Consider the following 144,179-nt stretch of genomic DNA (forward strand, 5'->3'; position numbering starts at 1 on the left):
CAAGAAGCAATAATTTTCAATTTACTAGTAAAACTAAGGAAGATTTATGACATCTAATGAATAATAAAAAAACTTCTGAAAGAAATGAAACATTTTCTTGCCATAAGTTTTCTTAGTTTTGACTTGGATTTCATCTTCCTTCTTAAATCTCACTCAAACCCAAAACTTTTTCCCCTTTTGACATCACTTTCAATATACTTTTATACTTTTTAAATATAATTTTCCCAAACCTTATATTAGCTCCAAAGTGTTATTAAGAAACCTGGTCAGAGATTTGTACGTACAGTACAGCAAAGCTATGATATCAGATGACTTCCAAAAATGTATTCCTACCAACAAGCAGATCAGGGGGTCTCACTGTGAGAGATACACAGCTTAATCTCTCTACCACATCTTCTATTATGAAACTGCATAAATATTTGGGTACTGTTACTTTAGGCACTGTGATCTAAGCATGAAAGCAGTATCTCTATAAAATATATGTATGTAAGAATCACAGTATTATGCTATGATACGAAAACTCAGAAATGTTATTGTAATTTGGAGTACTGAAGCAGGAAAAGCCCCCAGAGCCTCATAGACAAACTTCCACACCAACCTCCATATGTCACCTTCCAAGATTCAGTCTGCAAGAGGTGGTTCATTATATGCACCATGTTCACTAAACAAAATAATGTCTTGTGATTAAAATGAAAATTGTGTTTCAACAAGGTGACTTCTATTGCAGAACTTCAGCTGGGCTATAGCTGCTGTCTTTGAAAGACTTCGTTTTGGCTCATCACTGATGTTTTTCTGGGATGTTAACTGCAGACTCCAAGCAGAAAAAAATTCATTCCTGATGGTGTCTTGCTGCAAACAGTGTGGAACAATATGAATGGAGGCCTGAAAATTGTGACCAACATGGAATTCAAAGCTTTTGTCAGAACAAATGGACATCCTGCAAGTGAGCAACAGAGATGTGAAGGGTTATTGAGTACTTTCTGATGAGCTGTCACTAGCTCTGATCAAGTGATCCTAAATTAAATGCTCATTCAATAATTTTCATTAATGTGTGATTTGCATACACTTTTCTAAAGGATTTTTCTGATCTCATCTTAAAGCATTTGCTAAGTTGCAAGCAAAGAGACATGCAAAATATCCTGAAAATTATAAAGAGATCATATTCTGGTTTGATCCAATCCTATGTTCAAACATGGTTAATGAAAAATGAAAGTGACACAATTTCTCTGCCATGTTCACCATCTTTTATCTTTGTAAATGGATGCACAGACTCTTCTGGGAAGAAATCTACCCAAATACTACTGTGCTGCTGCTCTTCATGTTGATACTGCACAGTAGCCTCTGAAGAGACCAGTATGCCAGAGACACTTGATGCTCAGGCAATAAAGTTCAGTTTGCTGCCTTTGATTTTTCAACATTGCTTGAACTTCCTCTGGTTCATCCTACTGGCAGGAGAAAAGGGTGTGGTCTTCCAATAAGAGCTATGACAGCACTCTTATCACTTGGATCTTGCATCATGCTGACCCAAACAAATTTGAAGCCCAAAATATTACCCACATCAGATTAACCTTCCAATTTAAAAAAAAAATTTAAAAAATCAGCCAAATTTTCAGTCAGGAGGAATGGAAACTTTTGAAAAACATTGCTTAAGTATTTTCATTCAAGCAGTTAGAAGCATCAAGTCAAGATGCATTTCTGTAATTCTTCTGAGAAAATAGGAGTATTTTAAAACCTACAATAATGCCTGTATGAATAAAGCTATGACACACTCACCTGCCAAACACCCTATTAACCTGAGGGTATTTAATGCCATGAGTATTTCCATATCCAGCACTTTCAGAAGCTGTTAGCTCTCTCAGGTTAATAGTGCCAAATCCTCTTCCTATAAGTACATCCATTTCAAAAGTAATTCACACTGTGGTTAGAGGGATCAAGAATTTTGCAAGAATTTGCCCAGGTCTTTGCATGCAACTAGCTCTAAACATTTTAACTTATAGGTCTCTGTTATGTTTGGCTGCTATCAGAAAAAAACCCCAAAACCCAAATAAACCAGGTGTTGGGCTTTCTATAGTGATTCCCAGTCAGTTTCCTGCAGACTGAGTGTACAGATTGTGCAGATTGTACAGAGAGTGCAGATTAAAGGATTTAGTTCTTTGTAGCAGTTCAGTTACTGACAGGTCTCTGAAGGCCACTTCAGCTCAGCTTAACTGAGCTCAAAGATTACTCTAATATTGCTGAATGGCTGCTCCATGAATCAGAGAATGCAGAGATGGACAAATACAACTTTGTAGTTTGTCCCTTTTATCACATAAACTAAAGATACTAGAGCTGCAGCTGTTCCATTTAATTATATATGTTTGAAATTCACTGCCTTCCGAGAATCTGCATAAACATTCCTGCATGTTTTATTGAAAAATTGATTAAACACTTTTATGGAATAGCTGCATAGCTTGGTAGAAAAAAAGATATTATATACTGATATAAGATAATGAATTAAGAAAATGGTGATATGAATGTCATCTGCTTTTTAAGGACAAAGCTTCTGGAAACACAAACAAAAAATATTTTAGATGACAGACTCCTTAAGTAACTTTTTCCCTTTATAAAAGACCTTCAAAATATAAAAGTTACAATTTTAGAATTTAAATACTCAGAAAAATAAGAAGGATATAAAGAACCTGCATATTGCAGTTCTTTAAAACAAAAGTTTATTTTAAGCACCTCTTGAGTAAGGAGCTCCCTTTACATTGGACTTGAAACATTTAAACATATTAGCCAATTGGTTTTTCAATTTGTCTGTCCTAAAATAAGATACATTCTTTCTGTTTTACCTAAAATATGCCTAAACAGCCAGAATGTATGTCTAAAATCCTAAAGCAGGTTATTTCTACTGCCCTAGGAATTGCTTACTACAACAAGAGGAAGCATGTAACATTCAACTACCTGCAGATGTTTTACTCTAAATATTTCTACAATGAGCACTTCTGTATCATCAAGTGGTTCATATATCTATTGACAAGATTACAACTGTCCTAGAAGTTGGTCAGAAATGCAGGACTTTCATTTAATGTCTAAAAATCAAAATATTCTCCACCCAAAACCAACTAGTTGCACCTCCCTTCTGACAGTTTGAATCTACCACTGCTTAACAAACACGACACACACTGCTTAAGCAGCTCTGGAGATGCTTTGTCCTGCAGCTGAGCTCATACTGGGACAATGTGTTAATGACAGCTTAAAATATTCAGATTGGTAATTTTTGGTATCTATCTGAATGCTGAAAAATAAGAACGGTAAAGGTCCAGGGCAAATGAGGGCTTAAAGGTCCTCATTTAGGATGAAGCATGTGATTTTTAGACATTTCAGTTCATAAATTAAGAGTTCTTTAGGTTCTCAAGACTTTGCTTAGAATCATGTCACAGTGTCACTATTAAAAGTCTCCCTTCTCCAAAGTGGCATTTTTCTGCTGATGAAATATATAGAGTTGGTGGTTCATTCTGGGTCCTGTGCTGTGAGAGTATTCTTGTTTCTTTCTGGTATCATTGTTAAAAACAATGCCACCATCCCTTGAGTACATCATTTCCAAATATCAACTATCTTTACCCAGAGTTAATATATTTTGTATTGATTGTGTGTCATGTTTCTTCACAAGATAATGTAATTCCTTGTGGGCAATGGGATCTTACTCAGCATATGTCAATTTTATCATCAAATAAATGAGTGTATCATAAAATAACTGAGTGTATCTGTTTCAGATAAAGTCCTCTTTTTGGAGAATCTTTTCTTCATCTACAGTTGCTTTGTACTGAAACTTTCATCAGACTTCTTCTGTGACACATTGCCTGAGAACACAGACCTATGAAAGATTGTCTTGCCCATATTTTGAGCTAAATAGGAGTTTGCAGAAGATCAAAATATGTTTTATGAGAAAAGACACTCACTTTTGAAAAATTTCAAAGGTTTATTAAAAACCTTAACAAAATACAGCCATGACTGAATAAGGAAAAAGGACAGCATGCGCTGGGAGTTGGTGACCCAGCAGCCACAAGCTCATTTACAAAATGGCTGCTCCACCTTTTATACCCCTGAGGCTTGCCTCAGCCAACCCTGGCTCTCCCAAAGTCTGTCAGACAACTCTTCTTTACTGTTTATTGGTGGAGGCTACTTTCTTGCAATCTGATTGGAGGGCAGGTGTTGTCACGCCATGCCTCCTAGTAATAAGTCTTCCCTCCTCCCAAATGCCCCATGCAAGAAGCACAGGTACATCCTTCTACATGTCTTGACTACCAAGGCTGTCTCTTGGCAACCATATGAAGGAGCAGGGTGGGGGGAAGAGGACTATTGGGGAGAACAAACAACATCCAAACAAAAAATCACAATAACATAGCCATATATCAATAAAAATTCTCTTAACATACACATTATATTCATCCCTTAATTGTGCGAGCCAATCATCTCATTACTCATCTATAATATCTTTAGTTTTGTTAGCATGTCAATAAAAAGTTAATGAATTCTCCTAAGAGGCAGAAGATATTGGTGTAGCAATAGATTTAAGCTGCAATAAAAGATGCAGTAAAATATGTTTAGGCTGGAATTTGGCTTGGATTCTGGGTACATAGAAAGTGGGCTGCAATTATGTCATTCTTCAAGTGTCCTGTATTTCCAGCCTGTGTATTAGGGCAGTTCATTCCTGTCATGAACCTTTTCCATATTACAAATTTAACCCCTTTGGTGGTGAAAGCTTTTAAGCACTGTAGAAATTCTTGTAAAACATCAGTGCAGGGTACATTGTAGAAGTGAGACCTACCCATCATTATTTCATTGTATACAGGATCTGCTTAGAAAGTACCTAGGGGAGTAAGACTGATTTTCTATCACATTTATTTCCTGTCAGACTGCCACAGAAATACAAGTTTTCCTCAAGAATAAGAGCTTCTTTTCAGCTCAAAGGTCTTGTCTGTATTCTGGTAATATAAACAGCTTCAGCACATCATCTCCTGTTCTTCAAGTCAGTGTACAAAGATCCCACACAGATCCTGCCTGTGCTGGCAAGGGTGGGAGCAGTGCTGATGGCTTACCTGGTTCTTTTGCAAACAATAATCTCCCAAAGTTAATTCTACCTTCATAATGCCTTTTTCTCCAGACTCAGCTATCTAAGGCATCCCTTAATCAACTCACACATTCATACAGCACTCCAAGCAGAAACTTTTTACCTCTTTAAACTAAGGAAGTAGTGGACTCATTTCTGTAAAACAAAAAGTATAAAAAAGTAAGGCAAAGGCTTTTGGGCTTTTAGACTCTGCTTTCTTTTATTCTTTCTACTATATTCAGGAGGGTACTTCCTCTAGAAAGGTTTTGTTTTCCCACCTACCACAATTATTAATTTCTAGTGTATGTCAGACTACTTAAACAGCCTCACAGCTAAAATGGCATCACTCATTTCCTGCTAACATTTATCAGTTTTCAGTTCTGGCCACTGGTTCCTTTCAAAGACTTTTTTGGCATCTTTAACTCCTGTCACTTTTCCCATGGATGTATATATATGAGATGTTACCATCTCTTGATTATTTCTGCATCCTGCTGTCTTTTCTTATTGGTAGAAAGCAGAAGCGCTTCCACAGTTTTTTGCTGTTTAACCTACACATCATCAATCTAACTATCAGCTGTCTCTAAATTGTAATTTCTGGCCTGCTGCAGGAAAGCCTTTAAAGTAAGAGGAGGGTCTGATTAGCAATTAGCAACGACCCAGAGGTGTCTTCTCAATAATTTATTTAGTTTTAATTCCAGAGGTTGATTAAGCCTAAATGGCATATTACACGAAAAAGAAAGAAAAGGAAAAAAAAAAAGTAATGTCTGACAACATGTGGCAATGTAAGAAATAGATTGAATGAATAATCCATGTACTTTGTCAATGTTAGCCATGGCATAGTGAAAGAAAGTGTTTCACTTTCTTTTCTTTCCTTGAAAGTCACTCTTTCCTTTCAATAGATCTGTGTGACATTATGAGTTCTAACTGGCATAAGCTTTCAAGGATCAGTAAACTGAAGGTAAATGTTTATAAATGCCTATAAAATACATGTTTACAAGGCTTCAGAAGTGATGAATCTCATTCAAACAGTTTAAGATTCAAACAACTTCAATAAAGTTAAATTAAGATTCAAACAACTTCAATAAAGTTAATGATTTTATTGTGCTGCCAATCTGAAACAAACTCACCCAGATGGATTTCCCCAGAAACACTTTAAAAAGCCAGTCCTCTTTCACTTTCCTCTGCCCCCCCAAATCTATTCAGACCAAAACTTACCACCAGCAGTTTCAAAAGTGGCCCTTGTCTTATCAATGAAAGGAGGCTCAAACAATAGCAACAGCACCTGTCCCTGGTGCTGAAAGGGGATATGGGCACAACTGAGTGCACTTTACTTACATGGCAAGAGCAGCAGGATCACACCATTAACATCAGCTCTCTAAACTTTTTCTTTTCCCTCTTGCTGTGTTTATGGTCCTTGTAATTTGTCCATCACAACATTACCACTCATCACTCTCCTGGACTAAGTTTCCCTTCATATACTTATTTCTACCAGTGGTTTCAGTCATTATTCCAGAATTCCTTTTCTAGGAAACAGAGGCTTTATTCTTCTATTAAAAGTGTTGTAAATATGTATAGCTACTCATGTCCCATGTCAAGCATCACTGCTTGGTCACCATTCTGAGAAAGTAAGCTGGTCTCATGCACAGAGAAAAGTAAACACATTTACCCAATGAGGTTCTTGCTCTGTTGTCTGTATAATACTCACCTATTTTCTATCTGGAGTCCTTTTCGCTTTAAATTGTGTCTCCATTATAAGAGAAGGAGAAGAAAAAGCATTCAGAAGACTTTTTTGTCAGTTGCATCATCAGCCACAGCAGTGACATCAACCATAGGCAAGGGAAAAATCCTTTGTTCTGATATTTACCGACATTATTAATGAGCTTGGTCTGAAGTCACATGTATTATGGATCATTCCTAATTTATAAGTTATTCAACATTCAAAAATAAGAGCTTTTGCCATTGTCAAATTAGAAGCTTGCTTTAAAACCTTAATGATCAACTTCATTGCATGAAGTGCTTTAATCTACTTTGGGAGGTCAGAAATTTAACTATACTTAATAAATTAAGTAAATACCTATCTGTATGATTTATTTGCTCTGTTCTGTAAAATATTTACTACTTTGTCAGAGCAGCTCAAGAAGAATTGGCTTCAATTAGAACCTGTATTCTTCCCTTCAACATCCAAGCAGAACAATGCCACTGCAAGTCAGAGACTGTTTCCAGACATTCCTGCTATACTGTATTCAGCCAGAGGGTAATAGAACCTCCTGTGAAGTCTGAAGACTGTGATAAATAGAGCTGAGTCATTTTTTTGTAGATCTTCTACTAGTTCTTTCACATTGCCTGCCTGTTTGACCTTTCTTTTCAGGATTTTGGCCTGCAAAAAGGAAACTGTATACATACTATAACTAATGATGCATTTTTTACAGTTACTGACTTCTTCCCCTCAGGTTACACAGTTTTTGTTTCTATGCTCTCCTGCCTAGTGAGGTGGATAGGTGACCTAGTGAGGATGAAATGATTGTCTTGTGACAGAAGGTTGGCTGAGCACAGGTGTTTTCCCAGCTTAGAAATTTTCTGCCAATTGTTTTCTTAATTGTAGGTATACATAGGATATAAATCTTGTTGTTCTATAATAATTACCAAAGAATCTAGTGTTAAAAACGAGAGCATGCTCCAAGTACTAAAGTGATTTCAGCATTTATTATGACAAAAAGGAAGGCCTAAAGCATGGGGGCCCACGGGCAGAGCAGGAGCATTCCAGTTGAGGATGCTGCAATGCCAGTGCTGGGTCTCTAGGGCAGCGATGTAGCAATGTCACCAATGTCCCAGATGGAACAGCACAGACTCAGTGAGTCAGAAGTCCCCTTTTTATCCTGTTTTTTTGTCTGTTTGGATTGGTTTTTTTTGGATCCTTCATTTGCATGAAGTTTTGATGCGCTTGATTGGCCCATTACAGTTCTGTCCAGACTGGCTCGTTTTGTTTGGGGGTGGTGCACTTTACTTAGATGTAATATGGTATGTTCAGTACCGTATTTCTTACATCTACCCTTTTAAACCCCTTTTACCATAACCAAACTAACAGTACATGCTTAACAATTATCAGCTATTTTACAACAGTTTCTAACCTATTTTTAACAGCTAGCAAACAAAGAGAACACCTTCATTAAAACAGTACTGTATTTTCTTAAAAAAGAACCAAACAACAAAACAACCTACATGATGAAATAAGAGCCCATGAGCACCATCTTAAAAATTTCCGTTATAAATTTTAATTAACTGTTACTGTTGTTATAGCAGATTAGATCCTCTGCTTAGTGATCACCTTTAGATGTGCACTATATAAAAACAGAAGGATGCTTGCATTAACTCTTTGGTGACTTTCTGTTGACTTTCATTACAGCAGCAGGTGAACTGAAACTGAAATTACCAAAACTGAAATCTACCAAAACTATGAGGTATTCTAGTGCTGGAGTTTAGGACTTTTCCCTTTTGTTTATTTCTCTTATGGGAATGTTTTTTTCCCATTATGTTGCTAAGAGACAATAACAACTGAGTACTTAAGAAAGACAAAAGATGTTGCCACAGGAAGGGTGCAGCTGGCTGTTCTCTTAGCTAGGGCAGTGTGGGATCATGGTGTTGTTCCTGGGCTGGTGTGGTCGAGAGCGGTCTCCTCTTGGTCTGGGTGACCAGCTCCCCCAGCCCACCTTGCTCTCAGGGCCGGAAGACAAGATGTACGCACGGCCAGACAATGAAGGAAGGCTCTGAACACGGCTATAGGTCCAACAGGGTTTATTGCAGGAAGGTGGGAGGGTCCAGGTAAGGCGAGGGCAAGGAGAGGGGCAGGAACACAACCACTGCTGAAGGGAGGCAGTGGCAGAGCCCGGAACAAGGGTGGGGCCAGGGTTTATAACTGGGGAAAGGTAGGCGGGGTCAGGATACATGTATTCAATGGGAAGGGGAGTCAGGGGATGAGTTGAGGTGGGGTGATGAGGGGTACACCAATGAGAGAGGGGGGCGAGGGTTGTCCTATGAGGAGACCCAACCGGGAAAGGAAGAGCGGAGAACCTTCTAGAATCGGGGAGTGGACCATGGCTGATTGACAGTCAGGCTGAAGTCTCCTCCCAGGGCATCTCTGCCCCTTCCCCCCTGTGGTCCCATCTCACAGACCGGTTTCTTGTGGAGGGGCAGAGATAGCGGGCAGAAATATTGTGAGAACTGGGCTGGGGAAAAGGGGGCTGGGTGCAGCTCTTTGCTCTCTTGCACTCTCGGCATTTGGAGGAGGAAAGGGCCAGCAGTTGCTGTGGGAAGAATTCGCCACCACCGCGGTATTCTGTCTCCTGCTGCCTTTCTTCTACCATGAGTGGAGTTCTGCTCATAAGAGTTGTTATGAGTAGAAAAGTTACCCATTTTTTAAAAGGTTGCAGAGTTCACAGGTTGAGCCAGTTGCTGCCAGGGTGGAGTTTGTTGTTGTAATCGCCTGTTGTTAATAGTTTTTCGTTAACTACCTGTTGTTGATGGTTAGAAATTCCCCTTTTTGTCAAGTAACACCCTGCTGCTTCCTGGAGGATGGCACCCCGGAGGGTGAAGAGGAGGGGACATCGGGGTTGGTATGCAAATGAAGAAACCCCTCACCAAACCTAGCAAAAACCCCTAAAAACAATGAGCCAACACAGAATTAAGAGATTGAAGTGATGTCTAGATGTGAGGAACAGAATCCAGTGTCCACTGAGACCCTTTTAACCTTTCACCCTAACCTTAAAGTCAGCTAGAAAGAAGATATCAAATGTCAAACCAAAAAAGGGGGATTCTCCTGGTGCTCTCATCAGGACAGAAGCCCCAGCTCTGCCTGCTAGACCAGCAGACAAAGCTGCACTTCTCCTCCATGCCACTCCAGGAAGCAGCAGCAGCGTGAACGCGCCTCATCAGTTCTTCCCACCCAAGCTGATTTTTAATAAAGGCATTAAAAAGGTGTAAGATGTCCTGCCCTATTTATTTCAAGAGTGGCCTTTGCACTGGGACCTTATTAACACCCTACCTCACCAAACAAAGGACCCTTCACATTCTGCTCAGGTGCCTCAGGGGAAACCCCAGGATCCCCCAGCCCTTTCCCCCTTCCAGGGAGCCTCTCCCTGTCGTGTGTAGGAGCCAGGCTGCTGCTGCTAGTCTGCCCCCTACCTCTGCCACTGCGCCAGGGCTTTTTTGTTTCACTGTAGCCCTTCACCCCCTCCCTGCCTATTGCTACAGCTACAGTTCCAGCTACAGCTGCAGAGTTTCTGATACGTCTCATCTACCACTTCGGGACTTTGCTCCTTCCTGCCATTACAGCTTCCTGCTTCCCTGCAACAGCTCCTTTTGCTATCCAGATGGGCACCATGGTCAGCTGCCCCTTGGGGTTCATAAAGGAAGCTCCTTCTCCATCCCTTCTGCCAGCTGTGTCGGCCATTACCATGTGAGAGAGACGTTTGAAACTCGCGGTAGATCGCCACCTGCAGCCGCGGGGGAATCACTGCACCCGTCCGGACTAGCTGGGGAGCCGCCAGCGCCCCTGCCGGCTGTGAGCGGAACTGCACCAAGGGGGAAATTGCCTGACAGCCGACAGAAAGCTATTGTTGGGTCTCTGATTTTTCTGTTTGTTGTTGCTGCTGTTGTTGTTGTTTGTTTGCCTTGTTATACACATATATATTCTAGTAAAGGATGGTTATTTCCTTTTTTCATATCTTTGCCTGTAAACCCCTTAATTTTAAAGTTATAAAAATTTGGAGGAAAGGGGGTCATATTCTCCATTCCAAGAGAGGTTTCCTGCCTTCCTTGGCAGATCTCTCTTTCAAACCAAGACAAGTGGTTAAGAAAAAGTCAAGCAACTAAAGATAAAAATACCTCATACAAACTATTTCTATGCAAAATAATTTCAGATGCATATGCAAATTCTGCATGCTATTCAGATAAAGAGAGTGTAGATTTTTTCTTACCAGTTTTTAGAGAACCACTGGTGTCCAAACCAAAAATTTATCTTCTCCATATAACTGGTTTCAACAGCACATTGATTAAAATCGAGATAATTATATTTTTTCAGTATAAGCAATTGCCTTCAAGCCAGCTTCCAGACATATTAGTCTATTTAGCTCTAAAAATAAAGCTCAAAGACATATGGATGTATGTTTTAAATATATTTTCCATTAATTGAAACCTTGTCCAAAGTATGAAAATAAACAATATGCAAGTGTATCTGGAATCACTTACTTCATCATAGTTACCTAGAGATCTGCTCAAGACAGAAGCCACATTAAAGCTATAAAATATAATCTGACCCAAGTCAGTCACAAGAATTTAAGAAAAAAATTTTCCTGGACTACATAGTAACTTTCAAATTGTTTCTGTGAAGCAAGTCACTTTCCCTGTCAGAATTACACATTATCTTTCCAAACATTCATCACATGCTCCAGCAAGAAGCTACTGAAAATGAAAGGGGGAGAATATGGTCTGGATTACTACTCATCTGCCTTTATATCTCAACCAATACAACAGGGAGGTTGTTCAATTACTAATACAAATTTGTAATTCAATTACAAATACTAGCAGTAGCAGCAAGACCAGGAAATAGGGTTTATCTCATTGACAACATAAACAATTCTGTTCAGGCATCTTTCTATTTACAGTCACATACTTTTATCTTTAGGTACAGCTAATTTTATCTTGGTTTTCTAAGGCAATAAACTTTAAATTAAACTGTCAGTCCATCCTAATAACTTAGCAAATTAGTTCTGCACAGGTCCATGAAGAAATCTAAGGGTCCAAAGCATTTTTTGCATGAGGAAAATTTCATACATTTTTTGTATGAAAGAACTGGAACTGTTCTTTCTGCAGAAGGCTCCTCAGGGAGCCACATTCTTCTCAGTAGTGCATTTTGACCACACAAGAGGGAAAAGGTGCAAATTAAAAACTGGAAATACCATATAAACAGAAGATAATGTTGTTTTGGGGGTTTTTTGTTTTGTTTTGGTTTTGGGTTTTTTGTTTTGTTTTGTTTTGTTTTTTTGTTTTTACTGTGAGAGTGGTGAAATAAAGGACCAGGCTGCCCAAGGAGGTTGTGGCGTCTTCATCATTGGAGGGTTTCAAAACATAAAATGGTCCTAGGCAAACTGCTCTATCTGAATCAGCTCAAGCAGCGGGAGATGGACTTGATGATGTCAAGAGACCCCTTCCAAGTTAAATTATTCTCTGATTCCATATCCCTTGATCAAATTCAGCCTTATTTGTTAGAAGAGTAGCTGACTTAGACGTTTTAAATTCTTAGGAATTTTTGGAAAGAAGTAAGTTACAAGGAGGAGAGAAAGAGGAAAGTCAATTTCTACTTCTGCAGAACAGACAATTAGCATTCTGCACTCTCTCAGCAGCAACATTCTGCACTCCCTCAGTCCCCTAAATGGTATTTAGATTTATTGGCATGGGCATATTAGTGCTTGCATGGCTGCCTGGCTTATGAGCTTCTCCTGTCTTTGTGGAACAGATACTTCTTTCCCATTCTACAACAGTGAATGCAGCAGGGATATAGGATCATTGGAAGAGGAAGCAGCTCAGTGAGAGAGCTCTAGAAGACACTGGAAGTGTAAAGATGGAAGGTGGAAAAGCAGTGATACAGCTGGCATGAGAGGAGCTGAGGTTACTTCAGAACATAACTGTAAAATCAGGCTTTACACATTGACTTGCTTGATAAACAATTAGAGCCATTACAGCACTGAATACTGCTTGCACACACAACCTTTTCTGTGTGCTGTAGAAGCAGAACAAAAAGCATTACCATAATCCATTTCCCAGACAACTCCTTCTTTCTTCTTAAAGAAGCAATTCATCCATGTGGAGCACCTTACCACAATATCTGTTCTTCCTCCAGGTTGGTGCATTGCCACATAATACTGCCTCAGGCTTCAAAGTCTCCCTCCACACACAGATTTAGGACTCAGCTTGCACTTGCTAATGTTTCAGCAAAAGGAAGAACAGAGAGCTTGGAGAACAAGTGGGCAGCCCTGGAGAGGAAAGGGTGAATGCCATGCAGGTGGAGATTCAGGAGAGATATTTGAAAGCATCTGGTTTTTTTGTTTGTTTGTTTTTTTCTTTTTCTTTTTCTTTTTCTTTTTCTTTTTCTTTTTCTTTTTCTTTTTCTTTTTCTTTTTCTTTTTCTTTTTCTTTTTCTTGCTATTTTCATACTCTTATAATGTCATTAACCTTCACTTTGATTCTTGCTTTTCTTCAGTCAGAGGATTATAAGGCAAAACATGTGAATGGGCTGCTCAGACAATGTTCTTGAACATATAAGACCTGAAATATTTTCTTGTTAGTGCAATGTGGAAGCACTGGAAAAAAGGATCTGAATGACCCAGAACAGCTATTGAGTCATGAAAGTAAGCCTGAGAAATGTGATAGTGACTGAAGGCAGGTAAGTTGCCTAATTACTTTCTTTAATAGCAGCTGTCAATCTCTAAAAGGAAAAGAAGTTACTGAGAATATTCATGAGCCAATAAGGAAGCAAAAGTCCTAGGAATACTATCTGAACAGCACAGCTAATTCATCAAAAAGTTTTTTTTTTAGGATGTACTTTTTGAGAAAAGATGCTTGCCCTTGACTATCTCCTGCCATCCAGGGAAGTAGCCCATTTCATCACTTCTGTATTAGCAAAACACTTTGTGAGCGTGTGAACACTTTGTGAACTTTATCATAACTTCAGAAGTTGACCGATTGTTTACTGATTTGAGGCAAGAAGACCTACTACAAAAATCCTACATCTCTTAAAAGTATTTTGGAGATACATATCACATAAGGATGGTGACTATTTGGAAGGGTTTGTTTCATGTACAGAATATATTATCAGGCAGCCTTGGCTGACTGTCCATGCCCATTCTGTCACTGGAACTAGTAACTTCTCCTGCTTTACATTTGTTTGGGTCCTCATTCCTTGATAGCATCCTTGTGAGTCAACAGGGTTGTTTTTTTTTTTGCAGGGGCATTCCAGGAATATCTTTTATTGTCCCTTAGATGGAGACTGTGCTTAAAGTCAGGAGTTGAATTTTTACTTCAGTATACACATGATTGATTATTCACTGTATATTATTTACAGATTAACATAATTGTCACAGTATGTTGTCAATGAGTGGTTTAGGTTGCCTAAAGAATCACCATCAAACTTATTAGCAAAAGCAAATTTGATGTAAATAGGCAGAAAAGAGAGTTGGATGGCAAGGCTCACTCTTTTTCTTTCTACATAGATGAAACATACAGAGGAAAATCAAGTCAGAAGCACCGAAAGATGAACCATGGAAATATCCGTGTTGGCTTCTGATCTTGCAGCTGTTTGCTCGAAAACAATAGAAGAGCACTGAGACTCAAACAACAACTCCTTCTTGTTCCTTTTTGTCATTTTATGTTTCTCATTGCACTTCCCTTGGAATACATTTTAGTTTCCAGGAAAGAAGTATTCTTTTTGTTTGGGACCAAAGCCTCTGCAAGGGGAAACAGAATAAACTTGACCACAGAAGTTCCATCTCAGTATGAGGAATAGCTTTGAGTTAGATAGAGGATTGGAATGAACTGCACAGAGAGGCTGCAGAGGATCCATCTCTGGAAATATTCCGAAGTCACCTGATCGTTGGGTGAACTTGTTCTGGCAATGGGGTTGGACTAAAGGATCTTCAGAGGTCTCCTTCCAACCAGTTGTTCAGTGCTACTCTGGTGATCAGCTACGTGTGCAGTTGGCTAGCTCTGTTACCACCTGGACAACTTAACCAGAAGTGGAAATTACCTGCTTTTTCATTACTCCTTCTGGGAGGACTCCTCTGAAAAGCAGTTTTTCATCTTACCAATCATGTTCCTTAAGGCAGCACTTGAATCTCATCAAAAAGCTTTAACGTTTTGCAGTAAAAAAAGGGTGAAAATGTCTCATTGATTTATGCCTTTATTTGGGGATATAAGGAACAAGCAGGAGATAAGGCATAAAATGAATACAGAAAGGAGAGGTTCATGAAGCCACTTGCAGAAGTGGCAGAAGAAAGTAGGGCTGAACAGTGCCAGTGTAAGCAGGTCTTCATTACAGCGCAGTAATTTTCCATGAATGCAATTACTTACTATCAATTATACGTGGGGGCCGGAGAACTGGTAAAGGGAAAGCCTGCTGCCTTCCCCTGGAGGGCCAACACCTGAGCCACAACCCTTTGGTTAGGGAGAGCAAGAAAATTGCCCCCAGAGTCCTTTGCAGTTGTATGGTGATTTCTTCTACCCCACTGGCACTTCCCCCCACTCCACCCCTGTGCCCTCATCCCATTGGCCCTGGTATTCTGTCCCGCCCCCTGAGATCCCTATATAAACCCCTTCTTTCCCTGCTCTGAGTGGCTTTTTTGTCACTGGACTCTTCGAGGAAGAAGCTGAATAAAGGCTCTCCTTGGAACCCCACACACAGACCCCGTCTCTCCTTCTGTGTCGCCAAGATCACCGAAGAGCTGAATCACTTGATGTGAGCACAGACCTGCCTGTGCCCCCAAGGTGCCTTTTTCAAGACTCTTCTTTGGGAATGTTGTGGCACTCTGGACAACCACCCGCCATGACAATTATATGCTTGTATTTTTGCTGTAGTAAGCACCCAAAAGACCAATAAGAATGGATAGCAATTTAAAATAATCTAATTAATATTACAGAGCCTTAAGTGTAATTCGGGAAAATTTGGCCTCTTTTATGTCCACGTAATGAAAAAGAACACAGTCATAGGATTTTCAAAGACACATAAGCTCCAACAGCGTATGAAAACGGAAACTGCAATAACAGCATAGAAATATCCAACTCATTACAGAAAAAGTTGGGGATATTTTCTAGTATCTATAACCAGAATGGAGGTGTGTATTACCTTTTGCAACATGTCTGGTAAAGGTTTAGAAATCTGTTATTGTTTTAATCTGTTATTTGTAGGGATGGATTTCATAGGCTTTAAATATACTGTATTGTACTTGCAGTATTATCTATGATTTCTATGTTCCTTCATAATCACTGAGCAAATTTTTTTTCCATTTTTTCCACTTTATCTAAAAATCTAAAGTGCATATAGAGTTTAAATCTAGATCTCACTGATCCAGTTTTGCTCTCCTGTGAATTGCTTCCAACATTTTATAATAGAGTCTATTAGTGGGGCATTTGGGCCGGGACCTCTCCTGCCTCGCTGATATCCAGTGCCTGGGGGCCCAGAGTCTGTGTCCAGACTGAGGGCAGTGTTTTTTCCATTTTCAAGCACACACAGGAGTGAAGCTGAGGACATATTCTCATGACACCCAGAGGACACCAACATAGCTGGTCACTCACACTGGCCCTGCACAATACCCCACAGCTCCCTGCTCTTCCTCCTGGGCTGGCAGGCAGAAGGTCCCAAGTGCAACACGCCGGGAACACTCTCCAGGCTCATGAACATACGCATGTTCATGGGGACACCTCTGCTTGCCTGGCGCCCCTGCCCCAATCCCAGACCCCCTCATCACACCCATGTGTCCTCAGCCTGCTGGCTGGTCCAGATGGAAGCTGGCTGGTGATGGCTACATGCACCCTATCAACACCAGGTTTAGGGAGAACACAGATATTTCATCTCAGCAGCTGGCACCACACAGATAGAATGTGACCTGTGGTTCTATTGCAGCAACCAGCGGTGATCATTTGCCTCACTCATGCAGAGCCTGCCAAGCAGCTGGTTTTGTTAACACCCAGCATTCCCTTCCCCCTAAAGGAGGTTAGTCAACACTACTTGCTACAGTGCTGACACTGAATCACAGAACCATTAAGGTTGGAAAAGATGTCTAAAATCACTGAGGAAAACTGTTAACTCAGCACTGCCAAATCCACCACTACAGCACGTCCCTCAGGTCTGACTCCACCATATCCCTGGGCAGGCTGTTTAAATGCCTAACTACCTTTTCAGTGAAGAAATTTTCCCTAATATCCAATGCAAACCCGCCTGGCATAAAGCCCTTCATTCCAGTAGTTGTAAAGAGTGACTGAGACTCCCACCACTCACTCCAGCAACTAACACCACAAGCCAGGGGAATCTACATCCCTCATCAGCACTCCAGCAGCTGGCACCCAATTCTCTCACAACAGTCCCCCACTATCTGGCACTGAGTCCTTCCAGCATGCACATACATAGGACAGACAGTGAGATGACACAGAGAAGGAGGTAAGAGAAGATTTAATGGACTTAAGATAGACTGGGCCAATCAGCCTTAGGAGTCTGCCAGACAAGCATACTGACCTGCCATGGTTTACAAGCGACTGGCCCCTTTTCTGTCTGTTCCTCTTTCTTTTCTTCCTCCCCTAAACACTGCCCAATTTATAAAGACCGACCAACTCCCCTCCAACATTCTGAACCCCCAGGACTGCATTCTTATCAGTAGCAAAGTACCATTTGCCCACAGTTTATTGATAGCTGTTCAGTGTGACTGATGAGGTTGGCTTCTTCTCGTTGTCTCCATTATGATTTCCTGTCAGGTTTGGGTCTCCACATACTTTGGTTCCCCCTTCTCCTTAGAATCCCATTTGACAAGGTCCTTGATCAGAAAATCATACTGGAATAAAAAATCCTACACTTGACCCTTACAATTTTGTGTGACTCATCAGTTTTAGTTCTTATCTCTGCCTCCCTTATTGGTCAGACAAGTTTGTGTCTCTCTGTTCCTTTTTATGGCTTCCTTCTTTTCTTAATATCCCCTTTTGTGTTGAGAAAGTCCCTGATCAGACACCTGAAGGAGCAGACATTCTTCTTCCATAGATTCTTACAATTAGCACAAGATTGATTAAATTACCATAACTGTGTAACAAAGAAATATGGAACAGAATATAGCAGAAAACATGAAAGGAACTTTTTTATTTTTCAGTTATACAAATAAAAAACAATCCCCATAGCTGTACTTGAAATAAGAAATAACAGTGTCAAACATGGCAATTCTGAAAGAATATGTATCAATACTTTAAACCACAAAAATTTTATGACATACACTCAGTAGCAATAGTACTCTCCTTTATCTACATTTATAACAATTGTGCTTTTCCTTGCACAAAGTAACAGTGCTCTTAAAAATAAATAATGTGCAATTTCAGAGCTCTATCCCGAAATATGCTAATCTAGATCCCCATGTAAATCCTGGACATGTCTCTCCCAGGAAAGTCACTGCAAAGAGTGCTTAGCACTTTGCTAGATCAATCACTTAAAAAGGTACTGAACCTGCACCTGTTTTTCTTCAAATTGCAATTAGAGAAAAAGTACTGACCTCAAACATGTTGCTTATATTGTCTAACAAAAGAATGATAGTCATTACTACACATCAGACTCAGATTTGAAAGGTTCAGTAGATCTTATATCGGGAGAGTGGCTCAGAGCTGTGGAAGAGAACTGTCCCAAAGCTGGAAAGTTAACAATCAAACACTTATCTATTATTTGTATGAAATATGAAGGACTGTCACAGAAACATTAACATGTATCTTAACAAACAATTTACAATCAATTTATCTGAATGAAATCAAGTTGTTTAATGCAAAGCTGCCATAACCTTTGGAAAAACAGATGCAGTCTGCTGTTTTGATTTAATTTCCAGTTCTTATTTTTAATGTACATTTAGGAACTACAGCAGGAAACTGATATAGCTGATGAGAGGATAAATTTGAGGAACACTCTGAACCCAACTGATTGGCATTTCAGTTGTTCCTCACCAGGGCAGATACATGAGGGATCTTTCTTTTTATCCTACTACTTTGTTTTAATTATTGATAGTATTGGATTATAAAAGTGGTAATTATAATATAAATTGATTATCTGCTCTGCGCTGATGGCAGCAGAGGTGTGAATATAGATAAAACAACATAAATCACCCAAGGCAGCAATGAAGGCTTAAGCTGTTGACTGCTAACCAGTAAAGGACTGCAAAGTGAAATCCATTCCACCTCAAAGTCTCTAAAGAGCAGTTAAGACTTTGCTGCAATGTCCTGGGTCACCTTTAGGGAAGTAATCTGTTTTTCCATTTAGCTTCTGGGGTGCCTTAACAGAAATGCTCCAAGACCCCAGGAAATATAAGGGAAAGATAAGAAGGGTGTCTGCAATGAATCCATTGCTACAGCTTCCCAGCTGTAGAATGTAAACAACAAGGAAAGTCCTGGGCATGTCTCACCTCAGGTCACCTTAGACTAAACAGTAACTGGTGGTCACAAACCATCTCAAAACAATTTGTTTTTGAAACATCAAACCACACACCAAAGAGCCATCCAGAATCTTTGGGCTCCACTTGGACACAGGTCTTATACAAGAACAAGCCTAAAATGACCCCTAGTTTTTGTAAAAACCAACACAGTCAGACGACAACTACCTCAGAGAATAGTTTGAGACCCACCCCTCAGTCATCACACCTCAGCTCAGGATAAAGTGAGGCAGGTGAGAGAAGAGGTGTACTGGTGTGGAGTCCCATGGTTTTGGAAAGGAGACACACCTAGGTGCTGGTTTAAAGGGAGAGTGCTGTGAGAAGGATGAGTGTGGATGACAGCTGAGTGCCCTGAGCTTATGGCTCACAATGTACAAGAGTGTAGTACTGAAGGTAGAAAGCCTGCAGAACATGAGGTTAAGGCCCAGTTTTGAGGAGGTACGGGAAAACTCTCTTGTCTTTGAAGCAGGTACTACTGTCATGTCTTGTGCCAAACCAAGTCAGAGAAATTTAGTGATAGGGTAAAAATCTGGACTGCATGGCTTTCGTACTAAAGTTAGCTTCACTTACAGAAAATCAAATGTGATGCATGCAAAACCAAGGCTTAGGCCAAGGTTTAATTTCTCTGCTGACTTTTAAATGCAAATTCTCTCACCTATCTTTCTATTTACATGATACTCTTTTCATGTATTCATTTGCACAAGCATTTTTTTTTACTGCCAAGGAATGCGAGAGTACCCATTTTGCTGTCATAATGGGTACACATAATCAATTGGCATACTCAAACCTTCCACAGGTGAACAAAATTACCTGTCAGTTAATATTTTAGACTACTTGAGCATGAGGTTTGTCAATGGCCTGACACTAGAGAGAAGAAAAGACACTCCCAGAAGATAAAGTTGAGCAGATGTTTCTCTGAGCCTCTGAGAGACTAGCAATCTGTGAATTCTTTATTTCAATAGCAATTTTGTCAATGTATATGAAATATGCTTTAGAAGATCAACAGTAGCAAAACCTTAACAGCAAGAACAAGAATATGCTTACCTTAACTGAAGAAATAACCATGTATCAAAATGAAGGTGTACATAGTGAACAAATAGCACCCTCTGGTTTATAAACATCAAATTAAACACATTCCAGTCTGCATGGCTGTTTACTTCCTCATGATGCCTTGGTTTCAGTGAGTTTCATGTTAGGACCACTTATTGCACATTAGCATGTGGCCAGAGTAAACTGTCCTAAGTACAAGAGTCTGGTGAATAGGGAAAGATGTTACTGTATCTTATATATAACAAAACTGACTTTCTACTTCCTGTAATATTTGACTGCAAGGCACTGATTTAGCTACCAATAATCCCAGATCTCCAATCATGCATAAATACATGAACTTAAGAAAATGGGTAATAAAGAGCATTTTCAGCTAATAAATGTCTGTGAGATTGGTAAAACATATAAAATTGCTCAAACTAATTAAAAATTCAGTAGATATGCTGAATATCATATTTGGAGATCAGGACCTAATGTAGCTCTGAAAATATAACAAGAAAATATCCATACATTATGCCTGCATTCCTACTCCTTAACCAAGCATAACAGGAAAGATATGAAACCATAATGTTACCTATGTATGTGCTCCTTTAGCACTAAAATACATGATAGGATAACAAGTTTTGTTTCTTAATGTATGCCATACTGACACTACACCCTCTCCTATACTCCTGTAATTTCTTGTTTTCTTTTTTTGGAAAGAAGGAAGTGAAAGAACTCTTGTGATTTTGGATAAACAAGACTGATGATCAAAAAACCAGCTGTGAGATAATGTGCTATTTCAGTCAGTTACACATCAGAACATCTAAATTATACAAGAGGTATATTAAATAAAGAGATCATTTAATAGCATTAGAAGTTTAAAAGAACTGTATGATCTACATCTTTTCCCATTAATTGGATAGGTGGGTTTTTTTCCCTTTAGTTCCACTGTCACCTGAGTTTCTTTAGACTTTTTCCTTCCACCAAGAATAAAACTATATACATACATATATGTATATATATATATATACACACATATATATATACATATATATATATACACACACACATATGTATTTGAATACATCAAATAATTTCTTTACTCCTGCAGTTTTTCTGAAGAATTCTATATGTGAAGTCTATAAAAGACTTTTGATTTGAGATGGTTAAAAAATATAAATAACAAAGCATATGTTCCTTTAAGCAGCAAAGAAACATAAATCCACACAATTTCTCCAAGATAAGGGAAAAATGTGTATAAAAGTAATCTTTGGCACTGAAAACAAGGGTACCCTCTTGAATGTCTTCAAATCTGTACAGGAGAGAAAAACTTATAAGTCAGATCAAAATGGCATCTGTGTGGTTTCATATAATGGGTACTGACAACAGTATCTAGAAAAACAATTGGGATGTTGAGGACTGTGTGACAGCAGGATGCAACACAATAACACTTGGTAAAATATTTGATGTTCCACTCCACCCTCCTATGCTTACAAATCTTTATTCCTTAAGACAATTCCATAAGATAAAAAATGTAATTACTCATAACATCCTTGAAATCTGGTAAGGGCTCCAAAACTTAAAAGCAACAAAAGCCAACCAACCGCAATAAAAACAGCAACAAAAGCTGAGGTTATAATACAATATCAGAAACAGTTCTCTGATTGAAGGCATTTACTGATTTTTTTGATCTTACAGACTTCACTTTCTCTGATCAAATCCATCATGATATTTTCTGCCGAAGCCTGATTTATTTACTCAAGTAAATATTCCATCACTGGGTATTCTTGTGTGGGCTGTCTGACCACAGCTGCAAATTGGCAGGCTCTTTTTCTTCTTTAATTCATGATGAATGTGTCACTGCATCCTGTAAACACTACTGAGCATACATTCAAGCTTTCTTTTTAGTGAAAGTGGCACTTGAACCCTTGCAGTCAGGATAGCTTAGTTATATATAGCACTTTACAGGTATAATAGCTGGTTATGTACTTCTGATATAACATGTTCTTCCAATGACTTAGTGAGTATCGAAACAAATCCCCACTGTGGTCCCATTGCCATTTCACATGATCTTTATGATCTTTATGATGAGGTGTGTATTCTGTATTTATTGTACAATACTAGTGCTATATTGCTGTATGCATTTCCCTGTTGTCAATTTAAGTGCTCCTCTATTATGTAACACATACAATGTTTTAAACTCTAATGGCATCCTATGAGGACTGGCATTAGAAAAGTACCGATACTTCAGATCATCATAGTAGTGATACTTGACTGGTTTTCCAAGTAAATCCTTTGGGAATGGCCAAAATCCGTACAGGTGAATTTCATCACAAAATCTGGTGGCAAGCGTATACATGAGAAGACCAGTGCTGGGTCGTTTAATGTGCACCTTGTTTGTCAGCCAATAGCTGGAAAGAAAGAAAAAGTGCATTAACAAACTCATACAACTTCACGTGAATAAATTCTGTGAACTTATTTTATCTACTATGCGTTCATTTTACACTATGAAAAGGTGAAAGTCTCCTTTTCTCTAAACTGAGATCATAATGACACTGTTCTGGTGCACCTTTATTCCTCCTAGAGGTAAAGGGAAACCTTAGCACAGTGCTGGAAAAAACCTGGCCAACTAAGAGACTTAGTTCAGGCTTTAATTCCAACACAACATCATGTCTGCAGAAGCTAGAAGACTGTAGTTAACCTCCTCAGCTGGATCAGGGAACAGTCTCTTGCTATAAAAAATCTGACCTGTTGTGGTATCCAGTTCATGTGATCAAGTGAGCCCTATGTTGAATATTTGATTGGTCTGGTGGTCACTTCATAGATTGCTTATCTAAATATAAAGCAAATGGAAATGATACACCTAAGTTAAGAATGTAACTTTCAGACGTCAGTAAAAGAGAAGCTCGGTTTACTTCCTTGTGATTAAACACATAAAACTACCTGTTGTTAAAGGCAGTCTCCAGATAAGCAAAACCTTAATGCTACTGATTTTTAAAAGGCTTTGTTTTGTACTCAAACATTCAGTGGTCTAACTGAGGCTACAGGACAGTTTTCCTGAGCCAGTACCAAGAAGTCTGCTTATGGCTTTAAAAGCACCAGAGAGTTTTCAAAGACACAAATGGAAACATAGCTGGATTCCAGCACATAGCTCATGTTAGTACCCTCAAAGTCTGTCACCAACACTGTTCTACATCTCTAACCTTTAAAATTAGAACGTCATCAAAATAGTGCCAGCTATTGCTGGCAAGACACTTCTCCCAGGTCTGATTCAATAGAAAGTACACTAGAACTTAATGAAAATGAAAAAGGCCACTTAGATTCTTAAACCTGGTCATTCTTTTAACTTGGACAAACAGCAAAGCACACAGCTGTACTGACTGGACTGTGGAATTGTGTGACTGCAAGTAAGGGAAGTAAGTATGACTTAGCATTAGCACACAAATGTAAAACATTGCAGTGTGGCACTGTACTCTTAGTTATAGACTGTGAATTGCTGTGAATCTACCACAGTCTAGGAAAAAGATCAAGTGAGAAAAGCCTCACCAGACCAGAGTTAGCCTTGTTTTAAATGGGATTTCAATAAGGCTGAAACTTAAAATTATACATCCAGAGTGCTATAAAGGCACTAATGATGTAGTAGAAGGAATGTCCCACCTCCTCCAGTATGAGACAGGACAGCAAAACTATGCCTTTAATCAAAGCTTAAAGTATGTTAAAAGCAACAGTTAATATGCAACATTTAAATTAACCATCCCATTGAAACTGGCCTTTTCAGTTTCATTCTTTGCCAAAACCATAGCTTTGAATCATAGATAGGTACGCATGTGAAAGCTAATTTGGCATTTTTGGTGGGTTCTTTGATTTTCTTTGTTCTGTTGCTGTTGGCTTTTTAAAAATTTGGTTTGTTTGTTTGCATTATACTGAAGTTTAGTTTTTGAAAGCTGAAGGACCCTGCAAGCAGAAAACAGTTCTGAGCTGAGTAACTGCTTCTCCAAAGACACCATAGGGAGAATTTCACTTGGCTGTAAAAACAGGACAGTCAAAAGCATATTTAAGGGGTGAATGCAATTGGGAATGGGTACATCTACAAATGACACATGCATATATAATTTTTTATTGTCTTCATAAACGCCATTTTTTAGACATAACATGCTAAGCAGTTTTCTAATAAACTCTAATAAACTGCAACTCTAAGACAAAAGAAATGAGAGACTCCATTCTAGAAAATAAATGTTTATTTATGGAAAAGTTGCTGGAGAAAGAAATCGGAACACTTTTAGCACTTCACAGTGCTAAAATAGTTGTTTTAGCATGAGGTATCAAGAAAATGAGTAGTGGTGCACTGTGTGGCCAGTTACAGACTTCATAGTGATGACTGTTTTTTCACATGGTGAGATCCAGTGCTAAAAGTAGCTGTCTCTTGAGAAGTTGGTACTTTAGTCTCATGCAATCATCCATCTAACATTAGTGTTTCTAGCCAAAGAGCAGTCAAAACTGATGCATCTGGTACTACAGGGTACCACTATCATTCCAGCTGAATTTCAATCTTCCAGGAATAGGATGCTCATAGCAGAAAATTCAATTAGTAAGCAGGTAAATATGAAAAGGGCACTATATCTTAAGCATTTCTGTGCAGAAATAAGTATGTAATGAAGGAATAAGATGCAATGAAGACCCTCTTAGAATTTAAGAGTATAAAAACATATATTCTCTTCTGTTTCTTATATTCAGGTATTATACAAATCAGAAGTGTAACTATTTGGTATTTCTTAAAATCAAAAAGATACCCATAATCTCTCTTTATATATATTGAAAATATAGTCCTTGATGTAATTGCTATAACAATTTTGTAACTTGGGATCAATTATACTTCAGATTAAAAAAAAAAAAAAAGCAATGCAACACATGAAACAGTTGGAGGCACTCAGTGCTCTAGGCTGATGCTTCCTAAAGATCATTTATCTCTGCAAATTCCTGGCTCCCAACATCTGCTTGAATGAATAGAATTATCAAGTGGTGACACAAATCTCAAGTAGTCTTTTTGATCTGAAAGATATGTGCCAACTTTTCAGTCGCTCAGGTACCTATTCTAATCTCTGAGTTAAGGCTGATTAGGGGTGATCGAAGTTATAGATGCTTTAAGCAATAAGCATCTTTGTACCTGTTTTTAGTTTCTGGAGTTTTATTATTGCTTTAGTTTAAAGCATACATATACTCTCCCCATAAACTTTTCTGGGATGCACTCATTTTCTGTTTAACTAAGATTACATCATGAAGGAAGCAACTAACTATAGAATTGAATGAGAATTTCTCTTGTTTCTCATATCTCTAGATTTTCAGCTATGACCAATTCCTGATTTTCCAGCTGGATACAGCATCAACTTAACTGACAGGACTAGGTGGATCTCACCATGTGAAAAAACAGTCATCACTATGAAGTCTGTAACTGGCCACACAGTGCACCACTACTCATTTTCTTGATACCTCATGCTAAAACAACTCTTTTGTGGGGCCTGAAGCCTGAATTTATTGAAGATTAGTGAATGTGCCAATGCATAAACACTCTTTACTCCTATAATTCCTGTGACTTGAAGTTGAGTAGTTTGAATTTAAAGAGATCTCACTTCAAATTACTTTAAAATATATGGTTGATGGTAATGTAGTAAAGACACTGGCAAGATACCATGAATTTCAATTTATGCTCAAAAGTTAAAAGTAATCTCTAGGGTAAGTGAAAAACAGCACAAATATAGAGTATGTTGAACTGTCTGCAATGAAAGGAAGGTCAGATCTGTACTTAGGTCCATGTACTTGCATTTTATAAAATTGCTGTTAATAAATACCATGTTTGCAACAGGTAACTAAAAAGTCCCATAATAGACTGCAACAGTAAGGGTCACCCTGATGACAGCAGGGGACTACTAAAAATGCCTCTTCCATGAAAAGAAAGGGTATTTGAGCAGGTACTGGTTCCTGTAAAAAGTCCTTGTGCTCCTACTATCATTCTGTCTATTTTCACCTCAGCTCCTCATCCCAAATCTAAGCGTCTTTGCCTTCAAAACTTCTTACCCACGTCAGACATATTAGGTAGTGAGTCATGGCCACACATCCAAGAACACTTTCACACAGTCTAATATGGATCTCTCTTCTACAATCCATTCTTTTACAGAGCATACACTTTTCAAATAGATTTCACATGATTTTAAAATCTGAACAATGATCTCTTGCATGTATCACTGTATTTTACATTAAAAAATGAAAATAATCAGACATTTTTGGTATTTCTGTTAGTACCAGAAATAAATACTGTCAATAATGGATTTCTGCCAGCATTATATTTCAGATGAAAAAAATACTTTTTGATGCTTTAAACATGCATGTTTTTTCCTTCCTTTTTATTACTAGCTTAATGAAACATAGTTCCTATATGCAGTTCCACACCATAAATAAAATACATGTCTTACAATTCTGTATGTTAAAATGTATTTTTTGTCACAGATCCTTATTTGTCTCCACTAAGATACTACAAATAGACATTAGAATTATATAAAGAATTGATTTTTTTATATTGAGGCATTGGTACAAAACCTAAACTTCTCAGTAATAATGACTTTTAGAAGTATCATGACATTATTTGTATTGGAAGGAATGTCAGCAGACCTCTGACAGATCTCAGTCCAATGTCTTTCTCCAAGGAGGGCTCCTCAGCCACGGCTGGCTGGACCTGTGCTCCAGCTGAAAGAGATGGTCTGAAGTTTCCCTCATTTTTGCCTCACAACTCTCGCAAGAACAGAGACTGGGACCACTGAAGACCCTATTCAGAATTCTGGCCTGGTTGAGGTGGATGCCTTGCCAAGTGATTGATTGCAGCTGTGTTTACAGTGCCACCATGGTTTACTGCTTCTAGCAGGGCCTGCCAAGGAGCTTGCGCCTGTTTCATGACCATGACCCATCAACTTCCCCACCTCTTGGCCAAATGACTTTCAGGGGTAACTTTGGTGGTCCCTCAGAGAAAACCCTTCATCTGCTTCACTACCACTGTGATGGATGGAGATTGAAGCCCCCTCCCAAGGACTCCTGTAATCCTAACACAGTGAGGGGGTGGTGCTGGCCTAAGCGAAGTGAGCCCAGATGTGTTCTCTGGACCAAGAAAACAATGGGTCTCGCTCACTGCTGAGAACATGGACTGTCTGTACCTGTTCTCAATACCTGTTCCCCTCAGCAATTTCAATAGACTTATTCTTTATTGTATCTGTTCCCCCTCGGTGATTTCAAGATCTGTTTCCCCCGTCGGCAAAAGACTATGACAGATCCCTGAGTTAACCAGACTTTGAGTTTCTCACTGATGTGACAATTCTCCCTGTGTCCAAACCATCAAGGATTTTGTCCCTGCGTTGGTAGCTATACCCATTCCCCTCTCTCTCTCCCTGTCTCTCATTCTCTCTCTCTCTCTCTCACCTCCTTTCTTCCTTTCTAAATCCCTCTATCGCATTTGCTGTGGGCATTCAATAAAAGGTGTATTGTCTTGATTAATATTGAAATGCCCTCCGTGTTGTTTCTCCACTCTGAGATCAATTAACAAACCATCACGACCCCTGCTTGGACTAGCGTATCATGACACCAGCCCAACCACCTCTAAACAGCTCACTGTTTGGCTTGCTTCAGTTGGCAAATACTTTTTGTGCTTTAAGGGGGCTTAAAGGTGCTTGAGTGGGAAACTCTGTCTACATTTTAAAAAAAGCAATGAAAAAAGTGAAAGTCTGCCCTGGTGAATATGAGATAAATAAATTATTTACAACTGTAAGCACTATTAAAAGATCACTTTGACCCATTTGAGTTCATGGAACTTCAATATTTTGGCCTTTAAAAATACTAAACCTCTTTCTACCAGATCAAAATACCACCTATAGTTAAATATACAGTGAAATCCACCAGACTTTCACCTATATCTAGCAAGATATCCTCATATTTATGAAAATGGTATGTTCTACTATCACCATGACTGCTGGAGGAATGTCAATTGAATAGCATGTTACTACCTGACAATGACTTCTTGCAGCTATTGACAAAAATTAAATAAAAATAAACACATAAAGCCACAGACATCTGTTTTAAAAATAGTTAATATTAAAATTATGTTCTGAGGAGACTCTATTACAATGACTAATACATGAAACAATTGATTCCAATCATCATTACATTATATGAATGGAAATATATATGGGGAATTCAAATTACAATTGTTTATCCTGTTACTGTGGAATAGATGACTTGTGACTAAAAACATGAGATGTGCTTTCTCATGGCTGTACTCAGAGTGAAGTGTTGTCTCAGACACAGAAAATCAGATATGATGGGTTACACTCAAATACCAGGTAATTTAGTGTACTTAGCATTTTAATTTGTCTTATTTACAAATTCCGTAAGATGTCATAGCACAAAGAGATTCAGAATCTGGTTGTTTATATTTCAATGGATTTTGAATTCCTTGTTCTGGACAGGGATGAATCTGAGGAAACATATATGCTTAAACTCTGAATAGTTCAAAAGATTATATACTGAGCTCTGTTTCTTGAGATATCCAAGCTGATCTCCAAGCAAACCTACTTAACATACCTGGCTGTCACTGAAATTCTGTTCCTTTTACAGACAGAGAGAATATTTTTAAAAAGAGCTTTCTGAGAAATCATATATGGCACTTGTGAAGTTAAAATATTAACATCAATAGGAAGCTAGGGGAAAAAAGATTTTGAAAGATGACAAAACATTTCAGTGTTACTCAAGATTGTCTATTTGAGAGGCTAGAGGATCTATATTGTCTTGATTACACTTCCTCAAAAAATACTTCAGAACAGGACAAGACACAGAGTAAAGCAACATATGCTATTAGAAGAATAAAGTAACTTCTGTATGAGGAGAGAATAGCTGGAAAAAGAGACAATTAAATGGGAAGATGCAAAACACTCCAAAATTATGAGGTGGTAAAGGTGGCAAATAGGAATTTAATTACTACTTTAACACAAGGACTGTAACATAAAAAGTAACCAACTCAGTAACGACACTTATTAGGTCTGAAATAAGGCGTGAAATAAACAGATGAAAGTACTTTTTACACAATAGAACACTGAACTGGGAATTCAAGGCAATAGGATGTTTGGATGCCATTGACCAACTGATTAAAAAACCCACAACTTGTCAATGTTCATAAACCCAATGGTGCAGATAAAACTCCTCAAAGGTTTGCTCAGCTGCTGGTGATGCATATATCACAGGGTAATTTTTCCTCTGTTTCTAACTTTTCTTCTATATTTCCGTGTTGATACCCGGCACTGGTAGGACTACCAGTGACTAGAAAGGGATCTCTTAAATAGCCACTTTTATGTTCTTGGACCCAACATCTGTTTTCTAAAGAAAGTGTTAGGGCATGTATCTTCCTCAAATTCAATGAACAAATTCTTTCCTTGTGCTTTCTTGTCTTCAGTGGGATTAATCACACCAATGACAGGAACAACTCTTCAATTTATCCTCTCAATTTAGCTGAATGTTTTAATTAAAAATGCACTATTTTTCTTTTTCTTACTGAGATGTGCTTTGTGCAGAATGCTGCACACAAGGAATCTAAAGTGTGAAAGAATTAAAGTGTGAACAACAACACAGAAAATGTGACAGCCAGCACAAAAGCACTGCTGAGTGCACAAGCTCTACTTGAAAGTTTTCAGTGTACAATATTTTCAAAGAGCATACATAGAAAAACTCTTTCATTAAAAGGAATAATGCACTTTATGAAGAGCTGAAACTCCATCAAAGCTCTACCAAAACATCAAGATTCTGTCCTGATCTACCTCTTTAGTAGTTAGAAATGTTAGAAACTGTTTTGAGCTGAATATATCACACTACAGGACAAGGGAAAGTAAAGGCTACTTATTTATATTTCTATGAAACTTGCCAAGAATATCCATCAATATGTTTTAAAAATTATTTAAGCCCTCAGGAATCCATTTAGATGAAAAAGAGACCTGAACCTTTGCCAGTAAATATGGTTAGTTTTCTACTGCATAGCGACTGAAATGTCTACCCTTGCTTCAGAGTCATGAAAGTCATCAACTGACACTAGCACAGTAGAAGCCTCTGCTAAGCAGTGTTGCTCACTCAACTCGCACACAAAATCATTTTCAAGTGTGAAACATAGCTTAATTTTAGAAGAACTCATCTATAAATAATTTGAGATTACAGTTGCACGAGATGTGCACACAGACCTACAGCAAAGGTGCAGGAAAACAGACCTAGAGTATATTTTACAGACTCAGAAAGCCAAGAGAGAAACTTCTGGAGAAAAGATTTTCCTTTCTGACAGATCAGCTTCTCACTGGAATATGATGGAAAGAGATAGATCTTCCAGTGAGGTGTTCCATGGCTATCTTATTTCTGTGACATACTTGGACAATAACATATGCCTACTGTGCAGATAATGGAGCAAAACACAGAATTCTATGAATTGGAGAATCACAGAATTGATTCAGTTGGGTGAGACATTTAAAGATCAATTAGTCCTCTCCCCCTGTTCTGGGCATGGACATACTTCACTAGACCAGGTTGCTCAAAGCTCCATCCAACCTGGCCTTCAGCAATTACAGTGATGCAACATCCACAACCTCCCTGAACAGCATGTTCCAGTGTCTTAACACCCTCATGATAAAACATTTCTGCCTTCTGTCTAATCCAAACTTACCTTCTTTTAGCTCAAAACCACTGTCCTTTGCACTCTCTTGGAGAGATCAGTAAAAAGTCTCTCCCTCTCTAGCTTTCTTGTAGGCTCCCTTCAAGTACTGAAGGGCCACAGTTAGATGTCCCTGGAGTGTTCTCTTCTCCAGGCTCAGCAAGCCCATCTCTCTCGGTCCTTCCTCAGAGGAGGGATGCTCCAGCCCTATGATCATTTCTGTGTCCCTGCTCTGTACCCACTGCAGCAGGTCCCTGTCTTCTTTCTGTTGAAGACTCCAGAGCTAGATGCAAGGCTCCAGGTGGGGTTTCAGCAGAGCAAAATTGGACAGAATGAATTCCCTCGACTTGCTGGCCATGCTCCTTTTGAAGCAGCCAAAGATACAATTGGCTTTCTGGGCTGTGAGTGTATATTTCCAGCTCATATAAATATGAAGAAATGTTAATGTTTCCTTCAGGTTAAGAAATCCTAATCACTCAAAAAACATTTTCTAAAATCAATTTGTAGCCAGAAAATAGAATCCAACAGTGATAAACTTGCAGTGTTGCAACAATTTTTTCTTTTACTCCCCACATAGACATTATAAATTAATGAACTACCTTCATAATTATAAAATGAAAGTCAATGTGTCTGTGTGTAATTTCAAATCAACCTGGTTTTGATTAATACAGACTGAACACAGACTGTATTTTGATTAATACAGACTTATCAAGTAAACTACTTTTTGTTCCACATTTGTTAAAAACTGCTAGCACTTCTGTGCTTTTTAAAATTCCCTTTACAGTTCTAATAGTTTTAACAACTATTTATTATTTTGATCTTGTTCCATGGAACCATTTAAAAATATGGAAATATTAAGGACTAAGGTTTTAAAGGTTTTAAAACCTTAAAAATGTTGGAGAACATTTGAACAGTGTAACTGGTAGATGTAAAAATGGTGATCAAGAAGCATGCATGACTTTATGAGGATTTGAAATGTCAGGAGATGTTTTTAGATGGTACAGTAAAATCTAAGATGAACAGTCAAATCTAAGTGACATACAATATCTGTAGCAACATACAGTAGCAATGATAAAACAGAAAAGAGAGGGTATCTGATAAACTAGCAAACTAACTATTCATCAGGTTGAATAGCTAATCTAAGCAGCTATTTGCCATAATTTTATAGTCCTCCTCTCTCCTTTGTTTCATTCCTTCTGCATGAAACATCAGAAGATAAACTATTTACCCATGTCTGTAATTATAAAGCTCAGCTACAAAAGAAAAAAACTTGCCTGGAAAAGTTGTGTGGGATTGCCATTCTAGAAAGCACGCTGGGCTCAATTCTAAGAATAGAACCTAAGAAAATTCGAAGAAAGGAATACAACTATATTTTAAATAAATGGGGCTACAAATGGTTTCAGAGGGTGTCAGTTTTTTCTCTCTTGTATAGGTTGAAAACATTATTTCTTTTCTTCTCTAGAAAGGGTACTAGTATTAGTTTGGATTAACCAGAAACAATGAAGCAAAGGGATGATTCATATTGAGATTGAAGATGGCACAACAGTATCTTTTTCATCTTGAAAACCTAATTTTCTATTCAGTAAAATAGGATTACCTACCACCATTCCGCACACAGAAATTTATGAAAAGGTGGGAGAGATAAGCTTGAAAGTAGGAAAAAGTGGCAGGCAAAATCCCCCAAATGTGTAGTGTACAGAAAAGCTCCAGCATTTCCTAACAGCAACATGAAAAGACAGTCACAGGAAAGAGACATTTTCAGGTTTTAGGACATTTATAGCCTTAGCCTAAGCTTATTTTTTGACTCACATTTGTGCTGGGTCTGTTTTAGAAGTGGACTCTTCCACTGAAGAAAAAGTTTGGCTGTGAGTGGTAACAATGGCTAGAAAGAATTACTTCACACTCCACTCATTTTCTAGGGCTCCTTTTTCACCTAGGTGTGGCACATGGTTGCTGTTCCCTACTAATGGAAAATTTTATGGACCTAGAGGTTGATCCAGAGCAGCTGTGATGGATGTAGCTGGTGGATTTCCTTGGCAGGGATTTTGCCTGTGGTATCAGGAAGGTTGTTATCAGCAGCCATCCTCAAGCTGAATGACAGTAACACAAGCCCACTCTGTGACCTCTTCTGGAGCTAAACTGAGAAATCTGAACCCAAGAGTAAAACCCACCTGACCCACAGAGGCAATTCTAATAGGCAGAGATCAGGCAGGATGATAAATAAACAGACTATTTTCTATCGGCCTTATTCCCTTCCTGAAAGTACCCTTATTATACTCAGAGTAGCTATTCAAGCCTCAGAAGACTATTGAAGCAGTCCCTTGACAGGAAACCTTGATAATGGCTTAGGTCAGCAAAGCTAACAAGAAGTGAATTTGACCCATGTTTTGCACAGTAACTTGGTTATACAGAAGCAGTGCTGTTGGGTATGTAAAACCAAATGTTCATACTAATCTTGAACTTCTGTGGTTTGTCAAAATGTGTCCTGGTGTTCTGACTTTTTCTGGGAGTTGGTGAGGGCATAACAAAAATTACATTATATTCCATTAAAAATTACTACTAAAAATCTATCACCCATGCCAAAGATAGGCAAATGGAATGAAAGAGGAATTTGGTTTGTAAAAACAGTGCAACTGATGAGATAAAATTCTTCAGCTGTATTAGTGAAAGCTTGTCTGGGTAAGCCATGTCAAACTAAGAACATAGAAAAACCTTCAGTTGGAGCAAAGCTATTAAAAAAAAACAAATTCAGTTTAAGGATGGTAGACTAAAAAAGAACTATGCAACCTTAGTGCAAAGTTATAACAGTAATCTGTACCAGAGTGACAGGGGACATTGCTAAGTGCTTTGAAACAGGTAACATCGGACTAAATTCATAAAATATGGACTTCAAAAACTTACATTAATTTTTAATATTTTATGACATAAAATGAATAATATAAAGCATTAATTCTTCATATTTTATGAAGACATTAGAACAACTTATAACTGATTAGCATTTTTCCTATGAAAATTTGAACATAATATTACTGAGGACTGTAATTAAAATTAGTAGCATGCCTTAATTCTAACTTTCACCATTAGATCTAGTCTTTCCTAGTGAGTGAGTATCTGTTCTTATGCTAATGGACAATTAATATATTTCTGTAACAGAAAAAAATCCTATCTAATTTTCTCTCTTTTCAAAACAATGCAAATAGTTCTGAAAAGACTGTTCAGAAAAGACATACATGACCAGTCATGTTCAGAAGAAAAATCTAATTTATGAAGAATAGGAAAAAAATGCAGTGCCCACTATGCATAGTAGGGAATCAGGAAGATAATAATGGAAGGACCCACTCCATTGTTAAATTCTGCCTTTGATCACTTCAGAATAATTTATCCTTTGCCTAGAACATCCATTCCACATGTCTGTATTCCTTAAAGCCCATTTTCTAAAAAAAAAAATAATCACTTACATCACCTGTTAAATCTACCCTAAAACAAGAAAAAGCTTGGTAAGAAAAGTTGTTTTGAATTTCCATTCTGGGCCCAATCCAAACAAAACAGTTATAAATGTAGGCAAGAGAAAACAAGTCCACTTTAAGTAGGGCTACAAAAGAAAGATGATCCCAGGATGAGTACTCTGCCCTCATCTGAAAGCATTTCATTAATGGCACTGATACTGAAAGTAATGTTGATAAGTGCAGCCTATAAATTTTAGAATATGTTCAGGATGCTCTTTGCTCACTGGACTAGAAACAGTTTTAAACTGCTTTCAGCTTGTGCCAAACTGCCTTTTTTACAGATGAAGTCAATAATGCCTAACACCAGGTCTGGATACAGTAAAACATGTTCATTGTTATGCTACTTGTTAGACATTTTGAAGTTCCTGAAGTTCTCTATATGTATAAATATATATGAAATATATTGAAGCTCGATATAACTTCAGTTATGCAGAACAAAATACGGTTTGTTTTGATTTAATAAAAATAATTTAATAATTATAGTATTAGTTTAATTTAACTCAAGTCTCCTATTTAGAGATTATCACAGAAAATATGCATTACAGGACCTTAAATGTGATCAGTGAAATGAACCAGAAAAAAATAATCAGATATAAAAGCTACTGATTTTACTTTCTGTCTTGGAGCGGTTTATGATGATAGTCTATTCCACGATCCTCTGCTTTATGCCCAAAATTGATTGCTGTATCTTTAAGGCCCAGGACTGGGTATGTGCAGGGCTGGGGAGGGGGGAGCTTATGGGGGTTTTGGTGGGCAATTTCGAGGACTCACTGCACACATGGTTCCATGGCTCTGTGAGGTTTGGTTTTGCTGGCTAGCTCGGTTTTGTTGGTACAGGCAAAAGTTTTTCCCTTCCCTGGCTTGAAGAAGCTGTAGTAGAAATCTTTCATCTGCCTTGAGGTGAACTCAACAGCTGCAGGTCTGAGAACAGAGTGGGACTGGCGGGAGCAGGGCTGCCCTGTTCCAGCCTCAAGCCTCAGGGAGCCAAGGGAGAGAAAGCACACCAAGAGGCTCCAGACTAGGCTTTTAGCCTGCCATGACTGCTGTGTAGAGGTCAATACCACAGCCACCAGGTTTTTTCCTCCTGCTGAAACTCCTCGTGGAAGCTCCACTTCCCTCAGAATGAAAGCTGGTGCTACCTTAAACCATGTGTTGGGAAGAGGTATTTCTCCAATATTTTCCCCATTTTTCAGGCATTTTTGGGTTTTCGTTCCTCTGCGAGTGCGGGGCGGAATACGAGTTCTGATGGTTCAATGTTGTTTTTCTTCCTTGCATTGGAGGCATTTTGTTGTTAATAAATCACTGGTTTGTTTTTTTTTTTTCACTTTCCTCTAGTATTAATTTTATACTGGTGCAGGGGCATTGTTGAAACTCTTTAGAGGAGACATTACAGTGTGTCCTCTCTGAAATTTGTCTCAGAAGTGAGACATCATCATAAGTCCCATGGTTCTCATTGAATTAACCAACTGATAGAAGCAGGCTTCGTATAAATAGAAGTATACTACTTCAGTAAATGGAGGAGGCAGAAGTTACTCCTTTACCTCCAAAAGTTAGACAAAACCTTTGACCAGTCAAAAACATTCACTGAAGCATGCACAACCGTGTGTTGAAGAATGTGTTTGAACAGAAACAATTTGCTGCATCACAACTTATGTGGAACTCAAAGTGGCAGATTGCCTTACAAAATCCATTAAATACAAAACGCACACCTGAACAATACAGGAGTCCACACACCAAAGGACCTCTGTCTTTAAAGAATGAATGAATGCTCACTGTCCACATGCTATTAAATTCTAGCACATTGCAAACAATACCAACCAAAATGCCCATTAAATAGCAATGGGATGTGACTGGAGTTCTGTCAAACCCATCAACTGGTTTCACAAGAACATGCAATATACAAAGGAAAAAATTGGTTTTAGTCACTTCTACAATCCATCACAAACAAATATGACACCTATGTGTAAGGCTTCAGATCCCATTACTGATTTTACAAGCAGTAATTTCCAAAGAGAAATTTCAAAAGTAAGAAGATTATTGGATGTTTTTACTCCCCAAAGATTTTCTGTCTTTAGCTTGCTTTCTGATCTGACAGCCTTCTGCATCATTTTCTCTTCTGACTATATACAAGAGGAGTAAAGAGAAAAATGACAAAAGACTTTGCATTATTGGCTTGAATGAAAAAAACCAGAAACATGTCCTCTGTATTGTACAACATGCTTTATTTTCTTTATGTGGGTTTTACGCACTTTAAATCTGCACTGCATCATCAGAGGCATACAGTAGGTAGGTACCTACTATTTTTCACTTTATTACTGCTGTTATATATATCAAATAAAGAAGAAAAGGAATCCTGAACCATATAGCCACTTCACTAGACTGAAAGATTAAAACAAAGCAAATTTAGAAAAAGGAAAAAATAAAAGGTTGTGCAAATGTATTTAGAATGATTTAAAAAGGAAAAAGTTATCACATTATGGATTAAAGCCTTTAAACAAAATCTGAGCTGTCTTACTACTACTTACAATGCTATCTTTGTATATTGTCAGTGGCTTTACTGAGTTACCATCAACCATGTAACCAACAGTCATTTGAAGTGAGATCTTCAATCTGAGTTCAAGCTACTCAACTTTAAGTCATTAATGCTATAGAAATAAAGTGTGTTTACACATTGGCACATTTCCCAGATATTCTGTGCCCAGAACTTGCTTTGCATATTATGAACAAATTTATAGAATTTGAAAACAAAACCAGAAAGACAGATTTCCTGTTCTCTTTCACCTCTGCTTCAGAGAATGATCATCATACCAAAATAGCAATGATGGCTTAGCAATCTCATGAGTTAACACAAGGAGATCTGAGGCATAATTTTGTGCTCTTCACCAGTCTTTATGTATTATCCTTGCTTGTGAGAAGCCTAGTGTTCTTTTAACAGAGTCATTTGGAAAAGATGCTTGCTACTAACATCTTCAGAGAGCTGACATTAACACATGGATGAACCAAATTTTCCTCTATCCTATCTTCTCAAACCTGTTTTCTCTCTCCTGAATTCATTTAGTTCATTTTCTAATAGACTCCAGGGCTAGCAAGCATCATCCCTCTGGATCTGCTCCCACTGTGAAACATCCCTGGGGGAAACCCACAAACTACAGCAAATAAACTCCTCTCTGGAAACTCATAACAAACCCCTTGTAAGCAGCAGAAATCCTAATTGCCACCAGTGATCTATGGGTCAAGCCTGTAGTTTGTTTCCAGTGCCAGCATGCAGCAATACTCCTGCAGCAGGCAGAGCTGTCGTATCTGCTTGTCACTCATTTTTCAACAGCACAGCTGTGCTCCCAGGGTTTCACACACCCAACATAGCTTCCATTGGATGCCTTTTAGAAAGGAGAACACACTGCAGCATGGAGGGAGGGCTTCTCTCTTCAACATTGTTCTTTATCAGATCTCAGGATTTCTCTTCAGTGATTTTTAAATGACTGCTAGCTTTCCAAAGGAAGATATCACTGAGATTATTTTTTGAAACCTTCTTGTTATTGAGAGCTGATGTAAACGACCTTTTTCCTATTGTGTTTCAATGCTCTGTCCAGACTAAAAGGTGAAAAAGGCAAGGCCTCACCCGTAAAGTTTGTGCCACACATGAATCTTTCTACAGCCTCTTTAGCCCATCTGTATATTTCATTTAATCTGAGACAAAATAATTTGATACAAGCATAAGCTGTGACACCTGTTGGTTTCAGTATGACTGTGAAACACCCATTTACTTCCCCTCTGCCAATTCTGCTAGTGGGTGTGCCCACACTTATACTAAAATGAAAAAAAAAAAGGAAACAAAAACATTCCCCTTGTGAGCCTCCAAAATCTTCTGAAACCAGGAGCTGTACTTGTTTTCAGTAAGGCCCTATCTCAGATTCTTTTATGGGTCTTCTTTTCTTGCAAAAGAAAATGATTACTCATTTTCTTTGGAAAGTCCCCTGTATCCCAGAGGTAGACAATAAAGTACAAATAAATGTGAAATGAAAAAGCAAGTTCTAGCAAGAACTTTTGCTAAGTCCATTTTCTTTGACTACTTCACTAAAGATATGATAAAAAATGCAAATTATGACACTTGCTTCCACTAAATACAGACTAGAAAACATCAATAAGCTGTTTCTGCAGTGCTCATGAAGTACAGGAACTATAATATTTCTATCAAAAATATTGCTTTAAAAAGTTAGAAATAAAAGTAATTCTCTTTTACACATTACAGAAGTAACTATTATTTTCCTAATTTTTCTTATGGCCTATGGTTCACCTGTTGAAGACAGAAGGACAGAGCTCAGAAAAGGACTTCAATACAGCAGTGTTATAGTATTGGATTCCTAACATGAATCCAAACAGCACTAACCTCCCACACATGTATAAATAGGTCCTCATGCCTACAAATGAGGATAAGAATAAGCATAATACCTAAGAACAGGTTTCACAGGAGCAACTTCTGCTGAAAGAGACATGCAAGACACAATAAAGAGGGACAGAGACTTCTGTCTAGAATGGGAAGGAAATGAGTTCTGGTGAGAGACTTCAAATCTCATTCCATCCAAAACACATGCATTACTAGCATGCATTACTAGATGCACTACTAGCATCTACCTCAACTACAGTGAGTCTTCAAACAGCAAAGGAGCACAATCCAGATTTATCACCTAATGAATCAGTTATTTTCTTGAAAATGTGTTCTGTTCTTAAAACATCATACTAGGCATGTCAGCACTGACCTAACCCTCACAAGGGTCTGAAATAGAGCAATTCTCACCCTTCTTCTCACGTTCTAATTCTTTGATGTAAACTGAAACAGGCTGACAGGCTTCCCTTAGCCTCTGAAAAGCCTATACACAACTTGTGTATCAAATAAAAAAATTCCTTCCCTCACATGGGAGCCTGACACTGCCCAGATGCTCTCACTCCTCTCCCCACTCCTCAGTGGGGTGGGAAAAGAACAGGAAGAGCAAAACCAAGTAAAGTTAGGAATCAAGATAAAGACAGCTTACTAGGTGAATGAAAGAACCACCTGTCACCTTCTTATTCTGCTACCACAGTTGTATTGCTTGCTGAGCATGATGCTGGACTGCATGGCATTTCCTTTGATAACAGGGAAGTTTTGAGGCTGTGCAAGTGTGCACATTCAGGTGCAGCCAAAACATTGGTGTGTTATTAACAACTTTTTACCCAGAAATAGAACACACAGCACCTACATTTTGGTACAAATGTTCGGGAAGAAGGTAGTAGCTATTAGTCTTAGCATGCGGTAATTCCAGACAAAACATCCTCACATACTTCTCAGTGCTTCTGATCTGAGAAGATCACTTAAAACTCTCCCTGTGTACCATCAAGAATTTAGAGACTTCAAACAAATCCATTTAAACATTCTTGAAGGAACTTATATGCATTAAAAAGTAAGGCTACAGAAGACACTAAGCCAAACTGCTCATTCCTATGCTGACACCACTGTTTACATTTGTGCCAGTGTATTATTTCACTGAAGCACTTCTCATGTTAACAGCCCAATGACTTGAAGTGACAGAAGCAAAAGGCCAAATTTTATAGTGTATATAGCTATAGCTTTGTTCACTTATTTCCACATCACCTCAGTAGTTAACTAAACATTTGAAGAAATCTGTTACTGGCTGGATGCTTAATACAACCTCTCCTCATCATAGAAGATCAGTAAGGATAAAACTAAGTGCACACATCTTTAAAAACACTTGGAAGACGTTACAATCAAAATAAAAGAAAGCAGAATTTTTATTATTGTCTTATCTTGGAAACACCACTTTTAAAAAAATGAAGGAAACCTAATAATTTTCTTATGCATGTATGTTCTAGCCAGAATCAACAGATAATTCATCTCATGTGTCAAAAAAAAATCCCAAGAGAAGCTATTCTCAATTCTATTAATACTATATGGCCAACATCACTGTCTGTGGATTCCTGTCCTGTTACTGGTTCAAAAAATGTTTCTAGTTTGCTTCTCCATTGCACAGCTACAGGTTTTTTATGGGAGTATGAAATGATCAAATGGGATTTATAACACATTTTTATGGTTTTCAGAAACACAAGTTTTATGTAGGGGAAAATAAATAAAAACAACCTAAAATAAAAAAATAATATAGTAAGTACCAAAATAGTTTTCAAATAAATATAAATTTGCAGATACACTGTATGACTAACAATGTGTTACTCCCTGCTTAGCTCCTATGAGTCATTAGCATTAGTTAGAGTGCTATTGCTCATGGTAGATAACCTAAACAACAAAACTTGGAAACGGAAAATTTCATTCCTGTTCTTTCTTATGACTAATTCTGTTGATCTCCAGTAGTTGAAACCTGAAATTCAATCTGGGAGGAGTAGGTTTTATAAGTGTTAGGTATATAAACATTGCTGATAAGGAACAAAACAGTTGCCTCAGTAAGAGATGAAACTGTTCTCCCAAAACAAAAACTTACAGGAATGTATTGTCAAAAGGTAAATAAGAATTTAAAAAATTGGATAGAAATACCCCTATTATAATGATAAACTTATCTTGGTTTACCTGGCAGAATAGACCAGGGAGTGAAAAATATAGAAAAACAGTTTAGTGTACTGTCAGTTCTGCTTTTATGTCCTCTACTTCAACTGTGCTTGCCTCCAATGAAAACTCTCAAAAAGTAAGATATTGACAGGCCTTGATAAATCTTTCAGAAATGTGATAAAATAGAAGAACTTGTGCAAAGGAAATAAAAGCTTATCCTGTGAAACTTTTAAACAAGATTAGGGCATATCCTTAAGGGATGCAGGGTGTTGCTGCTCTGGAAAGCAGGTGCTAGACTGAAAAGTCAACCCTGGAGTGTCGCCACTTCAAGAACAGGAACATCACTTCCGGCTCTCTGCATAGGACAGCATATTGGGATTAGATCACCAACATTATACAATAGATTAGGTTCTTAAAATCCAAACTAACTGGCTTCCTATTTGTTTGAATAACTTAAACAAACCCAGTTCCAAGGATACCCTAGGCTAGGGCACAAGGGTACTTACAGTGTAAAACACTTCTTTTTAGCATCCACATATATAAAAAACAGGATCATATTCCACTGAAAAGTAGCTAGCGTGAATTTTTTCCCAGTATTTTGAGTATTTATATACATGATGCAAAAGACACAGTCATTTTATTTTTAGATTTTTAGTGTAATGGCCATTTTTTTTTCTCAGGTGATTTATTCATCCATGTATTTCAAAACATCTCTTAATAAATACATTTTAGCAGTTAACTGAAAAGGGAAGTCTGGTAGGAAGAAGAAAATAAACAGAAATATTTATAGATTAGTTGTACAGATTAGAATTTAGAATTTTCTAATCTAATGTTATTAGATTAGAAACAACTCACAGTAGTTGTTTCTCAGTACAGAGCTGCTGGAAAACTACTTGATTTCTGCATGTTTCAGTTTCTGAAAGTATCTTCTCTGTAACTCCTGGAGTAAAGAACTCTGAAGATTTGGTAATGTTATGCAAAAGGCCACTACATCCAAAGAATAGCTGTTTGTTTTGACTAATAAGAAAAGGAGATCCTGCACTGTGAAGTGACCACAAATAGGTACAGCATAATCCTTACATAGACAAAACTCAGAGATTTCAGCGGGAGTTCTGCCATGTTTAATGCAGGATAATACTGCTCTTTCACAGGCAAAATCAAGGAGGAAACAAATAGAGCACAGGCAAATCCCACAGGATGTCCACACAATTGTTCCATACCCAGAAGATGGGAAGGAATCTAATGTGAAGCAGTTTCAGTGATATTGCTGCTGAATGACTAATAGTTCAAAATATCCAGTTCCCTACTGGCTCCACTTGAAGAGCAGCCAAGAAAACATTCTTACTCTTCAACATGAGTGTGAGAACTTTTGTTTTGTGGATTTAGGAGAGGAAATACAAGAAAAAACTTCACAGAAAGCTAGTATATTTTGAATCTGTATTGCTTTTCAGGGCAAGGGGGTGGTGGTGTTCAGCCTCTTCAACAGATGTCTTCAAATATTCACCAGCAGAAGCACAAAAAAAAAAAAAAAAAAGCTGTGCAAGGCTCTGGGAGTTAACTGACCTCTGGTTAATGTACCAACTACACGTTCAGTGTCAGGAATCCTTCTAATCCCTCCACAGATCCATGAGGTGGGATCCATAGCAAAATGTTCTGCTGATCCTACTTTTGAGTTTGGTTGTCTGCCACCAGTAGAAGTATGATCTGGACTCTAGCCCCAGCAGCCTCGGTTCCTGTTTGCTTACTATTTAATCCACATTCAATTCAGCTCTGCTACTGAGACAAGCCTCTATACAGACACTTTCCACACCTCAGAGATTAAAATTTAATTTGGGTTACTACTACAAATAATCCTAATGAAACAGTTCAGCATTAAATCTCAGCCTCCTTAATAAAGTTTCTGAAATTAGTCACTGAAGTCAATAAAAAGAAGTTATGTGGTTTGTTCAGTATAATTATTTTATAATTAAACTTCCTGGCAGTGACATTAGAGAGCAAGTAAATATTTTTAATCAGTTAAGATGTTAGTTTAAAGATCGTAGTTTCATTAAGTTTCATCTTGATACTCCATCACGTATTGATTGCCTCATTTATTTTGTCAATATGTGCACATTGACATTAAAAATTCTATAAACTAGCTTTTAGAAACACTTTGGGAAAAAAATCATGCAACGGTTCCCAGATCACTCTCAAAATCTCATATTCAAAACTTACTTATCAAAAAGTGAAAAAGCAAAATAGAGAGGTAACCACTTGAACTAAATCTACTGAAGAAAAAAAATCTGAATACAATGGCCATTTATGATACTACTCATTTAAAAAATAGTTATCGTGCTGGACCTTGTATGTATATAATCTGGTTTTAAAACCTAAAATCCTTCTCAGATTCTAGAGGAGCATCCATCACTCACAGCAGCTTTATAAAGCATGAAATCAGCAAAAAAGTAGCTTCTTTTTCCAATACCACATTACCTTCTTTTTAATCCAAAAAGTGCATAATGGACAGAAAAAAGTTTTAAAATTATCTCAGAATGCAGTCAACTGATCAATAGAGACTATCTGATCAATAGCAACTATGGAACACTATGTACAGCTCATAACATTTCTTTCATTAAAAGAGAAGGAAGAACAGGAGCAAGAATTTCAGTCCAGGGCTGTGATTTTAGCCAAACTGACCTGTTACTAGATAAAACTCTAATATAACTTTATACTGCATTAGAAATATCGAATTTGGCCTCATTAGATCAGAAATCAAAGAAAATTTATCTTCTGCCTTTAGAAAGTGCCTAACACCATATGCTTTAAAGGTTAACGAAGGAAAAATTTGACAGTTTGATGCATATTAAAAGGAATAAGGACAACACTTTTCAAACCTTGAACCTGCACTGTTCAGCATAGGATTTGTATTTAACATGTCAGGTTGGAATCATGAACCTTATTGATTATTAGATATGAAACGATTTCGCCCAAAATTCACCATATCTCCACATTTTAACATAATTTTAGGTTCATTAAATCAAAGAGCTCTTGACATCAATTTAAATGTACTGTAGAGTATAAACTGCAGATTCAACAATTACACAAATCTATGCAGTCATATCAGATGACACTGCTAAGTATAATCTATAATACACTTAATCCAAATTTTCAACAATTCAGATGGCAGAGCTTTTGTTGCCTCATTCAGAGAGACAATGTAGGTACTAATATATTTTTAAGACAAAGCCCCCTAAAGGACCTTGAATTTGGCCAGTTAAAGACTGCACATTCTGAATTACCATTCACATTGGATAATTTTACCCAGATTTAAGCAGATGGAAATTAAAAATGTTGTTTATAAACTGGAAGCAATCTCAGACAGGTTTATATACACATACAAATGACCATAACTATGTACTTCAGACACTTTGAATACTTGGAAATTCAACACAATCATGGCCCATAAATAGCTAAAGTCTAAATGTCTAATGAAATGGAGTAACTCAGTAATAAAGTAACAGTTTTCTGAAGGATTCCTTAATTTCACAGGCAATCGGCAATAGATTTTTTTTCCAGTGCCAGAAGTGCATCACAGAGGGAATGCAGCAGTTAATCTATGAGACATAGCAAAATATCCTGAAGAATGATTTATGCCTAAGCTTTACACTCATACTACACTGGGATAACGGTTCAAACATCCCTTCTAAACTTATCTCAGCTGCTGTAACAGTAAGAACAGGTACACAATCAGTAACTGATGTACAAGCCAATAGGCTTTACTTTATGTATACAAGTACTTACAAGTACTTTAAGGCAACTTCTTACACCCCACAAATGGCACATTTCAAGGAACTCAAACTGAATATTACCACACTGTCATATTTTGATGTACAAACACATTGCATTACCATCATCTTTTGAATGATTTTCAGCCATAGAACTATATACTTTCAGGCATAGACCTACATACAGTAGTTACAAAGACATTTGAGACTTCATCTGACAGTTTTTTTAAATTATGGGGTTAAAAAGAAAAATATCCGCTTAAAGCATGGATACATCTTTTTTCTAATAAGTGGTTTCATTAACATCTTCAGTGATTCTCATCAATGCTTTTGAATTGCCAAAGCATCTTGCCAAATTCAAAAGGAGAATGATTGCTCTAAATCCTAGATACTTTATGAAGGAGCTCAGTACTTTCAAATCTGCCAGGTTTCATTATTTACAGGGTTGCTTCCTTACCCTGATGCTGTTTAGATTGTATTTTTTATCTTCACAATTGTTTCCTAAAGAAGACATGTAGCACTTTTATTATACACTGAATTCAGACTATTTTTAAGATTAGCTTATCATGAAACAATGATACTTTTTTACATAAAAGTGCAATTGGAAAAGTTATTGTGCAAATGCATTTCAGTTGTTTGCAGCAGAGCTGGCTAAATGAGTGGCCAGCATTTATTACCAAACAAACCTGCCATAAATGCAATCCATTACATCAATATGGCAAATACCATACTCCTTTTGACATTCATCTTTTTTTTCTGCCTGCTAGGAATTCTACTTATGATTTCATTGTGTTGAGGACAGACCAGTCTTTTCCATACACTTACCCTCTGACAGCATGAATAAGTCTCAGTGATGGATAGGCAGTTCGCACTTTCAATTTATTCTTAAGGATTAATGCATTAACCCATTCCACATGCTTCTCTCCACCTTTGACCATGAAAGCTGGGATCCAAAGGACACTGTCATTCAGCATGGACAGTCTATGCACAAATTTTTCTCTGTCACTCTCATTCCGAAAGCCTCCAAAAGCTCTTTGTACAACTGATGGGTTCATGGTAATAAAATCAGATTTAGTTCCCACATCGGCAGCATACTCCACCACAGGAGCTAGATTGCACCTGAAGAGGAAGAAATTAATGGAAAAATAAAAACAAATATGAAATATTAACTCAGAAAAATGTGTGCACGAAGGGAAACCTAAAAAGGAACATGAAATCCCAATTCCAATTAATGTGAGAAAAAAATACCAATATAGAAGGTGTGATAATACATAGTATTTTACTCAAGTTGGACAAGGATCAGACAAATTTTTAAAAATATTAAGTGTACAGAATGCTGTGACAAAACAATACTCCCCTTTGGAATCATTTGGAAACCATATCGTTATGCTCTAGAATGCATCAACATATAAAGCAGCACTTGTGAGTAATATGCTTTCTTAAACCTTTTACCTTTCGTTATTTGTTTATCATCATATTGCCAACAGCTCTCACACAAAGAAAGCCATGCTAACAAAATAAGGCATATTTTATACAATTTAGTCCATGCATTTTTATTTTACTTTATTTACAACACAGTATTTATATATTATTTACAAACAACCTTTACCCCATCTTTAAATGAATTTTTGGTACTTTTGGTTTTGGTATTATCACTATGGTTAGGAAGATGTTTAGAAATTTTTATTTGACTTAGAACTGCAATTTTTGGAAAGAAATAATTAACTGTCAGTTTTCATTCATATCTCATTTTCAAACCTTCTTTAATTTTTCAGTAGCTTTGTGCCTTTTTCCTAGGGTTGAAAAGTTCTCATTTTGCCTTTGTTCATCAGATTTTTACCTCAATTACATAAATACATACATATGTAATTCCACATACGTGTTGAATGCAGGTGACAAAATTCAGAAATTAGCTGTGACTTCAGCAACCAACATACTGTGACAGAAACAAATCATTCCACAACACCCTCAATGAATTAGCCTGTAGCTGGTATGCCCCAAAAATATACCCTAACACAACAATATTTTAATAACTAAACAGACTGCTCTGTTTGAGGCAAAGCATGGTAAGAAGCAATGTTAGAACAGGCTCCTCCAAAACATTTGTACATTATCACACTCCTAATATAAACAGTATTCCATTAATTTTGCAATTTTTTATAAACTAGTTTCTTCTAATGCCAGATGTCCAATGACATAAAAATAAGTCAGCATTACTTAACACCAACTGATGACTTAGTGCTGTCTGATAATACTAATTACCCAGAAAAATATTTTCATTATGTAATTATCAGGTTAAGAAGTGGTCCTACATTCTTCAGAAAGATGTTCTGAAGACTATAAAGCAACTATATAAAGACTATTCCTAGGAGATAAAGAAGTCAAGGTTTCTGATAACATGTGGGCAGATGTAGGCTAAGGAAACAGATTTACATTCTTCATTATCTTTATACATCTATTCCATAAACCATCTGCATGCATTTCAGACTGCTAAGAGTCGTATTTTCTAGAAAATTGTTAGGGCATAAGAAAAACTCCCACTGAATTTAACACTGGCTTTGTAAATTTCTTCTGAAAAGCTTATTGCATCAACTTACCATCTGCTACTACTAAAAGTTTTTTAAAATCTAAAAATAAATGTGATGAAATAATCAAACCAAGTACTTAAAACCAACTGATCAAATTGACTGAATTACTGCTGCTCTTGAAAATACCTCTTTTAAGGGCAGATTGCACAACATAATGAGGGATTTGTATAGTGGGTTTGTTTTAGTAGTCACATATACACATGAAAAATGTAAGACAGATCTTGACATTGCAAATCCTGTTCTCTCTGAGTCCAACTTTAAGAAACAGACCATGTAGGTACCAACATCACCATGTCTAAAAAGCTGTATGCCATATGCATACATTGTATATAATTACTGCTACACCAGTAACTCAAATGTGTATTTTAGAAAGGCATACAGTGTAAGCAATATAAATTTGTAACTTATCACACACTCATTTTTCAAGTATAACTTCAGAAAATAATGAGCAATCCAAATACACTCAGTAACAATAGAACTGCAATTCTTTACCATGCTTAGAGTAAAACTTCTTGCTTATAACTAGTCTGAATCTACGTTCGTTCACTTTAAAATTATTGCACCTTGTCCTGGTGCAACAGGCTGGGCTAAAAAGTTTATCCCTATACTTCTTATATGCTTCACGGTTAAAACTGGCTATTGTGTATTTGTATATAAACCTGAATGTATGTATATAGCTTTTACCTGTTTTGGAACTTTTATCTTAACCTCTAATACATCTTTATGCTATGCCATAGTTTCATACTGCTGTTGGAGTTTTTAAGTTATTTTGTTAGAAGATGTCAATGACCTCCCAAGAATTGTCATGATTCTTTCAAGAAAACTTCACATTCAGAAGCAAACATACATATATTAATATTCTTTTAAGTGAAATGAAGAAACCTATTAACTGAACAACTTTTAAATAATCAAAGCAATATTCTTCCCTTGTTGTATTTTTTAATTCTAGCTAATTTGCCATAAGACACAGATGCTAAATATAATCACAACAGAGATGAGGTAATGGAAGTGTTTCTGCACTAAAAGCATTACATGCCTAGGGATTTATTCACCATAAATGAAACAATACTTTTACTGAGGTTTTTTAAAGAAGAATATATAAAAGATTGTAATTTACTGAATTTCATCTTTCTCATATGCCACATTATTAGTACCATGTAACATATGAATGCATCTGCACAAACTTCTTGCAAAAAAGAAAAATTTTAAAAACAACCTCTGTGCTGTCCTTATGTTAGCATGCAAGTAAGCAGGCAACAGGTGAAAGCTGAGCAAGAAAAACTTGCTATGTTAATTTTACTGAGAATAAAAGAACAGTAATGCAGAGTCAGATTGAGCACTGAAGATTGACTTAATTAAGCAAATAGCTAAAAATTTCAGTATTGATGATATATCACATTATAAAAAGGTTTGTAAATCTCCTGGATCTCCTTCCCCTGTTTTATGGGAAAAACTAGCAAAGGAGCCCATGAAAACCATTATTTTAGACAATTATTTTTTCTGGGAGAATAGACAGCTATTTCAACAAGGTAGCTACTCTAAATATAGTATTAAGCATCAATTATATTATTTAAGAAATTTCTAAGCTTACAGAGGTACCTAACTTAAAAAATACTATGTACAACCATACTACTAGAAGGCAATATACCTATAAAATATTCCCTGTAAAAATACGGGGGTTCCCACACATGAGCTTTCAGTGTGATAACAGAAGGTTTTCAACTGAAAAATGCACTGCAATGCTATCACTAAAAAGAGCTCTGGGATAAAAGGAAATAATTAGATAATGTTTGAAATATTATGTAGTATTTGAGCACGCATAAAACAACTGAGATACTAAGACACACAGACCAAAAAGTCTCATTGATTGAAAACCTGCTTCTTCCACAAACACCTGTAGAATGTATTAGTTACAGCAAGATAAGTTAAGGAAAAAAAGGGGAGAAAAAACTGTTAATGGCTGAACTTGTATGCCATGAGAAAAAGATGAAGAATGGAGTAGGTGCTCCTATACTACACTTTCACCAAAGTGGGTGATCATACTGTGCCATCTTTATGGCCCAAACATCCATAACATCACAGTCTTTTAGAAAGCAGAGCTCAACAAGAAAATAATGCAATCAAAATCATAAAAATATGCTCAAATGAGAAGTCAGTTATTCTTCAGAGATTCAGTTCAACTTGCTTTGTCATTAATAAGTATACAGATCATTTATATGAATACAAAGGTCCAGCACACAGTATTCATAAACCATATTTCAAGTTAGTTTTTAAATAAAGGCCATTAAAATTTCATTGAGTAAAATGGCTATAATTTCCATTTTATCTGACATTGAGAACCAAAAGAATACTTTACCTACAGTGGAATAATGCAAGAAATGGCCATGAATCTGTAGACTTCTTAATCCTCTTAACAATTGGTGGACTTAAGGATTACAAGTTGAAATAAGTACTTTAAAACACTATAAAGCCATGGGAAAGAAGTGCTTTATATCAATGCTTTGTTTCATTAATATCTTCTCTTTGTAGATCTAAGCCAAAAATATCACTTGCACAGAAATAAACACATACATTCTGAGTAGACAAAAAACGAAAATCAGATTGTTGCTGGCAGATATATTAAACCTTTCTGAAACATAAGGCATTACACAAGATGAGTGTCAATAACATATACTTCCTTCCTGAGTAGCCTGCAAGATTCATATCCAAATTCTTGTAAGAATCAAAATAGTAATCTTGAGTTTAGTGGTTCATGCCATTTTTAGGAAATAATTGGACATGAAAGAAAAATTAAGGGCTCGAGCAAGCAAAAGAGGAAAAAAAGAGTTCAAGACTGAAGAGAACCTCACAGCTGGACTACACTCAATCTACATGCAAGAAGCACACTGCCCTAATATTTGGGTGCATATAGCACATATTTTGACACAGTTTTTTAAATAAAGATGTGCAGCAGTGCTGTGGTAACTTTCACATATGCCCAAAATAAGAGGAATTTACAAAAAACAACATGCACCAACTTCCTATTTCCCCCAACAAATACAATTATTAGTAAAGTGTATGGATTCTCACATGTTCTGCATACTTCTGTGGCTACTGAAAAAAACTAAAATTGCTTCAAATTAACCATAGGAATCTGAAGTAATAGTGAATCCTCTAACACACCCACTTCATCTCTGTTCTTATCTATGGTACGATAGAGGATGTTTCATGAGAACTGCAAGGTTAGAGGTTCAGGTACAGTACTGCAGATTCTATTCACATACAACAATCATGAGGGGTTTTTAGTATGTGCCATGTAAAACATTAACCTGATACACACTTTCACAAGTTCACAAAAATACCGAATCTATGACTTCAGTATGAAGATGGTTTTTGTAACATCACCTGCTAAAAAACTTCATTAACTCCTGCTGCCCAGATTAGAACTTCTACTGCTAATCAACACATTCATTCTTCCGAGCATCTCCCTGAACATCAGTGACTGAAATCCAAGTTATCAACTGACACAGAAAGTTGAGTGTCAGAAGAAGTCTAAATGGCATTTTAGAAAGACCTGCAAAACACATTATTTACATCTTTATTGTGTGTCCTGCTGCAAAATTACATATGGATTAGATTTGCTGTTCTTCCCAGTACTATTCCTTTGACAAGAAAATAAAGCAATGAATTTCTATCACTAAAAGTTTTTCGCATATATAAAAAAATTATGAAAAAAAACCCGACAAAAACTACACCAGTGAAATATTAAAAATTATATTTTACTGCATGAAAAACTAAGAAATGGAACTTAGCAGTATCCTGAATACCTGTGCCTTAGCCTTTTTATGTGAAAATGCCATCACACATTACTATCTACAAAGAGCATATTCTGTAGGGCAATTATGAAGACCCACATAATTGTTATAATTCTGATACAGAAAATTTTTAAAAAATTTACAACATTATCAGGACAGAAAGGGCTAAAATTATTACCCTTGCAATAAATTCAGAAAAAATTATGATTTTCATTGTTTTGGATAAGCACTTTGGGGCTGTTAAAATAGAATATAGAAAGCAGCAGTAGTTTGAACTTCCGAAATGGAGAACAGCTAAAAAGCCAGTTATTTAGATTACGACTCTTCTGAACCTTTTCACCTCTTAAAAAATAGTCAATGGGGGAAAAAAAGCAGCACAGTGCCCCTGAGTTTCCAACCATTTAAAAAACTAATAAATTAAAGGCTCTGTATTATCAACAATAGGAGTAAGGGGCTTAAAAATAATAGTATCCTTTTTTCTCAGAATAGTTATAAGAAGATTCAAGGATGATTCAGACTTACCCTATCTGCTCTACATTTGGATGCTTATAGGATATGTATTTATTCAAGCAGCCTCTTTAGAACCCATAATCATTTGTATACAGGTGTAGAGAAGTCACTTTCTACTGGTATTTCTTGAGCATTCTAGACTTCTGTCCTTAAGTATCCTCCTAAATAACCTACTTAAGGACTAACTTCTTTTTTCAAAAAAACCCAATAATCCTAAAATGTGGCTACATGAGTCAAGCCTTCTCCAAGGCTCTCCTGAGGTGGAGACCATTCACACCTGGCTGACTGGAGCAACTCCACCAGAGCTCCCTTTTTCCAAGACACTGAAATCCCTGAGCAAGAACATTGGAGGATAATGGCTTTCCTCTGCTTTAATTTAAGTTTTCAATGTAGTGTGACAAGTTTAAGGAAGAAACAGAAGGCAAAAATAGAGCTGCCACATTTGAGTTCTGAAAAAGGTCTAATGATCTAGTCATAATTTATTCATGTTATTTTTAGAGGAAGACTCATGCTTTAAAATATATGTGTTAAATTGGCAACTTGCTTTCAACAGATCTGCAGGCTCCAAGGATTTAGCTCTACTTGGCATGATGGCCATGGTCCAAGCAAGGTGTACTAAAAAAAAATGAAGATAAAAGCTGATATGAATTACAAAAACCAAGTTCCAGGATATAGGCAAATTAATATTCTCAATACATTTATTCTGACAAATTTATGAAGCTTTTTTCCTAGGGCCTGAAGGAACAACACACATTAATGTAGCTACTACTAATTTCTTATTATTAATTTAAATTGTTCTCCTGAAATAAGATACCACACCTCCTCACTATGATTAGGTCTGTCCTTTTCTTCTGCCAGACCATATCTGCTGTCTTTTGCTTACCATATACGATGCTTGCTTCTGCGTATCACAGAAATATTCACCTATTGCCCACAAAAATCAATATGCTAGGGAGAAAGTAAAATCAGATTATCCTCACCTATGTACAGGGCAAACCAAGACATCTGTTAAAGTATGTATTCTTTCCTCTCAAAAGGAAAAAAAAAAGGACTATAAGCTTTTCAAGCTTTTTCATGTCAACTTCACTAACCACATGGATGGTAAAGTTAAAAAACAAAAGTCAAAGTATGCTGGAAAAATAGACCTGCATTTGCCCAGCAAAATTTTATCACCAGTGATGGCAAAAAACATCTATTTGGTTCCTAAATGCTGGCAGAGTCATCAGGAAAAACTCCGGTGAGAAAAGAAGAGTTGTAACATATAAACTAGGCATTTCAATCCAAAGAAAGAAGGAACTAGTATCTTCTCATGGCTGTTCCTTGTCAGAGCAGCCCTAACCTACTGAAAAAGTTTCACTCAACAGGCCTCTTCTCCATACTGTCCAACTGAAATGAAAGGGACTTTTCTAGAAGTGGGGTTACCACAAGAAAAAAACACAATATATTTACTAGGGTTTGTTTGACTAGTTGGTTTTAACCAAATTACTCCAAAACTGAACTTGGCCTCTGCTTTTTGTAGGTCTTATCACTAACGTCCAATTAAATCATTTTAAAAAATAAAAAATATAACTACTTACTCTGATTTTTGATATTGTTCAAATTCTGAACCCAAAGCTGAACTGTTTGGTACATATTGGTTTCCAGAAGTAATTCCAAGTTATTACTTGGCAATGCTTAGCATTGTTATTTTCCACTTGCCCAAAATACAGCTGCATTTCTCAGAAACTCCTACATAACCACTGCATTTCAAAATATACCACTTATTACAAGAAGTTAATCTGCTCTGTAAGATGCAACAGTTAACTCACCCCTGGCTTGGTAATTTCAGCATGAGAAAGTGCATAAATATGGGAACAAGATGTACTTATTCGTGTAATGAGACATTTTGGAGTGCTTCAGACTCTGTCTGGGTATAGATCAAAATGCAGCACACCGAAGCTCGGCACTAGAATAGAGTAGCAGGGACACACAGATCAATAGTTCCCTATGGGGTATAAAAACATGAGAGATAAAAAGGAAAGGTATATGGGAATCAGAAAACAGTTCACAGTCATCACAGTTTGGGATTTTTTTACAAAGAGTCTCCTTTCTTCCTATTTTAATTAGATGGACCACATTTTCTACTGCCAAAATAGGCATGACTTCACTAAACTTGTGAAATTTTTGTGTGTTTGTCCATTATTATTAACACTTTCACTCCCTTTATAGGATCCTGAGTTTTCCAGTATTGAGTTAATCAATACTGCAAATATTGGATTTCTGTTATGTCTTCTTCATTGTCACAGACTTTCACTGTCAGTTTGATCATTAAATTAATGGTAATGTTGGTGTTAACTCTAACCTAAGAACTGCTCCTCTAAGGAACAACTCTCAGAGAAAAAATTTTCCTTCAGATTTCACCCCCCTTCCCCTCCCTCCCCAATAAAATACAAGCAAAATCAATGGAATATATTAAACCAGAATAGTATGACATACTTGACACAGCACATAGACATAATGCACTTAGTATCAGAAGATTCTACAAAACTGTCCTTCACCAGCCTATACATCTGGATCCATTCAGAAAGTCCTTTCAAGTATACCATCAGGCAACACATAAGCAAGGACATTTCACTGCTAGAGAGATCAGATAAAAGTAAAAAGAATAACAGAGCATCATGGTACATTTTAATACCAGAATCCTAACAGCAATACTGGTAAGGGTTTATGAAGCACTCCAGAATTTCATAATTACACCATGTGATTACATATCAAGTGATGTACAATTTTTCTAAAGGGAAGATGAGGAATGTAGGAAACTAACTCTGATGACTGATTTGTTTTTTTCTTAAACTTCAATTAAAAACAAATTCCTTGCTACTTAAACAGATGCTACGTAACTATACATGCATTGAGACGTAAATAAATAAATAAATATAATATAGTTTAAATTATAATATGTAAATTCTAAAATATCTTAACTTTCATTTGTGAATTAAAAAAAAAATCACTGCATTCAAACTCCCTATAGGCAGGAGGACCAAGCATGTTATTCTCAAAACATTAGAGATTATTAATCAGAATATTGTCAGACTCACTAGTTGTTATACAGACCACTTTGTTGTCATATACCATATGAGAGATGTTTCATGGAATCATAGAATGGTTTAGGTTGAAAGGGGGCCTTAAAGATTATCTAATTCTAAATCCTCCACCATTGTCAGGAAGAACTTTCACTAGACCAGGTTGCTCAGAGCCCCATACAACATGGCCCTGAACACTTCCAGGGATGGGACATGCACAGCTTCCCTGGGCAACCTGTTCAATTTCCTCATCATCTTCACAGAACATGCACATCTCTCGCCAGTCTAAACTCCTGATTAGCAACAGTAACTTCCTACTGATCTTATTAAGCTCCACCAAGTCTCTAGAATATTATCCTTCCTCCGTGTAATTGAATTAGTTAAAACCTCCTATCAGATATCATCACCTAGTTTCATGGCTAGTTAAAATGTGCAGAAGAGCATGGGGATGACTGCAAAGAAATTCAGCACATGATTTAAAATAAAGTATGTACCTTGTCTTCTCTATGAAAATTTTAATTTAGAAAATTTAGCATCTAATTTTTTCTGTAGTCCTCTGTCCTGGCGTGATTTGTTTGCCTGCTTTGTGCCCAAAAATGGGTCCTATAGCTTTAAGCTAAACCCAGAGAGAGATAAAGAGGAAAGAGAAGCGATAACATTTTTTTTTGCCACCCGTGTTTAAGAACACAGAGATAAGACTCTTGGTTTCTCCCAACCTGTGGCTTTTTCTCTCTAGAGAAAAACAGACAGAGTAGTTTCTTTGCTTTTTAAGTTAGCTTTTCATTTGTTAATTGAAGCAGAAGATTTTCCTGAACAGTAGCTTTGTCTTCTAGAACTATGCAACTTTTCTCCAATCCAAAACCCAAAACATTGTCCAGGGCCCCCCCAACATTGTATGGCGGTCCAGAGACCAGCTCCAGACTCAGAAAAAGACTGAGCCATACTACAGAAAAAATTCTGAATCTCTTCAAAGCAGCAAAAAGTTTTATTATTTAACATTATTCGTTCTTTTCATACCTGTAAACAACTTGCTTGTTAAATAAACAATTTTTTCACTTTCTCCAAGAAAAATCCTTTCAAACCTGTAAGAACCCATGAAAAAAAAGTTGGTAAAACCTACTCTTCAGTAAAGGATACAGAACATTTCCCTTCAGAACACTTCTTCCTAAATTTGTCCAAAACCAAGACATCCTGTTAAATGAATCACATTTAATCTCAGAGAGAATACAAAAGCATGCCATAGGCTACATGCAGTTTAAAACTGTAGTAATTAATTTTAGATTTCCTCTGCAGTAAGTAAGGATGCTAATTTCAATAACTAGTGGTACAAGTATGACTAATAAGGAAAATGAAAGAGAAGTGTGTTATTACTTCAGTTGCAACTTGTTAAAATAACTTTCAAATTAAATATAAAACTCATGTATATTCTTTTATTTATGTACTGCAAAAGCCTTATTTTTCTTTTCCACATCCTTTTACTATTTATTGTCCTCATCATTCTTTAAGGTGAAAAAAGGAAAAAGCAAATAACTTGTAATGACTAATATTTCTATATTGCTTTCTGTCACAATCCTCCTGTTTTCTGTCCTTTCACCCTTCTCAAACCAAATCAACTGAAACTTCTGCTTCAAGTTCTACTTCTGCTTCAAAGCAGAAGTACCCATCTCTTGCTCAGCATTTTCTACATAATGTCAAGATGTCAAATGAGCTCAGCTTTGACATGATACATGAAATCCAAAGGCCCTCTACTGTGTGTGTTTGAAGAATGAATAAAAAGAGAAACATATAATTTTCCTCCAAACTGCAAGAATAGATTCTTAAACCAATGTGAAGGAATATATTAGAGTGACTTCCAACTACCTCAGGGGCATCCTCATTTAACATCAATATACCACACTGAAATTTCACTACATGCTACACAAAAGTAATGTAGTAATTTACAAAAGGCCATCTATGCTGACCAAAAGCTAAAAAAAGAGTATTCTTAAAAAGAAACCATTTTGCATTTCTTCAACCAAGACTTCTGTAAGAGTAATTTTGTCTGGAATAAGCACAGCAAAAAGCAAAATTAAGTAATGCAAACCTCTCTCCCTTGTTTTATTTTCACAATAATCTTCTTATCAATAATACAAGCATGAATTTAGATTTGGGGAATCACATATTGGTGGATAATGTTTCAGATTAATTTAGATAACGCCTGTAATATCTACGTCAGATTAAAACATTTCTCCCAGCTTTTCTGCAAGAAACATAGTACCCTGCATCTTCAACAGCAGATAAAAACTTACCTTATTACAAAGTCATGGCTGTCAATCTCTTTTCCACAACCACTCTTCAGAAGGACGCCAGAATTCCCAACAACTGCACAGGTTTTAAATCGGCGATTTTTCATTGGGGAAACTTCCGGGAGAAGGCTGTGCAAATTCTGAGAAATATTTAGAGTGCGACGTCTATCCAGTACATAATGAATTACATCTCCAGGCTTGAAGCTGCTTTTGACCACTGAGACATCTCTTTCGGCATCCAAGAACTGAAGAATATTCTTCCTGCATCAACAGAAAAATGTAGAGACAAAACCCAACACTCCCTGCTCAAATGGAATTTTATCTAGCAGCAGTTATAGATTGCACAAACCACACATCATAAAGCAGAGGGCAAACAGTGTCAGTCCTGGCTGGGTAATTTCCCATGCTCTAGGATGGAGTTAGAGCAAAGCTTTTAGGATGGAGTTAACACTGTGGTTACAATGTAACACACAAATACTACAGAACTAGAGCTTAATTACTTCTACACACAAAGACACAGAGAGATGAAGGAAAGATAAATGAAAATTTGAAGGCATACTGTGCTTGATTATCTTCACAAAATTTTGGAATTAAGACATTTTTAAAAAGAACTGTGGCAGTTTGTTTTCATAAAAACAAACTTAAATACATGAAACATTTGTGATCTGATAATATTATGTCTTACAAATTAGCTTGGCTCAGGAATGGCCATGTTTTCTTGTAGATTCTTATTTCACCATAAGAGTAATATATTCAGTTTAGCATAAACTTCCTCCTAATTAACTGAAGTTTAACTAAAGCTATCCTAATTGACTCGATATGAGAACACACCCAGTCTTTTGTACCAATTTGAACTAAATCAGCTTAAAACATAATGTAAATTAAACTACTGCAGCTCAGGGTCCAGTTAGGCTTTTAGCCGAACTCAAAATCTCTTACAAACTCATCAACACTTTGAAACATTGATCATCTTTTCAGCAAATAACTGTTTAAACTATTACATAGGTTAAGACACACAGGACCAAATATGAGGGTTTAATGAACTACCATGTATCAAGTGAACTATGGCAGATGAACAGTTGTATACTCCCAGCCCCCAGTAAATAACTGAGGAAGAATGCTTGCTTTTATGTCAGCTGAAAAGTGAAGTCATGTTATCTGCTTATGGGGACATCAGGATGCTCTGCCTAAGTGGAGGTAAAGCAGCTCAAACTTGCCTCTATTTGCAGAATTTATCAGTGCTGACGGAGAAGCGGGGTTCACCCTGCTTTTGGTGTTGAAGAATGCTGAGACCAGCCTGACTCATCAATCCCAAAGTTAAACACTCTATTCTACAAAGAACAGTTTTTCTCAACAGAAATTGACACCGGTGAGGATGCAGCAGACAGAGCTCCTTATAATGGAACCAACAAGTGACAGTACTGGTAATTTAAGTAAAGCTGCTGAGCTGATACATCTCACTGTCAATCACTTTATAGTGCAAAAGGCGTGGCCCCCTTTTTAATGGCAGAGAATTCTGACACATTCCTTCTTGGATGGAATGTGTGTAGCTTCCTTCCTTGAATGGGGATCCCCTTACAAGTTACTCCTTAAGGCTGAGTAAAAGAGACTTGCCCATGGTCACTGGTATGGGTAAGTACTATCAACTTCTTTTCAATTATTTTGCTAGCTTTAATATTGTTGCTTCAATACAGCTTCAGTAAACAGTGCACTATACTGGAATTTATAACTGTACTGTGTATTAAATAAAAATGATTTTTTAATGTAATTATTATCATTAAGATCATCAATAAATAATTTACTTTAATAACTTAAGTATATTTGGTTTGCCATCCTTAATCTTGTGGACAAAGTTGCATAAATTTTCAATTACACAATGCACAATCCTTTAAACATAAACTGTTGACCAAGTCAGGGGCAAAGATTAGATCAGATCATACCTTGACTCCTCTCTGAGAAGGGGTTTAACATGCAAGGGGTTTAGAAAACAAGTTCTAAACCTCGTAACTTCAGTGGGAGGGATTCTCTAATAAACTCTGTCCAAAGCTTCCATTCTGCCCACAACAGAATGGTAGAGATGAGGGTCCAAAAATTGGCAAATGCTCAATACGTAGATTCAAAACAGATACATAATGACTGCAATGTTATCACTAATATATGCAATGACTGACACTTAACTGGTAGAGCAGAGCAGTTTTCAGTACACCCTTGACATAAAAAGCTGAAAAAATCCCTAGGCCAGAGATGGAGGAACTGCTGATGGCTCAGGATTGCAAGTGAGCTGTCTTAGGTTGCAAATGCAAGATGGGGCCAGAGATGTGTTTTTGATTGCTATCTGTTAAAACCAGGTGGGATGGTTTTCTTTATCTCTTCCACAACCAATCCTCCCTCTGGGGAGATATCTTCTGTTAATGGTTATTGAGTCTCACAGCATGACTGATAAAATTACATCATTCCATTGTGAGATGTTCCACCCAGGGGGAGGAGCCAAGCATTCCTACCTGGATATAATCTGCTATTAGAACACCACAGGCAGCTTTTTCCCACTAGAATCCCAGAAGATCAGCCTTTTCCTTCTAGATTCCCAGAAAAAGACCAGACCCATCTACAACACCACTGTACCTTCAGAGAAAACCTACACCCTTTCTACAGAGTCATTGTTTCAACAGAAATACATCTGTCACTTCGGGAGGACTGCAGCCACCTTTAATCAGACTGCTACCACCACCCTGACCCGCAGGGTCTCAAGCTGTATTCTGACTCAGTCAGTGCTGTTTTGTATTACTGCGTTTTTATTTTTATTTTTCCTAATAAAGAACTGTTATTCCTATTGCTGTATCTTTGCCTAAGAGCTCCTTAATTTCAAAATTATAATAATTCAGAGGGAGGGGGTTTACATTTTGCATTTCAAGAGAAGCTCCTGCCTTCCTTAACAGACACCAGTCTTTTCAAACCAAGACATGAGTGAAGCTTTACAAGCTTGCGTGCATCTGTAAAGCAGGTATGTTTGTGAAGAAAGATCACATATGAACCAAGTACAACCCTCTTATGGAATAGACAGGGAGTGCTGAGCCAGTCCAGGATGTTTAGTACCTAATAAATCTACTAGAAACCTTTGCTTTTACCAAGATAAGAAGAAAAACAAAAACTTAGTATTTTTCACTGTTGTCAGTAGGTAAGGTGGAATTAAAAAAAAAAGGATAAAAAAAATGGGTAAAAAAAAATTTGTTAACTAAAAGAATGTTTTTTACATATTAAGCTTCTAAAGAAAAACTTCCATAGAGCACAACCAATCAGGAAAAGATAACTAGAAATGTTATTCTAGCAGTATTCTAGTAACACTTAGTCACAGCCATAAAGGTGAAACAATCCCCCACAAATTAAAAGAGATGAACAACAGAAACACCCATACTCACTAGCCAGCTCATGTGTTGCTGCCTCAAGAAAGAAGAGTATGTCTGAATCTTGCAACCAACAACACAAAATACTCACCATGGAACTGATCTTAAAAGCCATAGGAGAAGTGAAACATAATATAAAGGGTTTTTAAGTAATTCCTCTCATTTCCTAAACTTGGCCAAAAAAAAAAAAAAAAAAAAATCTGGAATGTGTTGGGCTATCTGTTACAGCTGTCATATATGAAGCAAGCAGCCTTCAGAGCAAAGGCAACTTATGCTGAGGCATATGAGGGACTCAGAAAAGCAGGACAAACAATCTTAAAATCCTTAGTTTAGCCTTTGCTAAGGCCAGACAAGGTATTTCTGTAAAAGGAAGATGAAGACTCCAATTTGGCCTTTAAATTGAATGGACTTTAAATCTCCTCGGGTTTGATAGCTTAACTTTGTGGTCGCTCTGCAACAGATAGATCAACTGATAGAAAACAAAAAAGAAAAGGAAAGAAAAAATTGCCCAATCTAGAAGTATTAAAAATTACTGCAATTATTCATCACATAGGAAGAGGGCTACTACAGCTGGAGCTGTAAAAGATAATATGAATCCATCAAAAGCTACAACCATCATCGGCCAAGCTATCAAGAAACTCATTTCACATCAACTTTGATGTGAGAAGGGATAACCACTGATGAGTCACAAAACCTCAAAAAACTTACGTGCAATTCACAGGAACTAGATTTCCAACTACAAAAAGTCACATGTTCACCAGAAGATTTGCTTTAGTCCCTGTTATCTAGAAGAAATTTGCCTTAAACTGCCCATGTTAGCAAAAAAATAACAACATTTGTGCATGAACGCAGTATTTTCTGTATTATTTTTAATAGAGGAAGGCAGTGAAGTTACGCAAACAGTGTCAAAAACGTAAAAGCACATTGGCTTCCATTATTATTTGGTTGCTTACATTCAAAACTCATTTATCTATATGCTTATAAAAATCCTCCAAAGACTTTCATGTAGACCTGAATTAGAATCAGATAATCAACCACTCACTTAACACAGCCAAAATTTCCAAAATGTCTACAGAATCTGCTGAGATGGTCAGAAGTGTCTAATCTTAGTATCTTCTCACATACTTAAAAATATTTTCTTATCTGAAGCTGTCATTAGCATATTTAGTTAAATGTGAACACAGTTATTGCAGTACGCAGTAGAATCCTTTATATAAGAGACATGCAATAATGTTAACATTAAAATATTTTTTATTGATTCATCTGACTGTATTCAGGTATCTTCTAATACTGAAAGTAATATGATAAATAATGCAGAGTCCATGCTACTGTTTTAAGTTCCTCTGTGCTACTGACTCACTGATACCATGGCAATAACAGTACTTCCGATTTTCACAAGTAAGCACTAATCCACTTCAAGCTGCATACTAAATTCAAAAGTAAGCTCAACTGCAAGGGAAAAAAGAGCAGTGTTTTTTGCAAACCTTGAAGAAACAGTGTTCTGCAGCCTTAAGCTAAACTGTGTAAACAAACAGTTTCATTTAAGGTGGTTTTCAAGTTTTTTTATGACAAATATAACTGTGTCAGGGTGTGACCTGGGCCATTATGTGGTCAGGTGAGACTGATGTGACTCACCCTTAATTGTAGCCAAGCAGCTGCTTGGAACATGTTTACACGACTCAAAAAACCAGTGTCATAATCTGTGACTGACCTACAGTTTTTCTTTGATAAGCAGAAACAGATCTCCATAATATTTAAGTACCAACAGAAACTCCGGGTTGTCTGATGAGTTCATGCAACAGTAATGTCTCTGAACAGCTTTCCAAATGCTAAGACTATGTCCTGCTCTGGGGCAGCATGATGGCATTTTTCTCATCACATCCTTCTTCTAGTTTCATTTTGTAGTGTGGTCTTTGTACCACAAAACTATTATACAATCTCAAACTGCTCTTCACCTGCCTCAGAACTGTGTGAATGAACAAAAGAAAATAGACCACTAGACGATTGGAATTTTAAGATTACAAAACCATGTATATTTTTAGACATTCTTAAGAAAACTGAAATATGACTGTCAATGCTTTTTCTGGGGAAAGTCATTTTTGTAGAGGAAGGCAGTGCCATAAATCATTGTGGCTGGACTTGAGTAGACCCCCCCAGCTGTGAGGAGAAGCCTCTAGAGTGCATCCTAAGTGCCCAGGAGGGTTCACCAGCAATCACATTATGGAACAGAGATGGACTTGATCCTCTCTGTGCCTTTATCTACATGTCCCCTAGCCCATGTTTATCTAATATGTTCCTATTAATCCCGTGTGGTGGGGACTTGACAACCTCCCCAGGCACCTCTGTCAGTGCTTCCCTGGCCTTACTGGAAGCATAGTATTCCTTGGATCTTTTCCCCAGAAGCTGAGGCTGCTCTTGTTCCTTATGCCTTGCTTAGGCCTACACCTTATTCTTAGCAATATCCTTCATCTACCTGGGGATAAAAAAACACTCAACATTTTTTAAAAAACTTTTATGCTGTAGATTTCTAATCCCTCCTCTTGATTTCCTGCAGACTGTCTCTGACAGGCCTTCATAAACAACCCCACTTTTCAATCTAGCAAGTCCTAACTCTGCTTTGCACTCCACAGCTGGAAAGCAGAAGGTGGCTCTCAGCCTTTAGAGTCACCAGGGATTGCAACCTAGATAAAACATTATTTTTTTGCCAGCTAAATTATTTTAATTAAAAACAACATGAAAGAACAAACTCTATGGTTACAGAAGGTCACAGCTTGCTCTTGTACATGACTAGAGTTCCAGCTCCTGCTGGTTTCTTGAGGAGGCAGTGGGGACCACAGCTATTTGCACCTGTGCTAGGTTTTACTTTAGTCTGAAAGGGTTTCAAGGAAAGCTCTTCAAGGAAAGCAGTCTTTAGAATCATAGGATAGTTTGTATTGGAAGAGAACTTGAAAGATCATCTAGTTCAACCACTAATTTGGACTTGTTAAAAACATACCTAGCTGCAAATAACCCTGGAAGGGCTTCTAGGAGTTCCCAGCTGATGGAGGCCACACAAACAGAAACACTTTAATACAAGAGAGTGGGCATGCAAAAGGAAGAGGGATTTTAAACATACCATAACTCAACTACTGTTTATCACAGGAAGGTTGTCCATATACCAGCTTTTGAAGAAGATAAGCAAGGTAGAGTAAGATAGATTGGCAAGCAAAAATCTCCTGAGGATTAACATGACTAAACCAGACCAGAGAACCCTGGATTCTATGTCTTTGACACAAAAACAATCAGAAAGAAACAAAGCAAATGGCTTCAGAACATTGCTCCAAAAGCTTCAGAGCAATTGTAATGCTCCATTGCTGATTCTGTATTTACTACTTAGCAATTGTAGTGCTCCTTTGCTGGCTCTGTATTTACTGCTAGCACTTCAGGGACTTGTCACAGCTGTTTCACACTAACTTGTAAGACAAAAATTGATAATAATCTGAACCTTCTGAAGGAGGAAGATGCTTTTTTTTTTTAAGATGCTGCTGACATCTTACAAATTCTCACGCTTTTCTGACAGGAAATAGTCTTTGTTACATTGTAGAGATAAATACATTCCCAATGTAGTTATTTAAAAATTTGCCTTTCTGCAATTCATAACCTTATTTTGCTCCTTTCAGCATTAAATTCCCATTTTTATTTAAAAGTAAGTAGAAAAAAGTCACAGACATGAAATTGTAGTTCATTTCACACAGGTCATAGATGTGCTGTCATCAGCCCTGTGTGGAAGGATTTAGCCTGCATTACAAATGAAGTCTCCTTATTTCTATAAGCATAAGGAAAACTTTCACTTTGCTACAGAGAGTAGAAAGGACGTAAGACATAAAAACTTAGCAGATGTTGGACTCCTCTTCATGACTGAAATGACACAGATAGAAAAGGGAGCCAAGAAAGCAGTCTACTTCCCTTTCTTCCCTTTGTCACAGGAATTATCAATTCTTCTTCAAAGAAGTTGCCAGCAATGAGAAGGTAACATCAGTTGCAAAAATCAGTCTCCTACTAAATCAGTCACTGTAATGGCAGAACATTTCACACAGTCCCAAGTAATTAGTAATACTAATTAGTAATACCCATAATTTTCACCTCAATCACAGAAAGTCTAGTACTTTCCTCTTAAGCCTGCTTAGTACCTCCAAAAGGCTGCTGCCTTCCCAAGAAGGCTGCTACACTCCACAGACTGCCTTTTCTGGCTGTAAAGTTCTAGAGCACCAGAAACCCACTGAAAGCTTTCCATCCTTCCATTGGGTCCTGATAAAGAAGGTTTACCACTCATTGACTCCTATCTGAGCCTGACTTTGCCAAGAATTCCTAAGGCCTTTGAGGCTGACAGACACATCACTAACTTGAGCAAAAATAAAATGGTGCGAGATGATGCCCACAAAGTCAAGAAAGCAATAGCAAAGTACAATATTCTAGATGCCAATCAACATGATTTGACACATCACTGACCAGTTGTCCTTGAACAAAGAAAAAAAATACTTTCTACATTTGAAAATTTCTAATGTGGGTGGCAAGCTGAAGTAAGACACAAAAACATCTGTCATTTATGGGTGACTATAAATTTTATGAAATATCATTATGATGCACACTAATGGCTTCACAAATTATTTCTCCACTACTTAGAACTGATAACACTTTATACATTACTCAACAGGCACTAGCTTGTTTTTTATTTATCTCTTACTGTTACTTCCTATGATCACACCACAAGACCACCAACTACTCTTGACGTTAACAGCTGCAATTATAGACAATGAATCACCTTCATAGTCTACACAGTGCATGCAACATATTATGGAGAGCTAAGCAGTTAGTTAAACCACAAGAATACTGTACGACTTCGCTAGGCACTTTTAAAGTTAGTCCTGATAGGTCTGTAAGTGTAAAACTACAGCTAAAATGCTTCTTACTGTAACATGGAAGAAAGGTGCATAGCAAACCACCTGAAAAAGTGAGAGAATGTACATAATTTAGTCAACATCAGACTGAAATACATCATAAGGGTTTGCATGCAGCTTCCTTAGTGAAAAGCATGCCTGATATCCCTCCCTCACCACTGAGAACCATAACTGAATGTGCTATGCATGTCAGCAAAGAGGATTGCTGGGAAGATTATGCCTGGTGGCTCCTTTCATTGAGTTCATGTCAACTTTTGACCCTAAGTTACATTAATCTAAAACAATTTTCTGGTTCACACCTACCTACTCTGTCTGCCCCAGAGTTCATTAAGGTAGCCATTTCCTCTCAAAACAAGACTGGCAATATGGACTTCTAAATAATCTCAGCTTTATGCCCTCTATAGTACAATCTTACAATGGAAGAATTACAGTGGAACCTCTACTTCTAGTACTTAAGCCAGCATACAAGATACACTGTTTTCTTCACTATACTAATGAGACAAAAAAGACCCCCTTCCCTGCACGGTATTTTAAAACCCCCACATATAAAAGTGGTTCTTAAGTACACAATAGTGATTTATTAAGTAAGAGAGATTACTCCCTCTGGAAAAAATAGAGAAAAAGGAGAGAAAAAAAATAGAGAAAAAAATAAAGAAAAAATTAGAGATTTTAATTTGATTAAAGAGATTTTGATTTGATTAAGAAAAAATGAGATTTTGAATCTCATTAATCTAGTATATTGAAATTATTACACATGAAATGATACACATGTATTAACAGGATGAAAACATAGTAAAGCATGCTCTACTGTTTTACTTCATTGTCAGAATAACATATTTTGCATTTGGAACAGGTGGAAAATTGGCAAAACCCAAGCTTTATAGCCACTCAATCATTTCCAAATCAGCTTACTTGACAAGTAGAAAAAACTGGTTTTTCCAAACTTTTGGACCCATAACTTATGATACATACATTTCTGAGCTACCTTTATCTTCTGCATGCTTTAAAATTAGGGACATAAAATAGTAGTCATTAAAAAAATCCCTAAATTTCTCATTCAGAGAAGCCACGCTTTTATACATGAAAACAATGCCTGATTTAGGGGTTTGTAAACTGTCCTTTCATTTTAAAAAAATTTAAAAGTGGAAAAGGAAATCACATAGAAACTACATTTTAATTGGAACACATTACTATTCAAAATCTTAATATTCAGAAATCAGGTCTAATTTACTATGTGATTGTTGTTAAAAATAGTTACTTTCCCTCATTTTTCATAGCATGTGACAGTCCTAGATCTCCACACTGCCAATCCATGCTCCATGTGCTTCTCTCATGGGCCATCTTCCTCATGAAGATGGGGAAGATACGACACGACACACTCAGAGGCATCTTGCTACCCTCTGTGGCCCCAAGGTGCAGAGATCCACTGTAAAGACACATCAGAACTATCACACAGTTCAACTCTGCTACTGGGTTGCCCCCTCAGCATAAGCCAAAGGCTCTTTTTGGCCTCATATCAAGAAAGGAAACGGCGTAAGACACAGCTATTGTCAGTGTCTGACCCTGTGATGTGCACCAGCCACAGCCACCAGTGGACTCACAACACTTGATGGCCCAGCTACTGACTCCTGCACCCCAGCTGTTTGCCTAAGCTCCCTCTGTAGTCACAGGAGAAAAACTGGTATGCTTAAGATACTTTCACCTGTTCTATATCAAACCTTTAGAAAATCATGTCCTAAAAACACCAGTTTCTCACCACTGACTGTGGAAGAGTTCTAGACAACCAGCTTAAATATGGACATAAATAATAGAGATTGATTGCACAGGTCTTACAGTCACAGGCAGATGAAAACATTTTATTAATTCTTATGAAGGATGACTTTACTTTGAAGCCTAATGTCATTTAACACTGAAACCTAAATAGATACAGTTTAAAAACATCCACCTGCAAATGTAAATCAAATTACTGTTTTATAGACCAAAGGAATCATAAAGAAACATGAATTAAAATAATCATAGTCAAGGTGAAACGAATTGCTTTTTTATTCAAGAAACTCACCTTATTTCCATTACCAAAGAAGAATTGATTTTCCAACCTTCTGCAGCATGTTGGAAAATTGAGGAGCCACCCTTTTGAATTATCTTATCGGAGCTATTGATCATTGATCTACTCAAACTCAGTACACCATCTCTGCAATGCAATATAGAAAGCACATAATTACATAAAGATAACACCAGTTTAAGTAATTTACATCCCAAGCATCAGCAATATATCCTTTTATTCACAAAAAAATAAGCAACTATCTCTTAGCTTTCTAAAGAAAATAAACTGTAACAGAAAAAAATCTGACACAGGTATCTGTAATAGTTGAATATGCAAATTAGGAGCTTAAATTTGTTTATATTTGTAATGAATAGTCATAACAAGAACTACAATAAACTCCAAATTGTGAATCTGGACAAAACTTCATTATGATTGTGAGGCAGATTCTGCACTTCTAGGTTCCAAATTTCTAGTACTAAACTAAGAATCAGGTGTTACATTTCAAGCCTTTGCCTAGCTCATAATCTGCAATACTGGTTTAACAGATATTTTTGGCCTCCTGCTTAATAACGCTAAAGATTTTTAAGTATGGAATTCTGGAGCTTAATGATATACAAAATACAAAATTTCCCTAACACTTCATGAAACTTTTGCTTGCACACATCCAAAACATTCCAATTGTCTTATCCTGTCCATCAGTCATACGATTGTAACTTTTTGGCAAGGTAACCTTAAAAGAAATAAATACAGTAAGCTTTGGGTGATGACCACTCAACACCTGGTGAGCTAGCATAAGCTGCAGTGATATTAGCCAACAAGATAATATAAATGAGACAAAGAAGTCAAATACTACAAGCATAACTTAAGGTGTTACGACTAAAACTCATTTTTATCTCCACATCTTTCCATTATCATCCATAGTGTATCATCCATAGTCTTTTAGATACCAGAGCAATGTTCAGTTGAGTTTAAACATGGCCGTTCATCACAAATGTATCAAAGTTGTTGGAGGTAAAAGTCCACCACAAAAAAATGTCTTGTAACTCAGGTGTGCACAGGACAATAATATACAGAAATCTGTTTGTCTGTTAAATAAGCATGCTCTGAAATACTGCCAATAACAATAACTTGGAAACAGAATATCTGACCCAGGCCCTTCAAGGAACAAAATGGTAAAGATGTGAGACTGAAAGCTTTCCAGAATTGCTGACTTTTGTTTTTCTGTGGCTGTAAGCTTTGATAACAATGGTTTTGGAGCCCTTAGTAAGAAACAGCAACAGTACTGGCTGTATATAAAGCAATAATACTTAGTAAAATATACAACAGACTAAACACAAGCAATAGAAAATTAATTAAGGACAATAGGACATTAATTAAGCTAAATTAACAAAACTGGTAATATGCAGTAATTTCTAAAATGTGCTGTCATTGCAAAAGCCCCTATAACTAACAAACCATTACCATACTCTTCACCAAAACCATCCTGCATTACTTGCAGCTCCCTTTCTCCCTCACCCTCATGCCAACACCCTGCAGCCCAGACATCACACTGGTGCAGAGGTAAGGCTGCCATCTACCAAAACCTACAACTTTAGGTTCATGACCTGTATGCAAATTACCCAAATCCTGCTAACTTGAATGCATGGGAAGATGCTGCAGAAGTCCCTAAATCCAATAGCCAGAATCCAACTAATACCTTTTGCAATATTAAAATTTTTTATTCTCTAAAACTTTTCCAAAATCATTGTAATAATATTAATTACATATATATTCCTGCATATATTTTCTACATGCATTGAGTGCATGCATCTAAAGGAAAATGACCAAATTACATCCAGGTAAAGCTCTCAGTCTAAGGATATTTCAGAGACGTCTCTAGTTTACTCTAGATTAAATATTATTTATACACACTTGAACAGTGAAACAAGTGACAAAACTTAGTAACAAAATGCACTGCTAACACTTATACCATAGCACTCAATACGTGGCTGATTTCCATTGTCACAATTTACAACTGCAGTGAATTACACAGATTGTACGTTGAAAAAATGTTAGATTATGTTCTTATGAAAGAAGATCCTAAGCACTTTGTTAAAGTTATTACTATGAATACAATTCTGCTCATTTAGATGCTCCTCTCCCCTCTATTACATTAATTTTCACTTAAAGCAATATTAAATAAACTAATACATAAAAATCAAAACTTTCTCCAGGTAATTCTTCATTGTGTAAATAAATGGAAGAAATGTGGATTATTTTGTATCTTCTAGAATCATTGCAAATCCTCTCTAATATAACTGAAAAAACTGCCATACTGTGGCAGCAACTTACAACTGATAGTGTCAGCCTTCACTTTGGATTACCTTGCCTTGGTGATCAATCAGACCTATATAACAAGACTCTCTTCTTGTGAAGATAGTTCATCCAATAAAGTAACTGACTTCAAGTGTATTCCATTTTAGTAGAAGATGACACTGTCTAAGCAACGCTACTCTGCCCATAGCATGCATGTTTCATTACTTACTTAACCTTTAAAGGGATATTACTGTCTATTTGAAGTAGGGTGCACTTCACAGTAACTGTCCTAGCACAGTTCTCTATGAAAGTGCACAGCTGGTTTAGAGGTTCTCATGTAATTTGGAATTGTATATAGCCAGTCCATTTTGAGTTGTCTGGTGCCACTAATAAGCATAAAATGGGCCACCTCGTACATCCATAACTTCTGAAAGTAAAATAACCCATGGAAAACTGACTTCGCTTGCCCACATGACCCGTCAAAAATAACCCAACATCCCAAACCCCTAATTCAGGAGAAAGGAAAGTGTAACATCAATAGAGGCAGCAGTGATGAGCAATACATTTTTAGGCTATTTATTTTGCTTCATACGGTAATGAATGGGATGACAGGCTGTGAAGAGAAAAAACATTTCCATAGTGAAAGTGAGTAGTACCATACAGCACAAGAAGTCTCCCTGATAAAGAAATAGAGATATCACAATGACTAGTCAGTAGTATACTATAGCTGTATTTTAAAAGGTTTGTTAGGAACATGTGTATTTATAACAAAACACACTTGTTTTCTTCCATTTAATATTAAAACAACAGTTCATTTTAGTAAGGTTTTAAGTTGTGTCAAACAATGTGCAATGAGTGGAAGGCAGTTTTTTCATTTTGAACTTATATGAAGTGATTTCTGAACAATTTCATCAGTTCCTTCTAGTCTGAGAGGAAGGAGCACATACTAAGAAACATGGGTATCAATGACAATTCTACCTCACACGTTCATTTTCACATCTGTTTTCACATAGCTGTAACCCCAAATTTTAAACTTCTGTATATCTCTTAAGAATACAGATAGGTTTGTGGTAGAAACCGGGCTACACCCAGGCTGAACAAGAGGAAGAGATACCAGAAAGCTGTAAAAATCTTGAATAAAAAAGGAAGTAAATATTGCACACACAGGTGAGGACAGCCCCTGCCCTCAGCATGTGCCAGGGCGACAGCTGCCCAGCCGTGCTCAGCTGCCTGTGTCCCCCTCCCTCACCAGACTGCCTGAGAAAGAGGGATGTGCTTTGTCTTTAACTCCCGGGGCCAAGTAGGCTCTAATTGCCTCAGCTTCCTCCAGGCCCGTACGGGTACTTACAACCCCGTTATGCCTCCTCCTTAAATTACGGCAAGGGCTTACACAAGAGGACAAAAATCTGCTGTGAAAGAATTCTACCCACAGTCAACATGCACAAACAAATAGAAATAGAGATAGAAATAGAAAGTGTGAGTTCCTACTTAGCTTTTATCGATTACATTGAACGACCAATAAATTTATGCATTGCTCCAGAGAAACCAAAATCTTATACATCTCGACGGAAAAACCAGCTTGGCTGAAAACCCAGCATCTCCAGGGAACAGCTGCAAGATGGGAGAAAAATGAGGAATGCAGGATGAATTCACATACATAAAGAGAAAGCTGAGGTGCAAAGATAAAAATGCCCTTCGTTTTGAGTCAACCACAGGCAGCAAACGGAAAGAGTATGTAACAAATGATCTCAGCGAGGGACCAGACTTTCCAGTGGAGGAAGCTCGAGAGCTAAGAGACCTACACTTTTCTCAGAGCAAGAATCCTTACGAAAAAGCCAAGTTAAGCACAGCTTCCAGGCAAACATCAAAGACGGAAGCAGACGTTCACCCGCATCCCACCACGCCTGACTGCTAAAGGCAAGAAACCGAGGCACAACGAGCTCCAGCGACCTCGGGCCGTCCCGGTCTCCAGGGCAGCCGCGGACAGGTGAAACTCCCCAGGAGCGCCCCGTTACGGCGGCTGAGAGGCAACTTCCGAAGCAGGGCAGCTCCTGTCCTTTCCCGTGCACTCGCACGCATCCTCGGCCGCCGAGCCCCGGCAGCAAGCCCCACTCGCCACTCGTCCCGTAGCAGCATCCGGGCCCTCGGGCAGCGCCCGTCAGCGAGAGCGCCGAGCTGCGCCGGTATCGCAGGCTGCGGGTCACAGCCCGAGTAGCGCCGGAGCACCTGACAACCCATACGGCCCAGCCGCCCTCTCGGATCGCCCTCCCGTCACGGCACCCCGCAGTTACCCGGCGAGAGCTGCCTCCTGCCGCTCCTCGGTCCGTGTTATTTCCTTCGTCTTATAGAAGATGAGGAGGAGACTTATGGTGCACACAGTCCACCTCTTCCTGACGGAACGCATGTCTTCTGCGAAACGTGGCCCCCTCCCCCTTTTCCTTTGTTTATCAGGGGTGTGCTGGAAACAGCTGCACACGCGGCACGAATTGTTAAAAACACGGCGATGTATTTTTTGGTTATTTTTTTCCGAAATAATTACAGGAGATAAAATAAAACCAGGCAGAAGCAGAGGCTGGAGGTTCTTTGGCGTTTAGTTTGTCTCTCTTTTGCCCTGCAAGGCAGCTGGGCTTGCAAGCTCGCCTCGGCCGGGGAGACGAGTCCGCGGCGTCGCTGGGCGTTAGATGAGCAGGGCCGAGCCGAGGACCGCTCCGCGGGTCCCCCTCCCCATCCAGATCCGCTGCGGCGCCCCTCGGCCGAAGGTGCGGCCAGTGCCGCCCTCGCCGGGGCGGGGGTGGGGGCGGGCGAAGCGTGGCCAATGCGGACAGAGCGGGTGGGGCCTTGGCGCGGGGAGGAGGGCGGAGGACGCGGGCGGCGCCGTCGGGGCGAGAGGAGGTGGGAGAGCTCCGCGGGCGGCTCCCCCGGGTTTGAGGAAGGCTTGCCCTTTTTGCCTGGGTCATGTCCGTTGTGTCCGTGTTGCCAGGTGGGCATCTGAAAGTGAGAGCGAAGGACTGCCAGTTACTGTGCCGCAGAAAAGGAACACACTTCAGTGAAGGATGAGGGATTTTGGTCATTGGTTATTTTTTTTCCCCCTCGTTCCCGGTATGGTTGATTGTGGCTCGAACAAGGCACTGGGGGTTTTTCCCGGTCTTGCTGTCCCAAAGCCGCAGGAGAAGGCGGGAATGCAGACGGGAAGCGACGTGGCTCCCGCACAGACCCGCCTGGAGTCCGGCCAAATCCACCGCCCATGCCGCGCTCTCCAGGGTCTTGTTTCATCCACACCGCCTCAACACGGCCGTTATTTTCCTAATTTCTGCTGTGACAGTTTCTCTGAAATGCAGGGGAAAAAAAAAAAAAAAAAAAAAAAGACACCCACGAAACCCGTAAACGAAACAAAAAACCCCAAACCTTTGAGATGGATAATGCCACATGAAGATTAAATTATTGGCTAAATCCGCTTTTCTCAGTACTGTTTTGCCTTTTTCAAAGTGAGTGAACTGGAACTATGCTGATTCTGTGTGACAGGGATCCGCCCACAGCCCTTAAATTTGCTCTTACAGAACAAGTAAGACCAGTATGACACACCTCCCACAGGGATCTAGGAAGGTTTTGATGGTAAATTTAGTGTGACTTCTCTTTCCTAGCTTAAATTACAAGCAAGAGCTCATGGGATGACAGAACCTTCCCTGGGTCTATTTGGTCTGCTATCTTGTGTCCAGAACATGTGATCCATGACATTTCACGGATGCAAAGAAATTTGGAAGTACGCATCCTTCCTTTCTAGGAGAGTACTCCCTCACAGGCATGAGGAGTGAGGAAATGTTAGAGTAGTTGTTGAAAATCTTAAGGCTACTAATAGTAGCCTTTCAATTTCAATCAATTACCAACTGATTTTTACGTTGGAAAAATCAGTTGAGTGTAGTAAAAAAGTTTTAATTCAGTCTCAGTGGAATGGAATAGAAATTTCAGTTTCCTTCCACACAAGCTGCATTTTCTTCTGTTCTTCTCTGCTGTGGCTCTAATAACAGTCTCAGAAAGTGATCTCTTTAAGGCATCAGCAGCAAAGGGAGAAAAACCCATTCTATCTGTGAGAATGAATTTCAAATTTCCCATTGTATAATACCTGACATTCTTAAAAAAAAAAAAAAGTTGATTCAATGCAAAACTCTACTTAATACCTTTGTAAAAACTACATGATATGTTTAGCCTAAAAGTAAGGATGTCAATTCTGTTGAATGTCTGTGATATTTTTATACCTTATATAATTTTTGTATATTAGATTATTTTTGTATTTAGATGGACTAATTGAAAATAGGCATTGAAAATGTACATAGAGGATCCCGAATTCAGCCATGTTCAGAGGTAATTTTACTTGATTACATCCTCAACTGCCAAAGGCAGCTTATGATACAGTTAGCCACAGCAGCTCTTTGGTTTCATGCCAGACCACATGTAGGTTCAAAAGAAAACAGTGTTGCCTCCATCATCTTCTTCTCCTCTACCTACTGCTGCACTTCTTCCTCCCTGAAGGTTAAAACCCAGCTCCCTTGCTGCTTCATGAGAACTAATTCTCACTCAACACAAGAAATCCCTGCCTGCGTCTAAGACAGTTGAGAATTGACAGTAATGTTCCTGCCGTGCCCAGCAGTGTACTTTTCTTTCCCTGCCTGGCCTGGTTGCAACCAGTCTGACTGAAATTGACGAAAAATTGTTCAAGCTCCTAACCATCAAGACTCAAAAGGATTTTTCCAGTTACTACAGTGAAAAACTGTCAGTTCATACTTGGGTAAAACACGGAGAAAACCACTTCTCAACAAAAGCACAATGCACATAACAACCTGTGGCATTTTCCTGAAAATTTCAGCTGTTCCCATGCCTGTCATTCTACTAACATGAAAACATACTTCTGGGTCAGAAAAGGACTGTGGCATCCTCAGACGTAAACCAGCTCATCCCCTAGAGTGATTCACTGTCTTCACCTCCTGTCCATGCCATTCAAAGCTCTGATGTTATCTATGTAACAGGGACCCAGAGTCTCAGAAGCTCCTTAGAAGTGGATCCAGAGCAAGTTCCCAATTTGTTCATTCCTCTTCCAAATCACTCCTGAGCTTTCATTCAGAAATAGACTTACAGCTCTGACTACAATGAGGAGGATCCTCTCAGCTGTTCTGCCCTTCCTTGGGTTTCCCTCCTGGTATAGTTTTATTCTCTACTGAATTCTCTACTTAAAACTACTATAGTTTTATTCTCAAGTAACAGGCAGACACAAATAATACATATATGTATAGCATATATGTAATATAATTCAGCCAGATGTTACATTTAATTTACAATGATAGAATTAATATTTTACAGAAAATGAGTTTACTGTGCAGAGTTTAAATATTCATATTTAGTATTTCACCAATTCCTTTATCTTTGTGCCACTACAGTAGTTCATACTTCTAAAAAGCTATCTAAATTATGCCTTGCAATTATTTCCCCTTTCTCATACATCCTAATGATATTTAAATCACTAATTAATTTAAATATTTGAATAGCATTTATATCAAATAGTATGATTTATTTTACATTAATTAGAGGCATGGTGTAGCTCTGTGAACAAGAAACATGTTCAGTAAATCCTATTTTGTGGCATCTGGTGATAATAGTAGCATTTCTTTCACGAAGACTACTGGAGGAGCAAAAATGTGAATAAAATACAAATAATCTTGCATTTAAGCATTTCAAATTTCAGAGTGCTAATTAATTTCTATGGCAAAGAGTTCTTGAAGAACTGCATTTCATGCTGAAGATGGTGCCTAGAAAGATGAAAAAATTATGTTTGTTAATGCATATTATCATATAAAGTCCCTTTTTCATTAAGAGTATTTCATGTTTATGTGGGTGGCCAGAAATCTCTTCTGAATTTGTTCAGGCTGTTTTATCATTGAGGATAAAGAAACACTAGAAGAGGTTTCCTGGGGAAGCTGTAGCTTTTCAATCCCTAGTTGTCTTTAGGACCAAGTTACACAAATCTGGGTTTTTAACTCAAAGTGGAAGGATGAATGAGGTAAGTTTGTCAGGTACCCTTAAACTATTTTTTTTACCCTGTAATTTTAATGTCAATCTATCAAATTACAGTGAATACAGATTTCTGATTCCTACATAGTAACTTTCAACAAAATACGCATTATGTAAAGGTCATGTGTACATGCTTTTATTTCAGGAGCACGCAAGACTGTGCGGCATTCTTGCATTTGCTTAACAACATTGACTCTGATTTAATCCTATAGAATGTATTTAATAGTATTAACAATTCAAAAAAAATTTTTGTAAAAAACCCAGCTAAAACAATGAATGGTGCTTTGTGAATTTATAAGTACTACTGCTACTTTAATCTTTTGTCGTTGCTGACTTCAATATCCTTCAATATTGATGGTTCAAGCAAAGGCACCAGAAATCCCACTAGTTGCTTATGACTAATGTGCACAGAACACTTAAAACTTACAGAATTGCTCATACAGCCTAAATTTGAATATTTTCTATGCTTCTGATTATCATCATCTATCACACTTTCATCAAAATGTACACCTCTTGAAATATTATCTCTTCCTCTTGTAGCAGAAATCCAGTATTACATTTTTGGCATTACTGGCATTACAAATAGCATCACATAAAATACTTCATAATTATATGCAACAGCTTTCCATAGGCAGCAGAATAAAAGATAATACACTAAGCTGCATTTTTTTGCGTAGTTATTCTACCATATAGGACTCATGGTTTGGGTTGGTGGATGTTAAATTTCTCATGATGTTCAGAGGCACAAAAGCCAGGTCAGAATCCATATTCCCATTCACTTTCCTGTCGGATCAGTGGAAGAAATGCAGCACACAATATGCGTGATCAGCAAGTCTCAAACTTTATTGATAGTTCACACATATTTATATTGGTGGAAGCTTATACATATTGCAAAGCTGAGCTTATTATTGGTTAATTGCTAATCGGTCAACCACGCCTACTTCTATACTCTTATGGTTATTTTGTTACTACTTCTACATTCTTGTGGTTATTCTGCTGAAACTATCCTCATATTTCTGGCAAAAGATCCTCTCCTCTATCCAGTTGTTGCAGCAAGGACACAATGCCCTTGTCAGTGATTGGACACTGACTGCTAAATCCTAAACTTGTCTCTTTCTAACTTAGCCAACGGTATTATGTCGACGTGACCTTTCTCAGCTAGCCAACTGTCCACAAAGCTCTCCACATTTCCCCCTTTTTTCTGTTGAACAAGCATGGTCTGATTGAATGCGGCAGATATCATCTTTTGCACCATGTTCTGTAGGCATATGCAAAAGCACGGCAAAATTAATACTAGTAACAAAGCTATAATGCCCACTATAATGCCAACCTTAACAATAGAGCGTAACCACGATCCCAGGCCTAATGATTTGAGCCATCCATCAATACCAAGGCCCGATTCTATCTGTAGGTTTCCAGTTAACCTCCGCAACTCAGAGAGTTGGGAGTGAACAGACTGTGAATGATCAGAAAGATTCATGCAATGCATGCCCTCAAATTCTTCACAACCATGGCCTTGTGCAAGTAAAAGAAAATCGATTGCAGTTCTATTTTTGAAGTGTCACATGGTGAATAGAATCAACATCAAGCAAAAGGCTAGAAAGTGCCAAAGAGGTTGCATTGGTTTGCTTAGCCAGCCAACATCCCAACTTGTTTAAAATAGCATGAGCACCTGCTGCTGATACCCCTGGAGCCAAGGAAGATGCTGCAACTATGGCCTCTGGGGATCAGAATTTTACATCGTCCCTGCAATCTGCAGCAAATGCATGAGCCATTCATTTATTTCGACGATGGTGGCGGCTCATGTTTAGTATCATGGACATGTTGGGTGTAAGTAGAGACAACCGTCCAATTGTACACGGTCCCCCGTGCAGCATTGATGGGATACCGGGCCAAGCACAGTCCCCACATATCAGGAAGTATCCTGCTGGCAATTGAATAGGGTCATTTGATGAGATTGATATTTTCTTTGTGGTATAATTGCACCAGGCTGTTGCATTACGGTAGACAGCTATGCTGGAAGTTACAATCTTGGAATGGTTCTTGGCTGGCAGCTGGCTTCTATGGTTGAAATTAAGACATGCATCTGCCATCACTGAACCTAACAGCTCCAATTCTTGGGGTTCCTGTGGTGCTATAGGAAAATAAGAAACCCATTGATCCCAATTATCCACACTTGCCCTAGCATTGTTGACTCTACAGGTGGGTACATGTGAGGGGCATGGCCAGGGATCTGCTGGTAACCCAACCAAACAGGTTGTAAATGGATTGCCAGGAGAAGATAATGACAGGCAAATAGCCTCCTGTTTAGTTAAGTTTGCCAGGGTGACCCATATGTTAGTCTTGGGCTGAAGTGGGACCCATGCTTGATGGTCTGCACTATCCACAAAAAGAGCAAAGATTAATAAAGTAATAGCATAAGGTTTCCACGTCACCTTGATCTTTCCAGGCACTACTTTGAACCACCCAGACATTTTGGAAACAAACATGTCTGTCACAAACCTTTAAGAATATCTCTTTTTTCCTCTTCTCTCCCTTTGACCTGCCGAGATTTAACCTCTTTAGGTCTCCCAAACAATCATCCCACACTCAGTTGGGATCCTGACCTCCTGAAATAGGACCTATCACACTTGACTGTGACAGGGGAATACCCTTACCACACTTCGACTGTAAAATACATGACTGAGATTGTCCTAAAGCACGTTTGACTAAGTGCTGGGTCTCCCACCTAAACCATGCAAGGATTTTCTGTTCTGGGGATTCATACAACTGTAACCCTTGGTGGCCAGGTAGCCCTGTAAATGCTTCAAGTTCTCTCTGCCAGGAGTTTGACTGCCAATAGAAATCACAGCTCCTACACCACAATTCAGGTAATTGGGATTGATGCACCCACTTAGTTTCCAGAGAACCCCCGCAAAAAAAAAGCAGTATCCATGCAGCACAATGTCTATTTTGACACTTAATACAAGCTAAAATTCTAGGCCCTCTAGATTCCAATGTAGAAAGCGCCGAAAGCAAGCTTAATCTATTATCAACAGATTTGCACCGATCAACCGCTTGGTCGATGGCAAAATCACACTGTCCTTTCAGTTTAAGAAGTATTGATTGAAGGATGATCAACAGCCTCGTCTCCACTCGCTGACGATCCTCTTTGCTCAGTTGATTGAGGTGTTCCATCAAACACAGCTGCTCAGGTCCCTTTAGCAGGTGTCCACAAAGATCCTGTAGGGGTAGAAACACAAAGATATCCGCGGCCCCAATATAACACCTTAGCAGGACCTTGCCATTGTCCTGTTTTGGGATTCCTGTATCTTACCCATACATCTTGTTTCACACCATCTTTTTCCTGTACATAGTGACAAATTACAGCAGGAACTTTACTTTCCCCAAAAACACACAAGTGATTCAAAACAAATAAACACTTTAACAATCTTTCTTGTGGCTCTCTGATATCTGTGTATTTACTCAGATATCTTTTCAAGGTACCATTTGCTCTCTCTATGATCGCTTGCCCTGTAGGAGAATTAGGGATGCCTGTAACGTGTTCTATCCCCCACATTTGCATGAATTGCTTTATTCTTTTGCTACAGTAAGCAGGCCCGTTATCTGTCTTGATGCGCTGTGGCACTCCCATTACTGCAAAACAACTACTGAGATGCCTCTCCACCTGCCCTGCTTTCTCACCAGTTTGTGCTGTGGCCCATATAAAATGACTATAAGTATCTATGGTAACATGCACGTACTTCATCCTTCCAAACTCAGCAACATGTGTGACATCCATTTGTCAGGTCTCATTTGTGTTCAGCCCTCTTGGGTTAACTCCCAGACCTAACCCGCAGCCCCCATTATGATGACTACATATGGGACAGGCTTTGACTATTGCCCGTGCCTCCTCCATAGATATCTGAAATTCTCTATGGAGGCCTTTTGCATTTTGGTGGAACATGGAATGTGCCTCTCTGGCTAAAGTCTGCCTGGGAATTGGAGTTGCTTGTGTGATTGAGACTAGCTTATCTGCTCGCGCATTACCTTCTCCTAGACCAATATCTCACTTGTGACTTCTGATATGGATAACAGAGAAAGACTGCTTCCTCAGCTTAATTGCCCTCTGCAACTGTATAAACAGCTCATGCAACCTCCTATTTTGAACCTCTTTTATAGAAGCATCTTCTATTCGTTCACACACTCCTGCAACATACAAAGAATCTGTCACTATGTTGAGAGGCCCAGAGAAATGCATCATGGCCCATACAACAGCCAATAGCTCCATTGTTTGTAAGGTATCCAGCTCGGAAGCCTGGAGTATTTGATGGTGCCATTGTCCCTCTTCCTGCCAGGTCACTGCAACAGTTTTGGATTTTCTTCCTGCATCCGTATAAACTGCTATAGCATCCAATAAGGGCTTTTGTGTTCTTTTTGGGCATTGAATCCAACCCCACTGCCCTATCCAATTTAACGGTATATTGGGAATATCATCAGTGGCAATCACACTACTGGCTCCCAACAGAGCCTCTTGTAATTCCATACTGTTTGTCAGGTACCAGGTCAATGAAACCTTCTTCATTGGTATCCGGATCTGATCAGGTTCCTTTCCCGTAATCTGTAACGCCTGTTCACAACCCTTTTTGAGCAAATCAGCCAAAATTTCAAATTTTTGAAGAAGGGATTTATGCTGTTGAAGTGGAGGAGATATCCATTCCAAGGCCCACACCTCCCCCATTTTTCTGTCTTGCTGAGTAAGTGCACCCAGTAAAAATTTAGTTCCACACCAAACTGGCAGCTGTATGGGGAGGTTAAGATCACGTCTCCGAACACTGCCTTGCATCACACAGTCCAGTATCTGTTGCAGTGTCTTAACCTGCCCAGAGGTTACATGAACAGGCTGTGCCAGATCAGTTCCCTTCAGTAAAGGTCAAAGTTCATCTAATAGTTCATTAGGGATGCCTACAATAGGGCGCAGCCACTGCAGATCACCAAGTAACTTTTAAGCATCATGCAATGTATGTATTTTAATATTTAATTGCAATTTCTGGGGGGTAACAATTTGATCAGTAAGTATCCACCTTAGATATTTCCAAGGCGCAGATAATTGAATTTTTTCAGGAGCTACAGCCAATCCATGTAGCTTCAAGGCATCATGTATCTTTTGAATTTGTTGACCTGTAAAAGGTTGTGGCTGTGCAAATAAAATATCATCCATATAATGACAAATGATTGTTTCAGGCCAGGCTTGCTGCAAAGGTTGTAAAGCATTGTCAACATACAGTTGATACGAGGTGGCGCTGTTGCGCATGCCCCAGGGAAGAGAAACCCATTCAAATCTCTTGTCTGGCTCTTCCCTGTTTAAAGCCAGCACAGTAAAGGCAAACCTCTGAGTGTCTCGAGGATGAAGAGCAATAGTAAAAAAGCAGTCCTTAAGATCAATAATCAAAAGTGGCCAGTCTCTTGGCAACATAGCCGGATTAGGTAATCCTGGTTGTAAGGCTCCCATAGGCTCCATTTGTTCATTTACAGCCCGCAAATCATGTATTAAGCGATACTTCCCTGATTTCTTTTTAATAACAAAGATAGGGGTATTCCATGGACTTGTTGACAATTGTAAAAGACCTTGTGTATATTGTTCATGTACTAGTATATGAACTTGTTCCAGACTTTCCCTTTTTAACGGCCACTGCTTAACCCACAGTGGAATATCCGTGGTCCAGGTTAATGGGATTGGGAAAGTCCACGCAATGGCCATTAGCCTAAAGGGTGCTCGTTTGTCAGTGCTACTCCCATTTGAGCCATAAGGCACTGCACAGTAGGGGGCAAAGGTACAATTGAGAAAACACTCCACAAAGTTTTTCCATCAATAGTTACAGATAACATGGGTGATTTTCTTACAAGTGTTAGGCCTCCAACCCCAGTAACTGTCACTGTGGTTGGCTGTAATGGCCAGTTGTGGGGCCAAAAATCTGGACTAACAATGCTGGAGTCCACGCCAGTATCCAATAATCCTTCCAAGGTTTGCTTCTCACCCCAATAATCCATTATTACAATGCGCTTTGGTCGATCATTCAGGTTCATTGTTAATAAAGTAAGTTCTCCAGTAGAACCAAATCCTCGCTCCCCTCTCGACTGTGTTTGATGAGGGGGTAAAGTTTTAGCCATTTGTTCCAAAGGAATCAATTGAGCTATCCTTTGTTCTTTCTTGATTTGTATAGGTGGAAAAAGAGTATGCACCATAACATAAATTTTCCCCCATATAATCAGCGTCTATTACCCCAGGTAAAACAAATAATCCCATCATGGTAGCCAAGGAACAACCCAGAAGTAAAGCTCCCATAGGTAATCCATCAATGATGATTGGTCCCTTTATTCCAGTCGGAACCTTTTCCGGTTGGGTGGTCATCAAGGTTACTGCTGCTGAGGCTGCCACGTCCAATCTGAGGCTCCCGGCGGTGGCTGGTTGAAGGGAAGCTGGGCTGAGGTGTTGACAGCAGCTACTTGTGTCTGGGCGCGGCTGCTGGTGGACGCGCTGGCTTTCCTGTTTCCCGAGCGGCGTCGGCAAGCTCCGGTATTGTGAGTATCCGAGCGACAATTTTGGCACCAGATGCTGACTGCTGGACAAGCCTGTCGCGTGTGTCCTATACCTCCACACCGGTAACATTTGAATCGGCCAGTAGATGGAGCCTGTGGAGTAATTGTTGCCGCTGCTTGTAGGGGGGCAAGAGCAACTAACACCTGACTCTGTGAGGCTTCTGCCTGTTTTTGTGAAGCTTCTGCCTGTTTTTGTAATCCTGCTCCTAACTCCTTAATAGCATCTACTAACATTGCTTGAGTCCCTAAGGGGACATTTGCCAATCGTTCTAAAGCTTCTTCTATAGACCAATTAGCTCCTAGGGTATTCAATATGTTCTTTGTAGTCTGATTACTATTCTGAAGTGCACATTGTTTTAATAAAGTACCCTTCATGAAATCAGGGACTCCTGCCCGCTCAATAGCGTTGGCTACCTTATCTATAAAAGCTCCAAATGACTCATCTCTCCCTTGCTTTATTCCCATATAAGAAGGAATTCCCCCTGGCTCTTTTATTCTATCTATAGCCAACCTCACCAGACGCATAGCCTCCCGACACTTATCAGGACCGATGAACGCTTGTGCTTCTGTCCAAAGAAAAGGCCCTAGACCCATTAACTCCTCTAGGGTTATTCCATGTAACAGATCGCCTGGCTGCTGTATTACTGCTACACTTTCCTGACAGAGTGATTGCCATTGTGCATTAAACAAGAGCTGCTGATGCTGAGTGAAGATAAGCTTCGCTATTCCTCTGCAATCAGCCGGCAGCAAAACCTGAGTTCCCCATATATAATCAAGCATTTGTTTTGTGGGCTCACCGGTTACCCCAAACTGACTAACTGTGGACCGTAATTGCGACAACACCTTCCAGTCTAGAGCAGTTATTGTTGCTTGAAACCCGCCCCCTGCCACGGGTGAATATATCACCGGACAAGCAACATCCATAGCTGCTTTTATAGCCTCCTCATCCCCTGTATCCATGATATCTTTTGCTGCCGCTGCCCATGCCTCCCTTCGCCCCCGTGCAATGGCCCCCATGCAATGGCTCCCGCTAGGTCACTCTCTGACCCAGGGATCGGCGCATTACTAGAAGGAGGAGATGGAGGGTTTGACACAGGCAGTGTGGATGGTGCTGTTGTAGCACACGCGGGGGGGGAGCTGCTGCTTGAAGCAGGAGCTGATGTTGGTGGCAAAATGACTGTAGATGTGGCAGGGGGTACCGGACAATTAAACAAGTCCCCATAACCCTTATTCCTTTCATGCGCCATGCTAGCTTGCTGAGCAGCCTTTTCTCCTGCCTGATATTGTAATAACTCATCATGCACAGCTCGCCACAGCTTTCCCAACTTTTTTGCAGTTTTATCATCATCTATGACTGCCTCTCACAGCTTGTCCCCAAATTTACGCCACTCTATTGACTCATGTACTGTGTGAGGATTTTGAAAACGTCCCTGTTCATACCCATAAGCTAACAACCCAGGAAGCTCTTTCTGCAAATCTATGTCCTTAACCTGAAGCTTTTGTAAAAAGCAAGTAAATAAATCATATGCTGCTTGCCTTTCTCTATCCATTTTAAAAACGTCAGCGCGCTGTTGCAGCCCTACAAGGTCTTGGCAGCACGTATCGGCCAGGCTCTCCGTTGAGGTCACCCAGGGCGCGGCACCTTCCCTTTTTCAGCAGTGCTTGTTCACCGTCCTTGCTGCGACAGGACCCGAAGCCCTACACTGATCCACCATGGTTGCCGTTGCCGGTATCACGTCGTGGGGTCACCATTTGTCAGATCGGTGGAAGAAATGCGGCACACAATATGCGTGATCAGCAAGTCTCAAACTTTATTGATAGTTCACACATATTTATATTGGTGGAAGCTTATACATATTGCAAAGCTGAGCTTATTATTGGTTAATTACTTATCAGTCAACCACGCCTACTTCTATACTCTTATGGTTATTTTGTTACTACTTCTACATTCTTGTGGTTATTCTGCTGAAACTATCCTCATATTTCTGGCAAAAGATCCTCTCCTCTATCCAGTTGTTGCAGCAAGGACACAATGCCCTTGTCAGTGATTGGACACTGACTGCTAAATCCTAAACTTGTCTCCTTCTAACTTAGCCAACGGTATTATGTCGACGTGACCTTTCTCAGCTAGCCAGCTGTCCACAAAGCTCTCCACACTTTCCCTGTCACTTTTGTGACCAGCATGCAGTGGTGACTTAGTCTTTGTAATTGCTTTGCAGAACAATAATAGGATCAATAGTGAGGAGACAGAATAGGCTTATTCAAATTTCTCAGCCATTTCTTTTGTGTGGGTGATAGGAAGAGAGTATACTTTTCTCCAGAAGAAATGCTGCAGTAATTCCTTAGGGAGTGTTAGAACTAAATCCCAATGAAGCCATACTGTCTGATTTACATTCTTTTCTGCAGTAGTGTATTTAGCCAGTGCAGAGATCCCCAGATAAAGCTGCAGTGCAACAGCAAAGAAGGATGTTTAATTTAGGGACATACACTGTTGTGTTTATTGCATTGCATACTTCCCTGATCAGTGCACGCTTTTTTACAGTAGGAAAATACAAACCATGTCCATATTCCAAGCAGAATGATCATGCAGATAGGGACCACTTGGAAAGAAGATGTTGTCAGTTGTCATGATCTCCTCCTTACTTTTGTGACATAGGATATTGCAGAAGTCCCACAAACATTGGTTATAAAAATGCTAATTCAAGATGGCTCTCAGCTAATATGCCTTGCAAGAGGGCTAAATCCTCACTACTTTTAATCAAAATGTCTATCACATGCATAGGGACTGTATATCTGAAATTTAATAATGATGAGCTGCAGTACTTCCCATATTGTATTTGAGCGAGGCTCAAGACAGCCTGTTTTTTTTGTAAGTGGGAGAAAGAGAAAAATTAGGGAACACAGATAAGGGTTAGAGAACACTGGGAAACTAACAGAAGAGAAAGACAGAAGAAGTTGATATAGAAGAAAGGTGAATATGAAAGGATTAAGGGGTTGGCAACTGCGAGAGAGGGCAACAACTATATCTGATCCAGTAAAAGAAATTAGAGGAAAAGTTCAGAGTTCAGAAAGGGTACAAGAACCTACTTAAATGGTGTCTTAGGTTACAGTGTAAGATGTAACCAAAAGTTTGTATTCTATTACTGTCTTCATAAGATGTTAAAACAGGTGGGGCAGCGTTCTTTATCTCCACCACAAGACAGTCCTAATAACTCCCTTCAGAGGGCTATCTCTGCTAATGGGCCATCAAGGTCTCACAGAATGGCTCACAAAATTACACCATCCCATTGTGAGATGCTCTGCCGGAGGGGGGTGGGGGGGAACCAAACAGTCCAAACTGTATATAATCTGAGGCTTAGAACACCAGAGCAGTACCACTGGATTCCCACAGGAAAAGGGAAAAGAGCATCATATCCACCACTAGAGCTCCAGAGAAGGACTAGACTTTTCAACAGGATCACTGCTTTGACAGAACCACATCCATCACTCCAACAGGACTACAGCCACCATTTAATAGGACTGCTCCCACCACCGTGACCAACAGGGTGTCAGGTTGTATTCTGACTCTGTCAGATTAAGCTAGTGTTTCTGTCCTATTGTCTTTATTTAAATTTTCCTATGAAATTGTATTCCTGACTTGGAATCTCCCACTGCTTTGCCTTCAAACTAGTGCAAATGGAGAAGTATGACTAATTCAGGCCTACTGAGTAAACAAGGTAAGAAATGCATATAGCTGTGTCTGTTTTTTGTCTTGATCTGTCCTTCTTGCAAGAACATGCCTCTTGTCTCCCTTACTTAAATGTGCCTGCACCTGTGGTCAAGACCTAAATTCACTTAATTGATCAGATACAATTCAGTTCTGGAGTCCAAATGAAGAATTTCTATGTCTAGAAGATAAAATATGACTTAGCTAGGAGACTGCTTTTTACTTAGGTTGTTGTAGCGCGTTTTTATACTTTGTAATACTTTGAAGTAGTTTTGTTTTGTATCCCCATATTTTTCCCAAATGGTTTATCCCAGACTGTACCCCCCTCCCTCTACCTGTGTTATCCCTCTCCAGGGATGAGACCATGCCCAAACCCCCACCCTGGCTCTCTGTCAATCTCTCAGCATCCCATCCCCTCCATCTAGAAGTTTCGATCCAGGTCGTCCAGTGATTAGCCAGAGGCTAGGGGTAAGCCCCCCAAGCCTTGCCCCATACGCTGTCCTAAATGTCTATCCCCCAGTACCCATCCCTTAGGTCACCTATTGGTTAGTAAAATGTTACCTACTTTTGGTTTCCACCTCCCTTTAAATGTAACCTTGGCACATCTCCCGGGGCTCTCGGTAGGAGGTCCCCTGAGGTGCAGGAGCTCTTTTGGGACTCCTAATAAAACCTTGGAACTCCCTGCTAGGAGTCGGTCCTTTATCTTCTACTGATGTCTCTGGTGTCTCTTTGGCTGCAAAGGCGACCAGCCTAGGTGCCCTCAGGACCCATGGGGCACGAGAGAGTGTCTCCCTGCTGTCGGCCGTGTCAGGGCTGCCCCCCCGGCCCCGGTGTCTGCCCTCTTGGGGCTGGCCGAGGGTTACTGAGAGGCTCACAGAGGGACCGAGACATTAGGTATTCCTTTTAGGTCCAATGAAAGAAAGTGAAGGAAATTTCTGGCCATATTTCCATGCTTGCAGTTTAACTTGTAAATTGCAAACACATCTAAAATGTAACTGGATAAACACTTACAACTTCAGAAAGCAATTTGCTTTCTGATTACATCAAACCTCCAATCCTCTTTTCATTAGGGCAACAGGGCAGCTTTTCCTTCAAATTTTGAAACTAGCAAAAATTATTTACAGTATTTCCAAGTAAGACTTAGGGAATTATGATAACCTGCATTACTGTCCAGCCCTGCTGAGACGTTCCTTATGAGTTAGGGGGTATTCATGAGAGTTGCAAAGGACTCTGTACACCTCCTTATGCTATTAGTTGAACTGGACATATTGCTGAAGGAGAGAAGAAGAAAAATCACAGCTATGTTATCATTAGGTTAATCCTAATGTGTTTGTCCATGGTCATGCCTGCAGTGAAATCTTGTCCAAAGTGTTCCTCTTAGGTGTTAAGGTTAGGGTTTAGGTTTGGAGTGAGAGGTCAGGGTTGGGTTTGGGGTTAGAGTTAAGGTGCCTAGAATTAGGGTTATGGTCATTTCAGGTTAGGGTTATGGTTAGGGTGGTAGGATTAGGTGTTAGGGCCTAGGGCTTACAGGTTAAGGTTGAGGATTAAGGGTTATGTTTTGGATGAGGTTTAACTCAGCTGCATTGAGTCTATTCTGGTTTTAGGTGGTCTCAGATCAGTGAATCCTGCAGAGTCCCTTACTCCATCGAACAATCAGGAAGGTCTGAAACTGTTTGCCCTATGTACTGGTTTTGACTGTTACAGTTTTTTCATAGTATCTGATAAGGTAATGTGTTTTGCATTTGTGTTGAATACACAGTTGATAGTATAAAGATTTTGTTTTTGTTATTGCATACTAAAGGCGTTTTCTCTTTTCCATACTGACACACTGACAAGGAAGTCAGATACGTGGTAAGATGGGAGGAGATGTGACCAGGATGGGTGCCCATAACTTACCAAAAGTAAATGTGATATCATGCTCAGTATACAAAGTGGATGAAGAAGGGGGAGAAGGTGATGTGAGGGGATGTTTGGAGTGATGGTGTTTGATGTTTATCTTCCCAAATTACCTTTATGCATTATGGGGCCCTGCTCTCCAGGATATGGCTGAACATCTACCTGTCCACGGGAAGCAGTGAATTAATTCCTTGTTTTGTTTGTGTGTGTGGCTTTCGCTTTCCTTATTAAACTATCTTCATCTCAGCTCCTGAGTTCTCTGGTTTTTACCCTTCCAATTATCTTCCCCAGTTCTACTGGTGCGGCAGTGAGTGAGTGGCTGGGCTGCTGGCTGGGGTTTAAGCACAACACCCTGTATTGGTCCTGTGGTGTTTCCAATGGCCCTTCTGAGCTAAGAAGTGAGATCAGAGGTAGGCATGTTGTCATCGGCTTTTGCAAACTCTTTTAACATGGCAAAAAATGTCCAGGTTGATTTTTTTTCTTCTAATATTTAGGCAAGGTTCTAGGGCTGAGAGGCCTGGAATCACAGCCAAGGTGAACTTAGGTTTCCACACAATCCCAAACCCCTGCACAGCAGTGTGATTAGTTGTAGTTAAGAAATGTTGTCACCACACCTGCTAGCAATCTTCTCTTCAGTTGTTACTGCAAAAATGAAGTTTAAGGAATTATCTCATAAAGTCATAAAATAATATTTGCTTTACATCTATTAATGTAGAGTTTGCATGTTGATTTCTTTTTCAGAGTGAGTAACCATGGTTATAAAAGCAAAGCTGACTTTTTCCTTCGTTTGGAAGGCTATGCTTTAGTTTAATTTATTTATATCTCTATGTAACACATTAGTGCATGAAGTGAAAATACACTTCCTAAGAATATTTTTGTGAAATTATGAGAGATTACTTTATGAGTTCCCCATGACTGTGAAGGGGAAAGAGATTTTCTGAGAAGCTAAATGGTGCATTTGTGAGGTCCTATTCTATATATTTTAAGAACAGTGAATGACTTCCCAGTGAGAACAATAATTTTAATAAAAGTTTACAGACAGATACCCACTAGGTTATAGATTTGAAGATGGGGAAATAACTTTTTTTCTGAATTCCAGCCACAGCAACAGCTATTCAGTCTTTGGGAACTAATTCCCATTTTTGTTACTACTATTTTAAATTTTGCTTAATGTAATGCTGGTTAAATTATATAGCTAGACAGTAAAAAATTGCTTGGCTTTTATTACTTTGTGCTGGATGAAGTCATACAAAAGAGTTTCCCATGCCTTCAACTATGTTTTCTTACATATTTCTTTGACAGTAATACTTCAGGGCATTTGCTGAATTTGACATTTTGTTGAGACCTTTTTCCTTTCTTTTTCCTAAATGGAAAAGCGTAGTTCAACAACACTGTTATGGCATCCTTATAAGTTTCAATAAAAAGAAATCTTCTCCATATCCAAAACTGAATTTCTGGTCGTTGGGACAGGTCAGACCTAACATTAATTTAGCCTGTTCTGAACTGACCTGGCATAAAAAGCCCGTCAAAAAGGGATTTTTCTCTGTCTTCATCAGCTTTTTATACACCTTACAGACCTTTATGGGCAGGTGAACAAGCAAGGCCTTTTGATTGGCAACTAAAATACCTTAACATAATCTTGTATTTGCTGCAGACAAAAGCACATGTGTGAATTTCTACTGCATAATTAACAGATGTTGTAGGCTTATAGTACACCCTCTGCTGTGGTAAATTGTGAAGCTAATTCTCACCCTGCATTGTTATGATCAAATTTGTCTTTAATGGCTGCTTTCAATGACAGTTTTACAGTATGAGACAAACTGGTTTACAACATGACCTGGCACTAAAAACAAGAACCCCCAATTCATCTACTCCATTCCAAGAATAAGTAAGTAGTATCCTTTTCAGCTCTCATTGCTCTTAAATACAAGGATGTCCATTTTTCCCCCCCCCCTCTATGTTTTATTTCTTTGCAAACTAAGATTTGGTGTTCCACTCACAGATGACTGGGGTTCTAGGTATTTAAATTCCCATGGCAAAGCCTGCATCAAAATTTTCACTCTGCAGAGAAGACCCTGGCACCAACCTGGGGAAGATAAATCCACAAGGAAATTACATTTCTCATACGTCACCCAGGTCAATTGGAAGTCATGTGAAGGAGATCATTGTGTTGCTGATCTGCTGATATTGGTGTTAAATTTTGATTAACTTCAGCAGTGTTAGGTTATCCCTTCAGCTCACCTAATTTCTAGTCATATAGCCAAGATAGACAGCCACTGAATTTTAAAATTACAGATCAAGAAAGATATTTCTTAGTGTGCTTTAGTATTTTTCATTAAATCTCTTGGAGTAAAAAGTTTTAAAAATCACAAATAATGCAACTTTATCACATGAAAAATGGAAGTAATAATCTAATCCTATTACTTGTAGTCCCCTCAAAGACAGGATTGAGGGCAGTTATTTTTTCTGTGATAGTAATTTTGATAACTCAGGAAAAGGTATGCTTAATTCTTAACCAGACACAGTTACAGAAATCCTTTAGAAGATCCTCAATGCTGAGACTCTTCTGAGGAAGTATAAGCATTGTATCAATTTCAGATCTACTCTTTTGACTTCTATAAATATGATTTGCATTAAATAGAAGGCGGAAGACTTTTTAGTTTGGCTTAGACAACTTTTTTTTTTAATCCTCTTTAAAGAAAATTATGTCACAAAACCCCAAAATAGCTATTTTTGATAGAAACTAAGAACACCATTATTTTTCTAGTTCAGAGGAATACTATGGAAAGTAAATATCACAGACTGTGAACTTTAACATTAGAGCAAAACAAACATTTGGTTTTGAAATCATTGGTTTAGCCCTAAAAGAAAGAAAGTAATATGTGAAAGAAAAAGTATATATGTAAACAAACATTTGTAAAGTACTGTAAGTCACAAGATGTAAATATTCTCTAATTACAGAATTACAGAGGAAGAGACAAATCTGAGTCTGAAGTGCTTGAACAGGGAATCACCACTTAGCTTGGCAGAATTTTGGGATATTTTCCATATGTTCACATACCTATTTTTTCTGGCTGGAAAGTGAGAACATGTGTGTTGGTCTTAGGCTAAAGAAAGATACGATTAACCTAGATTTGTGTCAGAAACAACTACTCAGAAATTCTTTTTCTCAGCTGCTGCTAAGTGCTGTAGTCTTGTTTTTGCTCTCAGTGGAGAACTTCCACAATGCAAAACACAGATGTGCCACATCTAGGTCTGTTCTCATTCCATGTCCTTCCCTCAAAATAAAAAAAATGCCAAGCAGAGGGAAGAACAGACAGAAGTGTAGTGTACAATGACAATACTCTCTGGCAGTGACTGGAAATTGCTTTGTAGTGAGGGAAGTCCTACCAGGTCAAGCTCTGGCACAGAGCACAAAAACATTCTGGACTCTCAGGATTTGAGCTTAGGAAGTCCTTTTTTGCACAGCAGTGTAATATTTATAATGAGTTCCAGGTGACATTTGCTTCCTCCAAATGAATGGCTTTCAGATTTTATAGTATATTATAGGAGTATCACTTAGCAGTTACAGGTGCATGACATTCAGCTTTCAAAAGCACCTGGGATACCTTAGCCTTGAAACACACTGCAAATGGGATTTAGCAGCATCTTTCCCTGAATCTTGAGCTGGACAAATTAATCCTGGACATGTCTCACATCCATTAGTCCTAGCATTTCTGTCAGCATCTCAGATTGTCAAGATTTGAACTGTGCATACTGCAAAGCAGCATTGTTAGGGCAATGTTTTTAGAATGCAGGCTGATGTTTTCGCAAGAAGATCTTGTTTATTTGGAGGGAATTTAGTACATTTTCAGTCTGGGGAAGCAAGCAAGTTGCTAATGAATGAGCTCAGGCTTGCTACCAAAAAATCCTTGTTCTTTGCTAGATTAACTCTTATCACATGCCATTCTGTGCTCTTCCTCAGTGAAATTCTTTCAAGAGGGTAATCCAAAAAGCAATTTAATGACATGGACCCTCTTCAGATGAAACACTGTTATGTATTCATGTGGGTTTTTGGGGTCCAGCTAGCTGCCGGGGGCCCCAAAACTGGGTGGGCGCCGGCAGGCCCCCTCCTTGGTGTCCGTCGCCGCGGAGGGATCCAGCCGCGGTCACGCGCACTCGCAGCCCCGGATGTTTCAAGCCGACACAGCCAAACAGAGAGGTCTCGGGAGGCTCCGGTGTAATTCCAACAGGCTTTATTTTCGGGAAGTCCGAGGATGCCGATGGGGGAGGAAAATGGGATGCAGCTCTGATGAAGGGCGCCGGAGCTGGGGTGCCCAGCCCCGAACCCGGATGGGATTTAGGTTTAAAAAGGGGAACGGAGTAGGCGGGCTCGGGGGTGCCCCTTGACCACTAGGATGGGGGTACAGGGGTAGTCTTTTGTGGGGTGACTTGAGTACACCAATCGAAAACCGGGGAGGGGGTGCTCTTTTGGAGAGAAATCCAATGGAAAGGTGGAGAGCAGGGAACTTGCTAGCACAAAAGTTATATTTTACATTTGATTGACTGCTTCATCCCAGGGTGTCCCAGCTTCATAATCTTTGCCCCCTCGCGCCGCATATTCACAGAGCTCCTTCTCCACTGGCAGATCCTACACCGTACAAATGCTACTTGCTTTTTATCCTCAATAGATAACACCTTTTCTGACAGGCTACCAGTTCTTTGGGTTTGTGAACACAATAGTTTTTTCCTTTGTCTTGACTCCCCAGATCTATTCAATTAGCCGTGGCATTACATATTGGTTTTTCTCTGTCTCCTCTACAGCATAGGGCGTTTTAAAACTAGCTGAATTGTATGTCATTTGCTCAGTTTCATCTTTAGATTTGGCTTAGCAATTGCTTCCTAATGGCTGGAAGATATACCCAAACTCTGACAAAACTAATTTGATCCTTTACCAATGAAATGGAAGTAGTTGGTTATAAGTCACCATATTCATAAGGTGAAACTTTATAACCATGGTGAATAATATTTTTTAACAGTAGAGTCCTGTATTTAAGCACAGGTCATTCTTATATTCCACCAGGGAGATGAAAGTAGAACTGAAAACACTACATTAGCATGCTCTGCGGCCCCTTTTCTCAACCCACCCTGTGCATGCTCAGTAGTACTGACCAACCCATGCAAACTCTGACACATGGCTGGCACCTTTGTTTCCATGCATTGTGTAATACCCTGGCTTCCTGGCTCTCACAGCTCGTATCTCATCATCTCCTTGATACTGATATTTACATTTCAAGACCAGAATTTTATTTTTTGAGCCAATTTGAACTCACAGTTGTTGTATCAAAGTCCTGTTAATTCTCAAGTTTCTTCTTGGCTTAGTGAGTCTTAGCAAGTTTTAGCTATCTCTCTGTTTTAGTTGCATCTCTGTGTTCCAACTACTATCATTGCTCTCAAAAAGGATTTATTTAAATCAATTAAGACTGCAAGACTTACTCCTTTGTTATTTTAGTAATTTTTACTTTTCAGTTGAAAACCAGTATGTTCCCTTTCCATATTAAGTAAAGCAGATCTTCAGTTTCTGTCTCAGGTCTCAAGTGAATATTAACTGAAGCTACCATTTCAGTAAGCCCCTTATAACTACCACATTTTAATTCTGCTGCACGTCTTGCCTGTCCTTTTCTTCCAGCCACCACATTTGTATGAGTCCTGTGGGAAGGCTCTTCTGTGGGTAGTCAGTCCATAGCTGCTCTGCCTTTCACAGGCACAAGTGAAAGAACTCTGCCAGTCTCCCTGTAACTTGTCTGCGTGTTAATGATGTCCTTTCTTAGAGTTTCTCAATCTGAGAAGTGAAACACTTTAAAACCAGAGGTCCTGATTGAAACAATACTACTTTTGCAGTTGGTCTTCTCAGCTGTTCAAATGAGGTTGAAACAGAAGGGAATGTCTCTCAGCAAAAGCCAAAGTGAATACCTGGGCTTTTCCTTCATTCCTCTAGAAAGAAATGAAAGGTGGGAAAGAAAATTTAGCTCCGTTGATCTTTTGAACTTGTTTTAATTCTTGGTGATCTCCTTCCATGCCAAAACAATGCAATCTTTTGGATGCTTTTCTCACCAAGTTTCTGGACCATGTGACTAAGGAGATCTGTAGGAGTAGGTGTTTAATTCAGCAGTTTCCAGCAACAGACTCCTTATGCTGTGCAACATTTGACCAGGCCCAGATAATTAAATTTTTTCCTCTCACTATCACTTCTCTATGCCATATTTCCATTACATGGTTTGAGAAATGAAACAAACACTTAGCAAAAGTGAAATAAAACCTCCACATTCCCTTCTATATCTGTCAGTCTGACCCTCTGTAAAGTTTGGGGTTTTTTTCCTATTTAAAGCAAATTGCAATGTAAAGAAATTGCATGTGTGAAATCCTACATGTCTAAAAATTCAGGAACCTATGAAGTATTCACCAGATATGGGGAAAATTGCTAGATTAAGTCACTCAAAATTTAAAGAATTCTTTGATCTGTGCATAAGAGGTTGTTTTGAGGGGGAAAAGCAAAGTGGCCTGTGAAACTGCAGACAACTCTTTCTAAAAACCTGCAATATAACTGTCATACATATTTGAATGTCCTAGGCAGAATTTATTCAGTGACCACATTTAGCATGACATGAAAGGCAATATACAAAGTTAGTGTGAGGAAAGAGGCTTGCTCTGCAAATTTTAACAAATACCTCCAAGGCTAGTGAAAACTGTGCTTCATAAATGCTCTTGTTAGGAAGCAAAAGAAGAAAGAAACTGTAGATAATTAAATGTAGGTAATATAACCAGAGTCACAGAAGGGTAAATCACTAGCTAGAACAAGGTGTCTCTGCAATAAATGGGTCAGTTCTCAAAGAAAAATGCTGAGCAATGCAGGACAAAAGGAAATAAATTACACAGTCCATAACAGCAGCAATAACAAAGTAGGCTATTTAAAAAACAAACAAACAAAAAAAAACCCCTGCTGATGAAAAATGCAAATAATTTGAAGTTGGTAGTGATGCAGAAGTATATGTTGGTTAGGATTCATTGCAGATATATAAGGAGATATCCTGCAATTAACTAATTTATTATAGGAGCACAATATAATTATGAAGTAAAGTTATTACAGAGCATCCTTGGTTGGCTGTGGAGATGTTGAAGGGCCTCGAGGGGAAGATGTATAAGCATTGGCTGAGGTCACTTGGCCTGTTCAGCCTGGAGAAGAGGAGACTCTTCAATGAGGGGAGACCTCACTGGAGTCTAAATCTGCCCTGTGAGGAGGGGCAGACACTGATCTCTTCTCTAATGCCCAGTGACAGGACTCTAGTAAATGGCATGAAGTTAAGTCAGGAGAGGTTTAGGTTGGATATCAGGAAAAAGTTTTTGACCACCAGGGTAGTTTGGCATTGGAACAGATTCCCTAGGGAAGTGCTCAGAGCACGAAACCTGACAGAGTTCAAGAAGTGCTTGGGCAATGCTCTCAGGGCCATGGTGTGATTCTTGTGGATGGTTCTTTGCAGGCCCAGGAGTTGGACATTGATGATCGCAATGGGTCCTTTCTAACTTTGAGTATTTTGTGATTCTATGTAGACTTAAAGTTCTCTTTGTCCTGGATGTATTTTGCTTTTTCATGAGATGAACTATTTTATCACTCAGGGCTTCAAAATGTTTTCAAATTTTAGACAAAACAGTAGTTTGCTAGAAGAGAGTCCATTCCAATAATTTTTACTCTTGGTAGACCTAAATCACTTTGCCACAAAAAAGATTGAGGACAATGCACCATTTGAAGAGTACTTCTATTTATAGGAAAGGGTCCATACTAAGTTATCTTTCATGTATAGAGGTTAACTTATGTGGAAGAATGACTGGAGAAAAAGGGCCATGGATCCATGGAAATGTTGTACAAGCAAACCCCATGTTAACTTAGCATGCATGTTAGCTTAGCATACATGTTAGCTTAGCATAGGTAACTTAGCATAACCAGGCCGCACGCCATGATAGGAGCATTGCAAAATATGCTGCATCCTGCCTGCTGATAAGGTCGAAAGGGCAAGGACAGTGACGAGAACAGAAACCACAAAGTAGGAGGAATATGTAAATGTAATTTTTTGCTTTAAACCAATGAACTCATGACATGTATGAGCAATTAAACCAATGAACTAATGACAAGTATGCATAATTACTGGAAACAATATAAAAGTACTGGTGTACTCAAAATAAAACGAAGCTTGCTTTACCAGTCATATTGATTGATTGCTTGTCTTCCCTCGCTGCCCTCAAACTTAGGCTCATTTAAGAAAAATAAATCTGTTCTCCTGTTTAGTAAGTTTTTTATATATATTTAAGCACAGATTTACTTATGTTGTAACATTTTTATTTGAGCAGTAATTGAATCTCTGAAAGCTGGTATGGTTGAAATATTACCCTGATCATCTCTATTTTCTCCATGTGCATTTTAGGATTTTCAGTTCAGCCTAAAATCAATTACATTCACTTATATAAACAATATGGGGAAAATACATAACGCTGCTCCTCTGCATACATGCAAGGGCTATTAAAGAGTTTTTTAGAAGGAATTTCCTGATGACAGGCTTTGTGGATACTCTTCTGTATCTCTAAGCATTACATTAACAGCATACTTAAGGACATGTGCATATATATCAAGCACTACAGTTGGATTTTATATACTGGCCAGTGCCTGTAAGTGTGTTATATGAAGCCATTTATGAGTCAATATCAAGAGTGTTCTTTACTGCTGTTTGTAGTTGGCCTATGAACAACAGCTGCTGTGTTCTCTTCGAACTCAAAAGTGGGGTGACAGGTACTTCAGAAAAGATACTATCACACTTTACAGGCAGCAGAGAAAATCAGACAGGTTTAATCTTCAATGTTCTTAGTACTTTTTAGTCCTAACAGATAATATTTTCTTTATATTCTCAGGGTTTTTTGGGTTTTGGTTTTTAGTGATTTTTTTGAATGAGTTCATTTAAGAACATAGAATAGAGATTTAAGAACATAGAATAGAAATACTTTTAAAATGGCATAGTTCTAGTTATAATTCAAAATTACTAACAGGGTGCATATGTGACCCAATATTTATAGAAATAAATACAGATTAAGAAGATATGCCAAATGTAGGAAGAGTTTTGTGCTTTAAAATCCATACTCAATTTCCATGCTTCAAGAAAACGTTATCTAATGCATACACTGGAACAAGCTGGAGACTACAGCTATCACATTATTTTTAACAACTGCACTTTGGAAGACTCTCATAGTGCAGCTATTTAATCAACATTTTACATTACTTATATGGAGAAATTCAACAAGCTGTTGAATTAATCAATCAAGAACTTGAACCTCTGAAGTGGAGCAGCACTCAGCCAACATTACAGAAGCTAGCTCAGTCTACACCTGTTCTTACCATGTGAGCTGAAAATGGCAGAATCAAGTCATATCTCACTTGGATTTTACCTTTGTGCCATCCTAAGCATCTACTCATCAGTCCTGGTCAATTGACTGTGGACATGTGTCAGTCAACCTAGGACAACATGCTTTCCACTCTGGGGCCTGGATTAAAGACTGAAAGATGGATAATAGTTTAAACATGAAGTACTTACTTCTTAATTAATTCCTGCTAAAGAGGAAATATTTGTGTTAATACCACCATCTAAATATAGATTAAAAATGCAAAAATACAAAAGTAGACACGGATATTGACAGTACTGCAACAGGATTCTTTTTAAATGTAACACTGTATTCTATTTGAACAATTTCCAAAAAAGCATACTCTAAGAATATTTCTTATGTCAAATCCTAAAAATAAAGATGGGAATGAACTACAGCCCTGGTAGTTAAATATTCATAAGGTCTGACTAATAACTCAAAAAAGGTATAGATTTTTAAGTCATGTCTAAGCATACTGTTTTAACATTGAGGTGTTTGAACTCTTCTGCCCAACCCCAACTCCCCAGCTAAGTCATCTGATATATTTGCCTCATATTTTTTTTTCAAACTATTGCTAAAGCATTTTAGCTTTTTGTTAAATTTATTATTGTTATTATTTTATTTTTAATGTGTGAGAATTAAAAATTGCACAACTGTTTTGCTTTTTTCCTGTAGATCTAATTCAGCGAATCATTCACATAATAACAATTTTCTGAACAGGAATGCTTTTTTCCAGTCAAGACCAAAAAAAAAACCATGTAAAAAACATAAATGTGAAAAAAAAAAATATTTCTTGAATTGCTGAATCTCTTTCTGTTTTCAAAATACCTCCCATATGTATATTAATAATTCTTAGATTCATGGTGAGTAATTGCAATGTGAGTAAATTGCAACCTTATAGTAATACACAAAAAGATTATGTATGGCTGCAGATAAAGTAGCATAACATGGAATAGAGGAAGGTCTCTTCATTTGTCAGCTTCAGCTGTCTAATAACTGCTACAAAGAAATTCCATTCTGTTTTTCAAACACAGACTCATAGGACTGATTAGACTTCTGGTGGGTTATATCATCCAGATAGTATTTAACTTTTGATGTTCAAGTAGAAAACAGATGAAAAATTAAAAAAAAAAACTCAATAAATGCATCTCTTCAAGTTCACTAATAAACTTCTGTGTCAATTCCAAATTATGGGCAATTTCTAAATTTTTCCTAAGTTATCTGTAATGTCATATGACCTGTACAGCTCTCCTTCTTTTCTCTGCTATAAGTGCTGTAAATTGCCTTTCCAGTTAAATGTGAAACCACATCTGTATGTACAGCATTGACAAATGAAATCAGAGTCTTTTTAAACCTTAACTGGGAGTCAGAAATTAAGTCAGCACATAAAAAAGTCTATTTTTCATGAAAAAAAAAACAGAGTAAGTTTTTATTTTAGTAAAATTAGAAGACTATCATTTTGCCAGGAACATGAGTACAACAGGCAGATGATTTTCAAATTTGTCAGGGCTTCAATTAGTCCTAACTGTTACAGTAATAAATTCTCAAGGGGCTGACCTGCTAAAGATGAAATAAGATTTCTGAGCTGTATTTTGCCTTTCACTTATGTGGAAATAATTCCAAATTTTCTGCATTTATTTATGTAAACTTGACAATTTTAAACATGCAGTCTCAGGATCAGAAGAAAACTTACACTGTGAATTGGACAGTCTATTGCGGTTAGATAGACTCAGCCTCTAGAGCCTTCTTTTTTCTTGTGCATTACCATTTTTACTACTATAAAATTTTTCTCTAAATGGCCTACACTGACTATAAGGTGACAACAGATCTTTAAAAACCCAGCCCAGGCAATCAGAATAAATCTCATTTATGCAAAATAACCTCTAGTATTTCCTTAGTACAATTGCAGCAGGGATCTCACTCCTTTGCCTCCAGTGCTACATAGGCTAGCCAAAAGCACCCATGAAATGGAAACTCAGTTACCGCACAAAAACCTCTAGCACTGGAGTGTATGAAAAACGAAAACTAAATCTAACCCCTTTTTGGTATTCTACTGCATGTAACTAGCTCCTTTTGAAATAAAGCAGATAGTTACCAGACTCTGAGGTTTTTTCCCGATCTACTGAGAAATCTGTGTTTGGTGAGAATGATGTGATCAATGAACACATTGAAAAATGAACACATTGAAAAAAATCATCATTATTACTTACCAAGATAACTGTCTAAAATTCATCATATTCCTTTTTATTTATGTTATTCAACTCCCATTTTAAAAGCTGCATTTACTTCCATGTCAAGGAAGTATAAGGGGAGAAAGTGCAGTAGAGCATCTGTTTGAGAATTGCAATTTGACAAAATACATTCATGACAGAATTTAAATGCTTTACTTTCAAATAAAAACCATGTTATAAAAAAATTTAAATGCTTTACTTTCAATTAAAAACCATGTGTTTCAGGTGATGTTCTCCTTACATTTCTATTAAAAGTTACTACCATAGGAGTACAGCATGAATATTGAACATTAAAGATAGTAATGTCTGGAGCGGAGAGCCAGATGAGTGCTAAGTGCTGGAGCTAATGAATATATATTTTAGGGCAAAATTGTGTTCTATGCAATTCCCACCTTTTTTTCTTTTATGGAGAAAAACCAATATTTTTAGTCATTTTTAGAAAAATGTTTGCAAATGTTGCTGTATTTTCTGATGGCAGTCTTTATTTCTCGCTGTTCACTGCATTGTTGTCCCACTTAGTCAAAATTTGCTGACTTAGACAGTGCCTTATATATAATACCATGCTCTATCTTCCTTAATTAATGTGTAATGAGGTTTATCCCCAGCTGTCATCTAAGTACCAATAAGTAAGTCAGTCAGTCAGTCAGTCAGTCAGTCAGTCACTCACTCACTCACTCACTCACTCACTCACTCACTCACTCACAAAAAAAAACAACAACAACAAAAAAAAACAAACCCGACCCAAAACCAAACCAAAATCAAAACAAAAGAAAACAAAAAAACCCCGCATGGGTTGACATCAAAACAGTTATCAAACTGTTTTGGGTGGATATAATTGGGATTTATTAGGAATAAGGTATGAGTATTTGCAGTGAAGCTATGTGAATGGAGAGCACTTAAAAACTTATGCTGAGTAATATTTACAGAGATAAAACCTATGAAATCAACAAAGAAGTCCAAAGTAAATAGGTTGAGATGAGCTCTATTTTTGTCATAAATGATAAAATAAATTTGCAGAAAAGACTGTAATTTCTTTTATTTATTTATTCATCACACTGTATACTGAAAAATAAGCTGAAACTTTGTGTTGCAGTCAATACTGTACCTACAAAACCACTCAAACTGAAACTAAAATGTTCCATGACATATCCTTTGCAGAGAAGCAAACAGAAGATTTGAAATATTTTTCAGGTATGGTTGGGGGTCCTCAGCAGTGCAGAGAGAGCTAAGATTGAGTTGAGCTAAAGGCTCTGGAAAGTGCCTGCAGAATGCCATGCCAGCACAGAAAAGCTTTTCTTCTCCTGACCTTGTGGGGAGGAGATGTAATGTGGGAGATTCCCTGCACAGAGAGGAGCCTCCTGGAAGCTGCCAGACACCTGAACAGTGCATGATCACCAAATATAAGGACATTAAGTGTGTTGCTGACATGGCAATGTGTGATTGGTCACTTAGTGAAAGATACCGTATAAGGAAATACTGTGTCTTGAAGAAGTGTATAAAACCATTTCTTTGTTTGTCTGAAAAAATGTCTCATTATCCCTGCTGGTCTGAGTCCCTGCCTTGGTCATTACACAGGATAGTTTTAATAACTGTCTTATTTCAAAAGAAAATGTGCTGATTTATAGTTGTACCACAGTCCAATACTCTCTGACTGGGTCCTTTTAGATATTCCATAGAGGGAAGGCTATATTTAATGTAAAATTTATTTATTTGAAGATGATGTTACATGGGATACCTGTTTTACTAGATAAATCAAATGAAACAAAGTAATGAAACAATGAAATTAAATGTACTGAAAACACAATAAAAATGTTGGTTAATCAGTCACTCCATACATTATTCCATGCTGCATTGTGATATATTAGTGGGTACAATTGCCTTTTCCCATCTCCTGTGAGCCTTCTTCCATATTAGGCTTTTATTTGTCAGTAGCAGGTTACTGTACAGCTGGTACTGCTGATAGTGGAGCCCTGGAAAATGTTAAAGATAGACTTTGAAAATGTTAGGCTTTAGATCACTGCACCTGCGTAAGCAGTATGATAAATGATATAATTGTTAGATGTGATGATTGTTTAGTAATTAAATATAATTATTGTATAATCATAAGAAGAATCATGAGAAACTATGTTAGAAATTTAAGGGCGGAACCATGAGAAGCTATGTTTAGCTGAAATCTGTGTATACAATAGAACAATATGAGTTTAATAATTAACATGAAAGTTATATAACGATAGAGTATAAAACACGTTCACCTCGAATGTATGGTTGGAATCAGATTTGGGTGGAAATTACCCCGATTCCCAGAGCTCTTAAATAAAAAGCACCACATATAATCACTTATGTGATTATGTGGTTTTGAATGCTAATGCTGCAATTTTATTTTCCTACTGCCCTCTCTCACATTTTCTGGGAGGAAAAATGGTAATGAGAATAGAATGCACAACTCAGGCCTGCAACTTACCAACAGGAGAAAGAGAGAGAAAAGGAGGTAAAATGGAAAGACTGTGTTTAGTAAGTATGTATTTGGTAAGTAAGTATGTGTTTAGTAAGTAAGTATGTATTTCAGTGGAATTAGTTTAAGTAAGGCTGTTCCCCATGTTTTGTGTTCAAGGACTGTTGTGTTGGTTCAGATCATTGGCCAAAGACTTGCCTTGAGTAGTGTCCTGCAAAGACTGCTCTCTAAGGCTTGCTACAAGGTAATGCATCTGCTGGCATTCCTTCTCAGGAATCAGTAATTTTATGACATCCTGAGCCAAGTGATCACATTCATTAGTCCCCATGGACTTTTGTTCCACTAATTCACCTAATCAGTTCTTTTTCAGATTAATTTGTACTTTTGGTGTTAATGACCTCCTGTGGAAATTAATTTCCCAGTCTGATGTTAAGCACATGGTGAAAAATCACTTCCCCTTCAAAAAAAGCCCAGGAAAATGTTGCCTGCTCATTTCAGTGGGAGCCTGCCAGGTTGTTTTGGTGCTAAAATGAGTAATGAATAGTCTATACTTACCTTCTCTGTATCATACCTGATTTTGCAGGGATGTATCATCTATTGCTCATATCCTTCCTTCATTTTTCAGGTTTTACAGTTCCTTTTCCTCTAAAAATAATGGTATAACATCAGCCATAATTGTTACTCTTCTCTGCATTTTTTTGCTTCAGTATTTTGAAAAAGGCTTACAATGCACGTAGTGTTCAAGATGTGACAGTACAATAGTGATATTTTCTGGTCTATTCTTCCCTAACATTTCCACCATGAGTGGTGGACTGCCCACCACTCCTGCCAAAATTGTGCTATAACGAGTAGTTCTCAGCTGACAAACCAGAGTCCCAGGTACTTTTCCTTTTGTTCATCATTGTGCATTTTTCACTTTGGCATGTCCTCTATCCTGCTATCTCCTCACCAGCTAATTTCTAGAAACATCTGCAGGGATCTTAGTTTTGTCTTTGGAAAATTTTCAAGCAGCAGCCACCTTAATCCCTGTACTGGGTGCAAGTGCCCAGGTGCTGGTGGCGAGTGGCTTCAGAGCCACCTCTGAAAGGGGAGTGAGACTGCTCTGTGCTGTTTCAGTTGGCACCAGTGTGTTGAAGCTTGAATTGCTGCTAGCAAAGTCCAGGGTTAAGAAACAAAAAGGGCCTTTGCATAATATTCACAGATGTTTAATTCAGCTGCGGTGAGATCTTCAGGTCCCAGACATCCACACACCCGGAGGGTCCAGCTCTCTCCCTCCAGGGGCCCCCGGGGCTGACCTTGGTCCTTGGGAAGTACAAAGGTGAGGCCCAATCAGGGAAAAGGGAGGGTGTGGCTCAGGAGCATCTATGTTCAGGTGTAGGAACAGGGGAAGGAGCCAATGGGGTGTAACTTAGAAGCCCCTCCAGGGCCTCCACACCAGTGGACCCCTTTTTAGGCCATATCTGAATCCTTCAGCCAGAGTAGTCATGCCTTTGTGCAGAAATATTTAAGGAAGTGAAAGGAACAGTGGGGAAAGAGAGGAGGAGGAAAGAAAGCAGGACTGAGAAACAATGGTGGGATCACTATAGTAAGAGAAGAAGGAGGTGCTTCCCCAAAGAGACTGTAGCTTCCAGAGGACCCACAACAGCATGAAGAAAAACCATGAAAATAAGGAGCAGCAGTGAAGACAATCCTCACCTCAAACACTTTGCCACTCAACAGCCTCATTGTACGGAAAATGTGTAGCCTGTGATGCTATCAGGAGGCAGGAATCTGGAGTGAAAGTGAGCGTGGGAGTGTGGGTGAGCTGTTTTTCTCCAAATGTGTTTTTGGCTTTGTTTTTATTTTATTTTATATTTTTATTTCCCTAAATGATCTTACTCACTTTAGAGCGAGGATTTTGAAATACCAGAGACAGGTGGCACAGCAGCTAGGAAACACTCTGTTGTGAAAAATTACATTTTCAACTTTATCATTACTCCTAATCTGTTGTTAATAAGAGGATTATTTATCCATCTTTTTATCCTAAGAAAGTGTGCTGGGGTGACTTTATGCTGGTATTCCCATCATCTGTCTTTTTGCTCAGAAATGGGTCCTGTAGCTTTAAGCTTGGCCCACAAAGAGAGAGACAGGGGAGCGGTGGAATATTTTCGTAGTTTGTATTCAAAACACAGAGAGATAAAGAGTGCAGTGCTCTCCAAGTTCTCAGCTTTTGCAGAGGGAGAGACAGGGAGATTTTCTTTGCTTTTTTTCGCTGGTTTTCCTCATTAGCTATGGTGAGGAAGGTTTTCCCAGGACTGTGTCTTTTTTTCTGGAACTGTTCAACTTCTCTCCAGTTCAGAACACCAGGACAATTGCCTGGGGGTGTCCTCCAAGCTGCTCTGTGGCCTGGACACTGGATCCGAGCCTGGAGGGATTGAGAGAGGCTGAAGAGACTGAGACATACTCACAGAGGACTCTCGGAACTACAGAAGGACTCTCTCTGAATTTGCCATCTCTTCAGAGCAATGGTCTTATGCTGTCTGTTTCATTGTTTACTATTATTCATTTTTTTCATGCTTGTGAATACTTTGCTTGTTAAATAAACAGGTTTTTTACACTTTTCTCCAAGGAGATTTTTCTCCCGACCAGTTGGGGGAGGAGCTGCTGGAATTCGTTTTTTAGAGACCCCTTAAGGAAATTTCCTCCTAAATTTTGTCTCAAAGCAGGACAGAAAAGTAAGTTTTTCTTAACTGTCTTTAGTGATGGATATGTTAAAATTTGCTTTAATATGGGAATAGTACATTATCTTGCTTTTGCTTTATTGCAACCATTTCTCTTTTTTTGTTATAATTTCAAACCATTTCCCTAGTAAATAAACCAGAGTCAGCAATCCTCTACAATACTCTGAAAGACCTTTTTAAGGTTGGTGAAATATAGCTTTGTTTCTGATCTGTTGCTGACACTTCAGGAAACTTGAAATTATGGCTACTAACTTTGCAGTTCCACATTTGAGTTTCTTTCTTACTTTTGACTCTTCCACTTTGGATGCTGAGAATTTTTTACTGTTCATTTCATTGATTAGATTTATTTCATTAATTTCATTAATTTGATGGCACTGATTAGATGTTCTTTTTAGGATAATGTGTTAAAGTCTTTCCTCAGAAAAAATGGTTCCAAGGTGAGAACTTGTGAGGCAGCTCTCTAGATGATTTTTGTGCAGAAGAGATTTTATATATCCTATCACTTCATTCTGATGCCAGCACATTTTGTCCGTTTAGCAGTACTCTAAGGCAGTATAATGTCAGTGTGAGAAACACTAAGTTAGACCACGTACCATGAAACATCCATGAATGCAAAAATGTCTGTCAGCAGCACACTTTGCAGGTCACAGCCATCCTTAGTTATGTGGTTGCTCAGTTCTTTTTTTTCACTATAAAGCTGGGGGAACATGTTCTGCATTCCTGATTTCCGCAGTTTTTAGCTTTCCAGAAAAGAAATGTAGTCCTGCATTCTTTGAAGGACAGACATGAAAAATCCTACTCTTCCTCCATGGAACGACAATGAAATACTATGAAATACTAGTGATGTTTTCAAAAACTGACAAGCACAGAGCTTGCTAGATGACACACTACACAAAGATAACAGGTAAGCCTAAAATAAAATGATCCCATGGCCTGGGCTCAAATTACTGACTCCAAGTGTTGGAGTACACCTTGTATTTTAAAGTGGACCTAAACTTGCTGACTCATTTATCAAATCTGCCTAAATCATATCAGACAGTCCTAAAGAGAGTGGTAAGGACTATTCCCAGTGACTCTATATTTATCAAAAAGAATTGTAGCAGTCTTACAGCCAGCCCAGCCTTCTCTAAGTATGCAGAGTTGGTAAGGCAGCTAAACCCAAAAAATTTAAATGAGAAAGGGGCAACTAAAACAATCTGGCATGAATAAACCTGCTCTAAAACTTTATATTAAATTCAGAAGGCAGGCTTACAGAGAAGTGTCAATACTAAATTGTCATTTACTGCATTCAGATCAGGATCCTTTACCATCTAAATAGGAGATGGAGACCATCTGCTCTTAGTGTGCTCAATACATACACAATGTATGTACTTTTAAAAGACCTTAGTACCTAGTAATGACTTCATTTTATCTGAACAGCACATTATTTACATACAAAAGCTACATTAAAAACAAAGAGCTGATGTAAGGGTACTCCAGCTAGAACCCATAATAAAAAATTACTAGTTCTGCTGTGGACTCTGTTAAAAAATGTAAGAATCAAAAATGTAAGAAGATAAGAACATCCATGAAATTAAATAAAGGATTATCCTTATTTGTGAGGAATCAGAGAAAAGTATTTACAGTGTTAACATTTAAGATAGTCATAAAATAATATTTGGTACACTAGTGCTTCAAAAAACATAGGCAAATCTCTTGTCCATATATAAGGTCACATCTGGTCTGTTTCTAGCTTGAAAGCTATGTGACTTGGTGTATATCTGAATATGTATATACAAAATTACATATTCATTTATATGTATATAGATACACATTGCTTCTTCATTCCCCCCCCCCCAAAAAAAAAAAGGTACTGGATCCAAAAGGAAAAAAGATACCTCATGACTATGACTATGACTCCTTGTAGTCATTTAAAGGGAGGAGAAATGGCTACCTTTTTATGGATCTGCAATTTTGGACAAATGTTTTCTTTTTTCAGTTTGAATTTAGGCATGCTAATTTAACACATAAATTGCAAGAGAAATCATGCTTCTTTCAGGAAAAGCTTTGAGTGATTATCTTAAACCCAGCTAGCTTTGAGTTGCTTCATACTAAGGAATCTTACTTTTGAAGCTGTCACCAAGCTTTCAGATTCCAAAAAACAAGGCAGGTAAGACCATCATCTCTTGCAGAATTATGATATATGCAGGGATTGCTTAAAGCTTAAACATTCCCCCCTGGTTAAAAAGCTGACATCATTCTTACTCCAATACTACCCATTTTTAGCATTAAAGAATGTTTTAATTTTTTGTAAAGCTCATTACAATCTCCCAGGCTATGCTCAAACTTGATTCCATTCTTTTCCTAAAAGGAGGACAATTTTACCATTTTCTATTTTATTACTTCCTTGCTGATTTTCACATCTTCACAAGTTAAATTTTAAAGCAGTGATTCCAATGCTTACAGAATGCAACTGGCTTACCTTGAGGTAAAGACAAGAAAATAACAGATACAACCACTATGAGAGTGAGCACCTGCAGTGATGATGTACTATGAGAAGAGCTTAAAAAATATTTGTAAGGGACATTTAATTTAATTTTTCATTCAGTCCAAATTCCTCTGAAATTGTTTTTCAATCTGTAAATCCAAGTCCACATGTTATGTTACCAGGCAAATATTTTTTAATAAAAGCTTCTTCAAGAATTTCAATTTACTAGTGAGAAATTTGAAAGGACTGATGATTCATTATATTTTATGACATTTGACATGACATTAAAATATAATTTCATTGCCTTCATACTTTATTTTATGTATGTATATATAAGTTCATTTGTCCAAAATAATGTCAAATGTCTTCTGGAATGCTTTTTATGTAATTGCCTGGGCTTGGGTATTTTGTGAAGGTGGTTTTTTTTGTTTGATTAGGTATGTTTGTTTGCTTGTTTGGTGTGCTTTTTGTCTGTTTTAATTGGTTGGGGTTTTAGTTTTTTTAGGGATGAGTGAGTGGGTGGGTGGGCTTTTGTGTAGCCTTCTCTTACCCAACTTTAATATAGAAATAATTTTATTTTTTTGCATAAGTCCATCAGAATATAGATACATTACTAAAAATGAAAGAAAATTAATTGAAAGATCATGCTACCGATGCTCATGATAAAGTGAAGTACAGTAAACCAGCAGTTAAGTTAGGGTCAAAACATCATCAGGCAGAGAAACAGCTTTCAGCAGTTGTTTCACTGTCTTTTTCACCTCACAGTCATCACAGATGCAATTTGTGTCACCACAGCAAAATATTGAAATAATGTTATCATTAGCAAGACAATGTAACTGCTTCTGCCAAGGTAAGCACTCTAGAGCTAGGAAATACTACTATCAAGCTGGTCACACCTTGATTTAGTTCCCATATTTCCTAGGGAAAACATGGTAGTTATTACCTTACTCTTCCTTCTACTTAATTCAGTGTGTTTTGGTCTCATAGAGGACTGGAATGAATTATAATATTTTATGCGAGAATGAGGCAAGAGAAAGGCTCTGGAAAGTTAGATCCCTCTTCATTTGGCCCTAGGGTTCCTTCCAGTAAGCACTACCTTATTTACTGGGTAATACAGTAGAGATCCTGTGGCTATGCTGATGCAAAACATATCCCAGTTCTCCGGGCTATAGCATAAGGCTCCAGTGTTGTCATGTGTTAAAAGATTTCTCTTAAACCTTGTAGAATTTGGCAAGGGATGACTAACATTTTTCTGTCAGGTATCATTCACAGACAGTGCTGGGGATGAGGACCTGGGTCACTCTGGGTATCTTTGAAAGAGGAGAAGAAGAGGAAGGGGATTGGAGGGCTCTTGAACCAGGATTGCAAATCAAATAAATACAGACTCTGATTTGCAGTAGCAAACACTTCTTTACTGAAGTCACCAGAGGTGTACTTGTGCACAATGAAAAGGGAAGTCTCTGATCCTAGCACTTCAGTGTAGGTAGCCAGATGTTTTGGCCAATTCTGATATCTCTGCATTTTGAATTAGTGTCTCTTCCTTACCTCAAAGCTATGCTGTGAAAATAATCCATTAATATTGTAATCCTAATGATAAAGATCAGATAATTCCTGAAAGTAGGTTATTAACATTGTCCACAGAGCATAGTTTGAAAGGGGGAGTATTCAATTGAACAGTATCTGCTACTAACACTGAATGAAATGGGAGACTCGTGCAAAATGTGCACTCAGTCAGATGAACTACGTTTACATAGCAAATACTCATTCTGCTATTTTCTAATTGTCAAGTAATTAGTTTTGAAATCTATTAATTTTCTTTTAACAATTTTGTGGTTATTTAATAAGCAAGCACACTACAATTAATATACAAATTTCAACAGAGACATGCCAGTTTGAGAAAAGGCATTTGATCAACAATGGCATTCCACAATTGTGAACGAGATTACCCAATTTACTGAGTACTAGTTCCAGTAAAAATGCTAGATTCTTTTATTTGTCTTGAGACATGAGAATGTGCAAGTAACAGAACTCATGCCTTATATATAAATTTATACCTATCCAGCCAAAGAAATCTGAAGAATTTAAGCCTTACTCAGAGCTGAAAAAAATCAGTTTACTTAAATACAAGGATTTACTGACCAATTTATTTAAAGACAGATAAAGATATTTAGTTAAAATTATTTAAATGTACAAGAAGAAAAGGAAAGTAGCAATTCATCTTAAATTACAATAGATCATTTTTGGAAAAGAAATCTGCAAAGTAACAAAATTTAATACAAAAAGGCTTTTAATAACATTTTTTAAAATAAAATAATTTCAAAGTAAAACATAGTAACTTTTTTCTTACTAAATCAGCCATTCTTTCAATATCTGAAGCCTAAGCAAATGAAAACATTGGACTGTATTGTTCCACTAAATATAAAGCAATGCTTTACACTGATGAATTTGTTTAAGTATGATGACATATCTCTCTGTCTATTTTCAACGTAGACTAAAGCCATTTTCAGTGTTCTGGTGCTGAATCATAGACCAGTTAAAGAGGGTAATGATGTATATAAAATAAATGTACTGTTATAATGGCTATATGATAATACATTAATTGAAGTAGGCTATTATGTCCATCTTAGTTTTAATGTGTGACCCACTAAACTTCTTTTTCAGAACTATACCACCTATTTTGATGTAAGCTGTCAATGTAATGTTAATAGAAAAACACCTTAAAATAAGTTGAAAACAAAACCCAAATACAATTACAATGCATTTCAAGTCTCCTGTAAAGGTTACAAGAAGAGTTTTGGAATCTGTTTTCTTGGAAAGTTTTAAATTTAAATAGAGATAAATTCAGAGAATTATCACGGAGCAGATTCCTTGAGGGGAAACATTGTTTTGGGCAGCATTTTCTAGATAACATTGCATAGCATAGGGTAAACTATGGCAGTAGTTCATTGAAAAGTGTCTTTCATGCTTAATTTGACATTTGAGAAATTATCCTCTGCTGATGAATCGTTAACTGAGATCTATAGGTCTAGCAGGCAGAGCATCCTTTCCTGGTGTAATCCTTCCTGAGAAGCATCTAAAGCTGTAATTACGGGAAAAGCATTCATTTAAATAACTGTCAAAAAATTATGATTCTGAGCCTGGTCTCTTGATCATTCTTGGACAGGCTTTGCCTCCGTCAGTGAAGCCTCTGAGAGCCTCTGGGCTGGGAAAACTGAGCTTTGCTTGAAGACAACCTTATCTAACAATTGCTGAATTTATTTGAAGTAGATCAGTTTCAATAACAGAAATCCCACAAGAGCCACCCAAGAAAGGTGACCAATATGTTAATCAGAAGTTATTTGTGATTCATATACCATAAATGTATCTTTGGCCATTCTTTCATAGAACAGAAGGAGAACTGTAATTTTATGTAGTGCTGTTGTTGTCTGATTTTGGTAGTGAAGTACCAACTTTCACACAACATTTCCTATTTAAAGGCCTCACCCTGAAAGTGACATCTGGACTGAATTTCCTCCTTCCCTTGAGGAGATGAAAAGGAAAATCCTGGTATTTGCAACAATGCTCTGACAGTGTTACTCTGAAAAAAATCTTTGAAACTGTCATCACACAGAAATTTTTATACCAAAGTGAAGAGGATGTGCCCAAAAGCCTCAAAGAAGCTAAGTATTGTCCAGGGTGCACATAAGTTTTTACTTTGATACCTTCACTCTGCCTAAAATTCCACTTCTGCAATTTTTCCTGGATTTGGTTGTATTGTTGGTGACTTGAACTGAACATTTCACATAGTGATGAGTAGATTTCTTATATGTGAAACATTCTGGGTACATTTTAGCTTCACTTCTGACCCTGAACAGGTTTTGTCTCACTGAAGTCTATGAAATACACCAGACTTAAAAGTGGCAAGTATTAGGCAGATTTTGATGCTCAGTTGTCAATAAATTGTAAATAAGAGAATTTCTGCTGCTCAGTCTGGAAATAAAGACCACAGACATGAATGACCTTTGGTTGTAGAACAGTTCTCGAAGAGCTTCCAAAGCTGTTCTTATGGAAGAACATTTAAATTGAACTCAAAGTGCTACATTAAAATATTTGGTTATCAAGCTTGATAATACTGCAGTTCCACAAGGAAGGCAAAGTGCTCTTGGAATGTTTTTTCAAGGTCCAAAGTTAATTTTAAAAAAACATTAACGGGCAGACTTTATCTTATTTTATATTGAAGATTCACACTGTATTCCATCTGGTTCATGGTTTCCACTAAGGAAAATCTCTAGTGAGCCAAACACACAATGAATGACAAACGAATAACTAAGGTAAGTAGTTTATCAATTATATTAACTTCTGTTTGGCTTTTTTTCCTTTTATAAAAAGGTTCAACTCAAGTTCATATTTTCAAACTGCTTTTAAACTAGTGGTTTTTTTAACCTCAGTCAGCAATCAAGTACCACACAGCCACTCATCTGCTTGCCCTCAGTGAGGACGGGAGTCAGAAGGCGGTTGAGATGAAAAGCATGATAATAAAAGAAATAAAATTAATAACAACAACAGCAACAATTGAAACAACAATAATAACAATTGTAATGATAAGAAATGAGAGAGAGGGAAGAATAAAACCCAAGAGAAAGAAGTGATGCACAATACAGTTGCTCAACATGCACTGAATTATGCCCAGCCCAACCCTGGGCAGTGCTCACCCTCTCTTAGCCAACTGCCCCTAGTTTATGTGCTGGGCACGATGTTAGGAATAACCCTTCCCAATGACCCATTCAGGTCACCGGATCTGGCCATGCCCCCTCCCAGCTTCTTGTGTAGCTCCTCATTGGCAGAGCATGAGACACTGATATATCCTTAACTCAGGGTAAACACTGCTTAGCAAGAGCCAAAACATCAGTTTATTATCAACATCACCTCACACTGAACAGCACCTCACCAGCTACTGGGAAGAAAATTTACTCTATCCCAGCTGAGACCAGAACAAGCAACATCTAAGAATTTCTTCCTTGTTAAAATTTTTCCAAGTATTATTTAAATTGTAGTAAGTTACATTTTATTCCTTGTAGAGCTACACAGACAGGTGTAATTTATTTTTACTCTAATACATCTTTTCATGCTCAGGTATTCTTAATTTATTTTTTTTTCAAACAAAGTAGAAAGTCTTTTAATTTCTTTGATTGTTTGTTTTCCAAAAATTACTACTTGTATAGAATCTATCAGATAATGATACATTAAAAATGATAATTTGAGAGTTCTCCAAGGCTTTAATTCTCAGGCTTTCTCTAGTAACTCTGCTACTCTGTAAATGCAAAGACATAAATCTGGTATACAAAGAGTATCAGCAGTGCCATGTGGCTGTAAGATCTTTTACTTGTCAGTTCAAAAGATAGCTACAGACTGTAGCTAGAAAAAAATTGTCCTAGCAATTTCCCTGAGTCTAGTGCTTGCTTAGTTTATAGAGTAGTGAATATATTTAAGTTATCTAATAAAATTCCTGCTGATTAACGGAGAACTTAGCAAGATAATTTTTAACAAAAATTATCGCAGGGTGAGGAGATACTTTTTTTCTTTTCTTTTTTTTTAATTGATATTTTACCCTAAGTTTTAATATCTTAAAGGAGTATCTTAACTGTCACATTTCTCATTGTATTACTTGAGAGCAGTGGAGGATGTCAATATTTTGTGTTTAAAATCCAATTCATTCAGCAACTACTCTTTAATAGCTGAAGAATTCTCTAGAAGTGGAAAGCTATTCCTACTTGCAATTTTCCAAGCCAACATCCTCTTTAACAGATTTCCCTCTAATGAGATTTTAATTTTTTTTTTCTTTCCATTTTTCATTATGGTATTAGAAGCAGATTTTTATTTCACAAGGGCAAGATTTTCTATATGCATTAAAACTATACACGCACGGAGAGTGAGATGTACTTAGCCACTTTTAGTCTTTCATCATTTTTTTTCTATTTTTAAGCCCATTGACCGATCAGCAAGTGTACATTGTCTTGGTAACACAACACTACTAACTGAAGAGACCACCACTTAGAAAACAGCTAGGGCCCAAACTTAATTCTTGGAAGATTTAAGCAGCTGAATGAAAAGCTTATGCTAGGATTAAATCGCTGAAGACCAAAAATGTAAATGAAAACCAATCAGGTTTCCTCTTACCATTACCTCTTCATAAATATAAAGAAATTGTCTGGTTCTTTAGCACTATTGGTTTAGGAAGGCTAAATGCAAACTTATATGTTTGGGTCTTGGGCAGAATCTTGGAATGCTTGTTTCCTTGCTGTGTCACAGACTTCTGCAGGAGTCAGTTCCTCCAAAGACAATTTATTTTGCTGTCACTGATCACAATATCAAACATCAGCTTCACAGAAGCAGCGATATATTGAAAAACACTACGATGGTGCATAGTGGTGTTAAATCTGCCACAGATTGGCTGGTGCATGAATTGGGGGCGGGGGACAGGACGTGTAACACTGGTGAAGCATGTATAAATGAGTTAGGAAAAAAGGATTTTTTGGTTTTACACCTCAGATTGATCAGAACATATGAAGAACTATACATGTCCACACTCCTGAATTAAACTTTAGGATCAGAAAAGAAGGCAAAGTAATTGTATTCAACATCACAACACAACATGCTTTTCCATTTTTAGGAACATGCAACTGAGGAACATATTTAGAAAAATACCACCCCCCTCCCCCCCCCAAAAAAAAGCTCTGTGTAAAATTGCATCTATGAAACTAGTGAATTAACCTCATATCTTAAAATGCAACGCACAAGGTTTAGCATGCATTTTCAAGAAGGGACTGTCAGGAGTCCTAAAAACAGCACTGGTTTTTTAAGTTCAGTTAAAAGGCTAGTAACCAAAGTCACCTGCAGCTGAAGCAATTGTACTGTACCTGCTGTGGTGTCTCTGGGAACTGTGACAATACATCCACCCTGCCTCAGTGTCCCTGTGTGATAGCCCAGACCTTCTAGGAAGATTGTCAGATTCTCCAAACAAAATGCTGCAAGGAGCTAATTGATTCTCCTGAGAGGAAAAGTGAACAATCATTCGTTATGGTAACTTACCTCTTTTATCAAATTATAATATTTATAATTAAAATAAACATTTATTCCATCTTGGCTCTACTTTCAACAACCTCCTTATTGGTCTCTCCTTAGCTGAAACAGACTAACTCAAAATGTCCATCTTCCTCTTATCAAAAAACAAATCTTTAACCAAATCTGGCTAGGACTGTTGTCTCATATGAAATCTCAAGAACTGAATATTTGGTTCAATTAATTGGAAAACAGTGGTGTAGTTTCGTTTCTATGATTCTAGATGTTTCTGTAATTCCAGGGACAATTCTCTGTGGGAGAGGAAATTTTGCACCATTGTGTTCTGGTAAAAAAAGGTGACAACAGTAATGTTCCCATTAGTGTTCTGCTCCTATATATTTAAGGATATGCTGGAAGCTCACTTGCTACAGTAGTTAACTAGTTACCAGATGACCATTACTGAGGCCAGTTGCCACAGAGCAACCTCTGTCTGCACTGTTAAACTCTTTAAAAAGCTGCCACAGCTGCCCCCTAGACTTGTTGTTCTACCCCATACTAATTTCTAATGCATACACTTAAAGATGAGAGAAAGCCCTAATTGACTCAGACCCCCAAAAACCAAATAAAGAAATATAGACCAGAAGAAATAATGGCAATGTTTTTTCTAATTACTTAGTAGTAGATAGGATTGAATTCAATTGCCTAGCAGTTTACCTTCTCCATATTGTACCAATACAATATAACTGTACTGTCTTCTGTATTTTAAACCCTGCTACATCTCCCCAAGAAGATCTGCCTGCTTTGGAGAGAATTTTCAAATTTTATGGCTCTAAATTGTAATGCATGAGCATTTCTTCATGTACATCAGACCCTTTAATGTGCACATGGCAGCACCTAAATTAGATTTGTCCTCTGAAAGGTAATGCTTTAAATACCTTTATGATATCCTTCACGTTCTCAAAAACTAATAAAATCCTTTATGTTTTGCAGTGACAGAGATTACAGACCCTCTAAGAAATGATTTAACAGCATCTTCTAGGATAAAGAAGCTGTCATTAATGCTTGTTGTCTCAGTAAGCAGTTCAAAATAACTTTGTAAACAAATAATGAAATAGTGGTCATTTTCGTTCTTCAGAACTTCTCTCTCTTCTGCTTCAACAGAAGCAGCTGGAGCTGTAGTACAACAGGAAATGAAAAAAACTGCCAGTATCAGCACAGCAGCTGCTGGCATTCTACAAGTTTTCTAGGAGTACCTGTTAGAAGAAAATACTCTGAAGGCAGCAAAAGTAAAAGAGAAGAACAGAGTTTATTGCTACTCTTAGGACTGAAAGAAGAACTTGGGTATACTTTAAATGAGGATTTCTACATTGAATTGACTGGTGATAGTTCACTACAAATGCACTTTGTAGGTACCAGAAGCAATGATAAACTGTAACCAGGATAAACTAAACCAAGTAGCCAGTATGGGCAACTGAGAAGCTGCTGAAAAATGTACCTATATTTTTATACTTCTCATTAGACTGTACTGAAAAATGTACCCGTCTTTTTAGACCTCTAATTGAAGCACAGACTTCAAGTTTGTACTACATACATGCAGAATTCAGGTTTTAAACTCAAGTAATTGCCTATTTATAAGAAGACAAAGTTCTTAGCTGTGACAGTTTCCTACCATCTATAAGATTATAGACAGGAATAATCTTTGCCCCTGGAACATGGGAATGACCTTGGTCCATGTGTATTCTGAAAGACAGTGCTGCAACTGGGTATTTTCTGCTTGTTATGGTTACCAGATGGATCAACATTTCTTGGGAAACAACAGTGAGCAGCTTTAAGTAAAGGGTTTGATTTTTGTGTTAGTACCAAGTCAAAGTGAATTTATTGTCCATATGATGATCTCCCCTCTAGTATTAACTACAACGCATATCTCATACAATAGTGGAAAAGGAGTTTTACATTTTACATTTATATTGTTGCAAAATTGAGTGGATATTGTATATATTACACAAAAATATATTAAAACTACTTTTGGCAGCTATGTCCTATGATAAAGATAATTTGAATCCCAGAAGGGAAACAAACTCCTCTGTGGGAACAGGTATATAGTAATTCATGAACTATGTCAGGGTTCATGTCAAGTAACAGAAATTGCTAACAGATGAATAGAGAAATTTTATCTTAAAATGTGTAATCCTAACTGCCATCTAATAGGACTTTGTTCATAACCAGAAGTCTACGTATTCCAGCAATCAAAAGACCAGATGAATAATCCTAAAACTTGTTCTTTGGCTTCCAGGTGTTACACTGCAATCTATCAGAGAAAAACACTAATAAGCTCTGAATAAGTCAATAAATACAGAACCAGATTGGCAAAAGTATTCTTATTCTCACTTCACCATCCTTCATATATATTTCATTCAAAATTATTTGTGTAAATGCTATAAAAAAGCTGTAAAGTATTTATGCAAATGCTGTAAAAAGTTGTAAAAAGGCTCTAAAAAGAATTCTTGAAATCATACTGAAAGAATTGAAATGTGCTATATTTTTTGTTGCCCTCTTATTCATGAGCCATATCCACCATCTTTGCAGTACTGAGCAAGCCAATACCATCCTAAAGTCACAAGAACTGATTTTCAATATCTAAGAAAAGAAACAGAATAGCAAAAACAATCATAAGTTGTCACTGAGTACAAAATATCCCACCCATGTTAAAAAGCAGCTCTGAGTTGGATGTAGGAACTGATGATGTAATGATTATAGTATCAATAACAACTGTAACTTAAACTGAGTATCACTTCACAAAGAATCTAAAAATGATAAAGAAATTACATGGGAGAAAGAAAGCTAAAAATCTACACAAGTCTATGGGATAAATTTACTTACATAATTTGCAGCTTTAAGGCTAAACAGAGCACATTTCTTTAATATAAAAAATAAAATTAGTCCCTTGTGTCTTTTCTCTACTTTTTAGAGTAAATAGTAGATAAATATATGTATATACATCTCCTTTTCATCAACACCAGACATGGGGTACACAGGACATACGCTTAATTTTATGAATTTTTAAGAAGTGAAGATTGAATGAAAACATTCCTAAATATTTGCATCTCAGAGAATTCTTGCTGTCAGAATACCATTCAAATGTATTTATTTTAGATTTTCACCTTATCTTTCACATAGTTCTGCTATAAAGTGACATGTCTATTTCTTCTGTCATATTGGAATTTATGCACTTCAAGCTTAGTCTTAATTGGGTTTTTTTTGGTTGTGATTATACTGTGAACCCAGTTCCTCTTCCTGGTTGCTAGCACCAGTATGTAGATATCCAAATATTGAATTTAATAAGACTAAATGTGGAAGGAGGGGACAGGGAAGTTGCGGCGGGAGTACCCTGGGATGATTCTAACATCAATCACCTATAGCCCACTCCTTCCCTTCTGGAAAATTCCCCGTTCCCCACTCCCTCATTGGACCTCGCCCCAAGACCACCCTCTCCCCACATTTCTATAGGTGCACACCCGATCACTCCACTTTGTCTCCTCCTCTGCGCCCTTTCCCCACTGGTTGAATTGTACCCTGACCCCGCCTAACCTCTCCCCTTTATAAACCCCGGTCCCAGCGCCGTTTGGGGCTTGGGCTTACCCCGACACCGGTTCTTTTCAACTGCAGTTGTACCCCTGCTTTCCTTCCCTCTTTAAACCCTCGGACCATCCACGTATAAACCCAATTGGATCTGCACCGGTGCCTCAAGTCCTCCTTCTCCCTGGTCGTGCCATTTGATACACATCCGGGACTGTGCGCGTGGTGGAAGAGGTGCAGCCGCTCCTACAGGACCCACGAAGGAGTGATCTGCCCACACCCACACAGGATGTTCCCCTGCGAGGGGGACACCCCCACACCTGGCGCCCGAACGACGGGCTTGGGCAGTTTTTCTCACCCGCGTCCTGAAGAGCGTCTCCTTGGCGCTGCGGCTCCATGAGCGGCAGCAGCGGGACAAAAGCACCGTTCGGCTCCAGCACCAGGAAAATCCGTGCCTTGATTGTGCGAGGACTGCTTTCTCCTCACCTGCCAACACCCCTTCCGTGCTTCGCTCCTGACCTGCCTGCAGCTCCGGGGGAGCGACTGCGAAGTCAAGGGACCGGCGGGAGCCGACCAGCTGCTCCAAGGCATTTTCCTTTCGCCTGGGACTTCTTCAAATATTTGGTGAGTGAAACGGTGCCAAGCGGCACCCCCACCCGAGCTCGTCTGTTTTTTTTTATCCCATTTGCCTCGTGAGGGGATTTAGTGGCAATGGGAAGCAATCTCTCCTGTGCCTAGGACGAGTTCTATCTCCAAGTTAAGAGCCTCCTTGTTTCGGGGAACATTTTATTTTTACAAAGGGACATTAAAGCTTTTGTTCGTTTTCTGTTTGAACATTTTCCCAGGATTTCTCAGGAAGATGCCTTTCTGTTTTGTTTTGGGGGAAAGTGGGGAAATGTATTTATTCGGAACAAGTTAAGGGGAATTTTAGGGTGGGAAGATTTCAATGCTTTATTTGATCCAATTTTTAAGGTGATAAAGGAAAGGGAAAAGGTTGGGGTCCCCAGTTCCTCTTCCCCGTGTTCCTCCCCATCCGTTCCTAAACCCTCTTCCCCTATGAGTGGGACAGGACACAGATCCTGCCCAAAGGTACGGGGTTGCTACCGTCTCCCTGCTGCCTCCTGTCCCACCCAGTCCCTCTCCCAACCTGGGACCAGCCACCCCAGTCTGGACCCTGCCCTCACTCTCGGTCCTAAAACCCCTGCTCCCAGTTCAGGTCCTGGTTTACTCCCCGGTTCGTGTTCGCAAAATGGTGTCGGCCACGTGGCGCCCCAAGATGACGCCCTCCCCCCTCTCCAAGTCCTCCCACCTCCCCCGCGTTGAGTTCTGCCCCCGCGTCGGCTTCCACTCTCTCCCGAGCGTCGACATCATGCGCGTCGGGCCCTGCCCCCCCCCCCGCCGCCTCCTTTGCTCATCCCTGGGGTGGGTCTTTGGTGGGTGGTCCTACTCCCCTGAGGGCCCCGCTCAGGAGCGTGACGGCGGCCCATCAGGCCACGCCCCTGTCTTCTGTCCCTTCCGGTTCCCACGGTACCGGGGCCGGAAGTGGGCATTGCTTAGACCAGAGGGAGGCCATCTTGGCCTGCCGGGACTCCATGCACTGGGTCCCACCGGTCAGCTGGAGGCCCTGCCTCCTACCTAGCCTGCACAGTCTCATCCTCCGAGAAGGATGGGACGTGCTGCACTCCCAGCCACAGCATCAGGCTGGGCAGCAGCTGGGTGTGAATCCGGGAGGAGGTGGTCAGGGACGGGGATCTCCAGTTGGCTAGGGTGACTGGGTGGTTGCTTCTGTTATTCTGAATCGGAATGGGAAAGCACGGTGGGAGCAAATCCCTTACCCCGAGCTCAAAGAGCTGCGAAAGGCAGCCAAGGACTGTGGGAGAGGTTCCCCTCTATTGCCAGTTGATGTACTAACTGAAATTAAATTAGCTGCCAAAACAGCACTTTTAAAGACCTCGGACAGCTCTGCCCCTTTACAAAGCTTCTCAGCCATCCACCAGGGAGTCGATGAGCCCTTTATTAAGTTTGTGGACCGCCTCCAAGAGGCCATCAAGAGACAAATTGACAGCATGGAGGCCAGGACGAGTTGCTGCGAAAGATGGCCATGACCAATGTCAGCCTGGACACCAAGAAGGTACGCAGGGCTCTTCCCCGGGACCCTGAGCCTTCCATCACCCAGATGGTCACTGCCTGCACCAAAGCCACTTCTGTTGAGCAGATTGTTGCAGTTGTGGTAAGGAAGGGTGTCGGTCGGGGAGGCAATGGTCACACTAAATAACATCCAGTGTTTTAATTGCAAGCAATTTGGCCACATTTATGCCAATTGTCCCTACCCCCTGTCCGATGGACGCATCGCATTCTTTGCGCCTGTGCCTTCTGTGAGAGTGCCCGCCTCTGCTGCTCCTCGTCCACCATGGTTACAGCAGCCTCCTCGGTGCCCGGTAAACGGTTTGCTGAGTGTGCCCCGGCCCCGTGCAACGCCACCAAGTGGCAGGCCGCAGCAGCTCCAGACCATAAACAAGGACCAGTTCCTGCATGGGTCGTTTCCAAGGCTCGGAGTCCCTAGAGCGGCTTCAGGTACTTTCACAGGACAGGACAATTAGATCCAAGCCTTTGCCGAGTCTTTCACAGCTCTGTCACCATCATGTTTGCAGACAAGGACTTTGTCAGGGTTCCAGCAGGCTACTTGGAGCTTCCTTTCCATGACAGGGCCATCGAGGTGCTGATCATTGGGGACAACAAATACACTCCTTTTGAACTTACTGTTATCCCAGAGGTTGTTACCATTCACTCTTCCAATGAAATAACTGGCAGACACAGGAGCGGACGTCGCTATCATCCCGAGACCTAAGTGGCACCCCAACTGGGAGTTGGTGTCCCCTTGTGGCAGAGTCTCCAGCATCAGAGGAGCTGTCAACTCTTTCAGGAGCAAACATCACCTTCAAGGGGCCTGAGGGTCAAGTTGCCACGGAAAGGCCATTTGTCACATCCTGTGACATCGCTCTGCTAGGCAGAGATGTGCTCCCACAATGGGGACCCACCTAGACATCCCTGATGCTAAGTGGGATTTTTAGCTTGGGCCACTGCTGAGCACAGCACCCCATCCCTCACCTGGAAATCTCAAGATCCAGTGGAGGTGGAGCAGTGGCCCCTCCCAGAAGAAAAACTAAAAGTGCTCAATTACTTAGTTGAGGAGCAATTGTATTTGGGGCACGTTGCACCATCTTACAGCCACTGGAGCACCCTGGTCTTTGTCATCAAAAAGCCTGGCAAGGACAAGTGGTGGCTGCTCCAAGATTTACATAAAGTCGATGAAGTCCAGGACGTGGACCCCCTCCAACCTGGCCTCCCATCCCCCTCTCTGCTCCCAAGAGACTGGCCGCTCGCAGTCCTTGACATCAAGGACTGTTTTTTTTAACATCCCGCTGCATCCCGTAGACACTCCCTGGTTTGCCTTTTCGGTACCGGAAAGAGCTGTACAAATGGTACCATTGGGTCAGTTTGCTTCAGGGGATGAAGAAAAGCCCTGTGCTCTGCCAAACTTTTGTGGCACAAGTGCTTTCCCCAGTTAGAAAGCTCTTCCCTGAGGCAATCATATACCATTACATGGACAAAATTTTGGTGTGTGCACCCAGTGAGACCTACCTGAAGACTGCGCTGGAGAAGACCATGGCTGCCATTGAACGCGCAGGCCTCCAAATTGCAGCAGACAAAACCCAGATGTCCAGCCCATGGAAGTACCTTGGCTTCCTCATCACCGGAAGGACCGTCATTTCTCAGAGCCTTACCATCTGAAACGATCCACGCACCCTACACGACCTGCAGCAGATCTGCGGCATCATCACCTGGATTTGGCCCTTCCTGGGTCTCACCATTGAGGAGTTGGCCCCCCTCTTCAGCCTTCGGCAAGGTGACCGAGACCTTACCTTTCCCCGTGCCCTGACCCCAGAAGCCCGGAAGGCCCTGGAGACAGTCGCAGGTGCTGTAGTGTCCCGTCAGGCCCACCGCATGGACCGGTCCCTTCCCCCGGAGGTTGCAGTCTTAGGTAAGGCATCACATTTCCATGCAACAATTTTTCCGTGGGACAGTGGCTCTGAAGAGTCACTGATTGTCATAGAGTGGTGGTTCCTTCCCCACCAGCTGCTGAAAACTGTAACATCCCCACAAGAGATGGTGGCAAAATTAATCATCAAAGCTAGAGATCGCCTCCAAACTCTTGCAGGGTGTGAACCAGCATGCTTTTACCTACCTTTTACCTTAGATTATTTGGACACACTTCTAAAAATTAATGAACATCTCCAATTCACTCTAGATAGCTACCCGGGCCAAATTTCCACCCATTACCCAAAACACAAAATCTTTAAAGATTCATTATATTTGGCTCCAAAAACATACAAAAGTAATACACCTATCAAGGATGCTCTCACAGTGTTCACTGATGAGTCTGGGAAGTCCTCAAAGTCAGTGATCACTTGGAGAAATAAGGACATTGGTGAGTGAATGCAGTGTCCAAATTGTTAAAGGATCTCCCCAGATCGCAGAATTTGCTGAGGTCGTGAGAGCATTCCGGAAATTACAACAACCTTTAAATGTGGTGACCGATTTGGCTTATGTTGCTGGGATAGCTGAGTGGGCAGAACATGCCCTACTCAAAGATGTCCAAAATGAGAAATTATTTAGCTTGCTCTCAGAACTGATTTTGCTACTTTCCCACCGAGAGCAACTTCACCATATCGTGTGTCGGGTCTCACACAGACCTGCCTGGACCAATCACTGAGGGCAACTGGAGGGCAGATCTAGCAATGGCAGCACATTCTAACCCTACACTGCACACCACCCCTGACATATTTCAACAGGCTCAGTTGAGCCATCACTTTTACCATCAAAATGCACCTGCTTTATGTAGACAATTTGTCAGTGGAACAAGCCAGAGCCATTGTGGCAACTTGCCCCAACTGCCAAACCTCTTCTCTACCTTCCATGCCAGTTGGGGTCAACCCGAGAGGCCTAGGAGCCCTTGAACTCCAGCAAACAGACATAACGCATTATGCCCCCTTCAGAAAGTTCAAATATATCCATGTGTCTATCGACATGTTTTTAGGGGCAGTGTTTGCATCGCCACACGCAGGAGAGAAAACAAAGGATGTAATCAAACATTTTCATATAGCTTTTGCGACCCTCGGGGTCCCCAAAGGTATTAAAGCAGATAATGGTCCGGCATTACATTTCAGAGACTTTACACAGCAATGGGGAATTGCCCACACCACAGGCATTCCTCACAATCCCACAGGGCAGTCCATCATGGAGCAAGCACACAAAGAGATAAAAAAGCTGCTGGAACAGCAGCATGATACAATTATTACCTCCCCTATCCAGACACTATACAAGGCCATATATGTTACGAATTTTATGAATTGCTCCCAGAAGGAGCCCAATCCCTCCATCATTAGACATTTCCCCAACAATACACATGCACATCTCAAAGACAGACCACCTGTGCTCATCCACGACCCAGAATCTAAAGGTCATTGAAGGGCCCTACCCACTCAATACATGGGGGGAGAGGATTTCCTTGTGTCTCTACAGATGCCAGACCCAAATGGATCATAGGGAAATACAGCCATACCTTGATCGCGTGCTGGAAGACCTACCAGCCAACGAACCAGTCTATCATTTCACCTATCCTGCCCCTGAATCAGCCTTCTCACGAGAAGAAGAAAGAGGAAGGGGACATATCCAAACCTGGTCGCAAGGGTGTTGATAACGCAAAGATACGTCCCTTGGATCGACCAGACGACCATTTCAAATAACAACATACCCCCACCATTCCCTAAATACTGGTATTAACAAGACCACCCTACCTTCTCTTGTCCCCTGAGCACCTATATCATGTGTGTCGGGTCCCGCTCCCCTCCCTATGCCCCCTTGTTCCTCCCCTGTCCCTTCCCCACCTTCCCTCTTTTTCAACCTAAAAAGAAGGGGGAGGCTTCAGAGGAAGTTTGAGATAAGGTTGACATCAAAGGGGAAGACCATCTTTTTGTAATGAATGTATATTTCCCATAAGCTTGAGGTTGCAGGAAGAAATCAAGGGAAGTCTGAGATAGGTTGAGATCGTTCGGGTCCTTGTTCTTGAGGTCACAGGAAGAAATCAGGGGAAGTTTGAGATAGGGCGAGGTTGCACAGGTCCATGCTCAGATGAAGTACCTTCTGAGGTCCTTGTTCCTAATGGTGTCTTTACACCTGTCCAGCGAACATGAGATGTCACCAATCGAGGTTTTACGTGTGCCTATCAAGGCTTGAAGGAGCTCCACTATGAGCTCAGTATAGTAAAGGATTTGGATTTGCTGGGAAGCACAGAGATTTCATGCAATGCCTGTGTGTCTCTAGGAGTGGTGACGGGGAGGTATGGACTTGTTTTGGAATGAGTGTGCATTTCTCAAAAGAAGGGATGGTAAAGAATGGTCTTTTTTTTCCTAAAAGGACAGGTACACCTTGTACGGACGAAGAGAGGAGAGGAACATGACCATCATCGCAACAATCCCGGGAATCCCCATCAGTGCAGCCAGCATTGCTGCCTTCGCCTTTGTCCTCGTAGCCATCCAAGTGACCTCTGGCTGGATCGTCCCTCAGCCCAACCAAAACGTCTGGGTCATCTTGGCAAAGTTCCTACTGCAGGACAACTTCTGCATGGCCATGGGAAGCATGGATGATCTGCTATCCACGTGTCTGGTGGGAATCCCCCTGTCCAAAAATGACTACCCTTTGTAGGTAAGAAACCCAGCCCTGTGGACACCTGGGACAACTGGATGAGGATTCTTCCACATGCCTCACAAGAGCCCCAAGAATTAGATCTGCTGGGCTCCACTAGGGCAAACTACTGTGTTAACTTTGAGCATAAGGCAAGACCCAATTGGCAATAAACCACAAAACCACAAAGCAAAGATGTCTCGCCAAATGACAAGAGGTACAATACAGCTGAATGGTGCAATTACACTAGCACCACACCATCCGAGTCCATGCCATACCCCAGGGTGTTTCCATGGGGGTGTTTCTCATCTCCCGCGATTGGGTGTGGGCAGGTATCCCCTCCAACATCAAAGGGGGGTCCCTGCAGCCTTGGCCAGCTGACCACCCTCACCCCAAATACTACACTATTACACAACTGGAAACAGAATAACAAATTGGCACACCAAAAGAGATCCTTTGAAGAATTCAATCCAAATTGCAATAGCCAAATTTATAATTGGGGAACGACAAAGAGGGTTGCGGTATCCATTTTTCTGCCTTGGGTTGCCGCTGCAAAGGCGGTCAGTGAGCTTTCTCACCTGGGGTGTTGGCCTAGTAAGCAGGCCAAAGCAACATCCGCTGCACTATCTGATCTACTGGCAGACAAGGAGACCACCAGACACACCACGCTGCAGAACAGGGCTGCTGTCGACTTACTGCAGCTCTCCCATGGCCATGGGTGCGAGGACTTTGAGAGACTTTCCTGCTTCAACCTGTCTTCACACAGCAGCTCTATCCAGGCGAACATAAAAGGATTACTGGACCAAGTAGAGGACACTAAAACTGAGAAGAAGGCGGCCGACTGGCTGGACAAACTATTCTGACAATGGGGGATTCCTGAGTGGGCCTCCTCTATTTTAAGAGGAGGATTTTCATCATGTTGTGATTGCCATCTCATGCCTCAAGAAAGCCATCTTAAAGACAGTAGGCGAGGCCTTTTTAATAAACGGAAAAGGGGGAGATGTGGGAGGAGGGGACAGGGAAGATGGGGCGGGAGTGCCCTGGGATGATTCTAACATCAATCACCTATAGCCCACTCCTTCCCTTCTGGAAAATTCCCCGTTCCCCACTCCCCCATTGGACCTCGCCCCAAGACCACCCTCTCCCCACATTTCTATAGGTGCACACCCGATCACCCCACCTTGTCTCCTCCTCTGCACCCTTTCCCCACTGGTTGAATTGTACCCTGACCCCGCCTAACCTCTCCTCTTTATAAACCCCGGTCCCACCCCAGTTTGGGGCTTGAGCTCACCCTGACACCGGCTCCCTTCAACTGCAGTTGCACCCCTGCTTTCCTTCCCTCTTTAAACCCTCGGACCATCCGCTAATAAACCCAATTGGATCTGCACCGGTGCTGAGTCCTCCTCCCTGGTCCTGCTGTTTGATATACATCCAGGACTGTGCGCGTGGTGGAAGAGGTGGAGCCACTCCTACGGGACCCACAAAGGAGTGATTTGCCCACAACCACACAGGATGTTCCCCCGCAAGGGGGACACCCCCACAACCAAAGCCTGCTTCAGTTTAGTTGCATCATTGGTACTCTAGATGGAAACTCTAGTCCTTGTAACAGTCAGCAATACACAAAGCAAGTGGCCTGTCCACCACAATATTTCTTCACAGCTGCCAAGTGTTCACAAGCTTCTAGGAATCTGGTATAAAGTTTGTATTTTAAGGGATGAAAAAAAACAATGAAAGGAAACAGATGAGATCTTAGCAAAATGGTTTCTAACCCAAATATACTTAATTGATAGAGCACAAAATAATACCTATTCTTTTGAGATCAAATGCATTGATTAATATATTTACAGCTCTTGTCTGGCCCTGGCATAGCAGAGCAGTTTCCAATGACCTGTATCTGTGCAGTCCCTGATTTGGCAACTGAAGCCAATGGTCCAGGCAGCCTTATTGGGGGGTAACATTTCTTATAATAGACCATTTTTGTTAGATACACAGCTGCCTTAATCAAGGATGATTGTTGTATCAGAGGAGGGGGCAGAAAGGTTCAGCAAAATAATAGCATAAGATGGTGAAGTTGGTACCAGTTTAATTTAGATATTATTCGTGATATAAAAAAAATGTGTAGTAATTTAAATCAATGACTAACAAAATGGGTTTTTTTTTCTGCACTGTAGTGGATAGACATACTCAGTCTACTCTATAACTTAAAATATTAGGTACCTAATAGTTAGGTAATTATTAGTACACACTGCTCTCTTAGGTGGCTCATCTGTTTCTGAGATAGGGATGCTCCATTTCCAGCTCTACAGTGTAACATTATAATCACACCACTGAGAATTAAGTTTGCTTTTTGACTGTTACAGCTTCAACTGTTAAAGGTCCTAAATTACACTAAAATATAGTAATTTAATTGGTATTTTGTCTTCGAGTACCATTCCAGTATAGCATTTTCCAGAAAAAGCACAAGTCTTTGCTGAAAATTGAGTTTGGGAACTCTGCCAGTGTTGGATATTAAAGCAGCTGTGCTGGCAAAGCAAGTCTTCGATGATCACCTAGACCTAAGCTCGACCTACCACGTCTCTGGAAAAAGTGGTTGTCTGAAAAGTTATTTTATCTTAAATACTGATTTAGAACACTTATACATTATTGTATAAGTGGGACCAGTTTAATTGCAAGGAGTGTTTAACAAAATCCATCAATATTCCTGTTTTATTATATAGCAATTAATTTCATATATCTTTCCAGAAAACTTGAAAATGAAGGAAAATTTTGTTCGGTTTGCACACTTCTTTCTCTTTCTGGATCAAGGTGGGGGAGGATAAAAAAAATTCATTGAAAATCTGTGTTAGCTACTGGAAGCTAAGGTGATTAGTTCTTGCATGCATATGAATGTCATAGTGATACATTCCTGAAATACTGACATTCCTACCTTTCTACAGGAAAGGTATCTTTTTAGAGAGGAAAAAAAAAGAAGTCTTCATTGGAACTACATCTATGTTTTTTCAATTTCTGTATCTCCTGGTTCTAAACAAAATTGAAAAGTCATATTTCATCAGGAGAAAAATGTCAGACAATCTGAAAATTACCCAACCTTCTAAAATTGCCTTTCTATTCTTTTTTTATAAAAGAAAAAATATTAAATAACTGGCAGATATGTCAGTTAACCTTTGACAAGTCTGCTTTTTCACAGAGAAAGCAAAATTGCTACACAGGACTTCCGCTAATAGACTCTCTTCTCCAGTATTTACTTCTGTACCAAAAAAATGCTTCTATCAATATAATGTTGATTGAGTGAGTGGCCAGTACAAAGAGATGTAGCAAACTTAATCACAAAAAAAATTTGAGCTGTCTGGTTGTGCCAAGATAAATCTGCTAAACAAGCAAACAAACTCACCACACCAAGACAGGAGTAACAGAACATGCAAGACCCTACAGAGCCATTGCTCCTTTGCTGGAAAAGCAATGATTGTGGTGTGCCCTCCCTCACCAATAAAGAGCTATTTCTCATCAACCATAAGGCCAGCTTTAATACCATGAGAATCTAATTTGCTCTTATTCTCATGTTTTTTATAGCATCCCAATTTAATCACATCATCAGCTCATTAAACATCCAAAGACTTTGGAAATTTGTGTTCAAGAGGCTTTGAAGCCTCAGTCTTGTTTTGAAAATTAATTCATTTGAAATCTAAGTTCCTTTGCCATGAAATAAGGTAGAAAGACTGACATGAAATAGTGAAAGGAAAATTAGAACAATTGTCTGAAAGTTTGATGTCATATTTCATCATGCTTTTTTAAATGATGTCTAAATGATAGGATTTGTGAGTTCAGAGAGGGAATGAATCCTCAAAATTCATGATACTCCTTGTTTCTACTTGTTGGAATGCAAGCCTCTCTGAGTTCCTCAAAGAGAGAGATGAATGCAGGGGTTGAATTTAAGCCTTTAGAGAAATTAAGATACATTAAGCCACAGAGAAACCTACACAGAAGTAGAAGTGGTAGAAGTGGAAGTTATACAGTAAGTTAGTTCCAGACATAACAAAAATCTAACAGAACTTTGCTTGAGCCTCTGGAACAGATAGAACTATATGCGTAAATAGATAGACCTATTCACATAAATAGATAATAATGATAATGATAATAATAATAATTCACATAAATATATAATAATACATAAATATATGTAAATTTTAAGTAATAAAACAGTACATTTGTGTAAATGGATAATAATATAAACATAGTTTTTTAGTTAAAAATTGACAGGACTTTTGTACTACTTGAACACATTAGAATCAAGTTGAGATTGGTTTAGAAACAATGGTTTTAGAGTCATGTTTTTAGCTGATTGGATGTTTCATGGATAAAATGCCCTGTAATGGGGTGCAAGAAACAACAACCATAACAAGAAGAAGAAGAGGAAGGAAGAACAAGAAGAAGAATAAAAGAAAGAAGAAGAAAAGGCTATGGTCCCTGCTGTTGCTGCTCAGAACATTGGACTCTATGCCAGGGAACAATTGTTGCTGCTGCTGCTACTGTTCATGCATGGAACCTGGGACTCTATACCAGAGAGCAGCCTTGCAAGCAGCAACTTCTGCTTGGGACTCTATGCCAGAAATCTTTTATCATGGACTTTAATAACTTCAACTCCTTGCCTTCGAGACTGATGTATTCATGCAATAAACAACTTTACTACAACCAACAACTGTTCATGTCTCTTTGAAGACCCGAGGCCCAAAACAAGCTTGACCCTACTCATGTGGGTTCCCTGAGTTCCTGTCAAAACATTGTGGTTTTTCTCTCCCAAATAGAATATGCAGGTATTTTATTTTATTTTTAAAAACTACAATTAGATTCACCTCTGGTTCTCTCAGTTTGAAATGTTAATATGTGTATTTCTCAGGTATGACACCTCTTTACCCTATTTCAAATGGTTATGTTTTTGCACACATATAAAAGACTGAAAAAATTAAAACTAAAATAAATATATCTACCTGCAATCTGTGTCCTTAAATACATCTACTGTTGTTACCCAATCACACTCCTCTGCATAATGCTTGCTACTACTCCTCCAGCTCGCTTACTGCTGTACATTGCAATAAATGCAAAGATGATGGTCTATCACAGCAGAAAATTATGAGTACATAAGAATTACTTTGAGGCACTGGTGGGATAAGTCATCCATGAGGTTTAGTTGTATAAGTGATTTTTGTTGTGCCTTATATCTTGCCCAGACTGTCTAAATAGATACACAAAGATACAGTCTTTACAAAATTAAGTAGAAACATGAATGTATAATGATTGGCACATAATAATTTTAAAATCTGCATGTTTTCAATCCTCATTATGCTAATGGGATTTTTTAGGCTGAGAAACCAAGTAAAATGAGAAATTAACTGGTCCAAATTTGATGTTGCATGCTCTGATGACATTGCCTTGGCCTCCCACCGAGTTGCTCTTTCATTCTTCCTTCTTAACAGGATGGGGGTTGAAAATAAGATGGAAAAAAGTTCGTGGGTTAATATAAAGAAGTGGAGATCCCTTACCAATTGCCATCTTGGGCAAAACAGTCTCAACTTAGGGAGTATTAATATACGAATATTGATATTTAAAATTTATGTGAATGGCTAGAAACAAAGACAAAAGCTAAAACTCCTTTCATCACTCTCTCACTTTTCCCCAAACCTAACTTCTCTCTGTTTTTTTCTATTGAAGAGCACAGATGGGTGGGTAGTCAGGGTTGAGTCAGTCTGTAACAGTTCTTCCCTGCCACTCCTTCCCCCTCATACTTTTCTCCTGTTCTTGCCTCTATTATTTGATAATTACAGATACATTATGAGTATGAGTGGGTCCCCATCATAAGCTGCCGTTTATTTCATGAAATACTCACCTTCTACTCCAGTGTAGCCCTCCATGGGCTGTAGATGACAAATTGCTTTAACATGATCCTCCCAAACTGCAAGAGAATCTGTGCCCCAGAGTCTGGAGCACCCTCACCTTGGTGAAGGCAGGGCTATTTCTCATAGCTGCTTTTATCACTCCTTTCACTCTTACACAGTGGTTTACCATCTCTTTAATGTGTTTTCCAAGAGGCACCAGCATCTTGGCAGAGGGGCTCAGCTGTGCCTGGTAGTCTTGTTGGAGAAGGTTCAACCAGATGTATCTGGTTCTGGACAGTCCCAGTTCCTGCCAATACATGGGCACCTACATGAGGAACAGGAACATAATTCCACTATTCCTGTCTTTACAATACGGATACAAAATGATGAAAATCTGTAGCAGGAGAAAGAATTTTGAAAGAACATCTTACTGTTGCTGCCAACAACTCACAAGACAGGATAAATTCACAAAACTTCTTCCTCTAGGAAAGCTTGTAACGATAGTAACTCTTAGACAAAAATTATTACTCTTAACAAGCACAAATATGAAGGATCATATATAATCTTTTCCCCTAAATTTCTTAAAACCCTGATAATATAGCATTGCCATATGTGAATATCAATCACTCCTCCTTTGCCTACACTGGAGGTTCCCAAGCTTCATCTGGCTTCCAAACACCATTATTAGATGATTAGGTGTTCTAGAACACTATGCATGTAAATGAGTTCCTAGGTAAATTTCCAAAAATTAGGGTATGCTTCCAAATTTTCTCTGATGTCAAGCTGCATTATTAAAGACCTAAGAGGTCTCTCCTAAAAATTCTTCCACAGAAAGAAAAAAAAAAGATATTAACAAGGGAAAATGTGATGGAATAGGGTGTTCCTGTAGATCCTTGTTCCAAGCATGAAATTTCTATGTCATTCTATTAAGAATTAGTATTTACTGGTCAGTACCTGCATGTATGAATGTGAAGACATACTTACTGATCAGATACAAACAAATGATAGCCAGAGAGATGTAATTTCCAAAGTAGGAGACCAAAAAAAAAAAATCTTGTAGATTGTCAAAAGTCCTTTGTATAGTACATCATGATTTTTTTTATGTGCAATATTATAATCTGAAGTATGCAAAATTTCATTGAAAGGGAGGCTACATCACCATATAACAAAAAGATATGTAAGTATCAGTATAAATTATACAAGAAAAAGAGTCCTTTTACCTCTTGTAACCAAGAAATAACTAATTCAAAACTGTTCAAGTGATTATTTATCTCTTATTTTTTGGACATGCCACCATCTCAAGAGTACACTATCAACTGTTATCAAGGTATTTTGAGCAGTTTTTATGTACAAAGTGCAGATTTCTTTGGTTCTAATTTTCTTCCTTAAACAGTGTTGTCAACCCAGGACACTGTCTTTCATATTTCAGTGAATGAAAGTATTTAATGCATTGATACAAGTATGGTCTGCTATTTTTCCACTGTTACAAAGCAGACAACTTATTACACATATTTAGTTTGATATTCTCAAATAAAAGGTATTCCTTAGAGTCACTGGTCACTGTAAAACACCTGAGTCTGAATAAGATGAGGAAGCAAAACACAAAGAAAAAGACATAATAGTGAAGTATCCTCAGAAGCATATTTCAGCAGTCAAGAAAAGAAGACAAGCAAGCAGAAGGAATCTGACAACACTACAGTAATTCATCCAGCTCTGCCTCTTTCTTTTGGACAAATGAAAAGTTCAACTACAAATCATCTTTCAAAGCTTATTTTGAATAGCGCACAACGGTTACCACTGCAATATAGAAATCTATGCATGGAAAAAAAAGTCCGAGAAAGATATCAGAAAAAGAATCTCCAACCACAGAATTCATTCAGCATCACTTACTTTATGGTTGAGTAGCTTAATATCGTACAGAAGTTTCCTTCAAATTATATTATATCAATATCTAATTCATGAGAATCATGGAAAATATTTATTTTAATAAGAAAAAGTTTCTTTATATCTTCAGGCAGAAACATGGATCTTTTGTCAACAACTATAACCACTCAAAGCACCTACAATAGTGTGAATGCTGACTTGCTAGTAAGCACTTCAAATAACTGAGCTATCTTAAGATGTGTTGTCCAAGTACACAGCTTTTCTTACCAGCAAGATGTGGGATTCTTCTTTGAATATTCATTGTTTTAAACAGAAAGATGCATTTAAGTAACAAAAAATGTATTCCACTGACCAGTTTACTCAGCTCATGCAAAAGATATAAAGAAATAAAACCAAATATTATACAAGAGTATTACTTTAGTCTTTCTCCTTTAAATCTCATAATGTATCTGTAATTATCAAATAATAGAGGCAAGAAACTATCTGATAGATATGGGATTTTAACAGAAATTAAGTTTGTTATTCCATGCCAGGGCTTAAACCCTGACAGCAGCTACGTAGTATGCAGCTGTTCACTGCACCTTGCCCTTGGAGGGATGAGCAGGATAATTAGAAAAAAAGTGAAACTTGTGGAATAATAAGTTGATTAGTTAAAACATGTTAATCTAATAATAACAATAAAAATACTTATAATATTTGAATGAAAATAAGAGAGAGAAAGGAATAGAACCCAAGAGAAGGAAACAATGCACTATACAATTTCTTACTACCCACTGACTGATGCTCTGCAAGTCTCCAAGCAACATTTGGCATCTGCCAGCCATCTGCCCCCAATTTATGTACTGGGTTTGATTTTCTATGGTATTGGAATATCCCTTTGGCCATTCATCTCTCTTGGCTGTGCTCTCTCCTGGCTTCTTGTGCAGCCCTTCACTGGCAGAGCATAAAACACTAGCAACTCCTTCACTCAGAGTAAGAATTACTTAGCAAGAGCCAAAACATCAGTGTGTTATCAACACAATTTGCACACTGAGTACAAAGCATGGCACTGTACCAGCTACAAATGGGGGGAAAACCAACTCTAGCCCCACCAAAATTAGGACATTCCCACTTTTTGTGTGTAATTACACATCTGGCAATGATAAGTTATTTATGATCAGTACCACTTACTGAGAATGTCTTCTACATTTCAGTAAAAAACCGTGGATTGTCTATAGCTCTGCAAGGAATGCCTAAGCTTCAGGAAGATCACAACTCTCACAAAAAGGAAATTAATATTAAGACAAATTATACATTATAACAATGATTTGCTCAGCAGTAAAAACTGCAGGAATACTTTCCTTGTGACAGTCCATCCTCTTCCTTGACTTTCCTTAGTTAACAGAGAAAAGTTTTTGGGGAGTAGAGCAGCTAGTGTGTCCACAGGCTAGAGATGCTGCACATTGCTAATGTTACAGATATCCCCATGTAAATCTTAGAATAAATAAGATTGCTTCTAGGAATAAAGCAAAGGTGATGAGAGTTTCCAACAGCATCAAGCTCTCTCAACAGCAGCAGTATGTCAAGAGAAAATGCACAGGACTTGCACTTGGACTGATCAAGATGCATTTTGACATCTTGATCAGAAGAGCAGGCAGGTAAATAACTTCAAAAATTTTCACACATAAGCTGAAAATGCACCATTCTTTCTCTTCTTTTTCTTAAGACTCAAAATTTCCAAGAACACAGTTAGCACCTTTGTTTCAAGTCCTTGTTTGCTAAATATTACTTCTAAGACTTATCAAAACAGAATGGAACTTTCTTTGCTGTATTATTAGCATATTCTTTCTTTTCAGGCTAATTTAAGAGCTGTCATCACCTATGAGCTACATTCTGCAATTTCACCCTTATATAAAGAGTGATGGTATAATGTCTTTTCCTGTTACAACAGACTAAATTCAATCTGAAGAGTGTGTATTGCTTTTGTTGTTGGTATTTATTCACAGAGATCTAAAATATTTCTCATACATGCTTAAAGAATATGCATAAAATGAAAACAGTAATATATGATACACATGCCACAAAAATTGTTTGAAACAAGAGTGACTAATGCTATCTATTTTTAATACTGCTTTCTTATATACTAAAACCAGAAGATCTGTGAAACTAGTTCAGTGGTCCATTGAGAAATCAGTGGAATCGATGAGCAGTGGACAAAGCAAAATAATTAGGTATTTACTGCTGTAAACATTTTAAAATATTTCCTTTAAACATTTCAACACAGAATAAACCAGGTGATGCTCCTAAAAGAGTTTCTAGAAAACACCCATAATGTCAATTTTTCAAAGATAATTGAGGGCAAACAATAACAGAGAAGATTCAGACTTGCAACCCATTTGCTTTTGCTACTCTAGCTACTAAAAAATACCAAAAATGTGTATGAAAAGCACCAATTAAGACTGGACTTGTGATTGGAAGTTAACTCAATTTAATAAAGTATAATTAGCATAACTTTTGTGGAAGAAAAGTTCTAATATGGGAAATGTCTTAATAATTGACCAATTTTAGCATTGCTTTCCTTAAGGAAGATCGGTATCATTATTTCTGATTCAGAGCTGGAGAAAATTAAATATAACAAATGCCATGACTTGCCAAACCAATTATTTGGGACAGTTACAGGCATTTAGGCTCTCATTTCAGAGGCCAACATAAGAACTCACAGATTCCTGTTTAGATCTTTCTAATTCCATATGCAACATCCAAGTCTTATCAGGACTTAAATTTAAGAAATGGATCTGGTAAAAAATAAAAAGATTACTATCTAAGCCAAAATCAAGGCCAGCAAAGCTCTGTTACCTTAATAAATTCATGAGTAGCTAAATATGAAAATCTATATACCAGATTTACTACTAACCATATAGTTTCATATTTGTCTGTGATAGCTTATAATTTAAAAAGTGCAAAAAAAAAAAAAAACCCAAAAGAAAAACTTGTCTCTAACTGGAAAAGACAGACAAAAACTGTACACAAATATAAAAAAAGGATGTATCCAGGTTAAGGAAACTCCCAGCAGGACTCCCTGAGTAAACACAGTACTGTACTGATTGTTCAGTAAATAACTTCTAATATGTTTTTTTTCATTATTCCCAGTAAGTTCAGGGTTAAAAAATCTGAAAGCCTCTCTGATGGAATACTCACATTTGGTCTTGACTACCAAGAAAACCACTGAAAATCCTTTTAATATTATCACAGGCGGTAACAGTGTTTCCTGGTTTAGGGCAAATTTGGGAGAAAACCTCCAAAAGGGGGCCCCTCCAGAAAGAAAAGCTACACGGCCCCTCCCCCCCAGCCAGTTCGGGAAGGATTCCTAGGAGAGAAGTGGAAAGAACCTGTTTATTTAACAGGCAAAACACCCCCCAGCACACAAAATGAGCAATACCGGATGACAACACTCTTTCACCCCCTGAAAAAAGATGACAAATTCAGAAAGTCTCTCCTGGGAGCGGTCACTCTGTTATAAGTCCCTCCAGCACTGGGGAGCTGCTGCAGCCACAAGGTGCAAACTCTTGGTATTTCCCAGGTCCCAGTCCAGAGCAGGTTTGAGTAGTTCCAAAAAAGGGAAAGAAAAACAGTCCAGGGAAAAATTCGGGCTTAGCTAAACTAACTAATGGGAAGAAACAAAAAAGTAAAAGCAGAGCAAGAGCAAAGCAGAAGCAAGAGCAAGAGCAAAGCTAAAAGCCAAGCAAAAAGTAAAAGCTGCACTATGTACCGCCCCGTCTCTGTGTCCCACCAATTGTGGGGGAGCAGGCTGATAAGAAACCAAACAAAACTTTAACTCGTCAGAGCCAGTCGTGAAGGCACAGAACATAATATCCAGCATAAACAGAACACACGAATGGGGATACAAGCATTATAACATCACCCTAGGACACAGTGGAACTAAGTGAGAGGTATACTGCTTAAAGTTGTATGAAAGGAAATTCATGACAATATTTTCCCATTGATCTTATCAGTTCTTAGCATGACACAAAAATTTTATGAGTCTCTTCTGAAATGTATGTGATGTGAGTATCTGGTGTAAATGCATGTCTGTGCAGAGTTACATTTAGGGAAGCATGACATACCACGTTGCTTTCCAAGTTCTTTTATGATCTGGAAGGTATTTCAATGTTCATTTAACTACTTATGGAACAATATGATTTGTATCAAAGAGATGATTGTATGTCATAATATCCTCTGCCATCACTGGCCTAAAGTATACATTAGAAGCATAAATATCACAAAATAAAAGAATTTAGATCAGTACAACACCATAAATTCTTGTGGGAACAATGATGTATTAGGAAAAAAAACTTCCAGTTCATTGGTCACTTACAGGATCACAGTTACACAGAGGAGAAGCTTTTGAGTCACTTGTAAAAGGCATTTTCAGTGTTTTTTTTCAGCAAATGCAGTTCTCAAGCAAAGTTACTCTAAACATTATGCCATGGAATTTGATAATTCTTCCTCTATACTGACCAAAGCTATCAAAGCTTAAAGTGAATATTGTCCTGTCCCCATGTCAACTATCATTAACTGCTTGAACTGACGTAATTTTCAGTTTAAAAGATACGACACTGGGTATTAGGCTGTTGTTTCCAATTTCAATATGCATTGGTCTGTGCCATTCACTGATTTCAGGTTGCAGATGAGTAAATGAAGAGTTTTGTGTATGTCTTCAAGTCTACAAAAAGTAATAAATATAAAATAAATGGAAAGAGATTGATCTAGTGTGTAACAAAACCATATAATCTATTTAATAGTGAGCTGGAGCCCATGCAATCACTGAAATGAAATGTTTTCTTCCTCTACTTATTTTAGTGACTACTTGACTTTTTGAAATGTATTTTCAGATCTTTTTCTCCCACTGTTCTGAAAATAGTCTTGTGCTAGTATTTGATAACTAAGGGTATATGTTTAGGAAATCTTACTTCTTATGTGATGGAAAAAGGCAGAATGTGTACTGTGATCATTCTTTCTGCACAGCAATTTAGAAGACACCAGTTTCAGAGACTTTGAAGACAATTTTTTCCTAGTGCCATGTAGGACTAGGAAAAATCACATCATCACTATGAATAGTTCAGACACTGCATATGTTAAAGAAAAAAAAAAAGCCTCTGCTTGGAGGAAAGAGGTCTCTAATGAATGGGTGTGCAAGGCAATGACAAGCTATTATCCATGAAGTAGATCAGAGGACTGAATAACTCATATTAACATTGGACCAAAATCTGAACTCTGATCCTAATAATCTCCACAATCTCTGTTTGGCTGACTAAAAAATCAAACAAGAAAATAATTTTGTCATTACTTTGTAACACCTGGGAAGTAGGGTAAAATGCCAACTCCTATCATAAAGACAGAATATTCTCTACCTAGATGATGATGACATTCCTGTATCATTCTTCAGTTCTGAAATCCTGTGATCCCTATGTACTTCCTCCCTGGGCAACTTAAGTGTCCTTGTTATTGATGTGGAGATTAATTTGAACTGTACAAGAGGAATCAGAAAAATGCAGCCAGTCAGCAAAGCCTCTCCTCTGTTCTCTAACTTGCCTGTGAGTCACTCACAGTTCATGAAATAATGTTAATTAGTGGAGAAATTATGGCATATTTTCTTTCATTTGCTTAATATATTTTAATTACCAGCATCTAATGGCAACATGTATGCTGAATGTAATGCTACTGATAACTGAAAGGAGGAAAGAAATTTTTTGTCTTCCAGAGGAAGCTGTGGCAAGACTTCTACCACCCTTCCTCAGATGACTGGTGCAGATGGGAGGGATAAACCAGGCATGTCAAAGGCCCAACACAGAGGTCATCTCCTGGTGCCAAAAGGTCTTCAGTGCAACCAAGAACCAGCATCTTAGTATGGAGAGCAGATGTGGGAAGAGATAAAAGGCCTTGTTTTACACTATAAAAGCCACAAAAAATATGACAAAGGTAGAAGCATCTTACACATTCCCTGGAAATGTGTAAGATGGCTACTCCCTGAAGCTGGATGCATCTTCACGGTTACTTCTCTGGAAATTGAGGGAAAGGATTTCAATGTGTGCCCTGTTGGGTGGCTGGTCATGGCTTGACCTGGATGCCTCAACGTTCCAGAGAGAGGTCCTGCAAGACACAACTTTCTAGGTGTCTCAGGCAGTCCCTCAGCCACCAGATAACCTCAGCAAGGGGCAGGCAGTTCAGCTCTTAGCAGTGATTTTCAGCTCTTAGCAGTGATTTTCAGCTCTTAGTGATTTCAGCTCTGCCTTGAGAGGTGTACCCTTGCCAACACAGGAACAAGGAGACAGAAGCACTGTGTGGCTGTTCCACAGAGGTAGCCTTTATTCCAGCACCTTGCTAAAGATGCCAGTGATGACATCGCCCTCCTGAACAGGGCAGAAACTGAGGTTTTTATGGGGAAAAGCGGGAGTGTTACAAAGAAGGGTGGGGGGGGGGGTGGAACCAGTCAGTCACAACAAATCTACATGGGACTCCAAAGCATGTTGGGAACTCACCAAGACCAAGGCGGATTTCTCAATCCAGGAGAGTTTGAGAAGATCTTATAATATCCAATTCAAGGGATACCTCTCCAAGGGAGAGGGTTGGCACGCCTATGTGTCTCCACAGTGCTCCATCAGCAAATGGATAGTAAGATGCATTGAATCCTATGCTATTTCTTTGCTAGCTGTAATAATTGATATGTCTATGGTGTATGTTATCTACTAGTAGTTTTCCTTTTTTTTTTATTTATTCCTGTGTAGTAAATGACCTGTTTAAAGTCTTATGTGAGAGTAGGTTTTAGGGTGCTGGCCACCCCAAAAAGATTACTGTCTGCTGCCAGAAGTCTGGACAAAAGGCAAGGACTTATCTAAACGCTCATATCTATTTGTAACAGAAGCCATGGCTCAAGATTTTTTCTTAGCCATCCTTTTCCTTTAACAAAACAAAATAACCCAAACCAACCAACCAACCAACCAACCAACCAACCAACCAACCAACCAAATGCCTCCCCCACCAAAACTCAAACAACAAAACTGCCATCACCACCAAAAACACCAACCAACCAAAAAAAAAGCAGCAAAGAATTGCGGGGAACACTATGAAAGAAGCAGCAAACTGGCAGGACAGTTTTACATCAGAATAGCGCATTTAGATGTTGGCTGCATCCAACCCCTCTGTCAAAGTATTTTTATCATAGTAACATATTCATGTTGATGCAGGAGATCTCTGATGCCTATGGAAAGAACACAGTTTCTCTGTAACACTTGGAATATTATGATATGGTATGTAGGTAGAATTCATTGTTAAGCACAATACATGTTTAGAAGATTCAAAAGCCCGTTTTGACCTATATGTATTTCCAGAATATTTCTTCAATGCCATGCTTTTTGCAGCATATTAATGTAATTTTAACATGCAAATGTTAATAGTCTCTACAAATTTTCAGCCATCCAGTCTCTCTCTTCATCATGTAATTTCTTAATACATAGGAGAAGTCAACATTTATGACCAGCTCTAGTGAAGCTGAAGATTAACAGTGAGATACATTATGCCGTAACTTCTTTTTGATGAATCAAATTGATTCATCAAAAAGAAGTTGAGTCAAATTGAGTCTTTAAATTTGCATCCAGTTTGATCCTACTTTGTTCATTATTAAATTTCATAAACATTCCCTCGAAACAGATGCCAATTATTAAATGCTAAAACATCTATCAGACAGTTTCTATTCACAATTAATAGAAGGATTATTTTTGTTATTCACAAGAAGTTCTTTCTGGACATATACAAAATTGATCAGAAATAAAACTAAATCTTTAAATATGTTAAAACTATATATCACACATAGCTTACATTTCAGTTGTCCTAATAGTGGCCATTTCTGTAATTTCAGAATTCATTGCCTACATTACACAGAATACAGTAAAATAAAGGAATTTCACATTACCTGTTCAGACTTCCACAAGGATACATGTCAGGAGTCTTTGTACAGAATTATAGAAAAGATCAGTTGTATCAGAGAGAGGAGTAGTCAGCATGCAGACGTTTTCTGGAGGCAGCTCCCACTTATGGTAGAGCTTCTCACAGCAAACTGATGTTTAACCACGTCACAGCAAACTGATGCTTCTTGCCTTTCTTTCTCATGTTGATTTGTAACAGCAAAACACTAACTTTAAGCTAAAATGAAGCAGATAGTATCTTCAGGCAGAAATAGTTCTCTTCACTTGTATTTTCATAAAAAAACCCTTTTGTTGCCTTTTCAGGACAAAACTATGTCTTTAAGTCATAGAGCCAAAGAATGGAAAGATCTTTAGGATCACCAAATCCAACTGTTAAGCCAGCACTGCCAAATCCATCACTCAACCAAGTTCTTCAATGGCACCCCTTCAGATCTTTTAAATATGTCCAGGGACAGTGACTCCACCACTTCCCTGGGAAGCCTATTCTAACACTTAGCAACTCTTCTGGCTATGAAATTTTTCTCAATATCCAGTCTAAATCTCTCCTGCCACAATTTGAGGCGTTACCTCTCATCTACAGGCCTGTACCTGGAAGAAGAGACCATCTGGTTACACTCCCCTATCTGGCAGTTGAAGGAAGTGACAAGGTACCTTCTGAGCCTCCTTTTCTCCAGGCTGTGCACCACCAACTCCCTCAGCTGCTTCAGATCAGACTAATGCTAGAGACCCTTCCCCAGATCTGCTGCCCTTCTCTAGATTCACTTCAATGAATCAATGTCTTTCTGGTCGTGAGGGGCCCAAAACTGGATACAGGATTTGATATGTGATGTCACCAATGCTGAATACAGGGATACAATCTATATCCTGATTCTGCTGGTCACACTAAAGTGCTGTTTTCCAGCTGCACAATGGCTTCTTTTTTGCCCATGCTGCATTCACTGGTGTAGATACACCCCAGCTGAGCTATTAATCCATTTACCCATGGTGACTGGGGAGAGCATTTCAGGATCTTTCTTTATAACACTTGAAATAAAGGTTTACTTTTTAAAAAATACTTACTACAAGGTGCTGTTCTGAACAGATAGGTCAGAATCTATCTTCTTGCATTCTACTTACTGGCCATCATGGTGGAGTAAATAAAGAGCTTTTCCATTAAGAGAGAATTTTAAGAGATATCTGAAAATATACACAAAAGTGTGTGAAATGTTAAAGATGTACTGGTCACTCTCATAAACTACAGAAGCATGGAGGAAAATAGAAAGTAGAGCAAGGAATACCTAGCTGTGCTGCCAGTGATGGACTATTTTGGACATTAAAAGGGCAGTGACAGAGAACATAACTAGTCCAAAAGATTGAAGTATAGTAGTATCCTCCTAGGGGACCTTTTGTGATCACCTTGTCTGACTTGCAGGGATGCCTTTTTCAACCTAGAAATAGAACAACAAACACTTTTGAGATAATATTGATATAAGAGGTAATATAAAGCTGGTCTTTATTGGAGGCCTCCAGGGGCAGTTATAGAAAAATGTCCACAAAAGCCCACCTACATGGGGGTACATACAGTTTTATAAGTTTGGTAAATTAGCTTAATTGACTAAAAAAGCGCCAATTAGGAGTACAAGTGATGATGCAATTCCCCCCACAGATAACGTCCCTTCCAAGTCCTCCCCCCTCAGATGGAAACTGAGCTTCTTGACTAAAAGGTGTCTTCAACAGTTGGTTTTGGCTTGGATTCCTAAGGAGAACCAAGATAGGATAGGGGCTTTGTAACATGTTTGATCTTTCTGCCTATCAGGTCAGGAAAAGTACTAGGAAAACTAGCTACAGATGCAGTAATGGGCTACAGATCTCCAAATATATGTGTGAAGAATACAGAGAATATGTAAAAGAAAAAAAGGCAAAAATCAATAGGCATCACTAGCTCAGCAGTGAACACAGGATTATATCAACTTATATATGGAGGAGGGTATAAGGGGAGGAAACAAACCTTAACCAATTGCAAGGAACCTGGGGAAGGAGTGCAAAGCAGGGCATACAATGTCTAGACCAACAGGGAGTAACAGGGGAGGAGAACAGTTTGAGCAATTCAATGGGGTCTCAAGGGATACACAAAAGACAGGGTAAATTCTAGAAACAAAGGCAGGGCTTCCCGATAGACAAGGGAGGAGGGTAAGGTTACGATGATAGGCATGGAAAGAACTAGAACTGAGGGTAGGTCTTTAGGAAGATGGACAAGGGAGGTAGGAAGATATGACTCAGGGGCAAACCATCTGCACAGGGGCAATGGAACATGCCATTACAAGCTTCTAAAGAAAAAACACACCACCACAGGCATAGACTTGTTGAGTTATAATTAGGGTTGTCTATGACTTGAGGCCTCCAGGCCAGTTGTTAGCCACTACACGAAATGTTTTCCCAAATATGAATGCAGAGTTAGGAAGCTGAAGGTACATAACCCTCCTGACAGAGATAGCAGAGATGTTGTGGTGTTTTAGAGAAGAAAAATTGAAATCTTTTCTAGGCTATAGCTTTGGCACACAGTGGTGTCCTATTGCCTAGGAAGACTACAATTCTGTTTGACAGATGTTTCTCTCAAAGTGAATTAATGATTTTTGAGTTTTTATGCACAACATATTTACAAATCCAAGAAAAATATGTGAAAACTAGCATGTTTCCTCCACACTAAATACCAAAATCTTATCAGGAAGGAAGAAATTATGCTTTGGTTTTGAAAAATAGAGCTGGGAGAGTGCCAAGAACTTGTCTAAAATTACACCATAAAAGCCTATGTAGGCATATGATAATCACAGGACTGCATGACCAATACGCCTAATTTCTTTTGTGGTTCATATCATACTAGATGTGATGCTGAACAGTTAAAAATTCTGTCTTGCAAGTCCAGAACATAAAAGACATAAGAACATCCTCCGTGATGAAATTTGGAGCAAGGTATCTGAGTCTCCCCTGTTCCTACCACTTCATCTGTTGTTGGATAATTATATTTTTACAGCAACTATAACAAGAACAAGACCACATTGGAAACATTATTCTTGTTTCTGTTAAAAAATAGATATTCCAATGGGAGATTTAATTGTAAGTAGCAGTAAAGAAATATGTTGAAAATGGACAACTGTTATAAATCATGAATAAAAATAGCATTTAAATGTCTTAAGAGAGGTTGTATACTTAAATATGTTTATAAGGCAAAATAGGAAACTGAGGCCTCCTAGTTTGCAGACAAACTGTTCAAAATGTTTTTTGTCAGAGATTTTGCTTTTCTTACTTAAGGGTGATAAGTCACTAATTAAGGGTGACAAGTCATTACTTAACTACATTCTAATAGGGCAAAATGTTGTATGTCTAATATGAAATGTTTTTTTCAGATGAGTTTCACTGTTTTGAGAATTTTTTCCACTGAAGCAAGGATGATACCATACATTAGATGAACCATTACACCTTACAAAATTACAGTTTACATCCTTCTGACTATTGTCCATGACCTTTTCAAAATGGAAGTATTTACTCAGTCATGGCTTTTGTGATTTAACTTTTGCCAGCAAAAGACATTTGAAATGCTATTCAGGCCTGAAATATCTACAAGGTAGTTCGAAAAGTTTATTTGTTTTTAAAAAATGAAAATGTTTCATTGAGTTTTGAAAAATGGAAAACTTTCAAATGCAAATGTTCCTAACCAACTTCTTCCTTCACAGTGATTAGCTCTAAGATTTAGATCAGGTAGAAGCTTAATAAAACCGGTGTGCACC

The 144,179-nt window shown here is 38.6% G+C and overlaps 1 protein-coding gene across 2 annotated transcripts; it reads right to left on the reverse strand.

The window, feature by feature from the left end:
• Positions 1–17,954: 17,954 nt before the first annotated feature.
• Positions 17,955–72,498, reverse strand: ST8SIA4 (ST8 alpha-N-acetyl-neuraminide alpha-2,8-sialyltransferase 4). Of its 2 annotated transcripts, XM_066569393.1 has the most exons (6): positions 72,082–72,172; positions 71,279–71,401; positions 67,511–67,642; positions 57,117–57,374; positions 45,700–45,993; positions 17,955–22,745 (listed from the first exon to the last, which is right to left on the reverse strand). In XM_066569393.1, exons 3-6 carry the CDS (start codon positions 67,612–67,614, stop codon positions 22,442–22,444), a joined length of 960 nt encoding a protein of 319 aa, XP_066425490.1. In that variant the 5' UTR covers positions 67,615–67,642; positions 71,279–71,401; positions 72,082–72,172; the 3' UTR covers positions 17,955–22,441. The 2 variants fall into 2 exon arrangements, with proteins under 2 accessions (XP_066425490.1, XP_066425489.1); XM_066569392.1 differs by lacking the exon at positions 71,279–71,401 and having other exon boundaries at positions 72,082–72,498.
• Positions 72,499–144,179: the final 71,681 nt, after the last annotated feature.

Source organism: Molothrus aeneus, chromosome Z, assembly GCF_037042795.1.
Source record: "Molothrus aeneus isolate 106 chromosome Z, BPBGC_Maene_1.0, whole genome shotgun sequence".
NCBI classification, from domain to species: Eukaryota; Metazoa; Chordata; class Aves; order Passeriformes; family Icteridae; genus Molothrus; species Molothrus aeneus.

Excerpts from the sequence above, each read along its gene's own strand:
- ST8SIA4 (XM_066569392.1), bottom strand. The coding sequence starts at position 72,194 with ATGCGTTCCGTCAGGAAGAGGTGGACTGTGTGCACCATAAGTCTCCTC. Across the intron at positions 67,643-72,081 it reads CAGGAGGCAGCTCTCGCCGG|AGATGGTGTACTGAGTTTGA; the intron begins GTAACTGCGGGG and ends ATTGCATTGCAG. Across the intron at positions 45,994-57,116 it reads AGCCATGACTTTGTAATAAG|GTGCAATCTAGCTCCTGTGG; the intron begins GTAAGTTTTTAT and ends CTTCCTCTTCAG.